The sequence below is a fragment of the Coregonus lavaretus genome (assembly GCF_964263955.1).
Source record: "Coregonus lavaretus genome assembly, chromosome: 14".
Taxonomy (NCBI): domain Eukaryota; kingdom Metazoa; phylum Chordata; class Actinopteri; order Salmoniformes; family Salmonidae; genus Coregonus; species Coregonus lavaretus.
In genome coordinates this window covers 11498099-11642277 of record NC_140001.1, presented here as the reverse complement: position 1 = coordinate 11642277, position 144179 = coordinate 11498099, and the positions used below count along the sequence as shown (strand labels likewise).

At 43.5% G+C, this 144179-nt stretch overlaps 1 protein-coding gene across 1 annotated transcript; it reads left to right on the top strand.

The window, feature by feature from the left end:
• Window positions 1-45464: 45464 nt before the first annotated feature.
• On the top strand, window positions 45465-125833 carry LOC311141789 (EGF-like repeat and discoidin I-like domain-containing protein 3; the record flags this gene model as incomplete). The annotated part of the gene is made up of 7 exons (XM_084177247.1): window positions 45465-45987; window positions 46147-46328; window positions 65108-65263; window positions 68103-68247; window positions 68520-68704; window positions 108556-108711; window positions 123424-125833. The coding sequence occupies 7 exons, from the start codon at window positions 45465-45467 to the stop codon at window positions 123571-123573; spliced, it is 1497 nt and encodes a 498-aa protein (XP_084033373.1). The 3' UTR covers window positions 123574-125833.
• Window positions 125834-144179: the final 18346 nt, after the last annotated feature.

Below are 144179 nucleotides of genomic sequence, written 5' to 3'. Positions count from 1 at the left end.
TTTCAACATCAGATTGAAAATCAGCTTGAAGGCTTACTATGAATCATCAGGCTTTGACCCTGTCCTTGAGAACATCCTGACCCATCTCAAGTAGGATGATTACTGCTATATAGGAAGGGTTAGTGCTATCCGGAATCCTTTGCATGTCCCTACCCTAAACCCTAACCCTTTTTCTCCCCAATTTCGTGATTATGATCTTGTCTCATCGCTGCAACTCCCCAATGGGCTCGGGAGAGGCGAAGGTCGAGTCATGTGTCCTCCGAAACATGACCCACCAAGCCGCGCTTCTTAACACCCGCTTGCTTAACCCGGAAGCCAGCTGCACCAATGTGTCAGAGGAAACACCGTTCAACTGACAACTGAAGGGAGGACAAGGTCATTCACTTGAATAGCAGAAGTAAACAACTGGAGCTTGCTCAGAAATGTATTCTGTTGAATAGACGTAACTTTAGTGCAATGAAAAAATCTGCTTTACGCGTTACATGTAAATCGGCTGCTATCTGAATGTTTCACCCTTCTGAATACACCCCAGATAGCTGTAATAATCCAACCAGCGACTCAAAGTCACCAATTTAACAAAACTAAGAGGTCAGGATCATGTTCTCCCATTAGGCCTGTCCTGGGAGAAGAATACTGTACTAAATACAGAGACGTAGATTTTCAGCCACACCAAAATGGGTTCATAATTTAGAATAGGTGGTAGTTGTGATGCGGGGCCAACGCCTGTGAGGAAATTACCTTTCATTCTGCTAATTAAGTTTGGGCCATTTACAAATGTGACAGGACTACAAGCTATTAGCGGCCATTCATTTTAATGAGGGTCACTCGGCTGTGCTCTTTATCAGGCTTACTGACAGTCTGTTGAATATGTATAAGCCGCATGTCACTTCCGAAAACCCTTTCGATGGGAAACGTTAATAATATAGCAATTACGATTAAGTCACACAGTCAAGTGTACCTGGGAAGCACAGTGGATTTGATTACCTGTCTGGTAGGGATCTGTTCATAGGTTTCTGTTCGGATTTGTTGTGACTTGGTCAATTGTAAAGCTAATTACCAATTTCCTGGGATTTTGTATAGTCCCTCTGACGTATGAGCCTATGAGATGGAGCTGACTGGCTGTAGTGTAGTGGGGCTGTAGTGGAGCAGGGCTGTAGTGTAGCGGGGCTGTAGTGGAGCAGGGCTGTAGAGTAGCAGGGCTGTAGTGTAGCGGGGCTGTAGTGTAGCAGGGCTGTAGTGTAGCAGGGCTGTAGTGGAGCAGGGCTGTAGTGTAGCAGGGCTGTAGTGTAGCAGGGCTGTAGTGTAGCAGGGCTGTAGTGGAGCAGGGCTGTAGTGGAGCAGGGCTGTAGTGGAGCAGGGCTGTAGTGCCGCTGGGCTGTAGTGTAGCAGGGCTGTAGTGTAGCGGGGCTGTAGTGGAGCAGGGCTGTAGTGGAGCAGGGCTGTAGTGTAGCGGGGCTGTAGTGTAGCAGGGCTGTAGTGTAGCAGGTGTAACAGGGCTGTAGTGTAGCAGGGCTGTAGTGGAGCAGGGCTGTAGTGTAGCAGGGCAGTAGTGGAGCAGGGCTGTAGAGTAGCAGGGCTGTAGTGGAGCAGGGCTGTAGAGGAGCAGGGCTGTAGTGTAGCAGGGCTGTAGTGTAGCAGGGTTGTAGTGTAGCAGGGCTGTAGTGGAGTATGGCTGTAGTGCAGGATGGCTGTAGTGCCGCTGGGCTGTAGTGGAGCATGGCTGTAGTGCAGGATGGCTGTAGTGCCGCTGGGCTGTAGTGGAGCATGGCTGTAGTGGAGCAGGGCTGTAGTGCCGCTGGGCTGTAGTGTAGCAGGGCTGTAGTGGAGCAGGGCTGTAGTGTAGTAGGGCTGTAGTGTAGCAGGGCTGTAGTGGAGCAGGGCTGTAGTGTAGCAGGGCTGTAGTGGAGCAGGGCTGTAGTGTAGCAGGGCTGTAGTGGAGCAGGGCTGTAGTGTAGTAGGGCTGTAGTGGAGCAGGGCTGTAGTGTAGCAGGGCTGTAGTGGAGCAGGGCTGTAGAGTAGCAGGGCTGTAGTGGAGCAGGGCTGTAGAGGAGCAGGGCTGTAGTGTAGCAGGTGTAGCAGGGCTGTAGTGTAGCAGGGTTGTAGTGTAGCAGGACTGTAGTGGAGTATGGCTGTAGTGCAGGATGGCTGTAGTGCCGCTGGGCTGTAGTGGAGTATGGCTGTAGTGCAGGATGGCTGTAGTGCCGCTGGGCTGTAGTGGAGTATGGCTGTAGTGCAGGATGGCTGTAGTGCCGCTGGGCTGTAGTGGAGTATGGCTGTAGTGCAGCAGGGGTCAGTGAAGCCCAGTTGAGAGGGCTCTGTCCCCTTCCCTCCACACCTCCAGGCCTGTTCCTGGTCCCTGGACACACTGCAGCCAATTTATCACTCTCCGCAAGTGTCCCTTTCTGCCACAGAGTGCTATTCATCGCTCTCATTATCGTCCGACTGAGACACGTTTTGTAAAGAACAAGAGGGGGGAGGGGCAGGGAGTGAGTCATCACACTGGTCCAATCAGAACAGGCCCCAGGTCTAACTATAGACTAAGGTGTTGTCAGGGTCCGGATGGAAGGGGAGGGTGGGGGGTTGGGAGGGTGCGAGATAGGGTTTGGTATTTTTTATTTTTCTAGTGCTTTTATATCAATTTAGCTCTATGATTTAGAATGGACAGGTGACCATACTGAAAATGAGAGTAGTTCAACAGTGAGTAAATGCATATGTTTGTTAAATAGTATGAAACATTTGCACATTACGTGAAATATTACACAATACAGAAATGTTATTACCATCAAAAATACCCCTTATACTCTAGCTATACAGATCTAGGATCAAATTTGTGTCACGGGCGCCAATGAAGTACGACCAAAGCGCAGCGTTGGGAGTGAACATGATGATTTTAATGTAGAAACACACGACAAAACAAAACACGATCCGTGACGTCCTCAGTTACACCGACTGAATATAGAACAAAAACCCACAACCACAAGGTGAACACAGACATTTAAATATGGCTCCCAATCAGAGATAACGAGCCGACAGCTGACACTCGTTACCTCCGATTGGGAGTCACTGACCAAACATAGAACGCGAACACCTAGACACTACCCACAGTACAAAACACACGGAAATCTGCACACCCTGACTAAACATAAAAAGTCCCAGAGCCAGAGTGTGACAATTTGATCACTATTTTGTTGCTGAGAATTTTCCTACAAGTGTATTTTAGTTCTAAAAATGCTTCTAAAGTTTGTAATTTCCACTTTGAAATTTCAGGCTTGATTTGCGAAAAATGTATCAACCCCTACAAAAATGTCCATTAATTATAATCCACATAATAATTCACATTTCCCTTTGCTACAGGATTATTTTCATGCTGTAGCAAACTGGCTCAAATTAAGATCCTACATCTGTAGTAGCATATCTTAGAAAGTAGAGAATTTGATATAGTCATGAAAATGCCAGGGAATGCAGAGGGCAGTCTGGACACATTCTGAGGGAGAAGACCAAGTTAGAGAAAATATAGAACCTTAATACTAACACGCACACACACACACACACACACACACACACACACACACACACACACACACACACAGAAAGACTCCCTCTCCAACCCTCCTTACCCCTCCTAGCCTGATGTCGACAGCGTAAAACAACGCCTGATGTGCTCTGAACAGCAAATCAGGTTAAGCCTCTGCTCTGTGTATAATTTTACTGAGCTGAGTCAGGGAGAAAGTGAAGCTTCAGTTGATCCTGAGGCGGTTGTCTGGGTGAGATAGATGAATGCTACAGGATCAGCTCAGTAAAATTCAGATAATGGTACATTATATGATGAAGATTATTGTGTTGTTCTCTCTCTGCACATTTATATAATGTGGTGTAATGACTAGAAACAAGTTGGTTCTCTGCTAAAATAATGTCCACATTACTGAATGATGTGTATTTCAGAGATGGATGTTGGGCTCATGGAAAACCTATTGCATGACATTCTATGAAACAGATGAATACTGTTTCTGTGCTCTTGAAAATGTCTTTAGAATGAAATTAGTTTTAAAAAATGAATGAGGGCTGTGGCGGTCATGACATTCTGTCAGCAGGTTATTGTCATGCAAAAGACAGCTGGTCTCACGATAATTGTTTGTAAATTAACATAAACATGTTTAGCATCTCCACTCATAAAAGCTGTGTACAAGCCGCTGAACATCTACATTTAAAAAAAGTGTAATAAATCATTTTAAAATACACCATCACAATAAATCCATTCTTTATTTTAGTCAGGTCTAAAGAAACATTATGATACGAGGAAAATGTATTTCAGAAGAATAGAATATGAGTTGGCCTACTGTATGTTATCTGGCTATGCTCCATCCCATAGGATGTAGGCTTGTTCATTTAGCGGACAAGATATGCTTATACATCCCGTGCCATTATTTTATATTATATAATCGTTTTATACTAACAAGAATATCATTTAACTTAGCTGAATGAAATAGAAATGATATTTTTCCAATTATGGAGCTAAAAGTGATAATTTGAAACAGGTCCAATATGCTAGAGTTATTTGGCAACTTTAGTTGTGAATGATACAAACCTTAGAATGTCTTAGAAATCAAAAGATATATGCGGTGCATGGTGTGACTATAGGCTATTGATGATTTGAGAAAGTCGCAAAAAAAGCTTGTGCTCTGTTCCTTGCCTCAGGCTGCTCAGCTGTTCTCTCATCAAGCTATTATATTTTCACCCATCAGACTATTGTCAATTTAATATTGTCTTTACTAATATGTAAATTTGTTTGGATTTAGAATGGCCCATTGTCAAATGAGCAGGAACAGGGGGAAAAAATACGTAATCTGTATGCAGTCGAATAGCGAATGGAGGCCGTCTGTTTTTTCAATGATGCTGGGTAGGCTACTATGGTTTTACAGTGGAGCATGGGCTTAATATGAGCAGCTGAGAAATAAATATAAGAACACTTTTTTCACTCCACGCATCAACCACTGTTTGAGGAGCATGCTCTCACTGCGTGACAGGTGGTATTCCGCCCAAAGTCTGTATGCCATGGGCTCTCCAACCTCGTTCCTGCAACTAACCAGTGCTTAATTTGGGAAACCAAGTTAAATCTATTCAGAAACATCGATATTTTCGCAACAAAACATATTTCACTAAACTGTTGACAGACTCTCTGTGCGCTCGAGAAATGAATAAAGGAGAGAGAGGGAAACACATGGTGGTGAGATGTCTTGTATAGCTAAGGTAATGTTTCACCCAATGGATTATGAAAATAGAAACAATTCCCTATTACTAGGCTATTCAAAATCGCCCTGCACAATCAATGAACTGACAGCATTGCCTAGGGCTATACGTTCTCTCACAGATTTATGTATAGAAATGTTGGAGCGTAGCATAAGGTAACCAGTCCATCCAGTATGCATAATAATACTGTCCACACTCAAAGGCGATTACTCCAATTTGTTTAGTTTTGGAGTATAGGCTAGACCAATTACGTACCAAAGACATCTTAAATCAGTTTTGCCATGCCTAATATGTGATAGGCTATGTACAGTATGTATTGTATAACGGCACATAGGCTCATAAGCCTATGCATATGCATAAGCTCTAATATGCGTATGGGTGTTTTGAAATAAACATCACCTTAGAAAGCTCTATCCATTTAGTTGTGTTAGGCTTTGAAATGACATCCACAATGACCATGTTTTACACTCAGTTTCAACCTGCTGTTGAACTTCTTTCTTCAAATTGATCATCACATTGAGGTGAGTTTTAAAAGTAGATACTGTTTTGATGTGATTTTTGATTTCATTTGCATTGATTTCAGAGTGGTTAGAGGGACAATAGAGCCCTGAGTACCAGGCCATTAGGACCTGGTGGTCGTTAGCATGTTGGGTTCTACCAAAGCATGTCCAGAGTGCATAAGAGGAGATTACCATGACTCAACGGTCACGTGGAATTTTACTGCAGTCATGACTCATGACTGCCAGTGTGAAGGTAATATGGTCACCGCAACAGCCCTAAATACAGTAGATGAAACCACGTTTGAAACACATCATCCTACCCTACCTAATGGTGATTGCACATAATCATGCTCATCAAATGAGCTTAGCAAACTGAACCATTTGGCAATGTGTGGTGCATTACATGCTTATTATATGTTAATGACTGAATCAAATGCAAAGAGGCTGCCTTGGATGGACTCCTCTCAGTTCCTAAGTCTTTGGCCCTGTGCCTGTGGATGTGCCTGTGGTGTAGTGAGATGGAACAGGGGGGTGTTTGTTTACCTGACCCCATGGCTAGCACATCCCCGTCTCTCTCCGTCTCTCTCCGTCTCTCACTGGGCAGATTAACTGCATTCCCTCAAGTAATCTGCTCTCTCTCTCACCTGATTTACCGGCAACACAGCGCTTTAAAGTCTCACTTTTCCACCGCTGAGTTTCTAGGGGTGGCTGGCCTCTCACAAAGGAGCAAATCATGGCCCTGGCTGTGTTTGTCTCTCTGTGTTACGGGCTGCTATGGGCAATCTGGTCCTGTGTGGCTCAGCTGGTAGAGCAGAGCGCTTGCAATGTCAGGGTTGTGGGTTCGAATCCTATGGGGGGACCAGTACGAAAATGTATGCACTCACTACTATAGGTTGCTCTAGTTAAGAGTGTCTGCTAAATGACTAAAAAGGAATATGTATGGCTCAGCCGTTAATAAGCTGCTCCCAAACATTTTAAACCTGCATCAGGAAATTGAGTCTATCATAGTTCATGTGGGATTCAATTACATTATGAAGGACAGCTCAGAACAGCTGAAGATGGATTTTAAAGAACTGATTGGGTCTCTGCTTGACACCAACAAACACCCCATAATATCTGGCCCTGTGACCTCCCTAAATCGTGGCATTGAACGTTTCAGAAGACTTTTAGCCCTCCATATTTGGCTACGAGACTGTTGCAGCTCTGTGGGTATAACATTTATTGACAATTTTGATACCTTCTGGAAACAAAGCTTGTTTTATAAGGAGGATGGGATCCACCCAAATAATTTGGGTTCCTGGTTCCTTTCACAGCATTATAAGGCTGCATTGAGACAATGACTTATCAGTGACCCAAGCCCAGATCAGTTAATCCCTACCATTGTGTCGCTGAGATGTCATAATGCTTCAGCAAATGTACATTATCCCAGGGGCGTTGGAAGACCCAATGCAAATAACCTAATGTATGTCCATCTAACTGCCCTGAATGCCTCTGCTGATCCTACAGCTATTGTATGCAGTAATCATATACTGTTAGCACTGAGGCGGTTTGCCCTAGTAGGAAGTCCACTGTGTGCAACTCACCCTGCACTAGCATAAATAACATGAGCATGTCTACTTCTGCTAAGCTTCCCAGTAAAGCAATGAAAACAATCAAGCATCCCAGAAAAGTGCTAAAAAATAGCCAACGTTGTCACGCCCTGACTCAGGGGACTCGTATATGTTGAGTCAGGGTGTGTATATTTTTTGTTATGTAGTATTTTCTATGTGGGCATGCTAGTATGTGTAGCTCTATGTTGGCCGGTGTGGTTCCCAATCAGAGGCAGCTGTCGCTCGTTGTCTCTGATTGGGGATCATACTTAGGCATCCAATTGGCACTATTGAGTTGTGGGATCTTGTTCCTTGTAAGGTATGTTGTGTGTTCTACCTTGGACTTCACGTTTCATTTCGGTTGTTGTTTTGTCGTTGTGTTTATAAGTTAATAAACATGTACATATATTATGCTGCGCCTTGGTCTGACCCGTCATTCAACGAACGTGACAAACGTTAACATTTGTAGCTTAAGAAACAAGGTTCGTGAAATCAATAATTTGCTAGTAACAGATGACGTTCATATTCTGATTATTTCTGAAACTCACTTAGATAATACCTTTGAAGATACAGTGGTAGCAATGCATGATTCTAACATCTACAAAAAATACAGAAATTCCAAAGGTGGAGGTGTTGCTGTTTATATTCAGAACCACATTCCTGTGAAGCTTAGAGAGGATCTTATGTTGAATGCTGTTGAAGTAATAAGGCTACATGTTCATCTGCCTCACCTAAAGCCCATTCTGGTGGGAAGCTGCTATAGACCAACAAGTGCTAACAGTCAGTATCTGGATAACATGTGTGAAATGCTTGATAATGTACATCCCCATCTCTCTATGTGATATCAACAGAGAGGTATACATATTTCAAAAACTAAAAGCATTGTATTTGGGACAAATCATTCACTAAACCCTAACCCTCGACTAAATCTTGTAATCAATAATGTGGAAATTGATCAAGTTAAAGTGACTAAACTGCTTGGAGTAACCCTGGACTGTATACTGTCATGGTCAAAACATGTTGATACAACAGTGTCTGTCCATAATAAAGCGCTACTCTGCCTTTTTAACAAAACTATCAACAAGGCAGGTCATACAGGCTCTAGTTTTGTCACACCTGGACTCCTGTTCAGTCGTGTGGTCAGGTGCCACAAAGAGGGACCTCGGAAAATTACAATTGGCTCAGAACAGGGCTGTCACACCCTGGCGCTGGGACTCTATATGTTGAGCCAGGGTGTGTTCATTCTATGTGTTATATTTCTATGTTGGGGGTTCTAGTTGTTCTGTTTCTATGTTGGCCTGAGTGACTCCCAATCAGAGGCAACGAGTGTCAGCTGTGGCTGGTTGTCTCTGATTGGGAGCCATATTTAAACTGTCTGTTTTTCCCTTTGTGTTTGTGGGTTCTTGTTCCGTGTTGGTCTATGTTACCTAGGACGTTACGAGTCGTTTGTTGTTTTTGTTTACTGTCCGTGTTTATCGCTAATGATAAATAAACATGTTCGTTCATCACGCTGCGCCTTGGTCCTCCTCTCTTAACGACGATCGTGACAGAAGAACCCACCTTCTAAGGACCAAGCAGCGTGTCCAGGAGCAGGCAGACTGGACATGGGAGGAAGCGCCGGGAAAGGAGATGGAGAGGTTGGCGATGGCCCAGGTGGGCAAATCGTGGTCCTGGGAGGACATGCTCGGGGGCAAAGGGCCATGGGCTAGGATTAAGGCCCTGGCGAGAGAGGAGCAGCGGCGTCAGCAGTGTCATCGTCGGACGGACGAGAGGCAACCCCAAAAAAATGTTTAGGGGGGGGCACACGGCATGGGCGGCTGGGCAGCAGGAGGCTGCCACAGGGCGATTTGGAGAGGAGGCCACCGGGTTTGGGGGGCCAGAAGGCAGGTTGGCGGAGCCTGGATGGAGAGCGGAACCAACTTCCCGTACTCAGGCATGGCAGCAAGGGACGGGGCAGGTTCCGCGGTATGCGGAGCGGCGTACGGTGCCACGAGTGGTCCGGCATAGTCCGGTACGTCCTGTGCGAGCACCCCGCACGTGTCGTGCGAAGGTGGGTATGCAGCCAGGACGGAGTGTGCCGGCTCAACGCTCGCGGTCTCCAATGCCTCTCCGCGGTCCCGGATATCCTGCGCCAGTGTCACGTGCTGTTATGCCAGTACGGGTACACAGCCCTGTGCGTCCTGTGCGGATGCCTCACACCGAGTGTGTGAAGGTAGGCATTCAGCCAGGACGGGTTGTGGCCGCTCTTCACTCCAGGTCTCCTATCCGTCTCCACAGCCCGGTCCGGCCTGTTCCTGCCCCTCGCACCAAGCCTATGGTGCGCATCGCCAGCCCGGCCCGGCCTGTTCCTGCCCCTCGCACCAAGCCTACGGTGTGCGTCGCCAGTCCGGCCCGGCCTGTTCCTGCCCCTCGCACCAAGCCTACGGTGTGCGTCGCCAGCCCGGCCCGGCCTGTTCCTGCCCCTCGCACCAGGCCTACGGTGCGCATCGCCAGCCCGGCCCGGCCTGTTCCTGCTACTCGCACCAAGCCAGGGGTGCGAGTCGTCAGCCTGGTAAAGCCCGTTGCTGCTCCACGCACCAAGCCAGGGGTGCGAGTCGTCAGTCCGGTGAGGCCCGTTCCGGCTCCACGCACCAAGCCAGGGGTGCGAGTCGTCAGTCCGGTGAGGCCCGTTCCGGCTCCACGCACCAAGCCAGGGGTGCGAGTGGTCAGCCTGGTCCAGCCCGTTCCTGCTACTCGCACCAAGCCAGGGGTGCGAGTAGTCAGTCCGGTGAGGCCCGTTCCGGCTCCACGCACCAAGCCAGGGGTGTGCATCGTCAGCCCGGTCCGGCCCGTTGCTGCTCCACGCGCCAAGCCAGGGGTGCGCATTGTCAGCCCGGTCCGGTCCGTTCCTGCCTCACGCACCAAGCCAGGGGTGCGCGTCGTCAGTCCGGCACAACCCGTGCCTGGGTCACCGGTGCCTAATCAGGTACCGGTCAACCGCTCCACAACGGAGCTGAAGCTAACCGCTCCTGCTACGTCCAGTTCAGCTCCAGCCAGCGGGGCCAGACCGGACCAGGGGCGCTATGGGGGGCTTATTGGAGGGTGGTGGGCAAGCCCGGAGCCAGAACCGCCGCCGAGGAGGAATGCCCACCCAGCCCTCCCCTGTTTTGCTCTGGTTGAGGCGCGGTCACAGTCCGCGCCTTTAGGGGGGGGGTACTGTCACACCCTGGCGCTGGGACTCTATATGTTGAGCCAGGGTGTGTTCATTCTATGTGTTATATTTCTATGTTGGGGGTTCTAGTTGTTCTGTTTCTATGTTGGCCTGAGTGACTCCCAATCAGAGGCAACGAGTGTCAGCTGTGGCTGGTTGTCTCTGATTGGGAGCCATATTTAAACTGTCTGTTTTTCCCTTTGTGTTTGTGGGTTCTTGTTCCGTGTTGGTCTATGTTACCTAGGACGTTACGAGTCGTTTGTTGTTTTTGTTTACTGTCCGTGTTTATCGCTAATGATAAATAAACATGTTCGTTCATCACGCTGCACCTTGGTCCTCCTCTCTTAACGACGATCGTGACAAGGGCAGCATGGTTGGCGCTTAAATGTACACGGAAAGCTAACGTTAATAATATGCATGTGATTCTCTCATGGCTCAAAGTGGAGGAGAGATTGACTTCATCACTCCTTGGTTTTATAAGAAGTGTTGACATGCTGAATGCACCGAGGTGTCTGTTTAAACTACTAGCACACAGCTCGGACACCCATGCATACCCCACAAGACATGCCAACAAAGGTCTCTTCACAATCCCCAAGTCAAGAACAGACTATGGGAGGCGCACGGTACTACATAGAGCCATGGCTACATGGAACTCTATTCCATATCAGGTAACTGATGCAAGCAGTAGAATCAGATTTTAAAAACATATAAAAATACACCTTATGGAACAGTGGGGACTTAAGAGACACACACAGGCACAGACACATGATAAGACACGCACTCTACACACACGTACACATGGATGTTGTATTGTAAATATGTGATAGTGGAGTAGTGTCCTGAGGGAACACATTAAATGTATTGAGCAAAGTGTTATAAAATGTAATGCCATGTAATATTTTAAACTGTATAAAACAGCCTTAATGTTGCTATACCTCTTATGGTACTTGTGGTGTCATACATGTGTATTCTGCCTGCTATGGTTCTATTGATGCCAGTGATGTATAACAGGCATGTGTTGTACTACTAATGACGTTCATTTATGGGATAAATATAGATTACATTTAGCCATACGGCTGCATGGTAAGTGCAATATATTTAAGACGCTTGAATGACCTCAAAAAGAGAGGCTGAGATAGAGACAAATGCAACCATTTCTGTCCGTGAGATCCCACATCTGGACACAGGCAGGTGGGAACCCTATTAAATACCCATCTGAGTATCCCAATCAGCCAATTCGATACTGTGCTGTATGTTCAGCTCTGAATGGCATTTGTTTTTTTGTTTTACTTTGGTGTGAGTAGACCCCTCTTTGATAATTCATAGTGTTTTGTTTTCTTCTCCATGCAATTCTATGAATAATGAGTTTGAAAACCATTTTGAAAATCTCAGCTTTAATGATGATTGGCCCTTGTTGTCGTGAATAGTGCAGAAACTAGTCAGTGTTTGTCAGGTTAATATTTCTTAACGAGATTGTTAGGCCCCTCTAGGTTGAATTAATTAAAACATAATCCTCCTTGATTGCGACAGCCTCCTGCTATCAAGATGGCGTCCCTCCGACAAGTGCTTGTTTATTCATTTCGCAGCTAATAATGTGTTAGTCAGTGGGGGACAAGGTGTCTAACCGGGTGCTCTCATTTCAATCACGCTGTCCTTTGCATGGACGGATAATTACCTGTAATTGTCCTTTGGTGCCACCACAGAGCACAGTTACAGCCAAGATCTCCAACAGGAAATATGCTCTACTCACCTCGGCAGCATTACAGGGTTTCTTTGGATTCCTTTCAAATTAATATTATCACACTATTAGCGTCACTTTGCAGGGGTCTCCTATTGACAACAATGATCAGCAACATGTGTTAGTAATAGTATGTCAGCATGCCCAAAATACCACTTGGATATATCAGAGAGGTGTTTCATGCATGATTTAATCCAAGTCATCATGAATGGAATCAGTTGAAAACTGTGGGACACTGTGATGAGGTGATGTCGAAGGAGTCAGGCGCAGGAGGGTAAATCACAGAATAACAGGCTTTATTCCGCAAATACAGAGTTATGCAGAAATGTGTCAAAAACACTCTAGTGCGCAAAACAGGCGCACTGGAAAAATACAAGGCACACTGGGAAATATCCCGGCGATACAAAATACACGGAGCTCCACCGAGCTTCACTATCCTCCACAATAAACAATCTCACACAAAGACAAGGGGGCAGAGGGAACACTTATACAGGTACTGATGAGGGGATATGAACCAGGTGTGTGTAATAAACAAGACAAAACAAATGGAATGATGAGATATGGAGCGGTAGTGGCTAGAAGGCCGGTGACGACGAACGCCGAAGCCTGCCCGAACAAGGAGAGGAGGCAGCTTCGGAGGAAGTCGTGACAGATACAGCCTAGTTGAATTTAGCGCGTCCTAACACTCCTTTACTTTGTCTCCCCAAACTGAGCAGTTGGTCAGGTTTGTTTCAGGGTGGCATGTAGACTAGTGGTTAAGAGTGTTGGGCCAGTAACTGAAAGGTTGCTGGTTTGAATCCCTGAGCAGACTAGGTGAAAAATCTGCTGATGTGCCCTTGAGCAAGATGCTTTACTCTAATTCCTCCTGGATAAGAGTGTTGGCTAAATGACCCACTCCCAATGTTGAAAGAGGAATTGTGTCACCTCTTAAGTGTAATCGAACAGGACTGAACCCTGAGGTGTCCTTTTGTTCTGCAGAATTCCACAGCCACCTAACTACCTACCTACCATGCAAGGCCAATATCAATGTCTATGTCTGTAGTGGCAACAGTGAAAGCCCTTGTCTTTCTCACTTTGGACATGTGGTCCAGATGATATGCTTTTCAAAATATAATATAATTCTCTTTGTTTCCCAGCGGGGTGCATGTTCTATCTGATTCTACTCTGTTTCAGTGCTTTCAGTGCTTTCAGTGCTTTCACCGTCAGGTTGAGAAGGTTCATCGCATCATGGGTATTCTCTCCATCATCACACGCATCATATGAGTGGTGGGCTACTGTGACTGGTGCTCCATAGGTCTATGTGCTCTGTGAATAGAACAGTGGATATATGGGATGTGAGCCTAAATGAGTACTAATGTGTTCCCATAACGGTGTCTGAAACATTGTCAAGGTAGCACATGAAAACTTCACATGCCACAATAGACAGGCATACCAACCTGGATGTGATGTTCCTCAACTTTCAGAATGCAGTATTGCGTGCTTCTTGCAACAGTCTCATCACGCTGCTAAGTCTATCGGAATTCCATTCAGATATAGACAGTAAACCCTCATTTTGATTGTATGCTGCGCGCTTGGCCAAATGCCATCAGCTGATGTGAGGTAATGTTTGTTATGGATGTGTTAGCTTGGATACTGCCCTTAGATGACAAAATTGGCAAAAAGAGTAGAACCAGCTCACCTGATTTTAGTCTATGATTTGACTATTAGATGTTCAATGTTTCTTTAGAATTTGTATTTTTTAATAGTTTCACCACATTAAAATGAGAGTTCAGTTCACGTAACAGGGTTGACCTTAAAATGAGGGACATACTGTACGTAAATGAATCACTAATCTTCCGAAACTTTGTCAAAGCAACACAAAAAACTAGGGCTTTACAATGATGGTGAAACGATTAAGTGGGTTGAAATATTCCTTGAAGTGACACAGGGTTGACAGAGGGACATGTCAAAAAAAAAAAATTCTCCATGTGATCTATATTAAAAGGCACTTCATATAATATAACATGTTTTTTTAATTCAATTTTGATGCACAATTTCTACTTAAAAATATACTATTTTCGTGGAATGACCCACCAATGTCTATGTATGTAGTGGCAACAGTGAAAGCCCTTGTCTTTCTCACTTTGGACATATGGTCCAGATGATATGCTTTTCAAAATATACTGTTATTCTCTTTGTTCCCCAGCGGGGTGCATGTTCTATCTGATTCTACTCAGTTATGGAGGACTTATCTTTATTTGTTTCAGTGTTTGAATTCTCACCACCGTCAGGTTGAGAAGGTTAATCTCAGCAGGGGTATTCTCTCCATCATCACATGCATCATATGAGTGGTGGCTCCATAGGTATATGTGCTCTTTGAATATCACAGTGTCTGGGACACGTCTGGAACACGGTAGCACATGAAAACGGCACATGCCACTATAGACATAGGTATACCTTTGTGGATGTGACTTTCCGCAACTTTTAGAACGCATTATTGCATTTGTCTTTCAACAGTCTTGTCACGCTGCTAAATAGACAGAAAACTCTAATTTAGAGTTTTGATTGTATGCTGTGGGCTTGGCCAAATGCCATCAGCTGATCCGAGGGCATGTGTGCTATTATGGATGTGTTAGCTCGGATACTGCACTTAGATGTTGAAGATAACATCTCAGAAAGATGAAACATCCTAACAGGCTTATACCTTATTCATATTTGAGTTCTTAAGCTTGCAGAGTTTGTTCCATATTCATGAAATCAGTGTGTATTAGTCACTGAAGAGTAGGGGCATGCTTTAGAGTGGGATTAAGTGTCTTAGTACTCACTTTACTAGAAGGGGGAATGAGACCTTTGCTTATGTGTATGTTTCCAAATGCCAAGTTATGGTTCTTCTCAAAATCTATTCCAACCTTTTTCTTGTGTGCATGAGACTGGCAGGATGCCATAAAGTGGATTCCTTTATGAGATCTCCTATCATGAAACACATCCGATTCACAGCAGGTTATTCTCAGCAGGACTTGGCCCCAAACACTAACTGACGTCAGTAAACAGATCACAGACATAGCGAACAGAGACTGTGGACCAACGGTGAATTTAGAAAGTAAAAAGTACAGCACTGATTTCGATCTGCCTCAAAAGAACATGATGGCTGACATGCGTCACTGTTCTGTGATCTGTAAATGAAATGGCATGAGACCAGCTAGTTCCATTTAGATTGAAGATGGGTACATTCCTTACATTCCTTAAATCGTAACCTAATGTAAGTTATTTATATTGCGTTGCTCAACTCTACACAGTAGTGGTGCAGTAGCCTGCTATATATGTTTGTTGAAAGTCCCAAACATAAATTGGTGGGTAGCATTAACGGTCGATCCCAGGAAACCATTTGATTTATAGCTTCAGGAAGCCAGCCCCTCCGTCTCAGCGACAGCATCTTGGGGAGGCAGAATCAAGGATCAAATGTAGCAAATTCAATAGATGTTCCCCACCAATGCATGCTAATGAGAACCATGTCCTGCTAATTGCAAACATTTCTGCTTCAAATAAATTAATGTGCCTCTTTTCTGTTTTCTTGGCTCTTGCAGATGTTAACGAATGTGAGAGAGACCCGTGTAAAAATGGGGGCATCTGCACAGATCTGGTTGCCAACTACTCTTGCGAATGCCCTGGGGAGTATATGGGAAGGAACTGCCAATACAGTAAGTGCTGTGTTTTTCTCGTCCTTCTCTTCTCTTCTATGATCAGCCTTGTCTGGCTCTTCTGTGTACAGAAGAGTTGGTAGCTAGTGCTGGCAAACAGGGCAAGAACATTCTTTCATTTTGTGAGGGATTTAGGGAATGGGATCATTCCATTTCTTTCTTTCTTTCTTTCTTTCTTTCTTTCTTTCTTTCTTTCTTTCTTTCTTTCTTTCTTTCTTTCTTTCTTTCTTTCTTTCTTTCTTTCTTTCTTTCTTTCTTTCTTTCTTTCTTTCTTTCTTTCTTTCTTTCTTTATTTCTTTCTTTCTTTCTTTCTTTCTTTCGTACTCTAACCATCTTTCTGTATCTAAATCCACAAGGGTATTTATCTGTGTGTCGTGGAAATTGTTGTGAGGATTCATGGGTTGTTCAAGAATATATATTCATTTGTATGCAGATGATACTGTGTTGTATTCCATTGCCCCATCGGTTGGCCAAGCCTTTTCACATTTGAAGTCTAATTTCCAAGCACTGCAGCGGTCACTATTGGATCTAAAGTTAGTGCTAAATGCAAACAAAACAATGCTTTTTTCTAGGTCCCATAACCAGATTGAAAATAATTTGTAATGACTAGTTTGATTGGTACACAAATTGATTAAGGTCCTTCCTACAAATATCTTGGAGTCTGGCTTGATGACAAACTGTCATTTAAAGAACATGTCACTGAGCTGGTGAAGAAGTTGAAGTTCAAGGTTGATTTATTTGACAGAAACAAAGCATGTCTAACTTTTGTTAATAGGAAGGAAATTCTCCAGGCCACTTTTATGTTGATTTTAGATTATATGGATATTATCTACATGCATACAGCAGCATCTACACTTAAAGCACTAGTGCTGTTTTCAATTGTGCTCTTAGGTGTATTACTGGTGATGGTTATAGACGTGTGTTGGGCCTCTTTGTATGTAAGGAGAGAGCAGCTCTTTCTTGTGTTTATCTACAAAGCACACATGCAGAAACGTCCTATGTATCTATCATCATTAATTCAATTTAGACGTATACATTACCAAACAGGGTCTCAGGGTTGGATAACACTGGAGGTGTCACGACTGTTGTAAGAGGCAGACCAAGGTGCAGCGTGATAGGCGTACATCTTTTAATGAGTACTTTACACCAACAACAAAACAACACGTGAAGTCTAAAGGTTCACCAACACAAACCTATACAGAACAAGATCCCACAATCAACTGTGCAAAACAGGCTGCCTAAGTATGGTTCCCAATCAGAGACAACGAGCAACAGCTGCCTCTGATCGGGAACCACCCTGGCCAACATAGATCTAAACGATCTAGACAGAAAACAAGGAACAACTAAACATAGGAACTAACACCCTGGCTCAACATGAAAGAGTCCCCAGAGCCAGGGCGTGACAGTACCCCCGCCCAAAGGCGCGGACTGCGACCGCGCCAACCAAACACCACAGGGGAGGGGCCGGGTGGGCATTCCGCCTCGGAGGCGGATCCGGCTCCGGGCGTGACCACCACTCTCTCTCTCGCCCTCGTGGTCTGGCCCTGCTGGCCGGAGCTGGACTGAATACCGGTGGAGCGGATTGCTCTGGCTCCGGCGTGGAGCAGCTGACCGGTGCCGGACCAGGCACAGGTGGAACAGGCACGGACCGTGCCGGACTGACGACGCGCACCACTGGCTTAGTGCGGGGAGCGGGAACGGGCCAGACCGGGCTGACGACGCGCACCACTGGCTTGGTGCGGGGAGCAGGAACGTGCCGGACCGGGCTGACGACGCGCACCACTGGCTTGGTGCGGGGAGCAGGAACGGGCCGGGCTGACGACGTGCACCACAGGCTTGGTGCGGAGAGCAGGAACGGGCCGGACCGGGCTGACGACGCGCACCACTGGCTTGGTGCGGGGAGCAGGAACAGGCCGAACCGGGCTGGCGACGCGCACCACTGTCTTGGTGCGGGGAGCAGGCACGGGCCGGACCGGGCTGACGACGCGCACCACTGGCTTGGTGCGGGGAGCAGGAACAGACCGGACCGGGCTGTGGAGACGGACTGGAGGTCTGGAGCGAAGAGCTGACACAACCCGTCCTGGCTGAATGCCTATTTCTACACACTCTGTGTGAGGCATCAGCACAGGACGTACAGGGCTGTGCACTCGTACTGGCACTACAGCACGTGGCACTGGCGCAGGATATCCGGGACCGAGGAGGGGTACTGGAGGCCACGAGCGTTGAGCCGGCACACTCCGTCCTGGCTGCATGCCCACCTTAGCACGACAAGTGCGTGGTCTAGCACAGGACGTACAGGACTGTGCCGGACCACTCGCGGCACAGTACGCAGCTCCGCAGCTCCGCATAACTCGGAACCTGCCCAGTCTCACGCTGCCTAGCCTGAGTACGGGGAGTTGGCTCTGCTCTACCTCTAGGCTCCGCCAACCTCCCCTCCAGCCCCCCAAACCTGGTGGCCTCCTCTCCTAATCCGCCGATACGTCCTGTAGCTGCCTCCAGCATCCCCGTCGTCCATGGCGTGTGCCCCCCAAAATTTTTTTATTGGGGTTGCCTCTCGCCTGTCCGACGACGACCCGGTTGCCGCCGCTTCTCCTCTCCTGCTTGGGCATCCTCCCTCATCGCCCTCCGGTAGCGGACGGCCTCCTCTTCTGTGATTCTCCCCCAACCGAGGAGGACATCTACCAGAGGAACCTCCTGTTCCATACCCGGCGTTTGCTCCTGCACACGCTACTTGGTCCTATTTTGGTGGGATCTTCTGTCACGACTGTTGTAAGAGGCAGACCAAGGCGCAGCGTGATAGGCGTACATCTTTTAATGAGTACTTTACACCAACAACAAAACAACAAAACGATACGTGAACCTATACAGAACAAGATCCCACAATCAACTGTGCAAAACAGGCTGCCTAAGTATGGTTCCCAATCAGAGACAACGAGCAACAGCTGCCTCTGATCGGGAACCACCCTGGCCAACATAGATCTAAACGATCTAGACAGAAAACAAGGAACAACTAATCATAGGAACTAACACCCTGGCTCAACATTAAAGAGTCCCCAGAGCCAGGGCGTGACAGGAGGCCCCTTCAGTCTCCACAGAGTTGGGTAAAGCTGCTTTTAGTTTTTTTTGCGCCCTTTATGTGGAACAACTTACAGAGCTCTCTGAAATGAGATGTTCTGGCCCCCCTTGGTCAGTTCAGAGTAATGATCGGAGATCTCTATGTTCATAAATGTGTCTGTTTTTCTTAATATGTTTTGTAATTTTTTATATTGTATGTGTTTGATGTATTTATGCAGGGCTCATCTGTACAAGAGACCCTAGTCTCAGTATGACTTCCCTGTCAAAATAAAGGTAAAATAAATCAATAAAATAAACAATACAATTTTAGGTATGCAACAAAATAAATATTTATAGTATGTGAAATTGCGAAAAACATTTGTATGCTTTAAATGCCAGGATGTCATATTAATTTTGTATTTTCATCTAGTAGAATTTGCTGTACACTATTAAGGAAGATAATATTATTTTGAGACACATGTGTTTGACAACAGCTGATAATCAGGTGAGGGGACGCGCTGTACCAAAATGAACGAATGGTGGGAGTCAACGTAATTGCGCATTAGATTACGCATTCTCAGTAGTATCACCACATCACCAACGAACTATCATGGTCCAAACACACCAAGACAGTCGTGAAGAGGGCACGACAAAGCCTATTCCCCCTCAGGAGACTAAAAAGATTTGGCATGGGTCCTCAGATCCTCAAAAAATTCTACAGCTGCACCATCGAGAGCATCCTGACTGGTTGCATCACCGCCTGGTATGGCAACTGCTTGGCCTCTGACCGCAAGGCACTACAGAGGGTAGTGCGTACGGCCCAGTACATCACTGGGGCAAAGCTCCCTGCCATCCAGGACCTCTATACCAGGCGGTGTCAGAGGAAGGCCCTCAAAATTGTCAAAGACTCCAGTCACCCTAGTCATAGACTGTTCTCTCTGCTACCGCACGGCAAGCGGTACCGGAGTGCCAAGTCTAGGTCCAAAAGACTTCTCAACAGCTTCTACCCCCAAGCCATAAGACTCCTGAACAGCTAATCATGGCTACCCGGACTATTTGCACTGCCCCCCCACCCCATCCTTTTTACGCTGCTGCTACTCTGTTAAGTATTTATGCATAGTCACTTTAACTCTACCCACATGTACATATTACCTCAACTAGCCGGTGCCCCCGCACATTGACTATGCAACGGTACCCCCCTGTATATATAGCCTCCCTACTGTCACTTTATTCTATTGTATATATAGCCTCCCTACTGTCACTTTATTTTTTACTTCTGCTCTTTTTTTTCTCAACACTTTTTTGTTGTTGTTTTATTCTTACTTTTTTTGTTTAAAATAAATGCACTGTTGGTTAAGGGCTGTAAGTAAGCATTTCACTGTAATGTCTGCACCTGTTGTATTCGGCGCATGTGACCAATAAAATTTGATTTGATTTGATTTGATTTGATGAGCCTAGTATGCTGATATTTGTTGATTATGGCAATAGTTTTTACTAAACAGTATGTTCTAAATAGTATGTAGTATGATTAGTACACAATATGCAATTTAGGTAAATAGTAGGTAAGCCAGATTATATGTGCAGTCAAGCACAGCTCCTGTCATTTAGTACTAAAGTTCTCATTGAAAACAATAAGACCACGCACATTTATGTGTAATCAGTCCTTGTAATAAAATGTACCTGTAGAATACAATCCTCTATTATTGTCTCATATTGGGTTCATATCGAATCATATACTGCATCATTTCACAATGTGAGGCTATTAGGAATGTTTGGACTTCCATCCGAAACATCTTGCCGACATCACAATTAACACATATGGATAGACCACTCACTTGAAAACATGGATGACACACTTTTTCCCAGAAATGTCGTACAGAAGAAGATTAATAATTTCCTTCATTTCCTGTCTCTTATTTTGTGGCGAGTCCAATAAGCGAAGTCACTCATGACCAAATATCCGGCATATCCCCCTGAGCGTTGCTTATTCATAGAAACCTCTTTATATCAGATATCAGACCACACTTATGCAACCACAGTTATAAGTTCAGAGACAATTACCCTTTTCTTTTTTATAAGCATCTATATGGAAATTACGGCACCACACTGGATACCATTTCCACCAGCATTTTTGGTCTCTTTGTCGCACTCAGAGCTAGAGTTCTGATTTCCCTTCATATTTTGTATTTTGAATGAATATGAACTGATTCAAGAGCAGACAAAAGTGGACTTTTTGAATCAGGCGAGGGTTGGGAGCCTTGAACTATTTTCTAACCTGGCTTCTGTGTTTTGCCACAGCCGCTGCTTAGAAGAAAGCTGTTTGATGGATTAGTTCACGTCTGCACTCGGCAGATAGCAGTCCTTTTCAAACATAGGGAAATGTCACTACAAAGTGCCTCGGCATTTACAGTCTGTAAACAATTTAATCTAGATATGCACCAGAAATCAACATCTTTATGTTTGCATTTTGTGAAGGCCCCAAGTGTGAAGGTTTCTTTTTTACATTATCATCATGAAATAGTCGCTGTCTGAATAATTTCTACTGGAGCAATAACAACACTATTGTAAAAAATCTGAACTCATCATGAGTGGGCAGCAGTGGCTCACGGGTCTGCGTACCCACAGCCATACCCACACATGCCGTCAGAGCCGGCCCTTGCCTTTTGGGGGCCCTAAGTGAAATTTTGCTTTCATTAATCTTTACAGTATAGCCAATGTTGACTTTGCAGCTGGCCCATCTAGCAGAGATCACTCAGTTCTGCCTCCAGGACAAGACTCATCCCAATAAACGTCAACCTGCTCTGTGAAGCATGTGGAAAGGAAATCCATAACAAACTCTTTGAAATACATATCATCCATGTGAATTTACCAATCCATAAACTAGTGGCCCGAGGAGCAAAACTCAAGGGTTTCTCATTGTAAATCAATCAGGCAATCTTCATCAGTTGAAAAGCAATTATTGGAAATGAACAACAATACTTGTCTGAGATTTGACAGCACACATTCACTCATGGCAATGACATAGGGCAACCAGAGAGTCAGCCAATTGAATGCCTTGAACCCAAAAACATTTTGGGAATTGAAAATATCTTCAACCAGACAAAGTGCAAACTCTGTCTTTCATTTTGATAAAAGCTGGATATCAGAGGTAGAGAAATACCTATTAAACGCAGTAGGGGGGGGGAGGGGGGGGGGGGAGTACCAGAGATTTTTATTTTCTTATTTCCATGGCTGCACAGAATGAGAGGACCACTCACTGTCTATCTCATCATCTTCAAAAGTGGCTTGTTTTTACAAACCCTGGAGCCTGTTGGCTCAAAGAGACCTTGTTCATTCATTAAGCCATTTCTGGGAATTTCTAGGAGTTCAGTTGGGACTCACGCTGGTGAATGCCTTACTGGCAAGGAGTGTGTGTGTGTGTGTGTGTGTGTGTGTGTGTGTGTGTGTGTGTGTGTGTGTGTGTGTGTGTGCACAGGTGTGTGTTTGTGTGTGTGAGTGCCTGCATCAAGCTGGTGGGCATTCACAGGAAATTAGTCAAACTGAACTTTTGGAATGTTAGTGCACGTAAACTTGTGCATATCCACACCTCAGAATGGGCATGTTATTCTCTCCCCAATCCTCCAGTGTTCCTTCTCATTAGTATTGTTGCGGTGGCCTTAACTTCAGTGTGGCTCTAATTTGTTGGGGCTGTAGGTAGGCCTTGTGGGAGATGGATTCAGCTGTCACATGGTAGCTTCGGTGGCATTAGGGATGTGTGTGCTGTTGGAGGGGCTGAAGTATGCACAGGGAGCAGCAAGCCGAGGCCTAGGGCCTCCAGCCACAGCTGCTCTGCTCTGACGGACGCACGGCTGGCAGACAGCTCATTAAATGAACCCTGTTATCTCCACAAGATTAACGTTGCCACAGAGTTGCCGTAGCATTGTTATAGCGTTGCTGCTAGGGTTGCTGCTAGGTTTGGTAGAGAATTGCTACAACATTGTTACAGTGTTTCTACACAGAGTTGTTACAGATTGACTAATGCTCCTACATTATTGATAAAGTGTTGGAGCATTTGCTAAGGCTTAGCTGCTACAGTGTTTCTTCAGTGTTATAGAATGGCTTCCCTGGCAGTACAGTTAGGGAGTGGTGTGTGGGGGGGGGGGGGGGGGGGGGTGAACTGAACTAGCTTTCTGGACAGGCGTTAAATGATAGGGACATGGTTCATTGGGCATTATGCTGCCAGAGATTCCTTGACAGGAGTGTTTTACATACCCCTTTCAAACAAATCAAATGGCCTTGATTTACTGTGTGTGTGTGTGTGTGTGTGTGTGTGTGTGTGTGTGTGTGTGTGTGTGTGTGTGTGTGTGTGTGTGTGTGTGTGTGTGTGTGTGTGTGTGTGTGTGTGTGTGTGTGTGTGTGTGCGTGCGTGCGTGCGTGCGTGCGTGCGTGCGTGCGTGCGTGCGTGCGTGCGTGCGTGTGTGCGTGTTTGTGTGTGTGTGTGTTTGTGTGTGTGTGTGTGTGGTAAGAGTGAGCAATAGTTAGATAGATACAAAAAAAAAAATGTTTAGGATATATGTCTACAGGTGTAAACTATGTTTAATCAGGAAGATGGTTTGCGTCGTACATCGCACCAATTTACCGTACATCGCACCAATTTACCGCTGTACATATATATATTGTAGATGAATACTAAGACATTGATAAATGGTTGCACTGATTTTCCTCAGTGTAGCTTCATAGCAAACTAACTGTATAGCCAATAAAACGTACAACATTCAATGTTAGATATGACAAAGTGCCCTATTATTATCAAAAGATTAGAAACGTTAGACTACTATTTTAAAATATACTCAACTGTAGTATCTGTGGTCACAACACTGACTCGGATATCTGGCATTAAAATGACATTAGAATTAGATTTGTTTGTGGTTAATCATATCAGCTATACATGTACAGTATATCATATCAGCTACACATTAGGAATATTATACAAATCCAGGTGCTATATTAAGTCCCCTAGAACAGCGCCGGAAGAAGATGGCTGCCGTTTTACAGCCCTCTAACCAATTGTACTATTATGTGTGTTTTTCCGCGTTATTTGTAATTTATTTTGTACATAATGTTTATGCCATCGTCTCTTATAACCAAAGAGAGCTTCTGGATATCAGGACAGCGATTACTCACCTCGCGTTGGACGAACACTTTTTCTTCAACGAGGCGTTCGCGAAGGATATTCTACAGACTCCAGACAAGGCCCAGATCCCCGTCATTCGCGTGAGGAAGAGACGGAGATACCGTGGACGTAGGTCGGGGTGCCTTGTAAAGATCCGACGGCGAACGAGTAAACTGCCTCTCCCATCAATCCTATTAGCCAACGTTCAAGCTTTGGATAATAAAATGGACGATTTAAGATTACGGTTATCCTACCAACGGGACATTAAAAACTGTAATATCTTATGTTTCACGGAGTCGTGGCTGAATGACAACAATGACAACATTCAGCTAGCAGGCTATACGCTACATCGGCAGGACAGAACGGCAGACTCGGGTAAGACGAGGGGTGGCGGTCTCTGTATTTTTGTAAACAACAGCTGGTGCACAAAATCAAATACTAAGGAAGTCTCAAGGTTTTGCTCGCCTGAGGTAGAGTATCTTATGATAAGCTGTAGACCACACTATTTACCAAGAGAGTTTTCATCTATACTTTTCATAGCTGTCTATTTACCACCACAAACCAATGCTGGCATTAAGATTGCACTGAATGAGTTGTACAAGGCCATTAATCAACAGGAAAACGCTCATCCAGATGCAGCGCTCCTAGTAGCAGGGGACTTTAATGCAGGGAAACTTAAATCCGTTCTACCTCATTTCTACCAGCATGTTAAATGTGCAACCAGAGGGGAAAAAACTCTAGACCACCTTTACTCCACACACAGAGACGCATACAAAGCTCTCCCTCGCCCTCCATTTGGCAAATCTGACCATAACTCTATCCTCCTGATTCCTGCTTATAAGCAAAAACTGAAGCAGGAAGCACCAGTGACTCGGCTAATAAAAAAGTGGTCAGATGACGCAGATGCTAAGCTACAGGACTGTTTTGCTAGCACAGACTGGAACATGTTCAGGGATTCTTCAGACAGCATTGAGGAGTACACCACATCAGTCACTGGCTTCATCAATAAGTGCATCGATGATGTCGTCCCCACAGTGACCGTACGTACATACCCCAACCAGAAGCCATGGATTACAGGAAACATCCGCACTGAGCTAAAGGGTAGAGCTGCCGCTTTCAAGGAACGGGACTCTAACCCGGACGCTTATAAGAAATCCCGCTATGACCTCCGACGAACCATCAAACAGGCAAAGAGTCAATACAGGTCTAAGATTGAATCATACTACACTGGCTCTGACGCTCGTCGGATGTGGCAGGGCTTGAAAACTATTACAGACTACAAAGGGAAGCACAGCCGCGAGCTGCCCAGTGACACAAGCCTACCAGACGAGCTAAACCACTTCTATGCTCGCTTCGAGGCAAGCAACACTGAAGCATGCATGAGAGCACCAGCTGTTCCGGACGACTATGTGATCACGCTCTCCGTAGCCGATGTGAGTAAGACTTTTAAGCAGGTCAACATTCACAAGGCCGCAGGGCCAGACGGATTACCAGGACGTGTACTCCGAGCATGTGCTGACCAACTGGCAAGTGTCTTCACTGACATTTTCAACATGTCCCTGACTGAGTCTGTAATACCAACATGTTTCAAGCAGACCACCATAGTCCCCGTGCCCAAGAACTCTAAGATAACCTGCCTAAATGACTACCGACCCGTGGCACTGACGTCTGTAGCCATGAAGTGCTTTGAAAGACTGGTCATGGCTCACATCAACAGCATAATCCCAGAAACCCTAGACCCACTCCAATTTGCATACCGCCCCAACAGATCCACAGATGATGCAATCTCTATCGCACTCCACACTGCCCTTTCCCACCTGGACAAGAGGAACACCTACGTGAGAATGCTATTCATTGACTACAGCTCAGCATTCAACACCATAGTGCCCTCAAAGCTCATCACTAAGCTAAGGATCCTGGGACTAAACACCTCCCTCTGCAACTGGATCCTGGACTTCCTGACGGGCCGCCCCCAGGTGGTAAGGGTAGGTAACAACACATCTGCCACACTGATCCTCAACACGGGGGCCCCTCAGGGGTGCGTGCTCAGTCCCCTCCTGTACTCTCTGTTCACCCATGACTGCATGGCCAGGCACGACTCCAACACCATCATTAAGTTTGCCGACGACACAACAGTGGTAGGCCTGATCACCGACAACGATGAGACAGCCTATAGGGAGGAGGTCAGAGATCTGGCCGTGTGGTGCCAGGACAACAACCTCTCCCTCAACGTGACCAAGACAAAGGAGATGATTGTGGACTACAGGAAAAAAAAGAGGACTGAGCACGCCCCCATTCTCATCGACGGGGCTGTAGTGGAACAGGTTGAGAGCTTCAAGTTCCTTGGTGTCCACATCACCAACGAACTATCATGGTCCAAACACACCAAGACAGTCGTGAAGAGGGCACGACAAAGCCTATTCCCCCTCAGGAGACTAAAAAGATTTGGCATGGGTCCTCAGATCCTCAAAAAATTCTACAGCTGCACCATCGAGAGCATCCTGACTGGTTGCATCACCGCCTGGTATGGCAACTGCTTGGCCTCTGACCGCAAGGCACTACAGAGGGTAGTGCGTACGGCCCAGTACATCACTGGGGCAAAGCTCCCTGCCATCCAGGACCTCTATACCAGGCGGTGTCAGAGGAAGGCCCTCAAAATTGTCAAAGACTCCAGTCACCCTAGTCATAGACTGTTCTCTCTGCTACCGCACGGCAAGCGATACCGGAGTGCCAAGTCTAGGTCCAAAAGACTTCTCAACAGCTTCTACCCCCAAGCCATAAGACTCCTGAACAGCTAATCATGGCTACCCGGACTATTTGCACTGCCCCCCCACCCCATCCTTTTCACGCTGCTGCTACTCTGTTAAGTATTTATGCATAGTCACTTTAACTCTACCCACATGTACATATTGCCTCAACTGCCTCAACTGGCCGGTGCCCCCGCACGTTTACTATGCAACGGTACCCCCCTGTATATATAGCCTCCCTACTGTCACTTTATTCTATTGTATATATAGCCTCCCTACTGTCACTTTATTTTTTACTTCTGCTCTTTTTTTTCTCAACACTTTTTTGTTGTTGTTTTATTCTTACTTTTTTGTTTAAAATAAATGCACTGTTGGTTAAGGGCTGTAAGTAAGCATTTCACTGTAATGTCTGCACCTGTTGTATTCGGCGCATGTGACCAATAAAATTTGATTTGATTTGATTTGAAGTCATAATATAAGGGGAAATCAAAGTAGGAAATGTCAGTGGGAAAAAACATGATGAAAGAAACAAGTTCTTTGTAGTGAAGATTAAATAATAGAATATAGAGAGTGACAGAAAAAGAAGAAAAACAATAAGGCATATTGTTTTGACATTATTGAACTCTGAGTTACGAACGCAGCTCAGGAAAATTATCCTTGTGAAAACTCGTCATGAATATAGGTGTCATAAGTTTATCCTGTGATGTGCTTTTCTTTGATTCCACCCAAACCGTCTTTTGATTGAGGGATGAAAGGATGATGAAAAAAATGGATTCTCTGCTCTGGCATAACAAGATTGATAGGGTTTATGTCGTGTACCACAGAGAGGCAGCCTTTGGTAAACATTAGTATTCATGGCTTTGAATCCAGGGGATTGGCTAGAGATTGCCAACCTGCAAATGAAATTGGGATTGTATGTCAACACAATGGAGCATTGGCAATGCTTAGCCATCACTTTAATACTAATCTTTGATAAGACAGGTTCCCTCTCCGGACCCCTCAAACCATTTCTTTCTTTGAGTTAAAATATAAGCAAAGAAGCTATTTCTTCTCCCGATAAAAAGTTAGGGTATTTTGAAAAATAACCTTTTTCCATCAATAGTTTTCTGTTTGTAGAGGCAGACGACCAGGCAAAGCTGACAAGAGCACAGATGGAGTTGAGATACCAGATTTGAGCAAACACAAAAGCCTTTTGGAGACACTGACATCTCTCACTTGCCAATGTACTCATCTGCTCTTTCAATGGATTGAATGTCACGATCGAGGTAAGGAGTAGACCAAGGCGCAGCGTGATGAACAAACATACTTTAATTAGTTAAAGCATCAAAATACAAAACAAAACACGACTCGTGACGTCCACGGTATCAATGACCGAACACGGAACAAAAACCCACAACCACAAAGGGAAAACATACAGTTAAATATGGCTCCCAATCAGAGACAACCAGCCAACAGCTGACACTCGTTGCCTCTGATTGGGAGTCACTCAGGCAAACATAGAATACAACAAACTAGAATGAACACCAACACAGAAATACACACATAGAAATGAACACACCCTGGCTCAACATAATGAGTCCCAGAGCCAGGGTGTGACAGTACCCCCCCCTAAAGGCGCGGACTGCGACCGCGCCTCAACTAAACAAACCAGGGGAGGGCTGGGCGGGCATACCTCCTCGGCGGCGGTTCTGGCTCCGGCCTTGACCACCACCCTCCAATACACCCCCCATAGTGCCCCTGGTCCAGTCTGGCCCCGCCGGCTGGAGCAGGACTGGACTTAACAGGAGCGATCCTTACCAGGCTGTCGACTCGCACCCCTGGCTTGGTGCGTGGAGGAGGAACGGGCCTTACCAGGCTGACGACGCGCACCCCTGGCTTGGTGCGTGGAGGAGGAACGGGCCTTACCAGGCTGACGACTCGCACCCCTGGCTTGGTGCGTGGAGAAGGAACGGGCCTTACCAGGCTGACTTCTCGCACCCCTGGCTTAGTGCGAGTGGCAGGAACAGGCCGGACCGGGCTGGCGACGCGCACCGTAGGTTTGGTGCGAGTGGCAGGAACAGGCCGGGTCGGGCTGGCGACGCGCACCGTAGACTTGGTGCGGGTGGCAGGAACAGGCCGGGTCGGGCTGGCGACGCGCACCGTAGACTTGGTACGGGTGGCAGGAACAGGCCGGACCGGGCTGGCGACGCGCACCGTAGGTTTGGTGCGAGTGGCAGGAACAGGCCGGGTCGGGCTGGCGACGCACACCGTAGGCTTGGTGCGTGGAGCAGGAACAGGCCGGGCTGGGCTGTCGACGCACACCGTAGGCTTGGTGCGTGGAGCAGGGACAGGCCGGACTGGGCTGGCGACGCACACCGTAGGCTTGGTGCGTGGAGCAGAGACAGGCCGGGCTTGGCTGGCGACGCACACCGTAGGCTTGGTGCGTGGAGCAGGGACAGGCCGAACCGGGCTGTGGAGACGGATAGGAGGCCTGGAGTGAAGAGCGGCCACCACCCGTCCTGGCTGAATGCCTACCCTTACACACTCTGTGTGAGGCATCCGCACAGGACGTACAGGGCGGTGAACCCCTGGCCTGGTGGCCTTCTGGATCCGCCCCCTTTTCTCCTCCGTCAGCCCCGTCGTCCATGCCGTGTGCTCCCCCCCTAAAAATTTTCTGGGGTTGCCTCACGACCGTCCGACGACGACCCTGATCACGCCGTTGCTCCTCTCTCCGTCGCCTCTCCACTGTCTCACTCCATGGCCGGCGATCCATCCCGGCCAAGATTTCCCCCCAAGTCCAGGACCCTTTACCGTCCAATATCTCCTCCCATGTCCAGGCTGCCTGCTCCTGGACACACTGCTCCTCTTTCGCCAGGGCCTTTCCCGGCGCTTCCTCCCATGTCCACCCCAAGGGCTGCCCCTGGACACGCTGCTTGGTCGTTGCATGGTGGGTTTTTCTGTCACGATCGAGGTAAGGAGTAGACCAAGGCGCAGCGTGATGAACAAACATACTTTAATTAGTTAAAGCATCAAAATACAAAACAAAACACGACTCGTGACGTCCACGGTATCAATGACCGAACACGGAACAAAAACCCACAACCACAAAGGGAAAACATACAGTTAAATATGGCTCCCAATCAGAGACAACCAGCCAACAGCTGACACTCGTTGCCTCTGATTGGGAGTCACTCAGGCAAACATAGAATACAACAAACTAGAATGAACACCAACACAGAAATACACACATAGAAATGAACACACCCTGGCTCAACATAATGAGTCCCAGAGCCAGGGTGTGACATTGAACTTCTGGCAGGCCAGGAGAAGTTCTTACCATAGTACCCCTCATGTATAGCAGGTGGAGTTATGACCATATGACACATAGGGTGTTTCTCAAAATGCATACTACCATGCTCCGAGCACGCAAATTGGAGCACAGGAGGGTCGGAGTATGAATCCAAATCAATGTATGCTACACGGAGCACACAGGGCACTTCTCACATGCGTACTCCGTTTATATATACAGTACAGGTCCCTTGTAGCTCAGTTGGTAGAGCATGGCACTTGCAACGCCAGGGTTGTGGGTTCATTGTATGCACTCACTAACTGTAAGTCGCTCTGGATAAGAGTGTCTGCTAAATGACAAAAATGTACCAGTAAGAAGTTTGGACACACCTACTCATTCCAGGGTTTTTCTTTATTTTTACTATTTTCTACATTGTAGGATAATAGTGAAGACATCAAAACTATGAAGTAACACATATGGAATTATGTAGTAACCAAAAAAGTGTTAAACAAATCAAAATATATTTTATATTTGAGATTCTTCAAAGTAGCCACCCTTTGACTTGATGACAGCTTTGCACCCTGTTGGCATTCTCTCAATTTTGTGTTTACTGACACCGGCCATATTCAACGGGTGTTGTGCGTTCGTAAACTCTTCAGTTATTCTGCGTTCTGGCATACTCTGACTGAATTTATGAACGCACACAAAATTGTTACTTGTATAGTGGAGTCTTTTGTTAAGACATGTAGCTAGCTAGCTAGGTAAACAATTAGCCATAATCCCAACTCATGATGTTACTACCCTACAGGAATCTGCAGGTAGCAAACCAACCAGGTTCAGTGTTAGCTAGCTAATATTAGGCTATAACTAGCCAAGCAGTAAACACAAAATTGGGATTATGGTTCATTGTTTACCTCTCGATAACATGAAAACAGCCTAACCAGCTCTGCTAGGGGGAGTAAAATGGTCAGTGGGGTGAGACAACACCCCACTGACCATTTCACTTTTCCTAGCAGAGCTGGTTAGGCTATTTTCATGTTATCCAGAGCGTTGGTGACTGTAACTGTGCTGCTTGCAACAATTTAATTACCCTTTTTTGCCGAGATTTACTGACATTTAATGAGAGAACACCCCACTGACCATTTTACTCGCCCTAGCAGAGCTGGTTAGGCTGTTGTCATGTTATCCAGAGGAAAACAATGAACCATAATCCCAATTTTGTGTCTGGAGGTAGCTAACAAGCTAGCCAATGTTAGCCAGTTAGCTTGGGTACTTGACGGCCGTTGTGAGGTCAGATCACTTGGATTAATCCTACTCATCGGCCAGCGCATCAAGGGTGTGCTCTGAACGCTCCGAGAGCGAAACGAGATGGGTGGGGCTAAAGCTTAAGAGGGTGTTAACGATGCTGAATGGGTGTAGACAAAGAGCTCTTCAGTAGGTACCAAAACATTCAAAGGCCATTTTCTCAAAAGTGAGATTACAAGTTTATCAACTTTCAAAGCAGAATTACTTTCCCATTGTTCCCTTAAATGCAGTGTATGATATACCATTTTGTAGCTCTGTGTCTCTGCTTTTATCCCAATGTAAAAACACAATTTCAAATGTTGCTACATAAGACCGAATCAAGGCAGTTGGTCACATATATCTAGCTGATAATTATGAAGTAAAACGTTTGCTTTGTGTATATCTTGTTTCGTCTCTATTGTTGCCATTGTCCTGGCTGGAAGAAGGTTCAGTGAATGGAGAGATGCAACGTGAGGTAACACAGTAGGGGGAGTGCGAGTGCTTCTCAAATGAAATGTTTTATGCGTTCTCCACACTCTCGTCCTCACAAGAACGTACTCAAGAGAACGTGATCGGAGAATGCACTTGGAGCATGAGAGTGTGGAGCACGGTAGTATGCATATTGAGAAACATCCAGAACATACAGTCTGTGAGCTGCTTGAGGATGAATCAACTCAGAGAAAGAGAATGGAGTGAGTTATCAGACTGGAATACAGACAGGATGGTATCCCCAAGGCTGCCCACCAGGCTGCTCACCACTCATTACACGCACGCACGCACGCACACACACACAAACACACACGCACGCACGCACGCACGCACGCACGCACGCACGCACACACACACACACACACACACACACACACACACACACACACACACACACACACACACACACACACACACACACACACACACACACACAGAGAGACTCTTTCTGTGGACGATCCTCAGACATCACCGGCTCCCTGCTTCCCCGGCTACGTTGTTACAGCAGCTGGATCTGCTGTTGGTGTTGTTTTCAATGTTGCCATAGGTCTCCCACAACAGTGTTTATTACTTGATAAGAAGGCTCTCTTTGCTCTCCAGGCTACACAGGCTCACAATGTTTGTATTTGTGTTTTTCACCTTATGGTGTTTTGGCCGAAAGGTGAAAGTCACATCACAGACTTTGATGACTGGTGCTGCAGGCTAACCCTGCAGGATAGTGTTTAGTGACACATCCTATTGGTTAGGGGAAACAGTGCCCAAGGCTAAAACGTGTAGTTGAATTTTTCTCCACGTTTGAGGAGTCCTCTAAAAAGTGGACAGTTTTGTCAACATGCTGACCAAAGTGAGTAGACATCAGTTAAGCAGACTGTACTCACTGTGACACATTCAGTTGACACCCAACTCATCTCACATAGCGGTAACCTAATTAAACAAAGGTATATAGTTGTGTGTCATAAACTGTCCGCATGCTATGAAAGCAGTTATATCAACATTTGCTTTACTTCGAGCATATCCGTTTAAATATACCCATGTATGTTCAGTTACATTTCTACTAATACCACCTTTGGCAAATCCCGGCATTGGATGTCTGCATTTCTTATACATTAGTCACCAAGCAAAGTTAGTGACTATGTCGTGCAGTATTTGTTGTTGACGTGCATGATCCTTTTTTACACATCAGAGTCACACATTACACTAATATAAGCTTAGTCTTAAAATATCTCCTAACTGCATTAGACATTCTGAGAATGCTAGCTACTGTGGAAAATCTGAAGAAAGAAGATTGCTTTGGAATAAATAACTGCAGCAACCTATTCTACGATGAAGGGGAAGAACTGAATCAGTCAACAACATAGTTATAGCCATTAATAATAATTGACCATGTCTGGCATAGCCAAAATGACCTATAAGAAAGAGGGTAACCTAATTGTCATCTGTTACCTATCTGTTGTCTGGAAAAAGCTGGAAGACATTCTAATTAAAACCAATTAGGCATTTAAACAGTAATAAAACAATGGGATGTAAACTTAATCACTCCACAATGTTTCATTGTTCGCTTTGTTGTTAGCATCCAAAGACCCACTCAGACAACAAGAAGATTAACCTTGGCTTCTGCTGTGACTTCCTTTTAAAAATGCAAAAGTGTGGTTGCTTCTAAGAGCTAGGTGACGTTTGTGTTCATGTATGCATCTGTGTTAGCCCGTGAGGGGTGGGTGTGGTAACAGGATAAATAGCAGAAGAATAACTGAATTACTATGAAGAGCTTTTGTTGCCCTGCAAATCAGCACAGTGATGTTTATTGGGCCAGATGCAAAGACAAAATTGGTTATATCGTAACAATTCATGAAAACAAAAATATTTAATGACTTTGTGGCTTTGCCAACTAGTGACCACTCACTCTGCAGTGCTGCATCCAGAACAAGATTAATGACGAAAAATCACAACCTGCTATAGATCAGGTTGCAAACAAGTTATCTAAGCATCATGTCAGTACAAACATTTTTTTTTTTTGCGAACCTGCACATCATCTCTCATTTGTTACACCAATGTGAGGGGATATGGCAGAGGAAACAGTGTTGCAGTATCCTAGTGTGTGGTGCTGAAATAATGACAACCGAACCTGGAGAGCTTTGTGTTCACGTTGCAATAAAAAAGGGAACCGGAGCACGTTTCAACATGTGAAGATGGCGTTGCAGTGGATAGCAACCGTCTTACGGGCTCCTGACCAATTCTGCTATTTTGTGTGTTAAAAAAAAAAGTTGATCTTAACTTTTTTGTACATCCAGTGCATTCGGAAAGTATTCAGACCCCTTGACTTTTTCCACATTTTGTTACATTACAGCCTTATTCTAAAATTGATTGAATTGTTTTCTTTCTGTCATCAATCTACACACAATAACCAATAATGACAAAGCAAAAACAGGTTTTTATAAATTTTTGCAAATTCATAAAAAATAAAATACAGAAATACCTTATTTACATAAGTAGTCAGACCCTTTACTCAGTACTTTGTTGAAGCACATTTTGGCAGTAATTACAGCCTTGAGTCTTCTTGGGTATGACGCTACAAGCTTGGCAGATCTGTATTTGGGGAGTTTCTCCCATTCTTCTCTGCAGACCCTCTCAAGCGCTGTCAGGTTGGATGGGGAGCGTCGCTGCACAGCTATTTTCAGGTCTCTCCAGAGATGTTCGATCGGGTTCAAGTTCGGGCTCTGGCTGGGCCACTCAAGGACATTCAGAGACTTGTCCCGAAGCCACTCCTGCATTGTCTTGGCTGTGTGCTTAGGGTCGTTTTCCTGTTGGAAGGTGAACCTTCGCCCCAGTCTGAGGTCCTGGGAGCTCTGGAGAACATTTTCATCAAGGATCTCTCTGTACTTTGCTTCGTTCATCTTTCCCTCGATCCTGACTAGTCTCCCAGTCCCTGCCACTGAAAAACATCCCCACAGCATGATGCTGCCACCACCATGCTTCACCGTAGGGCTGGTGCCAGGTTTCCTCCAGACGTGACGCTTGGCATTCAGGCCAAAGAGTTCAATCTTTGTTTCATCAGACCAGAGATTGTTTCTCATGGTATGAGAGTCCTTTAGGTGCCTTTTGGCAAACTCCAAGCGGGCTGTCATGTGCCTTTTACTGAGGAGTGGCTTCCGTCTGGCCACTCTACCATAAAGGCTTAATTGGTGGAGTACTGCAGAGATGTTTGTCCTTCTGGAAGTTTCTCTCATCTTCACAGAGGAACTCTGGAGCTCTGTCAGAGTGACCATCAAGTTCTTGGTCACCTCCCTGACCAAGGCTCTTCTCCCCCGATTGCTCAATTTGGCCGTCCAGCCAGCTCTAGGAAGAGTCTTGGTGGTTCCAAACTTCTTCCATTTAAGAATGATGGAGGCCACTGTGTTCTTGGGGATCTTCAATGCAGCAGATATTTTTTGGGACCCTTCCCCAGATCTGTGCTCGACACAATCCTGTCTCGGAGCTCTACAGACAATTCCTTCGACCTCATTGCTTGGTTTGTGCTCTGACATGCATGGTCAACTGTGGGACCTTATATAGACAGGTGTGTGCCTTTGCAAATCATGTCCAATCAATTTAATTTACCACAACTGGACTCCAATCAAGTTGTAGAAACATCTCAAGGATGGTCAATGGAAACAGGATGCACCTGAGCTCAATTTCAAGTCTCATAGCAAAGGGTCTGAATACTTATGTAAATTAGGTATTTCTGTTTTTTACTGTTAATACATTTGCAAAAATTTCTAAAAACCTGTGTTCGTTTTGTCATTATGGGGTATTGTTTGTAGATTGATGAGGAAAACATTGTATTTAATCAATTTTAGAATAAGGCCGTGGCACAGTGGTCTAAGGCACTGCATCGCGACCGGGAGACCCATGGGGCGGCGCACAATTGGCCCAGCGTCGTCCAGGGTAGGGGAGGGAATGGCCGGCAGGGATGTAGCTCAGTTGGTAGAGCATGGCATTTGCAATGCCAGGGTTGTGGGTTCGATTCCCACGGGGTGCCAGTATTAAAAAAATAAAAAAATAATGTATGCACTAACTGTAAGTCGCTCTGAATAAGAGTGTCTGCTATATGACGTAAATGTAACAAAATGTGGTCTGAATTCTTTCCAAATGCTCTGTAATGTCTCCGCCATCATTTCCTATGAACATCAGAACAGCGATCACTAACCTCGATTTGGACTAAAATGTCTACTTCAACGAGTTGGCAGCTCTGGACTTTCTGCTTATTCCAGACCAGGCCCTAATCCCCGGGACTCGAAAGAGGAAGCAGTGGGAGGCCGGCGAGGCGGCATCGTTACGAGAGTACGTCAGCCAGCAAATACACCGCCAATGCCCTCTGGTTTATTGGTGAACGCGCAATCACTGGAGAACAAACTGGATGAGCTCTATTCGAGAGTATCCTATCAACGAGACCTGAAACACTGCAATATCCTATGTTTCTCAGAGTCATGGCTGAACGAGGACATGGATATACATCTTGCTGGTTTTTCTATGCATCATCAAGATCTGATGGCAGACTCGGGTAAAACTAAGGGCGGAGTGGTGTGTTTCTTTGTTAACAACAGCTGGTGCACAATCTCTAATGTTACAGAAGTCTTGAGTTTTTGCTCGCCTGAGTTAGAATACCTCATGATAAGATGCATACCATAATATTTACCAAGAGAGTTTTCATCTATATTTTTCATAGCTGTCTATTTACAACCACAAACTGATGCTGGTACTAAGATCGCACTCATCGAGATACATAGGATCATAAGCAAACAAGAAAATGCACATTCAGAGGTAGTGTTTCTCGTGACCGGTGAAAACTGACCGGTGAAAACTGAAATCCGTCTTGCCTAATTTTTACCAGCATGTCACCTGTTCAACAAGAGGTGACAACACTCTAGATCACCTTTATTCCACACACATAATTGCGTACAAGGCCCTCCCTCACCCTACCTTTGGCAAATCTGACCATAACTCTATCATCCTACTTACAAGCAAAAACTCAAACAGGAAGTACCAGTGACGCCATCAATACGTAAGTGGTCCGATGAAGCGGATGCTAAGCTTTTTCGCTAGCACATATTGGAATATGTTCAGGGATTCATCCTATAACATCAGTCACCAGCTTCATTAATAAGTGCATCGACAACGTCGTCCCCACAGTGACGGTACGTACATACCTCAACCAGAAGCCATGGATTACAGGCAACATCCGTACTGAGCTAAAGGCTAGAGCTGCTGCTTTCAAGGAGCGGGACACTAATCCGAACACTTATAAGAAATCCGACAATGACCTCTGAAGAGCCATCAAACTAGCAAAGTGTCAATACAAGAGTAAGATCGAATCCTACTACGCCGGCTCTGACACCCGACTAATGTGGCAGGGCTTGTAAACTATCACGGTTTACAAAGGGAAACCCAGCCGCGAGCTGTCCAGTCGACGTGAGCCTATCAGAAGAATGGCTTCCATGCTCGCTTCCATGCATAAGAGCACTATCTGACATCACTGACATTTTCAACATATCCCTGACCCTGTCTGTAATACCAACTTGTTTCAAGCAGACCACCGTAGTCCCCATGCCCAAAAACACCAAAGTAACCTGCCTAAATGACTATCACCCCGTAGCGCTCATCTATAGCCATGAAATGCTTTGAAAGGCTGGTCATGGCTCACATCAACACCATCATCCCAGACACCCTGGACCCACTCCAATTTGTATGCTGCCCCAACAGATCCACAGATGACGCAATCTCTATTGGACTCCATACTGCCCTCACCCACCTGGACAAAAGGAATACCTATGTAAGAATGCTGTTTATTGACTACAGCTCAGCATTCAACATCATAGTCCCCTCCACGCTCATCACCCAGCTCAGGACCCTGGGACTGAAAAAGCTCCCTCTGCAACTGGATCCTGGACTTCCTGACGGGCCACCCCCAGGTGGTAAGGGTAGGCAACAACACATCCGCCATGCCTACCCTCAACACGGGGGCCCCTCAGGGGTGTCGGCTTAGTCTCCTCCTGCACTCCCTGTTCACCCATGACTGCGAGGCAGCATATGCTTCCAACACCACGATGGTGGTAGGACTGATCACCGACGACGATGAGGCAGCCTATAGGGAGGAGGTCAGAGACCTGGCATTGTGGTGCCAGGACAACAACCTCTCTCTCAACGTCAACAAGACAAAGGAGCTGATCGTGGACTACAGGAAACGGAGGGACGTGCACGCCCCCATCCACATCAATGGGGCTGTAGTGGAGCGGGTTGAGAGCTTCAAGTTCCTCAGTGTTCACATCACTAAGGAATTAACATGGTCCACACACACCCACACAGTTGTGAAGAGGGCACGAAATCACCTCTTCTCACTCAGGAGGCTGAAAAGATTTGTCATGGGCCCTCAGATCCTCCAAGAGTTCTACAGCTGCACCATTGAGAGCATCTTGAATGACTGCATCACCATTTGATAGGGGCTACAAAGGGTGGTGAGTACAGCCCAGTACATCACTGGAGCCGAGTTCCCTGCCATCCAGGACCTCTATACCAGGCGGTGTCGGAGGAAGGCTCAAAAAATAGTCAAAGACTCCAGCCACCCAAGCCATAGATTGTTCTCTCTGCTACTGCACGGCAAGTGGTACCAGTGCACTAAGTCTGGAACCAACAGGACCTTGAACAGCTTCTATCCCCAAGCCATAAGATTGCTAAACAAGGCTTCTAAATAGCTAATTAAGTGGCTGCCCGGACTACCTGTATGGTCCTTATTTGAACTAACTCTCTTGCACTGACTCACTGGACTCTACCCAAACACTCACACATACTTACACTGACATCCCAACACACATACACACACACACACACACACACATACACACACACTACATACGCCCACACACATACAGTAAAACATGCGCACACATGCATACTGACGCCACACACACACACACACACACACACACTTTCACATTCAACATATATGCTGCTGCTACTGCTCCACATACACTGCTGCTACAGTCTATGATCGATCCTGTTGCCTAGTCACTTTACCCCTACCTATATGTACATAGCTATCTTAATTACCTCGTACCCCTGCACATCGACTCGGTACTGGTACTCCCTTTATATAACCATGTTATTTTTTACTCGGTTTAGTTATTTGTTATTCACGGTCTATTTTTTCCTCGTGTCAGTATTTCTATTTTTATTTTATCTTTTTTATCTTTAACTCTGCATTTTTGGAAAAATACCTCTAAATAAGCATTTCACTGTTAGTTTACACCTGTTGTTTACGAAGCATGTGACAAATACAATTTGATTGATTTGATTTTGATTTGAGACCTAAAGCGAACCGAACTCAGACCATCTCTCCAGATGGACTTTGGGGGGCTATTTTGAGGGGTCTAAGTTCCTTTGGACCGCACTGAGTTCACAAAAATTGGCTGAAAGGGACCAAGTGTGAAAACACCCTAAGGGTGAGCAGTCGTAAGAAGCTTTTTACCTACCCAGGTCTTAAAATTCATCCTCAGTCAGAAGTGCTATTTCAGTTAGAAAAATACATATATGTAATTATGTGAAGTAGGTGAAGAAGAAAAACACTCATCACAGACTAAGGATGCACAGCAGGTCTGAAAACACATGACACCTTTAACACATGACACCTCCAAGATGGCGTAGTAGTGCAGTCCTGTTTTTGTCGTGTGTCTGTAAATAGCCTGTAAATACCCTGTTTTTTTTTGTATTTTTCGTACATATTTCCCTATCAGACTTTTCATCCTTCTACAAAATATACTTTCCTGCAACCCGCCTCACTCAATGTGGAACGGATTCTATTATTGACTTACCTTTTATCTAGAATCTCCAGTTGAAACTAGCTAGCCAGCTAACTAGCTACTTACTATTAGCCACAGTTAGCGGTATTTCACCCAGAACATTGGATTTTCTGCGGGAATAATTTAATCACTGGACATTAATCACCGGATCGCAACTAGCTAGCCGCAACCGAATGGATGTTGCTGTCTGGCTAATTCACCACTGCCCCCGATGCAAGCACCAGTTAGCCTCGAGCTAGCCTAGAGCCAGGCTCATATCTACCTCTAGGTCTACCGGACGGGAGTAGCCAGCTAACTAGCTACTTGCTATCAGCTACCGTTAGCGGTTTTTTCACCATTGTCCGTGGCCTGCACCACCCACCAGCCAGCTCTAGTCTGGACTATTATTCGGCCAGTCTGCACTGTCTGCACAGCGCATTATCGACCCAGAACATATCAGTTCTTCTGCTGGAATCACTGAATCACTGGACCTTTAACTCCGGATTCATCGCTACCAGCTAGCTGCAACAAAATGGACGTTGTGGTCTGGCTAATCATCCTGAGCTAGGCCCATCTCCCGGCTATCTACCTCTACGTCAACCGGACGGGACCACCTAGTGTTGACACGGAGCCCCGCCGATCCTACACGACTGGTCTGCCGACGAAATCGTCTGATGTGATTACAACAGGCTTCCCGTTACCACGTCGACCACGAAGATTCCATCTGCTAGCCCCGGCCCGCTAGCACACGCTAGTGCTTTAGCAGACCCGAACTATCCTATTGCTGTTCACCGGACCTTATGATAACTCAGCTATACAGCTGATGCCTGCTGGACTGTTCCTTTTTACGGTACCGCATCCTGTTTATGTTTAGCCTCAGCCCAAACTGTGTCGTCATTACCAGCTGTTGTCTAAGCTCTCTCAAATTACACCGTGATTGCTTTATGCCTCTCTCCCATCTCAATATGGTTAGCTTATTGTTGTTTCGGTTATTTCTAATTGTACTATTTCACTGTAGATCCCCCAGCCCAGCTAAACCTGCCTTAGATAGCTCCTTTGTCCCACCCCCCATACACGCGGAGACCGACTCAATTGGTGCCTCCAGTGATGCTATCTCTTTCATTGTTACCCAACGCTTAGGTTTACCTCCACTTTACTCATATCCTTCCATATTGTTGTCTGTACATAATGCCCTGAATATTTTCTACAACGCCCGGAAATCTGCCCCCTTTATTCTATGTACCCAACGCACTAGAAGACCAGTTCTTAAAGCCTTTAGCCGTATCCTTATTCTAGTCCTCCTCTGTTCCTCCGGTGATGTAGAGGCTAACCCAGGCCCTGCAGCCCTCAGTATCACTCCTACTCCCCAGGCGCTATCATTTGCTGACTTCTGTAATCGCAAAAGCCTTGGTTTCCTGCATGTAAATATCAGAAGTCTCCTTCCTAAGTTTGAGTTATTCACTGCGTTAGCACACTCCGCCAACCCTGATGTTCTAGCAGTGTCTGAATCCTGGCTTAGGAAGGCCACCAAAAATTCTGAAATTTCCATCCCCAACTATAACATTTTCCGTCTAGATAGAACTGCCAAAGGGGGTGGAGTTGCAATCTACTGTAGAGACAGACCCCCCTCAGCCCCCGAGCTGTGCCCTGGACACCATATGTGAATTGATTGCCCCCCATTTATCCTCAGAGTTCATACTGCTTGGTGACCTAAATTGGGATATGCTTAATACCCCGGCCATCCTACAATCCAAACTAGATGCCCTCAATCTCACGCAAATTATCAACGAACCTACCAGGTACAACCCTAAATCCGTAACCATGGGTACCCTCATAGATATCATCCTGACTAACTTACCCTCTAAATACACCTCCGCTGTCTTCAACCTGGATCTCAGCGATCAATGCCTTATTGCCTGCGTCCATAACGGGTCCGCGGTCAAACGACCACCCTCATCACTGTCAAACGCTCCCTAAAACACTTTAGCGAGCAGGCCTTCCTAATTGACCTGGCCCAGGTATCCTGGATGGATATAGATCTCATTCCGTCAGTAGAGGATGCCTGGTTGTTCTTTAAAAGTAATTTCCTCTCAATCTCAAAAAATACAGAACTAAGAACAGATATAGCCCCTGGTTCTCCTCAGACTTGACTGCCCTTGACCAGCACAAAAACATCCTGTGGCGTACTGCATTAGCATCAAATAGCCCCCGCGATATGCAACTTTTCAGGGAAGTTAGGAACCAATATACACAAGCAGTCAGGAAAGCAAAGGCTAACTTTTCAAACAGAAATTTTCATCCTGTAGCACTAACTCCAAAAAGTTTTGGGACACTGTAAAGTCCATGGAGAATAAGAGCACGTCCTCCCAGCTGCCCACTGCACTGAGGCTAGGAAACACTATCACCACCGATAAATCTACAATAATCGAGAATTTCAACAAGCATTTTGCTACGGCTGGCCATGCTTTCCACCTGGCTACCACTACCCCGGCCACCAACTCTGCACCCTCCGCTGCAACTTGCCCATGCCCCCCCCCCCCCGCTTCTCCTTCACACAAATCCAGACAGCTGATGTTCTGAAAGAGCTGCAAAATCTGGACCCCTACAAATCAGCTCGGCTAGACAATCTGGACCCTTTCTTTCTAAAACTAGCCGCCGAAATTGTTGCAACCCCTATTACTAGTCTGTTCAACCTCTCTTTCGTAACGTCTGAGATCCCCAGAGATTGGAAAGCTGCCGCGGTCATCCCCCTCTTCAAAGGGGGTGACACTCTAGATCCAAACTGTTACAGACCTATATCCATCCTGCCCTGCCTTTCGAAAGTATTTGAAAGCCAAGTTAACAAACAGATCACCGACCATTTCGAATCCCACCGTACCTTCTCCGCTATGCAATCCGGTTTCCGAGCTGGTCATGGGTGCACTTCAGCCACGCTCAAGGTCCTAAACGATATTATAACCGCAATCGATAATAGACAGTACTGTGCAGCCGTCTTCATCGACCTGGCCAAGGCTTTCGACTCTGTCAACCACCGCATTCTTATTGGCAGACTAAATAGCCTTAGTTTCTCAAATGACTGCCTCGCCTGGTTCACCAACTACTTCTCAGATAGAGTTCAGTGTGTCAAATCGGAGGGCCTGTTGTCTAGACCTATGGCAGTCTCTATGGGGGTGCCACAGGGTTCAATTCTTGGGCCGACTCTTTTCTCCGTGTATATCAATGATGTCGCTCTTACTGCTGGTGACTCTCAGATCCACCTCTACACAGACGACACCATTTTGTATACATCTGGCCCTTCATTTGACACTGTGTTAACAAACCTCCAAACGAGCTTCAATGCCATACAACACTCCTTCAGTAGCCTCCAACTGCTCTTAAACACTAGTAAAACTAAATGCATGCTCTTCAATCGAACGCTGCTGGCACCCGCCCACCCGACTAGAATCACCACTCTCGACGGGTCTGACCTAGAGTATGTGGACAACTACAAATACCTAGGTGTCTGGTTAGACTGTAAACTCTCCTTCCAGACTCACATTAAGAATCTCCAATCCAAAGTTAAATCTAGAATCGGCTTCCTATTTCGCAACAAAGCCTCCTTCACTCATGCTGCCAAACATGCCCTCGTAAAACTGACTATCCTACCGATCCTTGACTTTGACGATGTCATTTACAAAATAGCCTCCAACACTCTACTCAGCAAATTGGATGTAGTCTGTCACAGTGCCATCCGTTTTGTCTCCAAAGCCCCATACACTACCCACCACTGTGACCTGTATGCTCTTGTTGGCTGGTCCTCACTACATGTTCGTCGTCAAACCCACTGGCTCCAGGCCATCTATAAATCACTGCTAGGCAAATCCCCGCCTTATCTTAGCTCATTGGTCACCATAGCAGCACCCCACCCGTAGTCTGCGCTCCAGCAGGTATATCTCACTGGTCATTCCCAAAGCCAACACCTCCTTTGGCTGCCATTCCTTCCAGTTTTCTGCTGCCAATGACTGGAACGAATTGCAAAAATCTCTGAAGCTGGAGACTCTTATCTCCCTCACTAACTTTAAGCATCAGTTGTCAGAGCACCTTACCGATCACTGCACCTGTACACAGCCCATCTGAAATTAGCCCACCCAACTACCTCATCCCTATATTGTTATTTATTTTGCTCTTTTGCACCCCAGTATCTCTATTTGCACATAATCTCTTGCACATCTATCATTCCAGTGTTAATACTAATTGTAATTATTTTGTACTATAGCCTATTTATTGCCTTACCTCCATAACTTGCTACATTTGCACACACTGTATATATATTTTCTATTGTAATATTTGACTTTATGTTTTTTACCCCATATGTAACTCTGTGTTGTTGTTTTTATCGCACTACTATGCTTTATCTTGGCCAGGTCGCAGTTGTAAATGAGAACTTGTTCTCAACTGGCTTACCTGGTTAAATAAAGGTTAAATAAAAAATAAAAAATAAAAATAAAAAACCTTTACGCTTGAGTCTAGCTCGATGACATGCTCATTTATTCGCCTAAGAAGAGTGCCTCTACTCAGCAGTGTTTTTGCCCAGCGGGGAACCTCTCACCTAATATTTAGCAGTCATGCATAGTCGTGAGTTGGGGATGCTTGAGAACGCCGTTGACAGAGGCCTAAAAGATGCTTTGCAAAGCAGTGTCATAGCAACCTGTTAATGAGCAAAACACTCAAAACAGCATTACGCCCAAAGTAGTTAGAGAAGCACTAAAACCAAGGGGTACAGAGGAAGCTGTGCTGTTCCCCCTTTTACCGCTTCAAATCCCCCACAGGGTTCCTCTTCACCTGAAACAAAGGGACGGATGGTTGAGATGCAGCACATTGAATTGGTCTATTTTGAAAAGAGAATGACATTTTGTTTTCATTTGATATGATTAGTCAGAGAATCTCACATTTTCTACTTGCATTAAATATACAAATTGTCCATTATTTGTTGTGGAGTTGCATTTGAAGAAGACTAATTTCCATAGCATAACTGCATTTCTCTGGACGATAAATACATCCCAAAACGTGCAATTATTATTGCTACATGGTCAAATCTTTCCATTCCCATGCATCATATCAGTCTATTAGACTAGCTTTTTGAGAGCAAGCCAGATGTTTTTGCACACAGACTAGCAATTATAAAAAGGAGAGAAGATGCTAAACACCTGACAGTCGAGGGCTGTTGTGTGTTCTTGTTAAACTCGAAACAATGCTGTTTATGCTTCCACTTCCAAGTACCGATGTAAGAGCAGCCTACAGTAAATGTGCCATTCCTTGGTTCACAATCACTCACTGGGATGGGCATGTGAGGAATCTACAGAATATAGCTCGTTTTCCATTTGTTTTCAACTCTCCCATGTTTATAATGAATATTTTTAAGAAGTTCTGGGATGAGGCCCAATTGTATGATTTTGCTTAAGAAATTACATCTTTGACGAGGTGTGCATTATAGTGGACACAACAAAAAGAAGCACTCCCAAGTTCAACATAAGAAGCATTTTGTCTTTGAAGGCGTTGGCAAGATTTACAATCCACAGATGCGTCTATTAAAATGCTGCTAAGGTACCTGGACATGCTGCTTAGCAGATCCTCAGTAAAAAGGATTCTAACACTATGGGTGATTTCATTAGAGCCATATTGGTGTCATGCCTCTCCACTGATGGTATATAACTCCGCTGCAGTCTGTTGACTTTGGTGATGATGTTGTCCAGACAGAATAGTCGGAGCTCCTTTGGAGCCAGTCTGCGGGCTCTCTTTTTGGTGGAGGACTTGGAGAAGAGACCCATGGCTCCTGTGGATGTGGATTGGGTGAAGGGTGACCAGAAGGGCCCTCTAATTGAGGGATACGATGAGCTAGGGCTGTTGCATAGTGGAAAAATTGAGGATGTCCTGGCGATGAACCATGGAATTGACAAGAGTTTGATGAACACGAGTCAAGGTGACCTGTCTCTTGACGACATCAAGGACAGGATTTCCATGGGAGAGAGGAGCAACAAAGGTACAATTTCGGTTAGCGAAGGCAAAGACACAGTGTCTATGACCCAGACTCTGCCTGATGTAACGGAGAGGAGCCCAACCAAGGAATACATCTTGTTCATCTCTGAGACAGAGATGGACAGAAAATCATGGACAGAGGAAGGACCATTGAAAAGCAGCAGTGCTGTAGAGAATGGGACTATGGACGATGTGATTATTCCTATGAGGAAAGAATGCTGCTCCTCTGGTACACACCTATACATATCTGTCTTATTAAAATGTTCACGTTTTGAACAACCTCTATGTCTTAAACTCACTAGCCAGATACCTTTGAAATGTATGGTTGCATACGTTTTTCATCCTTTACCTAACCCTATACATGTCTGTTTTTGTTGTGTCCTCTCAGAATGCTCTGGACCACTTGGCATGGAAGGGGGCATCATCTCCAACCAGCAGATAACAGCCTCGTCCACACATCGTGCTCTGTTCGGCCTGCAGAAGTGGTACCCCTACTTCGCCCGGCTCAACAAGAAGGGCCTGGTCAACGCATGGACGGCTGCTGAGAACGACAGATGGCCCTGGATCCAGGTAAGACTCAGACACCAGCTGGGAGAAACGAGTCACTCAGGTTACTAGACAGAGACGGATGTGCCCACTAAAACTCCTCGCACACCAGGGCGAATGTTGATCTGAGATGTGTGTGTACATCTGAATCTTGGCATCAATGCAGTATTAACTGGAGTTTAGGAAGTTAGGATTTGTCCCTTCACTGCCCGAAATGTAACTTACTGTATCTGTTTTGAGAGTTGAAGTTACAGTACTTATATTACACTTGGGTCCTATTTCAGGTCCTATTTTTGCTTGTGGTGTGACTTTACAGTTAATTAGTGTTTCAGTTGACTAGTGCCACAGTGCTGATTGGGTTTAGTGGCAGATTAAACAGTGAGCGCTGGACAGAACAGCTGTTGGTTCCACTCCTGTGTGTATTACCATTGGGGCTGCTGGAGCGAATCACAGCATGTATGTGCTAAACCTCCATCATTCTTTCGTTCTGAAATGCAAATACATATCCTTCACTCAGACCTACAATCTTGTGTACTCCGAAATTTGTCTCAGAGGTGCCAGTACAGGCATCAAAGGGTCTGTTTGGTTGGATTGGTAATAGCAACAATAGGTACATTTCACTGTGTGGATATTGAAAGCAGTTAGTGATAGGAACTGATATAATATCTATTGTGTCTATAACAATAGAAATGGATTATGGATTTATTTATTTTTACCTGTAATTTCTAAGTGTGTCCGACATCTATGTTATAGATCAGAGAAATTAAATCAATCCCTATGATACCTTGTGCCTTTGGCTCTGCAACCCAGTGCAAATCTTTCTGGTTACCTCTGACAACAAGCACATGAAAGAGGACCTGAGGAGGGTATAATGAAATTGTAGTTAAGGCCACGGTACAGTAAGAGGTTGTTACTGTGTTCATTCCTAACAAGTTAACCTGCTATGCAAACACTATCAGGGGTTGCTCACAGCAACAGGGCTAGGCGGAAGAGAGAGATAAACAGAAAATGGGGGGCGAGAGAATGTGTCAAAGAGGGAGAGGAGGAGAGGGTATAGAGAGAGAATGATCCAAAGAGATCATCTGAGGAGAAATGCAGAACGAGAAAAGTCAGAGACACATGGGTGGAAGGGAAAGGTGAGAGAGATGGAGAGAGAAACAGATGGAGCGAAAGAAGACAGAGACACATGGGTGGAAGGGAAAGGTGAGAGAGACGGAGAGAGAAACAGATGGAGCGAAAGAAGACAGGGACACATGGGTGGAAGGGAAAGGTGAGAGAGATGGAGAGAGAAACAGATGGAGCGAAAGAAGACAGAGACACATGGGTGGAAGGGAAAGGTGAGAGAGATGGAGAAAGAATCAGAGGGAGCGAGAGAAGACAGAGAGACATGGGTGGAAGGGAAAGGTGAGAGATGGAGAGAGAAACAGAGGGAGCAAGAGAAAAGCAGCCAAGCGCATGGAGTGTATAATAAAATCTGAGATGAAACACTAAGGTGGTTTGTTTGGCTTTAATGACGCCACGTGGGATGATGCTGGGGATGCTGGGGGCGCTCTGGCTTCAGGAGAGGGGCTGCTGGGTAATTGGGACATGAGTAGAGCGGTGTAGACTTCTCTCAGTGCTATGAGTTTTTAGACTCGGGGGCGGTATGTTCTGAAAGTGTGTGTGTGTGTGTTTGTGTTTTCTGATCTGAAATCAGTTTGAGGGTCAGAGCCAGCCCTGTCATGGTGTCAGGTATAACACTCCAGCTCTGTGTGTCTGTCTGACGATCTATTATATTGACAAGATAGCCAAGTGACCGCTCTAACAATGGAAATACATGTCCTCAGTGATTGAAGGCAGGCGAGGTCAGCTAGGACCATTCTAGCCAATGAGAAGGCAGAAATGTGTGTGAACCACATGCACAACTAAGTAGTTTTTGTCAAAATTGCCAGAATGCCACGTGTATTCACTTATATCAGTACATTTGAAACAGCCTAAACATTATGAAACTTCTATTTGATCAAATAAGCCTCCCTTAATTCGACACTCTCTAATAGACATTCATACAAAAAAGGGCTTATGTCACGCAGACAGATTTTGGGCGGAGTAAAACCTCTCGCGTTGTCTCGTCCTCTCTGCTCTGCCCCCAGCCTTGTATTGTTGAATAGCAAATAGATCAAACAGACAGTGTCATACTTTTAATAATACTGACATTGTGTATTTGCACACTTTGTGTGGATGTATGTGTGGGTGTATTTCCAAATATACTGTATACAGTGGGGGAAAAAAGTATTTAGTCAGCCACCAATTGTGCAAGTTCTCCCACTTAAAAAGATGAGAGAGGCCTGTAATTTTCATCATAGGTACACGTCAACGATGACAAACAAATTGAGAAAAGAAAATCCAGAAAATCTCATTGTAGGATTTTTTATGAATTTATTTGCAAATTATGGTGGAAAATAAGTATTTGGTCACCTACAAACAAGCAAGATTTATGGCTCTCACAGACCTGTAACTTCTTCTTTAAGAGGCTCATCTGTCCTCCACTCGTTACCTGTATTAATGGCACCTGTTTGAACTTGTTATCAGTATAAAAGACACCTGTCCACAACCTCAAACAGTCACACTCCAAACTCCACTATGGCCAAGACCAAAGAGCTGTCAAAGGACACCAGAAACAAAATTGTAGACCTGCACCAGGCTGGGAAGACTGACTCTGCAATAGGTAAGCAGCTTGGTTTGAAGAAATCAACTGTGGGAGCAATTATTAGGAAATGGAAGACATACAAGACCACTGATAATCTCCCTCGATCTGGGGCTCCACGCAAGATCTCACCCCGTGGGGTCAAAATGATCACAAGAACGGTGAGCAAAAATCCCAGAACCACACGGGGGGACCTAGTGAATGACCTGCAGAGAGCTGGGACCAAAGTAACAAAGCCTACCATCAGTAACACACTACGCCGCCAGGGACTCAAATCCTGCAGTGCCAGACGTGTCCCCCTGCTTAAGCCAGTACATGTCCAGGCCCGTCTGAAGTTTGCTAGAGTGCATTTGATTGATCCAGAAGAGGATTGGGAGAATGTCATATGGTCAGATGAAACCAAAATATAACTTTTTGGTAAAAACTCAACTCGTCGTGTTTGGAGGACAAAGAATGCTGAGTTGCATCCAAAGAACACCATACCTACTGTGAAGCATGGGGGTGGAAACATCATGCTTTGGGGCTGTTTTTCTGCAAAGGGACCAGGACGACTGATCCGTGTAAAGGAAAGAATGAATGGGGCCATGTATCGTGAGATTTTGAGTGAAAACCTCCTTCCATCAGCAAGAGCATTGAAGATGAAACGTGGCTGGGTCTTTCAGCATGACAATGATCCCAAACACACCGCCCGGGCAACGAAGGAGTGGCATCGTAAGAAGCATTTCAAGGTCCTGGAGTGGCCTAGCCAGTCTCCAGATCTCAACCCCATAGAAAATCTTTGGAGGGAGTTGAAAGTCTGTGTTGCCCAGCGACAGCCCCAAAACATCACTGCTCTAGAGGAGATCTGCATGGAGGAATGGGCCAAAATACCAGCAACAGTGTGTGAAAACCTTGTGAAGACTTACAGAAAATGTTTGACCTGTGTCATTGCCAACAAAGGGTATATAACAAAGTATTGAGAAACTTTTGTTATTGACCAAATACTTATTTTCCACCATAATTTGCAAATAAATTCATTAAAAATCCTACAATGTGATTTTCTGGATTTTTTTTTTCTCATTTTGTCTGTCATAGTTGACGTGTACCTATGATGAATATAACAGGCCTCTCTCATCTTTTTAAGTGGGAGAACTTGCACAATTGGTGGCTGACTAAATACTTATTTTCCCCACTGTATATAAACTTTTATAACTGTGTGCCTGTGTTTGTGTGCCTGTCTGTGTTTCTTCACACGTCTCTCTTCGTAAGGGAGCCTGCATTGTCGGGACACTCCAGGGAAATATGGTGTTGGTTTGACGTTGGCAACATACCTCTCTGGTGGTTCTTGGATTAATTGAGACGCGATGATGTGATATGAATGTCTAAAACAAATGAAATCACTTGTGAATGCTAACAGGTTTAGGCTATAGATGAGAAGAGAGGATGTAATTTTTCACTGAGGGGATGCAGCTTCTACTGCTCCACTCTGCTCCACCCTTAAAACTCCAATGGTTTGGAAATGCAAAGCTCCGCATACAGTCATTGAAGAGTTAATAAAAAGTGAAAAAGCAAATCACCACCAATTCTTTTAGTACTTTAGAACAGTCATGGCTTGTTAATTTGTGTCATGGTTTGGCATTTCTAGACATTTACTGATATGTCACGGTTTACGGACGCCCTTAGTAAGAGTCAAAGTTTTGTAGAGACATTAAAGCATTAAAGCATTATTCACGTTGTATTATGGGCATTTTTGGACAGGAGTTGTATTATGTGTTTACTTGTGCTGTATATTGAGCTAGTAAATGTCCCTCTCTGTTCGTTCTCGTCCTAATATCTGAGCTGCAACAATCCTGGGCCGGTTGCCCAAAAGCATCGTTATTGAAGTTGCTCTTGAAAACGCTTATTATTTAACGACTGCCTCAGACCACTTGTAGAACACCTAAGTACGTTGTTAGATGCTTTTTTTGCCCTTCTGTGTCACTTTATACACAGAAGATCTCAGCTAAGCACAAAATCAAGATGTGTATCTGTCTTTCTATGACCGCCGATAACTTTAGAACTAATGTTAGAAGTGACTAGATATACAAAGTTGCCCATTTCTTTGCATAACCAGCAAAGGGTATAAATATCAGTGGAGGCTGCTGAGGGGAGGACTGCTCATAATAATGGCTGGAACGGCTCAAATGGAATGGCAACAAACACATTGAAAACATGTGTTTGATACCATTCCACCTATTCCGCCCCAGCCATTACCACGAGCCCGTCCTCCGCAATTAAGGTGCCACCAAACTCCTGTGATAAAGACACTTCAAATGAAATCCGAGATGACTGTATTAAAAGATACATACAGTATAGGCTACATATATATATATATATATATATATATATATATATATATATATATATATATATATATATATACATTTCAATGATATTGAAATCAATTTCATGTTAATTCAATTGGGTTTTACTTAGTTATTTGTACGCTACTGTCTGTAAGTTTTTACTCGATATACACTGCTGCAGAGTTGCAAAGAAAAAGCCATATCTCAGACTGCCCATCTTTTCTTTTTATTGGCCAGTCTGAGATATGGCTTTTTCTTTGCAACTCTGCCTAGAAGGTCAGCATCCCGGAGTCGCCTCTTCACTGTTAAAAATGGTTTTTCTTTCGAAAACAAGGAAATTTCTAAGTGACCCCAAACTTTTGAACGGTAGTGTGTATATATATATATATATATATATATTATTTTATCAATTAGTATATTTGAGTTGAACCACAATATGTGTTGTATTATTTGTTCTGTCTTTTCTGGTGGATTAAACTGAAATTGCAACCGACTTTATAATAATATGCCATTTCTCAGACGCATTTATCCAAAGCAACTTACAGTCATGTGTGCATACATTTTTACATATGGGTGGTCCCAGGGATCGAACCCACTACGCTGGCGTTACAAGCGCCATGCTCTACCAATTGAGCTACAGAGGACCACTTTCTATGGCTTGTTTTAAAAATAGCAATATTTTTTTGATTATTTCATTTTCAAATAACCGAAAGTGAGAGGTTGTAATCTGAATAAAGGGAAAAAGGCCATTCTTGAACATGGGGTGAGACATTTTTACTAATCTGCTAGAGATCCTGTTCGGATTTAAGTATAACTTTTGTATGCCTGACACCTTTAGTGAGTATTCTAATGCTTTAATATTTAATCATTTCTGCCCTCCGAATTCATATTAATTATAGGCCCGTTTAATTTTGTCTCGCTTGCCTTTCTAAATTCAATTTAATATTTTTTGCTCATATACTTTTTGTAAAACATGTCGCTAGGTGTAGGGAAGACCATAAGCAAATAGGTAAACTGGGATATGACTAAAGAGTTCATCAGGGTGATTTTTCCACAAATAGACAGGTATGTTCCTTTCCATGGTAGCAAGATCTTATCTATTTTTGCTAACTTTCTATAAAAATGTATTGTAGTGAGACAATTTATTTATTTCGGGATATGTATACCGAGTTGGTCCACATCACCGTCAGACCATTTTATTGGTAATGTACACAATAATCTAAAAGTAGTTATGTACTAATATAGTACATTTTAGTCATTTAGCAGACACTCTTATCCAGAGCGACTTACAGTTAGTGAGTGCATACATTGTTTTCTCATACTGGCCCCCCATTGGAATCGAACCCACAACCTTGGTGTTGCAAGCGCCATGCTCTACCAACTGAGCTACATGGGGCACCGTCTAGTACATTTATCATAATTTGTTTATAACCCAGAGAGGTTAGAAAAAGTATCTCGATCCTCTATGAGGCTGTGGACGGATCCAAATTGTGGATTTAAAATAAAACATGAATAACCAGCGTACAATGACACCTTTGTTTATAAGCCCTGGATTTCTAACCCGTTGATATTATTGTTGGATCTGATTTTAATAGCTAACATTTTGATGGCTATAATAAATAGATATGCCGATAGTGGACAACCAAGGTTTACTCCTCTTGACAGTTTAATACTTTCTGAGAAGTAGCCATTATTGACTATTTTACACCTAGGGTTACTATACATAACTTTAACCCATTTTATAAGAGATTCTCTAAAATTGAAATATTCCAGGCATTAATATATAAATTCCAGTCGTACTTCATCAAAAGCCTTTTCAAAGTCAGCTATGAATACCAGGCATGGTTTCCCAGATTTTTCATAGTGTCACGACTTCGGCCGAGGCTGCCTCCCCTCCTTGTTCGGGCAGGCTTAGGCGTTCGTCGTCACCGGCTTTCTAACCACTGCCGTCCCAATCATCATCACAATTGTCTCGTCTTGTCAATCAATGGATTCCGTTACAGTGTAATTGCCAGGGATGTTTGTTTCCCCTGTGCCTGTTTCGTTGATCGCTATTGGAGCGCATTTGTGTGTCAACAAAGGAATAAACTCTGTATTCGGTGATTACCCTCCTGCGCCTGACTCCTTTCACCACACTCACCACATAATCACCCACCCGCTATGGAGTCAGCGGGAGAAGAGCGCATGCCTGGAGTCGTGGCACGGGTCCAGGACCATTCCACGATGCTGGCTAGCTTTGGGGAAGCGATGGATCGGGTTATTCAGGTCGTCCAACACCTGGAGAGGAGAGGACCCGATCTGTCGAGACCAGCTGGCCAACCAGATCCAGACATCTACACCCCAGCACCCGGAGGGATCCATATATCCCGACCACGGGCGTTTGATGGGACGGCGGCGCTGTGCCAGGGATTCCTCCTCCAATTGGAGCTTTACTTCCCCAACCTCAGACCGGCGCCATCGGAGCGGGAGAAGGTGTCCTTCCTCATTTCCTGCCTCTATGGGAAATCCCTGGAGTGGGCCAACGCGGTGTGGAATGAGGGAGGAGCCGCGTTGGAGGACTACAGGAAGTTCACTCGCCTCTTTCGGGTGGTCTTCGATCACCCGACCAAGGGTCGAGAGGTGGGTGAGTGGCTGGTCCACCTTAGGCAGGGGACGAGGACCATGCAGGACTTCACGTTGGAGTTTCGGACGCTGGCAGCGGGGTCCGGGTGGAACGAGCGGGCCCTGATCGACCATTTCCGGTGCCATCTGCGGGAGGACGTCCGACGGGAGCTAACCTGCCGGGACACCATGTTGTCCTTCAATAAACTGGTGGACATGGCCATTCGTTTGGACAACCTGCTGGCAGCCAGAGGACGTCCTGGTAGGGGTCTGCCCGTTTCCACCCCGGACGACTCGGATCCCGAGCCGATGGAGCTGGGTGGAGCCGCCAGCCGAGAGAGCAGAGGAGGACAGCGACAGTGCCACTCTGGTGGCATGAAGGGACAGTACACCACACGTCGTAGTCAACCGGGCCAGGAGGCGGCAGGCAGGGCACTCACGCATCACCCCAGGTATCGAACACCCACACTTGTTCAGAGCCCTCTGTTGCGCACTGTACCCTACATATCCACTTTCTCGATCACATGGTAGTTCCCCAGTTTAAGGCGCTAGTCGATTCAGGCGCAGCTGGGAACTTTATGGACAGGGCATTCGCATGCCGTCAAGGCATTTCATTGGTTCCCCTCTCCATTCCACTCCCCATCAGAGCACTCGATAGTCGATCATTAGGGTCCGGGTTTGTTACGGAAGTCACTATACCGGTCACCATGATCACCCAGGAGACTCATTGTGAGCAGGTAATTTTTTCGATTATTGAATCTCCTGCTTTCCCTGTGGTATTAGGTATCCCTTGGCTAGCACTCCACAACCCCACCTTCTCATGCCCACAGAGGGCTCTCACGGGGTGGTCGCGTGAATGTCAGGGTAGGTGTCTAGATGTTTCCGTTGGTGCAACCACGGTGGAAAGTCCAGATGGTACCTCCACCGTGCGCATTCCCCCCGAATACTTTGATTTGGCGCACACGTTTTCCAAGACGCGTGCTACTAAATTACCACCTCATCGGGCGGGGGATTGCGCGAAAGACCTTCGGGTAGACGCTGTACCTCCCAGGAGTCATGTGTAGCCCCTGTCACAGGCTGAATCGGAGGCTATGGAAACATACGTCTCTGAGTCCCTGGGCCAGGGGTACATACGTCCCTCCACTTCACCCGCCTCCTCGAGTTTCTTCTTTGTGAAGAAGAAAGACGGCGGTCTGTGCCCGTGCATTGATTATAGATCACTGAACAAGGAGACGATTAGATTTAGTTATCCTCTCCCCCTCATTCCTTCAGTGATCGAGTCAATGCATGGGGCGCGCTTTTTCACAAAGCTAGATCTCAGGAGTGCGTACAACCTGGTGCGCGTTGAGTGGAAGACGGCATTCAGCACAACCACGGGAAATTATGAATACCTGGTGATGCCCTACGGTTTGATGAATGCTCCATCCGTCTTCCAGTCCTTTGTGAACGAGGTGTATCGGGACATGCTTGGTCGCGGTGTAGTGGTCTACATCGATGACATCCTGGTGTATTCCGCTACTCGCGCCGAGCATGTGTCCCTGGTTCGCAAAGTGCTGGCCAGACTGTTGGAAAATGACCTTTAAGCCAGCAGTCTGTCTCCTTCCTCAGATACCGCATTACCACCTCAGGTGTGGAGATGGAGGGAGATCACATTTAAGCCGTGCGTAATTGGCAGACTCCAACCATGGTTAAGGAGGTGCAGCGATTCCTTGGCTTTGCCAACTACTACCGAAGGTTTATCCGGGGCTTTGGCAAGGTCGCAGCTCCCATCACATCCCTGTTGAAGGGTGGGCCGTCCTGGCTCCGCTGGTCTGCTGAGGCGGATCTGGCCTTCAGGAGACTGCGGGGTCTCTTCACCTCAGCTCCGGTACTGGCCCACCCCGATCCATCACTACCATTCGTAATGGAGGTGGATGCATCCGAGGTAGGGATAGGCACTGTCCTATCCCAACGCTGAGGCACGCCATCCAAGCTCCGCCCCTGTGCCTTCTTCTTGAAGAAGCTCAGCCCGGCGGAGCAGAACTACGACGTTGGTGATCGGGAGCTGTTGGCTGTTGTCCGGGCTTTGACCGTGTGGAGGCATTGGCTCGAAGTGGCGAAACACCCTTTCCTCATCTGGACGGACCACCGTAACCTGAAGTACATCCGGGCAGCGAGGAGGCTGAACCCTCGCCAGGCCAGGTGGGCCCTATTTTTCACCCGGTTTGATTTTACACTATCATACATTCCGGGTACGAAGAATGTGAAGGCAGACGCACTGTCCCGGCTGTATGACACAGAGGAGAGGCCCAGAGACAACACCCCCATGCTCCCGGCCTCCTGCATTGTGGTGCCGGTAGTATGGGCGATGGACGCGGATATAGAGCGGGCACTATGCACAGATCCATCTCCACTGCAGTGTCCAGCTGGGCTGCGTTACGTGCCTGCTCTTATCCGTGATCGTCTGATCTTCTGGGCACACACGTCACCCTCCTCTGGTCACCCAGGTATCGGTCGTAAAGTGCACTGGTGGAGCGGAAAGTACTGGTGGCCTACCTTGGCTAAGGATGTGAGAGTGTACGTCTCCTCCTGCTTGGTGTGCCCAGAGTAAGGCGCCTAGGCACCTCCCAGCGGGTAAGCTACAACCGTTACCAGTTCCACAACGACCATGGTCTCACCTTAGCATTGATTTTCTGACTGATCTTCCCCTCCCCCCAAGGTAACACCACCATCCTGGTCGTTGTGGACCGCCTCTCCAAGTCCTGCCGCCTCCTACCTCTGCCCGGTCTCCCCACGGCCCTGCAGACTGCGGAGGCCCTGTCCACTTACGTCATCCGGCACTACGGGGTGCCAGAGGATATAGTGTCCGACCGAGGTCCCCAGTTCACGTCCAAGGTTTGGAAGGCGTTCATGGAACGTCTGGGGGTCTCGGTCAGCCTGACCTCTAGGTTCCACCCCGAGTCAAATGGGCAGGTGGAACGAGTAAATCAGGATGTGGGTAGGTTCCTGCGGTCCTACTGCCAGGACCGGCCCGGGGAGTGGTCGGTGTTCTTGCCATGGGCAGAATATGCCCAGAACTCTCTCCGCCACTCCTCTACTAACCTAACACCATTTCAATGTGTTTTAGGTTACCAACCGGTTCTGGCCCCGTGGCACCAGAGCCAGACCGAGGCGCCTGCGGTGGATGACTGGTTTTGGCACGCGGAGGAGACGTGGGACGCTTCCCACGCTCACCTCCAGCGCGCCGTGCATCGTCAGAAGGTCAACGCTGACCGTCACCGCAGTGAGGCCCCGATCTTCATACCGGGCTCTCGTTCTGGCTCTCGACCCGGAATCTGCCCCTCCGCCTGCCCTGCCGGAAGCTGAGCCCGCGGTTTGTGGGGCCATTCAAAGTCCTGAGGAGAATCAACGAGTGTAGGTATAGGTTGTTACTCCCCCCTTATTACCGTATTAACACCTCGTTTCATGTGTCTCTCCTCAGGCCGGTGGTGGTTGGTCCACTCCAGGAGTCTGAGATGCGGGAGGTTCCTCCACCTCCTCTGGACATTGAGGGGGCCCCGGCGTACTCTGTCCGCTCCATCCTGGATTCGAGGCGTCGGGTGGGGGGCCTTCAGTACCTCGTGGAGTGGGAGGGGTACGGTCCGGAGGAACGGTGCTGGGTCCCGGTGAGGGATATCCTTGATCCCTCTCTGTTGCGGGATTTCCACCGTCGCCATCCGGCTCGCCCTGCTCCGCGTCCTCCTAGCGTCCTCCGAGGCCGGGGTCGGTGCGCTGCTGGAGCTGTGCGTCAAGTGGGGGTACTGTCACGACTTCTGCCGAGGCTGCCTCCCCTCCTTGTTCGGGCAGGCTTCGGCGTTCGACGTCACCGGCTTACTAACCACTGCCGCCCCAATCATCATCACAATTGTCTCGTCTTGTCAATCACACACACCTGGTTCCTATCCCCTAATTAGTCTGTGTATAAGTGTTCCCTCTGCCCCCTTGTCCTTGTGGGTGATTGTTAATTGTGAGAATAATGTAGCTCGGTGGAGCTACTCATAACATTGTGTTGTCAGGCTAGTTTTTCCCCCTGTGCCTATGTATTCTTGGATCCCATTACAGTGTAATTGCTAGGGATGTTTGTTTCCCCTGTGCCTGTTTCGTTGATCGCTATTGCAGCGCATTTGTGTGTCAACGAAGGAATAAACTCTGTATTCGGTGATTACCCTCCTGCGCCTGACTCCTTTCACCACACTCACCACACATAGTATTCTATTGTTTCCAGTACTTGTCTTATATTAACTCCAATGTCTCGACCATGTAAAAAACATGTCTGATTAGGATTAATTATATCCGACAATACCTTTTTAATTCCATGGCAATGCATTTTGCAAACATTTTTGCATCACAACACTGAAGTGTAAGGGGCCTCCAATTGTTTTAATGGAATGCATTTTAATGTGTACCACTTGGATCCTGTTTCAGTAATAATGAAATCAGATCTTCTTGTTGAGTATCTGATAATCTACCATTGTTATAGGAGTGGTTAAAACATGATAATAACGGTCCTCTGAGTATATAATTAAAGGTTTGGTATACCTCCACGGGCATGCCATCCAGCCCTGGAGTTTTCCCAAACTTAAAGGCTTTAATTGCATCAATAAGTTCCTCCTCTGTAATTTGGCCTTCACATGAGTCTTTCTGTACAGCTCTTAATTTTATATTATTAATAGATGTTTTTTCTCCATACAAATAACTTTGGTTAGTGGAGATGGAGGAGACTGAAATGAAAACATATGCTTAAAGTACTTTGCTTCCTCTTTCAAAATATTGATTGGTGAATCATGGGTGACTCATTTCTAACAAGTTTCAGTAAATTATATTTAGTAGCATTTTTATGTTGAAAATATGTTTTTTATTTGTTGTCTTTGTCCTTTCAGCACCCATTGTACTTTCCAATTCTCGTCTGCAACTCTGAGGATATCAATGGAGTTGTATATTGAACTTTATTTCAATATACAAGGGTTTTGCAAGTGTTTTGGTTGATTTTGGTTGTTTATAAGTGTTTTGGTTTATTGTGGTGGTTTATTAGTGTTTTGGTTGATTGTGGTGGTTTATTAGTGTTTTGATTGTGGTGGTTTATTAGTGTTTTGGTTGATTGTGTTGGTTTATTAGTGTTTTGGTTGATTGTGTTGGTTTATTAGTGTTTTGGATGATTGTGGTGGTTTCTTATTGTTTTGGTTGATTGTGGTGGTTTATTAGTGTTTTGGTTGATTGTGGTGGTTTCTTATTGTTTTGGTTGATTGTGGTGGTTTATTAGTGTTTTGGTTGATTGTGGTGGTTTATTAGTGTTAGTGAGGGGTGGTGTGTCTGTATCGGCTCTATTCTGCAGTTAATTTTTTGCTGTTGTATTGATTTATTGATTTATCATGTTTGTGAGTTGTTTGTTCTCAGGGCACCTTTGAGAATGAGACCCTGGTCTCAATTGGGCTCCCCTAAATAAATACAATGTCATTGTTACTTTTAGTCTGAACTACTATTGTTCTTTCACAAGCTGTTTTTGCTCAAACTTGCCTGCCCCTATAAAGGCTGTTTTTCTTAGCAGTTCACAACATACTTTACTCGAAAAATAAACAACATGAATTTCCACGAAGGGAAAACACACCAGCTCACATAAGTCTTAGACACAAAACAAAGAACAAACATGCACAAAACCATGTGGGAACCAGAGGGTTAAATAGGGAAATAATATAATGTAATGGGAACCAGGTGTGTACAATCAAGACAAAACAAATGGAAAAAGAAACGTAGATCAGTGGCAGGTAGAAAGCCAGTGACGACGACCGCCGAACGCCGCCCGAACAAGGAGAGGCACCAACTTCGGCGGAAGTTGTGACACACATACAGTGAGGGAAAAAAGTATTTGATCCCCTGCTGATTTTGTACGTTTGCCCACTGACAAAGAAATGATCAGTCTATAATTTTAATGGTAGGTTTATTTGAACAGTGAGAGACAGAATAACAACAACAAAAATCCAGAAAAACGCATGTCAAAAAAGTTATAAATTGATTTGCATTTTAATGAGGGAAATAAGTATTTGATCCCCTCTCAATCAGAAAGATTTCTGGCTCCCAGGTGTCTTTTATACAGGTAACGAGCTGAGATTAGGAGCACACTCTTAAAGGGAGTGCTCCTAATCTCAGCTTGTTACCTGTATAAAAGACACCTGTCCACAGAAGCAATCAATCAATCAGATTCCAAACTTCACCATGGCCAAGCTCTCCAAGGATGTCAGGGACAAGATTGTAGACCTACACAAGGCTGGAATGGGCTACAAGACCATCGCCAAGCAGCTTGGTGAGAAGGTGACAACAGTTGGTGTGATTATTCGTAAATGGAAGAAACACAAAAGAACTGTCAATCTCCCTCGGCCTGGGGCTCCATGCAAGATCTCACCTCGTGGAGTTGCAATGATCATGAGAATGGTGAGTAATCAGCCCAGAACTACATGGGATGATCTTGTCAATGATCTCAAGGCAGCTGAGACCATAGTCACCAAGAAAACAATTGGTAACACACTACGCCGTGAAGTACTGAAATCCTGCAGCGCCCGCAAGGTCCCCCTGCTCAAGAAAGCACATATACAGGGCCGTCTGAAGTTTGCCAATGAACATCTGAATGATTCAGAGGAGAACTGGGTGAAAGTGTTGTGGTCAGATGAGACCAAAATCTAGCTCTTTGGCATCAACTCAACTCGCCGTGTTTGGAGGAGGAGGAATGCTGCCTATGACCCCAAGAACACCATCCCCACCGTCAAACATGGAGGTGGAAACATTATGCTTTGGGGGTGTTGTTCTGCTAAGGGGACAGGACTACTTCACCGCATCAAAGGAACGATGGACGGGGCCATATACCGTCAAATATTGGGTGAGAACCTCCTTCCCTCAGCCAGGGCATTGAAAATGGGTCAGTGATGGGTATTCCAGCATGACAATGACCCAAAACACACAGCCAAGGCAACAAAGGAGTGGCTCAAGAAGAAGCACATTAAGGTCCTGGAGTGGCCTAGCCAGTCTCCAGACCTTAGTCCCTTAGAAAATCTGTGGAGGGAGCTGAAGGTTCGAGTTGCCAAACGTCAGCCTCAAAACCTTAATGACTTGGAGAAGATCTGCAAAGAGGAGTGGAACAAAATCCCTCCTGAGATGTATGCAAACCTAGTGGCCAACTACAAGAAATGTCTGACCTCTGTGATTGCCAACAAGGGTTTTGCCACCAAGTACTAAGTCATGTTTTGCAGAGGGGTCAAATACTTTTTTCCCTCACTGTATGTTGAAGTACATTATTTCATGTACAGATGTAGGATCTTATTTGACCTATATTGTCACAGCAAAATAATCCTGCAGCAACAGGATTTTAATGTTTAGTCCATAATGTTGCTTGTATCAGTGGTTAGGCTGTTAGCTGACCAGAAGTAGGTTACATGAAAAGTGCGATACTATTTATTAATAACCGTGTTAGTGTGGATTTTCAGTGAATTTATGTAAATCACGAAGCTCATCTGCATTTCCTGCAGTGAAGGAAAATTCTCAGTAACAAAAGAGGGATCAAATTAAGATCCTACATATGTAGGCACTGCACTGCAAAACACCTCACTTGGTTTATCATATCAAAGTATAGTATGAACAAATGTGAACAACATGAATTAAATGAAGTAATAATCATGATCAGTCATTTTTACAGTTCATTGCTGACTTCCTCCACACACTAAGCTTTAAAGTTTAAAGCACTGCAGAGAAACGGCATTCACATTCACAGCGTTAGGTGTCTACTAAGTCAGCGGAACTAATCAGCCTGGCGTGAAAACATGTTCTTAATTCTGACAAGAACACAGTATGTGACTGGTCCATTATGACTCTAAAGAATGTGTAGGGCCATTATTACAGCCTGTGTGAATGACACAGTGTCAGTGGTGAGGGGGGATGGATCACCGTGACTCAACCGATGTGCCACATTAGGGGCTTAAAACGCAATCCTTCCTCCATTTAGGCCTTGAATACTTTGGCAGCTGCTCTCCCACTTCAAAAGACCACAGGGAAATAAAATAAATGCTTGTCGAGGAGACCATTACCTAAACTAATTGACCATTTTCAAACAATTACTGTATAAAAGAGTTGCAGATTTTAAGGACGGAAGAATAACTTTAAATTCCAGTTTAATAGTGGAGTGATGTGAACTACAGCAGTGAGCTGGAAGGCCTCAGTTGCTGATAACACCCAGTCTCATTTCTGTCTGACATCTTACTCAAGAGGCAGGAGGCATCTTACTCAAGAAGCAGGAGACATCTTATTCAAGAGGCAGGAGGCATCTTACTCAAGAGGCAGGAGGCATCTTACTCAAGAAGCAGGAGACATCTTATTCAAGAGGCAGGAGGCATCTTACTCAAGAAGCAGGAGACATCTTATTCAAGAAGCAGGAGACATCTTACTCAAGAGGCAGGAGACATCTTACTCAAGAAGCAGGAGACATCTTACTCAAGAAGCAGGAAATATTTTACTCAATAAGCAGGAGACATCTTACTCAAAAAGCAGGAAATATCTTACTCAAGAAGCAGGAGACATCTTACTCAAGAAGCAGGAGACATCTTACTCAAGAAGCAGGAGACATCTTACTCATATATTGTTTGCAGATGGGTTTAATGGTTGTGTTTTATGAAGGGTGGTCGGTTTGTTTTGAGTACATACTTACATTTCACTGTCAGTGGGGAAACTGTGAAGGAATGTACAAATAAGTGAGGTCCCGCTGTACAGGATATAAGCAGCAGCGGGGGACAAACATTTGAAGAGCAGCCATGATGGCGGCAGATGAGGGGCCATCTGACCTCAAACCCTTCCCCGTCTCTGAGACTCTCGACTGCGCCATCTCTTCCAGACCTCCCACCCCCATGGAGTTCACGTTGAGCTCTTCTCGTATCCCTGTCACTGCCGAATTGAGATCATGATGGGGAAAATTATCCTCATGTTATGTAGTGTCATTTTGATATACGGCCGGGGGAATTATGGGCCTTTTATGTCAGTCGGCTCTTACTGAATCAATTTCCTCAAACTGACAATCACCGCTGAGCAGTATCCAGGCAGATGTTCTCAACAGAGCCTCACTCAGTGTGAACTAAGGCAGCATCAGTATTATGTAGAGTGACATAAGCGTGTTTGAAAGTGGTCATTATCCGTGCAAAGAATCACACCAATTACCTGAGCACGAAACCTTTTAGTCACGGTAGACTAATGAGAGAGAGAGAAGATGTTACTGTTGTTCTCCAGAATATGAGAAAAACAATAGATAAGTGGAGAATAAGTGGGGGTTCACTGTTGCTTTGATTGCATTGAGGATGCTGTGTAAGAATTTACCAACAAGACTTGAGTTACTGTAGTCTGCAAGTGAAGAAGTACATGCTCAGAGTGCATACTCGTGCTTGCAGAGGCTAAGTTGGGCCCTTTTGGTGTTGTTCCAAGAAAATGTTGTCTTTCCATCATTATCATGAACAGGGGCCTTTTTGGTTTTCACAGTATGATGTCTCTCATTCTTGTGGGACACAGTTCATTTGGGTTTCCCCTAATCTCACCCCAGGGTGTTAGGTGTGGTAGCAGCCGTCGTGAGGAAGTAGCAATTGCCAAATATACCTTAACACTGGTCTAATATTATTTTGACCCAGTTATGACTGTTGTGTAAATATATCAGACTGCTAAAAGATTAATCTGAGAGTGTGTTTGTGTGTGTGTGTGTGTGTGTGTGTGTGTGTGTGTGTGTGTGTGTGTGTGTGTGTGTGTGCGTGTGTGTGTGTGCATGTGTGAGTCTGTGCCTTTGTGTACGTGTTTGTGTCTGCATGCGTGTTTGCCCCTGTCTTTGCTTCTTTCCGTACGTGTTCAATTCACTCAGCACAGCACCAGTCCTTAGTTACCACCATAGGCTGTCCTCTATTACAGCACCAGTCCTTAGTTACCACCATAGGCTGTCCTCTATTACAGCACCAGTCCTTAGTTACCACCATAGGCTGTCCTCTATTACAGCACCAGTCCTTAGTTACCACCATAGGCTGTCCTCTATTACAGCACCAGTCCTTAGTTACCACCATAGGCTGTCCTCTATTACAGCACCAGTCCTTAGTTACCACCATAGGCTGTCCTCTATTATAACACCAGTCCTTAGTTACCACCATAGGTTGTCCTCTATTATAGCACCAGTCCTTAGTTACCACCATAGGCTGTCCTCTGTTACAGCACCAGTCCTTAGTTACCACCATAGGCTGTCCTCTATTACAGCACCAGTCCTTAGTTACCACCATAGGCTGTCCTCTATTACAGCACCAGTCCTTAGTTACCACCATAGGCTGTCCTCTATTACAGCACCAGTCCTTAGTTACCACCATAGGCTGTCCTCTATTACAGCACCAGTCCTTAGTTACCACCATAGGATGTCCTCTATTACAGCACCAGTCCTTAGTTACCACCATAGGCTGTCCTCTATTATAACACCAGTCCTTAGTTACCACCATAGGTTGTCCTCTATTATAGCACCAGTCCTTAGTTACCACCATAGGCTGTCCTCTGTTACAGCACCAGTCCTTAGTTACCACCATAGGCTGTCCTCTATTACAGCACCAGTCCTTAGTTACCACCATAGGCTGTCCTCTATTACAGCACCAGTCCTTAGTTACCACCATAGGCTGTCCTCTATTACAGCACCAGTCCTTAGTTACCACCATAGGCTGTCCTCTATTACAGCACCAGTCCTTAGTTACCACCATAGGCTGTCCTCTATTACAGCACCAGTCCTTAGTTACCACCATAGGCTGTCTGTCCTCTGTTACAGAGCTGTCATCATATGGAGCTATTAAAAATAATAATTAAATAACTGCTGACTGAAGACTTTTGCAGGATATTGACAGGCTAGATTGGATTGGCTGGCTGGCTGGCTGGCTGGCTGGATGTGGTGTGAGAGGATAGACTAACGTTGCATTCACACACAGTCCTGAGGACGATGGATGACCCTGACAGGAATAGATAAAAGATCTGAGTGTAATGGCCAGAGGATGTCTGACACACACACACACACACACACACACACACACACAACACATATGTGTATGAATATGTACACACACAAACACAGTCACACAGAGACACACAATCTCACACACACCAAGTTCTTGATTGCTGTTTTATCCCTTATTTCCCCACAGATAAACCTACAGAGGAGGATGCGGGTCACAGGCCTAATTACCCAGGGTGCAAAGCGCATCGGCAGCCCAGAGTACGTCAAGTCTTACAAAGTGGCCTCCAGTGATGATGGCAAGACCTGGAGGACAAACAAAGTCAAGGGCACAGACGAGGACATGGTGAGACACATACACACACACACAGCAACTGGAGATCACACACCAAGTCAAGGGCAGAGTGGAGGACATGATGAGATGGCTTTTTAATTAGCCAGCTCACCCCGGGCTCATCTTCCTAGCACTTACCCCCCTCCACTTTTTATGACTTTTAGATTGCATTTTATACTATTTGGGGATAAACGGCCACCAAATAGGCTCCCCGGCACTCTGTCATTTTTGACAGCGCACTATGTCCCCGGTCCCGTCCTCCAACCAGCCATCCCCCTTTTGACCCCAGCCTCCAATGGATTGAGACATGGATTGTGCACGTGTACCATTCAGAGGGTGATTGGGCAAGGCAAAAAATGTAAGTGCCTTTGAACGGGGTATGGTAGTAAGTGCCAGGCGCACCAGTTTGTGTCAAGAACTGCAACGCTGTTGGGTTTTTCATGCTCAACAGTTTCCTGTGTGTATCAAGAATGGTCCACCACCCAAAGGACATCCAGCCAACATGACACAACTCTGGAAGGATTGGAGTCAACATGGGCCAGCATTCCTGTGGAACATCTTTGACACCTTGTGGAGTCCATGCCCCGACGAATTCAGGCAGTTCTGAGGGCAAAAGGGGGGGTGCGTCTCTATATTAGGAAGGTCTTCCTAATGTTTGGTATCCTCAAACATAGACAGTACCAGTCAAAAATTTGGACACACCTACTCGTGCAAGTTTTTATTTTATTTTATTTTTTACTATTTTCTACATTGTAGAAGAATAGTGAACACATCAAAACGATGAACTAGCACATATGGAATCATGGAGTAACCAAAAAAGTGTTAAACAAATGAAAATATATTTTATATTTGAGATTCTTCAAATACCCACTCTTCTCTCAACAAGCTTCACCTGGAATGCTTTTCCAACAGTCTTGAAGGAGTTCCCACATATGCTGAGCACTTGTTGGCTGCTTTTCCTTCACTCTGCGGTCCGACTCATCCCAAACCATCTCAATTTGGTTGAGGTCGGGGGATTGTGGAGGCCAGGTCATCTGATGCAGCACTCCATCACTTTCCTTCTTGGTCAAATAGCCCTTACACAGCCTGGAGGTGTGTTGGGTCATTGTCCTGTTGAAAAACAAATTATAGTCCCACTAAGCCCAAACCAGATGGGATGGCATATCGCTGCAGAATGCTGTGGTAGCCATGCTGGTTAAGTGTTGGCTACCACAGCATGAATTCTTCACAGACAGTGTCACCATCAAAGCACCCCCACAGCTTAACACCTCCTCCTCCATATTTTACGGTGGGAAATACACATGCAGAGATCATCCGTTCACCCACACCGCATCTCACAAAGACACGGCGGTTGGAACCAAAAATCTCAAATTTGGACTCCAGACCAAAGGACACATTTCCACTGGTCTAATGTCCATTGCTCGTGCTTCTTAGCCCAAGCAAGTATCTTCTTATTATTGGTGTCCTTTAGTAGTGGTTTCTTTGCAGCAAATCGACCATGAAGGCCTGATTCACAAAGTCTCCTCTGAACAGTTGGTGTTGAGATGTGTCTGTTACTTGAACTCTGTGAAGCATTTATTTGGGCTGCAATTTCTGAGGCTGGTAACTCTAATGAACTTATCCTCTGGAGCAGAGGTAACTCTGGTACCTCTGCTTTCCTATGGTGGTCCTCATGAGAGACAGTTCCATCATAGCGGTTGATGTTTTTTGCGACTGCACTTGAAGAAACATTCAAAGTTCTTGAAATGTTCCGTATTGACTGACCTTCATGTCTTAAAGTAATGATGGACTGTCGTTTCTCTTTGCTTATTTGAGCTGTTCTTGCCATAATATGGACTTGGTCTTTTACCAAATAGGGCTATCTTCTGTATAACCCCCACCTTGTCACAAGACAACTGATTGGCTCAAACGCATTAAGAAGGAAAGAAATTCCGCAAATTAACTTTTAAGAATGCACACTTGTTAATTGAAATGCATTCCAGGTGACTACCTCATGAAGCTGGTTGAGAGAATGCCAAGAGTGTGCAAAGCTGTCATCAAGGCAAAGGGTGGCTATTTGAAGATTCTCAAATATAAAATATATTTTGATTTGTTTAACATTTTTTTGGTTACTACGTGATTCCATATGTGTTATTTCAAAGTTTTGATGTCTTCACTATTATTCTACAATGTAAAAAATAGTAACAATTAAGAAAAACCCTTGAATGAGTGGGTGTGTCCAAACTTTTGACTGGTAGTGTAATAGTTGTTACTCTAACAACTGTAAGATTAATGAGACATGCAAAACACTGAGGTGAGAGACTAAACTCAAAACCCAGTTGTTCATTTTCTTGCCTGAGAACTTTGAGTCTGACTGTAGGAGTGTGCTAGCCAGAAAGTTGACTCACTGATGCTCTGACCCAGAGGGACCCCCCTTTTGAGTACACCTCTGTGCAATGCTGACCTGAATTAATCCGGAAAGAGCTGCATTCCTTAACACACACACAGACACACACACACAAACATAAACACACGCATACCTTCACCTGAGAGGGCCCTGTGAAACACTATATTAGTTAATTCTGGGATAGCACTGTAAAACAGTCTATATGGTATGGCAAGGTAATTGGTCCACTAATTCAAAACACGTCGTGTGCTTACAAATTACCAGCTTAAATGGTGCGAAAAATTGTCTATTTTTCCAGTAATTCGAGCTCGTTGATCTTGAATGGCAGCAATTTGTTGAGTTTCGAGTCGACACTAGAGACACTGTGAGAGACTGTACACAGAGAGACAATTTACAGATAGACAATTTGCTTCCCCCTTCCTATCCCTTTTAACCCTTCTTCTGTCCTATAATTTTCATCCTCAGATATTCCGTGGAAATGTGGAAAACAACGCTCCCTCTGCCAACTCCTTTACCCCTCCCATTGAGGCACAATATGTGCGCATCTACCCCCAGGTCTGTAGGAGACACTGCACCCTGCGCATGGAGCTGCTCGGCTGTGAGCTCACAGGTGGGTCTAAGTTCCATAAAGTTCTGACCGTAACCATTAGGGGTTCAAGCAGAATAATTCTTGACTAGAGGTTCCACGGGTGTCGCGCCACCTAGATGCGGGTAGAAGTTCCCCTTCTTGGAAGAAGAACAGGACAGTTCCTGCATTTCTCAAGAAGTACGATAGGGGGCGCCATTGAGTATTGTCAAATCTTATTTCTTTGGAGGTATTGTATTGAAGGTCATTTGCAGTTGTAGAAAGGACGGTTTCCAGAAACTATTTTGTTTCTCCAGGCTGCTCTGAGCCCATGGGGATGAAGTCTGGCCACATCCAGGACTACCAGATCACAGCGTCCAGCCTCTTCAGAACACTCAACATGGACATGTTCACCTGGGAACCCAGCAAGGCCCGTCTGGACAAACAGGGCAAGGTCAATGCCTGGACGTCTGGACGCAGTGACCAGTCCCAGTGGCTACAGGTAAGAGGCTACCCCCCTGCTTCCCATCTAAGGAAACATAGGAACAGGAGTTTCTCCTGGCCACATAATCTGACCAGGAAAAACAGAGGACTGTAGGAATAGCCTTGTCACATGGTCAGGAGAAATCAATGTGTTATTTTTGGGCAGAAACTTGCATAAAGGAACTTATACTATATGCATTCAGAACTTGTGGCTCATGGGAGAATCATACTTGCAACTTTATTTTGCAAACATCATACCCCTACTAACTTAACCACCAGAACTTCATAACTCAAACTAGCCCTATTTCAACCACCTTTTCTATAACTACTCCTGAAAGCAACACCGGCCACTCGTGCACTGTGCTTGTGAATCTGTCCTCTAGTCCTCTTACCTTTGGCTGCAGCCCGGTACGTGCTGTCACACTACAGTTATCCTATTAGTGGTCATTAAGGTAACTGATTGTCTCAGACGACCCAGCCGGGGCCTTAAGCAAAGACGCAACCCTCAACGGACGCTTATAGTCTGTCCACCCAGGAACTGGAGAAGTATCTCGTTACCAAAAAGCATGAGAGACTGACTTAGAGAGTATATGAGAAGATGTTGCCTAGAATAACAGTTGGAACAGAGCAGGTCACAGCTGTTTAGAATCATCGGGACTTAGCCAGATGTGACTCAGTGTTTCAAAACAACCATAGATATAGTACAGGTGTAGGATCTTAATTTGATCACCTGTTGCAGGAGAACTTTAGTGCAATGCAATACATTTTAAACTTGTAGTGTACTTGAGGTTAAAAAAGGCTTCTGAAGTTTGTAATTTCCACTTTGGAATTTCAGACTTGATTTTCCCTTACAAAAATGTCCATGAATTATGATCATAATCATAATCATAATGATCATCATAATAATTCAAATTTCCTGTTGCTGCAGGATTATTTTCATGCTGTAACAAACTGACAAATTAAGATTCTACATCTGTATATTCTTATTGTTTATTGCAGTGTACGTAGTTGACTTAAGATGCTGAAAAGTTCCAGGGCAGGAGATAAAACCTTCTCCCTACAGACTACATGTCACGAGTGTCAGTGTAATGCGGTGGATTGAAGTCAGGCGCAGGACACAGAACTCAATGAAACGTACTTTACTGAATAAGTAAAGAATCCAAAATACAAAACACCTCCACACAGGGAGGAACAAACCCGCTCACCAACGACACACGAAACGAAAACAAACACACACAAAACACATTGGGAGCCACCGGGTTAAATAGGGAAGGAGTAATCACGTAATGGGCAACAGGTGTGTAACAATCAGACAACAGGTGCAACATAGAAACATAGAACATAGATCGGCCGTAGCTAGTATTCCGGTGACGACGAACGCCGAAGCCTGCCCGAGCAAGGAGGGGCAGCCTCGGCAGAATCCGTGACACTGCACTTGATCCAACACGAGTTATGCTATCCTGGCATTACAAAAGCTCTGTTATAAAACGTTCCTCTTGTTATGACTCTGTCACCTGACCTGACCAGGACAAAACTCTGGATTCTAGTAGTCTATATAACATGTCCAGACTAGGGCCTGGAGTTTTCTAGCTGGTTAGGTGACATGGTCAGGAAAACTCCTGGCCCTAGACATATTGCAGTGAAAATACAGCAATCATTTGTTTTCTGGAGCAGTAAAATAAAGGGCATAGCATTTGTGTCTGATGGTCATTTCTGGGATGGGTTGTTCCCCGGCCTTTCTGTCCTCTCCTACCTCTCTGATAGTCCGTTAGAGCTTAGCAGTGACACAACCAGTGCCCCGCAGTAGTGCCCACTTGTCTAGCCATAAATAGATTGGCTGAGCCTGGAGTGAGATATGTTTTTATCACAGCAAAGGCCTTTTAAGAAGGAAGAGGCCAGGCTGTGCAGTTAGACTAGCTCCAGACAGGTCATGAAGCTCAGTTGAATTGATTGCTGTGGATAGAGGGAAACTTGTGGTTTGATATTACATGCTGTGACTACAGGAGGAGGGAGAGGCTATGAAGGCAGCTGTTAAATCAATGGCTTCCTCCAACGACAAGGATACATGGCGACGCCCACTTCTCCCCACACCTACTAGACCTATGGCAAGGAAAAATAAATAGAAGCATTGATGTTTTCACCTCACATTAGTGTGTTTGTCACAGGAAGTATTGATGTGCATATGGTAATGCACTTTGTGTTTGTTTATGTGCAGTGTATGGATATGTGGGATGTGTATGAATGGATATACTCTACATATGCATGTAGGTGCCTCTACTCACAGTTCAATGTCTTCTCCGTGCCAGTAATTGATTCCCAGTGACATTACTGGATGACTTTACACTTGATAGATTAATGGAATGAATCACACTTAGTGACAAATTAAGTATTCTAATTAATCAAGACAACTGCAGTGTAGCAGCAGCAAAAAATCCTTTACAGAGTGCAAACATGCCAGACTAGATCTAGCCATGCAAGAGACTGAACCCGCTCTCATCTGACTAACGAACCAGTCACTGTAATGTAATGTTGATATTGTGACATATGTATCTTTATCTTGAGGAGACCAAATACACCAAACAAACATGATATGGGTGAGCCAGACTTTCTTTACCACTTTCATGATTTGTCTGTACGAATTTTTATTTTTTAAACAATACAACACATACACATCTAAATGACAGCATACAGAGGCACACAAACTTAAACAACATCACACCTGCCCAGACCCACCTGCTAACACCCCCATCTCCAGCGCCCGCATCACTCACCATTTTGTTTCTCTTTGTTGCCCACGCACTTTCAACATTTTGGGCCCATGTTAACGATTAAGGATTGGTTGATTTCCAGTTTTTAAGTACATTTTTTCAAGATGATTGATGAGAAGTATCGTCCAACCCGTCGGGTATCTCACTGCACCCTCATATGCCATGTCTTGAAATATGCAGCTAGACGGATTAAAATAACATTTACATTGTAATAACTCTCATAGCCAACTTTCGGTCCCGCTTTAAACGACGTTCAGCTTATAAAGTCTTCATAAAGCCTTTAATGCCTTCATAAGCACTACAAAAATGTGTTACAAAGCATCTATAACTGTATGTCATGCTTTATAAAGGGTTCATAAATGTGGCATAACTTTGTGACATAATCACCAATGTCAAATGTGACATAACCCACTATGTTGAAAATGATATAAACATGTGCTTTAGAAAGGGTGACATGTTGTGCTGAAAGATGGCATAAGCTCTAAAATAATGTAATGTTAGTCACATTACACCTAATCTCTTTCCCAGACATTTCCGCCCAAATGCCCGGAAGGTCTAATTGACCAACGCATCAAACTTGGCCATCAGTTAATTTTAAGTAGATAAATTGTGGAAATGGGCAGGGTTTAGCCATAATTATGTCTTTTTGACTGTGTTAAGTAGTGATGATGACAAATACTTTACTCAGTAAGGTCACTCCTATAGAATTCTATGGTCACTCTCACTAAGGCCAACTTTGAATGGTTGATATCCCAGGCTTATATGTGCTGTGTGTGCAATATCCTGGGGACGATGTTACACCAAGAAACACTTACCTTGATGAAAGCCCCCAACCTAAAGAAATTGAAAGTATATTTCTTCTGAAACCAAGTTACATGTTCCTCAGTACACAAACACGCACACAACAAAAATGAGCTATACTGCGCGGTGCTGGGCCCAGTCAGGTCTTTGACACATTCACCCACTCCCCCGCTGAAAGATCAGCCACAAAATGTTGTCACCATTGTAACAAGTTGTAATCAAGCCCTGGTCTCCAACATTGGAACAGAAGAGGAATACCTGGTGTGGTAGTCTCAGGTTGGACTACTCCGTGTCATCTAGGTTCTGACACACACAAATGCAAGCTTTGCAGGTCCATCAAATCATTTAAATACCTCTCACACCCTACAGTCACCTGTGGATCATGAGAGAACTTTCATAAATCAGCAGAACATTAATAACCTATTTATTTACACTTGCTGTTGTGTCCAGTAATACTTTGTTTGAAGTGAGACACCTCCGGTCATTCATAACACATCCATAAAGACTCTATATCGCATGACGCTGTACTTACTATAAAGTCAGACACCTTTGGTCATTTATAACACATCCATAAAGACTGTATCGCATGACGCTGTACTTACTATAAAGTCAGACACCTTTGGTCATTTATAACACATCCATAAAGACTCTATATCGCATGATGCTGTACTTACTATAAAGTCAGACACCTTTGGTCATTTATAACACATACATAAAAGCTTAATGATGTAAACACAAATGTATTAACACTTTATCACTAACAGAATGGACACTAATGGAATTATCACTAACAGCTCAAACAACTAAACATTAAAAACATGTTTAAACCATACATTTCCTTTTATTTGTAATGTTATTAAACAATACAAATACATGAAGTTTCAAAAAGTCCAGCATTGCAATCACATTGAACATTACACAGGGCTGTGAATAGTGTAGCTTGTCCCTGAGCTGGAGGACGTATGGTTCTGGCCTCTCTTCCTGCTGGAGGTACTGCATGTTGGCTCCAACCTTAAAAGTAACAACAAAGAAAGTTAGCAGGTCTGTTAGGAAATGCCTTTGTCACATCCCCTGGATAAGGACATTTCTGTGCTGTGCCAGAAACTCAAATGAGAAGATGGGAAACTCCATTCAATTCATATTATTATATTCCTCTTTCAGTTACAAATCTCATGACGTGACGATGAGACGTGGCTGTATCTAGGGTGATTTGTATTTAGCTGAGCCTGCTAGCTAGCTACATTTTGGATAGCTAGTAATTGCTGTGAAGTCAGCGAAAGTATTTGAAATAACAATCGAGGTAGCTATAGTAATCTAACTCAACACTTAACTACTACAAACTAATTTAAATTACAATAAATAAAGGTTAACTTGTTTTACGCTGTCCAGTGGCAGCACAAGTGGGCATTTGATTTTACTCCACCCATTCCATTGGCGGCCGAATCACATCACATGTGCACTTACTGCACTACAGAAAACAGGGCATGGTCACTGAATTAAAGGGCAACTACACTCAAAAATACAAGTTTCTTAGAGTTTTTCCAGACCTCAAAAGTCCTCCCCTGATGTGGTTTAGGCATTGTTGTGAACACAGAAAATCTAATTTTGTTGTTTTTCTAATGAAAAAGTGTGAAAGACTGGGGTAAAAAACTGAATTAGGCAAAAAATGTATAATAAAGATGTTAGAAGGCCCTACCAATGTATTTTGCTGTGAATGACTGCACGTTAGAGTGTGTGTCATCCTGCAGCACAGCATTATGGGGAAGTTGAGGTCAGGTCCAATATTGACTATGCAGCCAAGAGGGAAAGAGGTTGGGCCATCCTAGAAATGTTTTAGTGAAATATAATATATACAATTCAGCAGACGCTTTAATCCAAAGCGAGTTACAGTCATGCATAAATACATTTTTGCGTATGGGTGGTTCTGGGAATCGAATCCAATATCCTGGCGTTGCAATGCTCTTTGTGAAGCCTCAAATTAATATGATTTATCAAGGCCTTTATTAATCAGTGCTTATGCCACCCTTTATAAAGCACAGGTTTATGTCATATTTTACATAGTGGTTATGTCACATTTGACATAGGTGGTTATGTCACACAGTTATGCCACAGTTATGAACCCTTTATCAAGCATGACATATGGTTATAGATTATTTGTAACACATTTATGTAGTGTTTATGAAGTCTTTATGAAGGCTTTATGAATCCTTTATAAGCTGCACGTAATTTAAAGCGGGACCCAACTGGTCTAACTCCGCCCATAACTTTTGGACTTTATAGCTTTCCCAGAAGACTTGGATTATTGAGTCATTGTTAGTTTTACACTTTAGACATAATTCTGCGTTGTGCTGTAGAATTTGTGAATTGTGTCTCTTTTATAATAAATTCTATACATTAGTTTATACTGGATTAAGTGTACATTTTCGTTAACTGTAATTTTGTTAGTTATGTTCCAACATCCTCCATCTTGTGCCAATATCAGTTATTTGTAAGTCGTGGTTCCAATAGTAAGAGGTTGTCAGTTGGATAGGCTCTCTGCACGGTTTTGTATATCTTACCTATCATATGAATATCCTTTTCGACTCAAATAGGATTCCCTCAAGATTGCTCTGATGTCCAAAATATTTCAAATAAAAATGTGATATGAAACTTTTTAATTGTATGTATTTGAAAATATCTAAATTGGTCAGCCCAAAACTGCTTTTTAATTATGTCATGGAAATACATGTATTTCCTATTATCAAGTCATTTACAGTTTCTATGCCCTTAGTTTTCCATGTGGACCAATTTATGGGTGCATTCTGAAAAGCTATCCAAGGATTGTGCCATCGGTTTGTGTTTTTGGGGAGTGATATTGGTTATTGCAGAATCCATTTCATTTTCTTCCATATTGCTATAGTGTTCTTAACTATGAAGTTGTTAATATTCTTAGCTTTATCCTTTGAAAATAGACACTTGAAAAGATTCTTTATGACTTTCAATAGCCCTTCTAGTAGCTGAGTTAGCTGTAGCCTAGTACATCCCAGGGACCCCCTCCCAGGCAAACTGGCGACCCAGGGACCCCATCATACAGCACCAGTCAAAAGTTTGGACACACCTACTCATTCAAGGGTTTTTCTTTATTTTTACTATTTTCTACATTGTAGAATAATAGTGAACACATCAAAACTATGAAATAACACATATGGAATCATTGGTGTCCACATCACCAACAAACTAACATGGTTCAAGCACACCAAGACAGTCGTGAAGAGGGCACGACAAAACCTATTGCCCCTAAGGAGACTGTCTCCTGAGTGGCGCAGAGGTCTCTGACCTCCTGACCTCCTAACTGTGCCACTAGAGATCCTGGTTCGAATCCAGGCTCTGTCGCAGCCGGCCGTGACCGGGAGACTCATGGGCGGCGCACAATTGGCCCAGCGTCGTCCAGGGTAGGGGAGGGAATGGCCGGCAGGGATGTAGCTCAGTTGATAGAGCATGGCATTTGCAATGCCAGGGTTGTGGGTTCGATTCCCACGGGGGGCCAGTATAAAAAAAATATATATTCACTAACTGTAAGTCGCTCTGGATAAGAGCGTCTGCTAAATGACTAAAATGTAAATGTAGTAACCAAAAAAGTGTTAAACAAATCAACAAATATTTGAGATTCTTCAATGTAGCCACCCTTTGCCTTGATGACAGCTTTGCACACTCTTGGCATCCTCTCAACCAGCTTCACCTGGAATGCTTTTCCAACAGTCTTGAAGGAGTTCCCACATATGCTGAGCACTTGTTGGCTGCTTTTCCTTCACTGCGGTCCAACTCATCCCAAACCATCTCAATTGGGTTGAGGTCGGGTGATTGTGGAGGCCAGGTCAACTGATGCAGTGCGCCATCACTTTCCTTCTTGGTCAAATAGCCCTTACACAGCCTGGAGGTGTGTTGGGTCATTGTCCTGTTGAAAAACAAATGATAGTCCCACTAAGCGCAAACCAGATGGGATGGCATATCGCTGCAGAATGCTGTGGTAGCCATGCTGGTTAAGTGTGCCTTGAATTCTAAATAAATCACTGACAGTGTCACCAGCAAAGCAACCCCACACCATCACACCTCCTCCTCCATGCTTCACGGTGGGAACCACACATGCAGAGATCACCTACTCTTTGTTTCACAAGGACACGGTGGTTGGAACCAAAAATCTCACATTTGGACTCATCAGACCAAAGGACAGATTTCCACCGGTCTAATGGCCATTGCTCGTGGTTCTTGGCCCAAGCACGTCTCTTCTTCTTATTGGTGTCCTTTAGTAATGGCTTCTTTGCAGCAATTCAACCATGATGGCCTGATTCACGCAGTCTCCTCTGAACAGTTGATGTTGAGATGTGTCTGTTACTTGAACTCAGTGAAGCATTTATTTGGGCTGCAATTTTTGAGGCTGGTAAATCAAATAAAATCTAATTTGTCACATGCGCGGAATACAACAGGTGTAGACCTTACAGTGAAATGCTTACTTACAAGCCCTTAACCAACCATGCCGTTTTAAGAAAGAATACAAAAAAAATCACAACAAAATACAATATAAAATAATATGAAATAAAGTAACAAATAATTAAAGAGCAGCAGTAAAAATAACAATAGCAAGGCTATATACAGGGGGTACCGGTACCGAGTCAATGTGTAGGGGCACCGGTTAGTCGAGGTAATTGGGGTAATATGTACATGTAGGTAGTTATTAAAGTGACAATGCATAGATAATATACAGAGAGGAGCAGCAGCGTAAAAGAGGGGTGGGGGGGCAATGCAAATAGTCTGGGTAGCCATTTGAGTAGATGTTCAGGAGTCGTATGGCTTGGGGGTAGAAGCTGTTTAGAAGCCTCTTGGACCTAGACTTGGCGCTGCTGTACCGCTTGCTGTGCGGTAGCAGAGAGAACAGTCTAGACTAGGGTGGCTGGAGTCTTTTACAATTTTTAGGGCCTTCCTCTGACACAGGTCCTGGATGGAAGGAAGCTTGGCCCTGTGATGTACTGGGCCGTACGCACTACCCTCTGTAGTGCCTTGCGGTCGGAGGCCAAGCAGTTGCCATACCAGGCAGTGATGCAACCAGTCAGGATGCTCTCGATGGTGCAGCTGTAGAACTTTTTGAGGATCTGAGGACCCATGCCAAATCTTTTCAGTCTCCTTAGGGGGAATAGGTTTTGTCGTGCCCTCTTCACGACTGTCTTGGTGTGCTTGAACCATGTTAGTTTGTTGGTGATGTGGACACCAAGGAACTTGAAGCTCTCAACCTGCTCCACTACAGCCCCGTCGATGAGAATGGGGGCGTGCTCGGTCCTCTTCTTTTTCCTGTAGTCCACAATCATCTCCTTTGTCTTGATCACGTTGAGGGAGAGGTTGTTGTCCTGGCACCACGCGGCCAGGTCTCTGACCTCCTCCCTATAGGCTGTCTCGTCGTTGTCGGTGATCAGGCCTACCACTGTTGTGTCATCTGCAACTTAATGATGGTGTTGGAGTCGTGCCTGGCCATGCAGTCATGAGTGAACAGGGAGTACAGGAGGGGACTGAGCACGCACCCCTGAGGGGCCCCCGTGTTGAGGATCAGCGTGGCAGATGTGTTGTTACCTACCCTTACCACCTGGGGGCGGCCCGTCAGGAAGTCCAGGAACAAGTTGCAGAGGGAGGAGTTTAGTCCCAGGGTCCTTTGCTTAGTGATGAGCTTTGAGGGCACAATGGCGTTGAACGCTGAGCTGTAGTCATTGAATATCATTCCAACGTAGGTGTTCCTTTTGTCCAGGTGTGAAAGGGCAGTGTGGAGCGCAATAGAGATTGCATCATCTGTGGATCTGTTGGGGTGATATGCAAATTGGAGTGGGTCTAGGGTTTCTGGGATAATGGTGTTGATGTGAGCCATGACCAGCCTTTCAAAGCACTTCATGGCTACAGACGTGAGTGCTACGGGTCGGTAGTCATTTAGGCAGGTTACAGGGCACAGGGCACAGGGACTATGGTGGTCTGCTTGAAACATGTTTGTATTACAGACTCAGACAGGGAGAGGATGAAAATGTCAGTGAAGACACTTGCCAGTTGGTCAGCGCATCCGTCTGGCCCTGCGGCCTTGTGAATGTTGACAAGTTTAAAGGTCTTACTCACATCGGCTACGGAGAGCGTGATCACACAGACATCCAGAACAGCTGATGCTCTCATGCATGATTCAGTGTGACTTGCCTCGAAGCGAGCATAGAAGTAATTTAGCTCGTCTGGTTTGCTCGTGTCACTGGGCAGCTCGTGGCTGTGCTTCCCTTTGTAGTCTGTAATAGTTTGCAAGCCTTGCCATGTCCGACAAGCGTTGGAGCCAGTGTAGTACGATTTGATCTTAGTCCTGTATTGACGCTTTGTCTGTTTGATGGTTTGTCGGAGGGCATAGCGGGATTTCTTATAAGCTTCCGGGTTAGAGTCCCGCTCCTTGAAAGTGGCAGCTCTACCCTTTAGTGCGGATGTTGCCTGTAATCCATGGCTTCTGGTTGGGGTACGTACGTACAGTCACTGTGGGAACGACGTCATCGATGCACTTATTGATGAAGCCAGTGACTGATGTGGTGTACTCCTCAATGCCATCGGAAGAATCCCGGAACATATTCCAGTCTGTGCTAGCAAAACAGTCCTGTAGCTTAGCATCTGCTTCATCTGACCACTTTTTTATTGACTGAGTCACTGTTGTTTCCTGCTTTAGAATCTGGAGGATAGAATTATGGTCAGATTTTCCAAATGGAGGGGGAGGGAGAGCTTTGTACTCGTCTCTGTGTGTGAAGTAAAGGTGGTCTAGAGTTTTTTCCCTCTGGTAACTCTAATGAACTTATCCTCTGCAGCAGAGGTAACTCTGGGTCTTCCTTTCCTGTGGCGGTCCTCCTTAGAGCCAGTTTCATCATAGCGCTTGATGGTTTTTGCGACTGCACTTGAAGAAACTTTCAAAGTTTTTGAAATTTTCCGGATTGACTGACCTTCATGTCTTAAAGTAATGATGGACTGTCATTTCTCTTTGCTTATTTGAGCTGTTCTTGCCATAATATGGACTTGGCATTTTACCAAATAGGGCTATCTTCTGTATACCCACACTACCTTGTCACAACAGAACTGATTGGCTCAAACGCATTAAGAAGGATAGAAATTCCATAAATTAACAAGGCACACCTGTTAATTGAAATGCATTCCAGGTGACTACCTCATGAAGCTGGTTGAGAGAATGCCAAGAGTGTGCAAAGCTGTCATCAAGGCAAAGGGTGGCTACTTTGAAGAATCTCAAATATAATATATTTTGATTTGTTTAACACTTTTTTGGTTACTACAGGATTCCATATGTTTTATTTCATGGTTTTGATGTCTATACTATTATTCTACAATGTAGAAAATAGTAAAAATAAAGAAAAACCCTTGAATGAGTAGGTGTGTCCAAGCTTTTGACTGGTACTGTACGTTAGCAAATATTTTTTATTTTTCACGTCTTGTCTTATCATCAGGTGAATGATAATGACAAGGAGAAGTGATCAACATTTCAAAATGAATAGATTTTGTAGATAGTTTTCATTATTTTGACCTCCCCACACTATAATTGGAAGAGGAAGTGTAAACTCTAACAGCCCATTAACTAGAAAGGTAACTCCAAGCACATTTTGGCTAAGAGCATCTGTTTAGCTGGTTAAACAGAACTTTCCGCACTGGTAGCCTTTTTGTCGGTGCTTTTTCAAAGCCTGTGTCAGATACACCAGTGAGTGTAATTGGCTCCAATGAGTGTAATGTGCTGAATATTAGGACTTCAGAAATAAAGTTCAGATCATTAGAAAGAAGATATTTGTCACGATCGTTGTAAGAACTGGACCAAGGCGCAGCCTGATAGGCGTACATCTTTTAATGAGTACTTGAACAATAACAACAAAACGATACGTCTAAAGGTTAAACACCACAAACCTATACAGATCAAGATCCCACAATTAACTGTGCCAAACAGGCTGCCTAAGTATGGTTCCCAATCAGAGACAACGAGAATCAGCTGCCTCTGATTGGGAACCACCCTGGCCAACATAGATCCACACGATCTAGAACATAAACCTAGAAAACTAAACATAGAAACTAACACCCTGGCTCAACATTAAAGAGTCCCCAGAGCCAGGACGTGACAATATTCTCATTTTTTCTACTGTAGGTATGTAATTCAAAATGTGTTTATTCTGTTGTTGCTAGCGATGTTCAAAAAAAAATACCTTCTCTTAGTCGAGAAGGTGTACAGAGGTGAGGGGATTTGATTAATGCTCCGGGCCTGCCCCGGATGAACCGTGTTAGCATTGATTGCATTTGTTTTGGAACCGGGTGAGCCGGGTGCCCCGATCAAAGCTGACGGCGAAGTGACTTTTGTCAAGCATGTGGAGTAATGGGCACTTAGATACAGTCAGTTACCATTGATTGACAAGATAGATGCTCTTCTTATTGCATTCAGTAAATGTTTTCCTTTGTTCATATCTCCTGCGTTGTGTTGGTGCGCCATGTCTCTGTCTTGGCGCACCGCTATTGAATTACTGTGTTGACGCCATCGCCGGTTCCATTCATATGATTCATGTTTAATATTAGTGTGAGCCCAATATAAATGCCCATATCATACACTTTCATAACGGCCAGGGGTGCACCGGGAGATGAAACAACACAAACACCATTTTTTGCCTTTCGATAGCCTAACACTTAAGAGCGCACTTATTAGGATAGGCTAATAGCCCAATAGCAAGCCCGACTGGCCATTACACTTAACAATAGGACTCAAATCTACTGAAGAAAAAAAAAACACTGACACAATTTATTTGTTTGGTATCTTTATTTTCATTTTCATGTCATGTATTTGGCTTCAATGGTATACCATACTATAAATGTTGCTGTTGGTTTCTGAAGAGTGTGTTCACTTTATCCCTGACAGATTTGAAGTCGCGGAGTGTAGCAGAAGGAAGAACTCTCTGCACAATCTATTTCTTCAAGTTGTTGGGCCAAGGCATCTTGCCTCTGTTTCCATCCCATTTTACCACACATGATGAGTTCTGTACCTCAGCCCAGGAATGACTCTTCTGACCAAATGAGATGTGCAGCCTGGTAGTTGACCTGTTGTAGAATGTTATAATGGCCTTCAGGTCTTGCTGGTTGTAGCTCTACAGCTGGTTCTCAAACCAAAGACCTGAAGATGTACTGAATGTACTGAGCCATAGGAGCCCAGGGTGCTAGAGGTTCTGGACGAGGCACAGCCATAGAGACCCAGGGTGCTAGAGGTGCTCTCTGTACTGGAGATGAAGGAGGCACAGCCATAGAGGTGGTGGCTCTCCTTTCCATTAGCAACTGCTCCAACTCAATAATCCTTGCTGCTTGCTTCTCCATTGTTTTAAATAAACTTCCCCTGACTCATAGACTTCAATGTCTAGTTCCTCATTTGGAGCAGTTACTATTCCTAAAATGACTTGAGGAATGCTGGGGAGAAGTGAGCTGACGTTTGCCGTGATGGTCCTGTGTGGTATTCCCTCTAAGGGGTCAGAAGGGGTCTCAGAGATGGGCTGTGGTGCTGGCTTCTCCTTAGAACCTGGGGGACAGGACTCTGTATGGCAGATGGATGTGGCTTTGGGGCTGCTGGGGAGGGTTGGATTCAGCCTACCCATGACCTCCTCTGCTCTCCTCTCTGTTGTTTGAACTCAACCTCTTCTGGGTTACACTCCTCCTGTTTCACAGACATATACTGCTGAAATAGTTGTTCTACCCCTTCCAATGTAGATGGGACATGATCATGGTGAGAGAGAAGCATAGAGAACAAACAAATTTAGCATACAAGCATTTTAATCTTTCGAAGTTCGATTGGAAAGTATACAAGTACTTCCATGATTAGAAAAAGAAAAGCAGCTTAAAAACCCCAGAAACAATCAACATTATAAATAATTACTCTTACCATTTCGATCTGTTGCATTATGCGGGGTGAGTATTCTGCGTACCATTCCTCTTGCCCTCTGAAAGACAGCTGGAAAAATCTAAGTAAGTAAATATTTCTAATGTATCAGACAAACTAAATATACACTGAGTATACCAAACATCGTCAGGGCACGGACTACAAGGTGTCGAAAGCATTCCACAGGGATGCTAGCCCATGTTGACTCCAAAGCTTCCCACAGCTGTGTCAAGTTGGCTGGAAGTCCTTTGGGTGGTGGACCATTTTTGATACACTGGAAACTGTTGAGCGTGAAAAACCCAGCAACGTTGCAGTTCTTGACACACTCACACCGGTGCGTCTGGCACCTACTACAATACCCCATTCAAAGGCACTTAAATCTTTTGTCTTGCCCATTCACCCTCTGAATTATACACATACACAATCCGTGTCTCAATTGTCACAAGGCTTAAAAATAATTTTTTTACCTGTCTCGTCCCCTTCATCTTCACTGATTGAAGTGGATTTAACAGGTGACATCAATAAGGGATAATAGCTTTCACCTGGATTCACCTGGTCAGTCTATGTCATGGAAAGAGCAGGTGTTCCTAATGTTTGTACACTCAGTGTACATAGAAGTGCATTGATACTTTTTTGAAGATTTGTAATTTAAAAAATCAATACAAACCGCTCTCTTGATGGATTTCTTTAGCTTGACTTTATCAATAACTTCTCTTTGCTGATTAAGCTCATATCTGAGTGATCATATCTGAGTGTCTCTCTTCCACCAGCTTCTCTATCTGTTCAAACAGATCATCTGGAGCCTCAACAGTGGCAGATGATGTGGCCGATCTTCTGGCAGGTCTCCTAGCAGATCTCTGTTTCATAGTTCAGTAAAAAGGGTGGACCAGAGAGTAGTGAAGTCCTCCTCTGGCAGTGGACAAAGACAGTAGCAGTAGCTCTGGTAATGTCAGGATCTTGTGATGAAAGGTTAAGTTCCTGCCTCGCCCCTAAAAGGTGTTAGGGATGTGGCTGCAAGTGACCCCTGGTGTGCATATGAACAGATTAACCGGAAGAAAGGATCACTGATGAGCTCATTAGCCACTGTGCAAAAACTGGTTGAATCAACGTTATTTCCACGTCATTTCAACTCAAAACATCAATGTGATGATATTGAATCAACATGGAAAATGGATTGGGTATGCAAAAAGTAATCCAACTTTTAACTTAAATCCAATAACATGGTGAATTTGGTTGATAACTGAACCAATGTAAATCAAAACTAGACGTTAACGTTTGTGCCCAGTGGGTAGCCATCATAACAGAATGTCCATGCCTAGGATGAGTATTAATGTCCCATTGACCCTACTGCTGTGGCTGTAGTGAGAGACCGCACTCTGAACACATTGCATTAGAAGTTGTGGAGTGTGTCCTACACTTTGTAAGACAGACAGCAACACTTTGGAGAGAGTAAAACAGGGTTGACTGTCTTGATTTATTTCCCCAAAGAAAGTCATGGCCTTGACCTTAAACATGACAACGAAAGGATGTAGTCCCAGAGCAGACATTAGGGCTGTTGACGTTAGGGTTCCTAGAACCAATGGGGCGGCGCGCAATTGGCCCAGCGTCGTCCAGGGTAGGGGAGGGAATGGCCGGCAGGGATGTAGCTCAGTTGATAGAGCATGGCGTTTGCAACGCCAGGGTTGTGGGTTCGATTCCCACAGGGGGTATGAAAAAATCATGTATGCACTAACTGTAAGTCGCTCTGGATAAGAGCGTCTGCTAAATGACTAAAATGTAAATGTAGAACTATGAACATGAACAGAATAACAGTATGGTCGTTACGGCATGGAGAGTTTAACTGAGATAGTGATGAGCCTCGTCTTGATCTATTTCGTTCACATGGTTGAAAGATCAAGATGGCCTGTGAACAATCAATCTTAGTGTCAAGGCTGGAGCCGTTGGGTTATCTAAGCTCCCATAAACTAATGGAGACAAGTTTCTCTTTGTTCAAACGCCATGGCTTCCTTGCTCTCGTCTTGGATGTCTTCAATACAGAGATGCCAAGCTTTCCTCTTATGTTTGCCTCCAAGTTCGTTTCTGCACATCCACCGCTAACTATACTCAAAATTACTGAGCCAGGTGAAAGTCTGACAGGTACGCTTCTGCAAAACCTGATGATGAGAACCATGGGTCTCTTTTCCCTGTGAGAGTATCTCGCCGGTCTGACTTAGTTGCTTTCAGACTGACCATCCCAGTTGTTATCCTAATTATGGCTTTAAATTGCTTTTCCATGTTTTCTCTTTTCCTTTCCTGCCTGCCTTGTCTACCAGATTGGTATTCCTGTTGAAGACCCTCAGTATTCTAGTTGGATCTGTCTGATGTGCTTTTACAGAGAGTACAGAGCTACGGCTCTTTTCTGTCCATATCTCAAAGGGGGTTATGGAGTGGCATTAGAGGGGTTGTTGTTTTTAGGGGAGTTGTCCTCTGTAGCTCAGCTGGTAGAGCACGGCGCTTGTAACGCCAAGGTAGTGGGTTCGATCCCCGGGACCACCCATACACAAAAAAAATTATAATAATGTATGCACGCATGACTGTAAGTCGCTTTGGATAAAAGCGTCTGCTAAATGGCATATTATTATTATAAACCAGGCCTATTTGTAGTTCAGGGACGGCTTAGAAACAGGACAGACCCGGAGATAAACATAGATGACGGGATAGAAATGGCCTGTAGAAGATAAACTAACACTAAAATATGCATGTTCTATGGGATCTTTTCTGTTCTGTTTAAAGTCCTAAACTTTATTTATTCCAGCTCAGTGTTGTATGGTATAATCAATCAGCTCAAAAGCATTTGATTTGATTTGCCACCACATGTTTATCAGAAACAGAATATGTGTTCTATAAAAGTTTGGTACTTAATTGAAAGTGTTATTAAGTTGTCAAGCATATCTCCCCAAGACTAGTGTGACAGGCTTCTACTCGATTCTGTTGTCTAACTGAAACAAACAAAGAGAGAATTGAGTGATGTCCACCAAAATGTATTTTGAATTATTGTGCTCAAATAAGAGAGTGGACCTTTGGCTTCAAATCATGTTTTTCTGACACAGATTTTTCACAAAGAAAGTGAGATATTGTCAATAGAGACTTTTATTCGATAGATCATTTGAAAAATATATGTTGTCTAGATGTTTCACAAACAAAGTTAGATTTTATCCAATTATTGCCTATTATAGACTGCCTGAAAAAATACATTCTCTAAGCTTTGTCTTCATTAGCAATGCTTTTCCCTGGCTCCAAGTGTCTGAAAGCAACATGAGAGTTTCCATTGTCATTTAAACCTGTTTCACCCTGTCTGTATCCTGCCTAGTTGAACCACCACCTGCCATTCATACCTACAGTGCATTCGGAAAGTATTCAGACCCCTTGAATTTTCCCACATTTTGTTAAGTTACAGCCTTATTCTAAAATTGATTAAATTGTTTTTTCCCCTCATCAATCTACACACAATATCCCATAATAACAAAGCAAAAACAGGATTTTAGAAATTTTTGCAAATGTATTAACAATTCAAAACGGAAATATCACATTTACATAAGTATTCATACCCTTTACTCAGTACTTTGTTGAAGCACCTTTGGCAGCGATTACAGCCTTGAGTCTTCTTGACCCTACAAGCTTGGCACACCTGTATTTGGGGAGTTTCTCCCATTCTTCTCTGCAGATCCTCTCAAGCTCTGTCAGGTTGGATAGGGAGCGTTGCTGCACAGCTATTTTCAGGTCTCTCCAGAGATGTTCGATCGGGTTCAAGTCCGGGCTCTGGCTGGGCCACTCAAGGACATTCAGAGACTTGTCCCAAAGCCACTCCTACGTTGTCTTGGCTGTATGCTTAGAGTCGTTGTCCTGTTGGAAAATGAACCTTGGCCCCAGTCTGAGGTCCTGAGAGCTCTGGAGCAGGTTTTCATCAAGGATCTCTCTGTACTTTGCTCCGTTCATCTTTCCCTCGATCCTGACTAGTCTCCCAGTCCCTGCCGCTGAAAAATATCCCCACAGCATGATGCTGCCACCACCATGCTTCACCGTAGGGATGGTGCCAGGTTTCCTCCAGATGTGACGCTTGGTATTCAGGCCAAAGAGTTCAATCTTGGTTTCATCAGACCAGAGAATCTTGTTTCTCATTGTCTGGGAGTCCTTTAGATGCCTTTTGGCAAACTCCAAGCAGGCTGTCATGTGCCTTTTACTGAGGAGTGGCTTCTATCTGGCCACTCTACCATAAAGGCCTAATTGGTGGAGTGCTGCAGAGATGGTTGTCCTTGTGGAAGGTTCTCCCATCTCCACAGAGGAACTCTGGAGCTCTGTCAGAGTGACCATCGGGTTCTTGGTCACCTCCCTGACCAAGGCCCTTCTCTCCCGATTGCTCAGTTTGGCCGGGCGGCCAGCTCTAGGAAGAGTCTTGGTGGTTCCAAACTGCTTCCATTTAAGAATGATGGAGGCCACTGTGTTCTTGGGGACCTTCAATGCTGCAGAAATGTTTTGGTACCCTTACCCAGATCTGTGCCTCGACACAATCCCGACTTGGAGCTCTACAGACAATTCCTTAAACCTCATGGCTTGGTTTTTGCTCTGACATGCACTGTCAACTGTGGGACCTTATATAGACAGGTGTGTGTCTTTCCAAATCATGTCCAATCAATTGAATTTACCACAGGTGGACTCCAATCAAGTTGTAGAAACATCTCAAGGATGATCAATGGAAACAGGATTCACCTGAGCTCAATTTCGAGTCTCATATCAAAGGCTCTGAATACTTATGTAAATAAGGTATTTCTGTTCTTTATTTTTAATACATTTGCAAACATTTCTACAAAACTGTTTTCACTTTGTCATTATGGGGTATTGTGTGTAGATTGATGAGGAATAATTTTTATTTCATCCTTTAGAACAAGGCTGTGATGTAACAAAATGTGGACAAAGTCAAGGGGTTTGAATACTTTCCGAATGCACTGTATAGATAACCTGTATGGTCTTCTGTGCACAAGCACCATTCACTTAGCCAGCTGGCCATGCACCTGCGCCTCACCCCTCAACTTTACCCACCACCCCCTAATCCTTCACCATTTACAGTGATGAGGTGAGAACAGCAGGCAGGTTTTGATGGGCAGTTGTGGGCAGGGGTGCAACTTTCACTGGGGACAGGGGGGACATGTCCCCCCCACATTCTGAAATTGCATTTTTGTCCTCCCCAGTTTTATCATTGGAATGTGATACAGAACTAGGCAACGGTGTGCTTTAGGACCTTTCGGAATCCTCCGAGTGGTCGGGTAGGCTGTTTGGAGTGTTTATCCGACTGGATTAAAACAAAAATAATAATGTTCCCCCCACTTCTAAAACCAAAATTGCGCCCCTGGTTATGGGTTAATGTGTGTGAAGTACTGTAGCATTTTGATTGACAAAACTGAATTTCTAATCCACAAGAGTATTATAATCCACAAGAGTATTATACTTAGCTGATAACAGATGGAGACAAAGTTGATCTAGAACCATTGTGAGAAAGGGCAGAGGGGGTTGGTTTGAATTGTAATGAATTTTCCATTGATCTCATCCTGTTCGTTCACCCACACATTTGGATAACACATAAACCAAATGTTTACTGCCATATTAACGGCAGAGAATATACAGTTTTCCCACATATTGTTTTAACTCTAGTCCTGTGTTTTATTGCCACCTGGTCTGGCATTTGTTGTAAATGACCACACGTTTTCCGCCACATGTTATCAATTGACGTGAGGTGAACATTAACAGATGAACTTTATGTGCTATCACGATCAACGTTGTAACCAGCACTTTTAGAGTTTACCTGAGATTGAGAACTCCTCTCCTGTCCAATTGCCCAAGTTGTTAAGCTTATTTTTTCCTCAGGTTTTTAAATAGATTGTATTAACATGTTTTGTGAAAGATAACATTGTAACTAGAAAGCCTGTCAAAAAAATAACAAAGAAATGTGTATGTAGATATTACATGGGGACAGTCTATACTCATTGTTTCCCTTTTCCCTACCTGAGTGTGTGAGTGCAACTTTTTTTTGATTATATCAATAATTCCAAATTACATATTAATGAAAACTATTTTTGTAATTTGTTTTTCAAGACAGCATAAAATATAAAAACGAGCTACCTCTTCTGTATATGTGTTGCTTAATCTATTCACGCCTTGAGGGAGATGCGATTACACATGAGGAGCCTGAAATATAATCTGTCAAGATGTTTCCAAGACAGAAGCTGGAAGCCGTCGAAACGAGCTGCCAAGCGTTCCAGCTGGCATAAGCTGATTCATTAATTATGCACATTATCAAGTCCATATAGCAAAGGGAAAATTCCAGACACTGTTCTTTTCAAGTTTCACAATGTCCCTGCTACAGCACAGAATACATATGGAACTTCTGGCAAGTATTGTTAGAGCAGTAGTAAGACTTTGGCTGGTTATCCTAAAGAGATGAACAAAGGAGGAATGGAGTGCTTCAACTCTGCCTCTTAACTTCTGATAGTCCATTGGTTGTCTGAATGTAAACTGGGCTTTATGCTGGACTAGTGTCATTATTCAGAATGCACATTTGAGTTTGGCTTTCTTTGTCCTTGTCTCATTGTGCCTATGTATCTTACAGTATATTAGACAAGCGACAGAATGCTTTCTAGTTACCAGTTTGTTATTGAAAAAAACATCTAAATATCTTCGGGTCTTGACTCAAGTTGCTTGGGAATAGTGAAAGGTTATGAAAGCATCTTTTTCACAGAGTCACCCATACAGATAATTTGGTGAGGAGAGAGACTGTAGTAGTGTAGCAATCCAAGAACAGCCTCCCATGACATAATGTCATCCCATTTGTCTAACCAAACTCCCTCCTTCTCTCCGTACCCCAGCATTGCTTTCCACTACTTCTCTCCATACTTTAACTGGTCATACAGCGTATTGAGGAGCCCAGTGGTGAGAAAAGTGTTGTAATCATTATTGTTACGAAGTGACTGAGCAGAATGCTTGAAGCTGTGGGAATGCACTCCTCTCATATCCACAGGAAGTTAAACATTGCCATCACTCAAATCCATAAGACAGAGGGAGATTCTGCTATGGCAACACAAACACAGAAAACATTATAACACCATTATGTTTAAGATCTTAACCTAAGCGACACAGACTAACAGATGTCTGTGTAGACTATGATATACAAGCCAGGCCCTAGTTAATCGTGTGTTGCACAGACAAGCCACCACTGTGTTGTGAGATCATCAAACACAGATCATGTGGTGGTGTCATTGTTCTGATGTTTGTTCGGAAACCTAATTTTGTAGGTCCAGAGCACTTCATAAAGACATGCATTCTACAGGCGTCCCTCCCCTGCTGTTTCCATAATGGAGGGTGTGTGTTTTTAACTCTTACTCAACACTGTTTGAAACTTTCCTGGAGCTTCCCCTTTAGTTCTTTCTCACTGTCAGGTGTCCAGTTCAGATGGACCTGTTATGCATTATTTCTCAGTTAGTTAGACCCCCCCCACCCCTTTTAAAATACCCTTTAGCATGCACACACACACACACACTCACACACACGCACACAGACTAGTTTTTTCACGATACCAGAATTCTGACTTCAAAACCAATTCCAGGTTTAGTATCACGATACTCGATATCGTCACGATACTTATACCAAAACAATACCAAACCATACCACAGCAAAAAAATAAGGCGTATTAGCCAAAGTCACAGAATGTCATTTGATCCAGACAGATCTTTTGAGTTCAATATCATTACATTATAATTTTTTTAAATTTTGGAATCTATGCATTAATGAATCAATTATATAATAATGCAATCAATTTGACTTTGGTTTTTACGAATCTAACTACATAACACCACGATGGTAATAATTTATTTGAATGGTAAATCTCTATTGGTAAACTGGATAAATTAAGATGTAGCCTAGGCCTATTCACAATACAGGTGAATGTATATTCAATAGGAGTGTGTGCATGCATTGAGCTATTGAGCTTGTTTTCATGAGGCTGCAGATGAAAAAGATTCTGCTTACCTTGCATTTGTGACTCATATTATTGGACTGATCATGCATAGAATAAGCAATCTCTTATTTTATAAATGTGCTCATTGTCTCTTTAAGACCCATGATGTCATTCACACACAAAGTCAGTTCGAGGCTCGAGCAAAGATGATCTTGACTGGGAGAGACGTGAGGCGGGGGAGACGAAGTGAAGTGAAGTTTCAGTGTACCGTGCAACACTAACACACACACACATTTATACAGTGCATTCAGAAAGTATTCATGCCGCTTGACTTATTCCACATTCTGTTGTGTTACAACCTGAATACAAAATTTATTAAACATATTTTTTTTCTCTCACCCATACACACGATACCTCATAATGACAAAGTAAAAACATGTTTTTAGAAATGTTTTCAAATTGATTGAAAATTAAATTTTACATATACGGATTTACATAAGTATTCACACCCCTGAGTCAATACATGTTAGAATCACCTTTGGCAGCTATTACAGCAGTGAGTCTTTCTGGGTAAGTCTCTAAGAGCGTCACACACCTGGATTGTACAATATTTGCACATTATTATTTGTAAAATTCTTCAAGCTCTGTCAAGTTAGTTCTTGCCATAGATATTCAAGCCGATTTAATTCAAAACGGTAACTAGGCCACTTAGGAACATTCAATGACGTCTTGGTAAGCAACTTCAGTATATGATGTTCCAAGATGGCGTAGCAGTGCAGTCGTGTTCTTTGTTGTGTGTGATCAGTCTGCACTGTCTGCACAGCGCGTTATCGACCCAGAACATATCGGATTTTCTGCCGGAATCACTAAATCACTGGACCTTTAACACCTGATCATCGCAACTAGCTAGCTGCAACCAAATGGATGTTGTTGTTGGCTAATCAGCCTTGAGCTAGCCTCGAGTCAGGCACATCTCCCGGCTATCTACCTCTCTGTCAACCGGACGGGACCTCCTAGAGTCGACATGGAGCCCCGCCGATCCATCACGACTGGTCTGCCGACGTAATCATCTGTGGTTTCAACAGGCTTCCCGTTGCGACGACCACGAAGATCCATCTGCTAGCCCCGGCCCGCTAGCACACGCAAACAACAGCCGTGCTTCCTGCTCGCTGTGCTTTAGCACCAATTCGAACTGCTCTCGGACTCACATATTGCTGTTCACTGGAACGTATGATCACTCAGCTGCACTGCTGATGCCTGCTGGACTGTTCCTTTACACAGTACCTTGTCCTGTTTATCTGTTTAGCCTCAGCCCAAACTTTCATCGCCATTACCAGTTGTTGTCTCTAATAACACCTGTGATTGCTTTATGCCTCTCTCCCATGTCAATAGGCCTTGCCTATTGCTGTTCCAGTTAGTTCTTATTATACAATTTAAGGGGGTGGAGTTGCAATCTACTGTAGAGATAGCCTGCAGAGCTCTATCATACTATCCAGGTCTGTGCCCAAACAGTTTGAGCTCCTACTTCTAAAAATCCACCTTTCCAGAAATAAGTCTCTCACTGTTGCCACTTGCTACAGACCCCCCTCAGCCCCCAGCTGTGCCCTGGACACCATATGTGAATTGATTGCCCCCCATCTATCCTCAGAGTTCGTACTGCTTGGTGACCTAAACTGGGATATGCTTAACACCCCGGCCATCCTTCAATCCAAACTAGATGCCCTCAATCTCACACAAATTATCAAGGAACCTACCAGGTACAAACCTAAATCCGTAAACATGGGCACCCTCATAGATATCATCCTGACTAACTTAACCTCTAAATACACCTCCGCTGTCTTCAACCAGGATCTCAGCGATCACTGCCTTATTACCTGCGTCCGTAACGGGTCCGCGGTCAAACGACCACCCCTCATCACTGTCAAACGCTCCCTAAAACACTTTAGCGAGCAGGCCTTCCTAATTGACCTGGCCCAGGTATCCTGGATGGATATCGATCTCATTCTGTCAGTAGAGGATGCCTGGTTGTTCTTTAAAAGTGCTTTCCTCTCAATCTTAAATAAGCACGCCCCGTTCAAAAAATTCAGAACTAAGAACAGATATAGCCCCTGGTTCTCCTCAGACTTGAGTGCCCTTGACCAGCACAAAAACATCCTGTGGCGTACTGCATTAGCATCGAATAGCCCCTGTGATATGCAACTTTTCAGGGAAGTTAGGAACCAATATACACAAGCAGTTAGGAAAGCAAAGGCTAGCTTTTTCAAACAGAAATTTGCATCCTGTAGCACCAACTCCAAAAAGGTTTTGGCCACTGTAGTCCATGGAGAATAAGATCACCTCCTCCCAGCTGCCCACTGCACTGAGGCTAGGAAACACTATCACCACCGATAAATCTACAATAATCGAGAATTTCAACAAGCATTTTGAGTTAGGAAGGACGCCTGTATCTTTGTAGTGACTGGGTGTATTGATACACCATCCAAAGTGTAATTAATAACTTCACCATGCTCAAAGGGATATTCAATGTCTGCTTTATTTGTATTTGTATCTACCAATAGGTGCCCTTCTTTGCGAGGCATGGAAAACCTCCCTGGTCTTTGTGGTTGAAATTCACTGCTTGACTGAGGGACCTTACAGATAATTGTATGTGTGGGGTACAGAGATGAGGTAGTCATTCAAATACGTTAAACACTATTATTGCACACATAGTGAGTCCATACAACTTATGACGTGACTTGTTAAGATTTTTTTTACTCATGAACTTATTTAGGCTTGCCATAAGAAAGTGGTGGAACACTTACATTTTAGTCATTTAACAGACACTCTTATACTGGAGCAATTAGGGTTAAGTGCCTTGCTCAAGGGCACATCGACAGATTTTTGACCTAGTCAGCTCAGGGATTAGAACCAGGGACCTTTCGGTTACTGACACAACGCTCTTAACCACTAAGCTACCTGCCGCCCTTGTCAACTCAAGACTTTTCAGACTTTAGTAAATATTTTTTTAAACATAATTTCACTTTGACATTATGGGATATTGTGTTTAGGCCAGTTACACACAATCTAAATGTAATCTATTTCAAATTCAGTCTATAACACAACAAAATGTGGTCTGTATCTACTGTATTCTCAATGTCTTGTGTATTCTCCTATGAAGACAAACAGGAATTCAAACTTGGTTTACTAATAGATGTTGGGACCTCATAACGGACAGTTTTTACATTTCAAAATAAGCTCACCCTTCCCAACATGATTGTTTTCCTGTGTAAAATAGTACTTCTAAATAGGAAGCAGCACCTCGCCACTGTAAGTGAGGAACCAGAGGACTGTAAAAAAATTACTTTCACCTCAGTAGACCAGATTTAAGTCCCTCTACCCAGCCTCTCTTATAAGCTTACATGTCCCTGTGGCACAGGCAGAGAGATGAAATATGGCCTGTGAGCGCTGCTCTGGTGGTTCGGTGTTGTCTTTTTACTCTGCAAGGAGGATTAAACGCAATACAAGCCCCCTTTGGATGTCCCAGAGAGCCCTGTGAGAGGGAGTTACCGCCTTGGACCATGTTGTGGAGATATGATGTTAACTTCTCAGCCATACTTACATGTGGTATTCCTGCTCTGCTCTGGCAGCCTGAAATATATAGAAAAAAGTATTTATTGGAAACTGTGTTGGGGTGAATTTACGCACTGGGCTAGCATGTTAAATCGGCAATCAGCAGTAGAAACAATAACAAAGCGTCCTCCCCGCCCTTTTTTCGGTAAAAAGCTGAGGGAGGGGGCTGGAGACAGAGCTATAGATGCAAGGACTGACCATCCATGACATCAACATTATAATTTTAACCCTGTACAGTATGTGTTTACATTTACTTTGTTTGCAAAACAAGGTAATTTTTTGGGTTCTGATGGGATACGACAGTTGAACTAAGCTCATGAGGCATTTATAAGTTATATTCTTCAAGAATCAATGGGTCCATATCATTCATTTATACAGAGGGTGGTTCTCCCAAGCCACTCCGCTATAAGGCAGGACTGATTGATGCTAGGGCTCATTCCTCTATCTTTCTTTTGAAGTAGACCGGATCTGTAGAGCTTGCTTCATACAGACAAGAATTTGCAGTGGATTTCTTTCTTTTACATTTGTTGGAGTTTAAAGGTTTTGTTACTTTGCAATATTTAAGAACAAAACACGGCCTCTCTTGTAACATCGCTGTAGTGCTTTGAGTTGTTTATGAGTTAATCAACTGGCATAACAAAACACTTTACCAGACTGCTACGAGGACATTTGTCATCCAGTAATCGTGCAGAACCACCTGCACAATCTCTGGGTCGTCATGCTACTTCAGATGGGATGTTTCCATTTATTCTGGTCTCAATAACCTGCAAAGGTTATAAACAAGCTATAAAATAAATCCCATTTCGCCTGCTCGTTTGTCATCCCTTGGCCCCTTCGTTTTCACAGCTAATTATCTCCAGTACAGTGATAAATATGTGTGTTGATTGTCTGTGGCACCCTGATAATTATACCCAGCTCTGATGATGGGGAGGAGGGGTGGGACGACGACGACGACTTCTGCATGGAAACTTTGAGAGAGAACCAGTTGGGCCTGTGTGTAACTGGTCTCTGATAATATTCAACACAGCGCACTGTCTTAGTCACTTATCAGTGAGTCACTATGCTACACTCTTAGAAAAAAAGGATCTAGAACCTAAAAGGGTTTTTCAACTGTCCCCATAGGAGAACTCTTTGAAGAACCCTTTTTGGTTCCAGGTAGAACCCTTTTGAGTTCCATTCGGAACCGTTTCCACATAGGGTTCTACATGGAACCCAAAAGGGTTATCCTATGGGGACAGCCAGAGAACCCTTTTGGAACCCTTTTTCTAAGAGTGTAATGTAGTAACTACAGCCGTAGCTGTACAACTGCCCTGCTGGTTACTTGCTCATCTAGCAGGTTGGACCGTGATCCTGACAGAGTAATGTGTGTCATAATGGGGTTAGGGACCAAAGGCCGCTCTGTCATAGTTGTCAGAGTGCAAAGGGATCCGGTCCAGCAGGGAATTGGAGCAGAAATGGATGATAAACAGCTTCAAAACAAGGCAATGATTGGATGACGGATGGGGGTAGATCAGCTTTAATAATGCAGATAGATTGTAGCTTCCATCAATGTAATTGTCTGCATCATTTCCAATCCCCCATATATTTATTTGTAAATATATATATATATATATATATATATATATATATATATATATATATATATATATTAACAGTACAAGTCAAAAGTTTGGACACACCTACTCATTCAAGGGTTTTTCTTAATTTTTTACTATGTTCTACATTGTAGAATAATAGTGAAGACATCAAAACTATGAAATAACACATATGGAATCATGTAGTAACCAAAAAAGTGTTAAACAAATCAAAATATATTTTATATTTGAGATATTTCAAAGGAGCCACCCTTTGCCTTGATGACAGCTTTGCACACTCTTGGCATTCTCTAGACCAGCTTCATGAGGAATGCTTTTCCAACAGTCTTGAAGGAGTTCCCACATGTACTGAGCACTTGTTGGTTGCTTTTCCTTCACTCTGCAGTCCAACTCATCCCAAACCATCTGAACTGGGTTGAGGTTGGGTGATTGTGGAGGCCAGGTCATCTGATGCAGCACTCCATCACTCTCCTTCTTGGTCAAATAGCCCTTACACAGCCTGGAGGTGTGTTGGTTCATTGTCCTGTTGAAAAACAAATGATATACCCACTAAGCGCAAACCAGATGTGATGGCGTATCGCTGCAGAATGCTGTGGTAGCCATGCTGGTTAAGTGTGCCTTGAATTCTAAATAAATCACTGACAGTGTCACCAGCAAAGCACCCCCACACCATCACACCACCTCCTCCATGCTTCACGGTGGGAACCACACATGCGGAGATCATCCGTTCGCCTACTCTGCGTCTCACAAAGACACGGCAGTTGGAACCAAGAATCTCAAATTTGGACTCATCAGATCAAAGGACAGATTTCCACTGGTCTAATGTCCATTGCTCGTGTTTCTTGGCCCAAGCAAGTCTCTTCTTCTTATTGGTGTCCTTTAGTAATGGTTTCTTTGCAGCAATTTTACCATGAAGGCCTGATTCTCCTCTGAACAGTTGATGTTGAGATGTGTCTGTTACTTGAACTCTGTGAAGTATTTATTTGGGCTGCAATCTGAGGTGCTGTTAACTCTAATGAACTTATCCTCTGCAGCAGAGGTAACTCTGGGTCTTCGTTTCCTGTGGTGGTCCTCATGAGAGCCAGTTTCATCATAGCGCTTGATGGTTTTTGCGACTGCACTTGAAGAAACGTTTAAAGTTCTTGACATTTTCCAGATTGTCTTAAAGTATGATGGACTGTCATTTCTCTTTGCTTATTTGAGCTGTTCTTGCCATAATATGGACTTGGTCTTTTACCAAATAGGGCTATCTTCTGTATACAACCCTACCTTGTCACAACACAACTGATTGGCTCAAACGCATTAAGAAGGAAATAAATTCCACATATTAACTTTTAACAAAGCACACCTGTTAATTAAAATGCATTCCAGGTGACTACCTCATGAAGCTGGTTGAGAGAATGCTAAGAGTGTGTAAAGCTGTCATCAAGGCAAAGGGTGGCTACTTTGAAGAATCTCAAATATTAAATATATTTATAATTTGTTTAACACTTTTTTGGTTACTACATGATTTCATATGGTTATTTCATAGGTTTGATGTCTTCACTATTATTCTACAATGTAGAAAATAAATGAGTAAAAATAAAGAAAAACCCTTGAATGAGTAGGTGTGTCCAAACTTTTGACTGGAAGTGTATATGATGTTTATTCATTACGAAATTATGAAAAATATTATAGGCCTTGAGGCCACTAAGTCATATGACTGCAGGAAAGGGCCACACAGAGAAGAGGAGCTCCAGTGTCGTGGTAAAAAAAAATGTGTACATACTTTGTGGTTCTATCGTGCGTGCAATGATATGCAATGATGTCAGAGGGAAATGAAACAGTGTTCATTGTTTGAAGTAACATCTTTGTTGTTGTAATATGGCAAACGGATGTGTTGGTTTCACCGCTACGGACTCCAACAGACCGAAGAAAGAGAACAACAGAATTAATGGCAGGGTTATAAAGACTAAGTCAAGTTGCAATGAAAACAGTGCTGTAATCTTCTTTAATGCTCTGCTCATAATATGCTTGGCAGGTGATGTAAATTGAATCAGATTAGTTTAGGCAGAGGAATTGAGTTTGGAACCTGCAGGCTATTTATAATATGACTGCATATTTTTTGGCAGCAAATACAGTGCGTTCGGAAAGTATTCAGACTTGACTTTTTCCACATTTTGTTACGTTACAGCCTTATTCTAAAATTGATTAAATTGTTTTTTTTTTCCTTAACAATCTACACACAATACCCCATAATAACAAAGAAAAAAACAGGTTTTTAGACATTTTTGCAAATGTATAAAAAATATAAAACTGAAATTTCACATTTATATAAGTATTCAGACCCATTACTCAGTACTTTGTTGGAGCACCTTTGGCAGCGATTACAGCCTAGAGTCTTCTTGGGTATGATGCTAAAAGCTTGGCTCACCTGTATCTGCCGCTGAAAAACATCCCCACAGCATGATGCTTCCACCATCATGCTTCACCGTAGGGATGGTGCCAGGTTTCCTCCAGACGTGACGCTTGGCATTCAGGCCAAAGAGTTCAATCTTGGTTTCATCAGACCAGAGAATCTTGTTTCTCATGGTCTGAAAGTCTTTAGGTGCCTTTTGGCAATCTCCAAGCGGGCTGTCATGTGCCTTTTATTGAGGAGTGGCTTCCATCTGGCCACTCTACCATAAAGGCCTAATTGGTGGAGTGCTGCAGAGATGGTTGTCCTTCTGGAAGATTCTTCCATCTCCACAGAGGAACTCTGGAGCTCTGTCAGAGTGACCATCAGGTTCTTGGTCACCTCCCTGACCAAGGCCCTTCTCCCCCGATTGCTCAGTTTGGCCGGGCGGCCAGCTCTAGGAAGAGTCTTGGTGGTTCCAAACTGCTTCCATTTAAGAATGATAGAGGCCACTTTGTTCTTAGGGACCTTCAATGTTGCAGACATTTTTGGTACCCTTCCCTAGATCTATGCCTCGACACAATCCTGTCTCGGAGCTCTAAGGACAATTCCTTCAACCTCATGGCTTGGTTTTTGCTCTGACATGCACTGTCAACTGTGGGACCTTATATAGACAGGTGTGTGTCTTTCCAAATCATGTCCAATCAATTGAATTTACCACAGGTGGACTCCAATCAAGTTGTAGAAACATCTCAAGGATGATCAATGGAAACAGGATGCACTTTAGCTCAATTTTGAGTCTCATAGCAAAGGGTAAATATATGTAAATAAGGTATTTCTGTTTTTATTTTCAAAGAAATGTGCAATAAATTCTAAAACCTGTTTTTCGCTTTATCATTATGGGATATTGTGTGTAGATTGATGAGGGGGAATTTTTTTTATTTAATCCATTTTAGAATAAGGCTGTAACGTAACAAAATGTGGAAAAAGAGAAGGGTTCTGAATACTTTCCGAATGCACTGTATGCTGATGACAGGAAAGAAGCACGTTGTATCCCAGCTCAACTCAATGGTATTTTAAGGACAAGGGTGTTTCTGTAACTAATTCAAGTAAAAGTGAGCTGACGTGGCGTGGCATGTATTTCACACATGAAAGTGAAGGAAGGAACACTAGCCAACATTAGTAGGCTCTGATATCCTTTGTAGCTATGGCATTTCATACAATTGAAGTCTACGTCCTGATTCTCTGCTTCCTCTTGATCATTCTGAATTGACCATTAACCTTTTGCAGATAGTATTTACATTATGCTTACTCTTTTTAAATGCATGATCCTGAGAAAGAATCATTATGACAACTTCCAAGTATCACTGGAAACGTGCGAATGAAGCATGCTGCAATGGTCCCTAACACGCCAGGGACACTGACAAACCTCAAGGTATAAGAAAACAGGGACGTTAATTAGAAGTAATACTTGATCGATTCCTGCTCTGTTCCTCTTCACATGTATTTGCGGTAATCAAAGAAGGGTATTATAATTACTAGGCTTCTGCAAGGCACTGCTTCCCTAATGAAATTGGTGCAATACTGCTCCGACAACAAACTCAATGTCTTTAATCAATCAAATTAGCTGGATGTTTATTTCCATCTACACTGGAGAACTGTTCTAATGCCTCCCGGTTGAAACTCACATCTCATCTCGAGTGTTTATGCAGAACACAGCTCAGAGATGAAGCATGTCTCTCTCCAAAGGAGTGAAAAGCTGTCTGATAGAAGAAAAAGACAATCTGCTATAAATATTATTTATTTTGATTGTCTGGGAGAAAGAAGACACTGGTGTTTTGATTAAATGACATGCATGGTGAAAATGTGGAACGCTACAAGCCATTGGGAATGTTGAAGGGTGATCTGTCCTCAGTGTCCTTCAGGATGGCCCCCCTGTGGGACCACTGTAGGCATCTGGTCATGTATTCTCAGGCAGTCAGCAGAGTCCCCTGCAGCCTAACTATTGCTATTGCTAGCCTTCCATATTGATCTAGTCCAAAGTATTCATGATGGCATTTTGTCCCTGCAGACTGAGGATCCATGAGCGTTCAAAATTCTAATCAGTTTAAATGCATTCTTTATTCTCGGTGCTACCTGGCATTTTATCATTATTTGTCCTATTACTCCAAACATATAAGGGAATCAATAGGAAAAGCACCTGCGGCCAAGTTGCCTTGCTGAACTAATTGAAGAAACAGAGTGTTACAGATACAAAATCTCCAGGTGGTTCCCAATGCAATCAGAGAGAAGCACACAACCATTTAGCCACAGCTGTGATATTCGATGAAAGTGGCAAATATGAAATATGGAGCCTGCATCGTGTGTGTGTGTGTGTGTGTGTGTGTGTGTATCCGTGCGTGCGTGCGCATGCATATGTTTCTAGGGCAGGTGTGTGGACTGGCCTTCTAGGGCAGGTGTGTGGACCGGTCCACCAGGGCAGTGTACGGGACGAAACTATGAATGAGACTCGTGTGTCATGTTCGATACCCTCATCATACTCTTATCCAGGGGGTCTGTCTTTAGTAGAGAAATATTGAGAAAAATATTTAAGAGCTGTTGCTCAGGAATCTTTGTTAATGCCAAACGTCATTGTCTCTTGTAATCATTAGAACATCAGATGTGAATTAATGATTCCAGGAATATCTTGGAAGTAACTTAAACTCATTTGAAAAACACATCTGATACTATTTTAATTAAAGCATTATCGGCGGAGCCTAATTTCAATCCAGTCCAATATGGCCCTTACTTCGCTCTATTTTATTCCGTTTCCAAGCAGCTAGCGCGCTTATTCAATTAGCCTCCAAATGAAGTTACTCTGGGGAAGCTAGATCCATCTGCCTCCCTGATTCAATTGGGTGCTTTGTAGTGTCCCCCGGCCATCACATCTTTAAATGAACAGCCCTCCTTTGAGCCTGGATAATGCTACACCTCACCTTCCATTATCTTCTCTCTTCTTATCTTCTAGCACACGTCAGCCTCATCCCCCTGTCTCTTTTCTCAGTCAACTGATGCTGGATGCTTGTATTTTTTTTTTTATCGCTGAATGATTGATTCATGAGTTTACAGCAGAGAGAGAGAGTCTTAATCTCAGGGATCTGGAGGAATGTAAGGGTTGAAGGCGCCTCGACTCAAATCAGTGCTGCCCAGATTGACTCCTATGCATTCTACATCTGTATCTAGCTGTTTCAACATGTATCAACGCCAATCTCCCACTCCAAGACCAGACTCGTATTCATGTGCTCATCTCATTGCTTTTCTATCAGAGATTCCTATTAGATCCAAGTAGATGGAGCACCTTGTGGATGTAGCATCTTGACAGTCACATGATGATAATATGATTGATTTGGAGCTGTCCATTGTAAGTAAGGGTGCAACACTAGAGGAAACTAGGTATAGCTCATATTAGAGGCCTTGCTTGGCATTCACAGTTTGTGTTTGTGAACAGTCTTTGTGTGTGTGTGTTGTGTGTGTATGTGTGTACGTGTGCGTGTGCGTGTGTGTGTGTGCGCGCATGTGTGTGTGTGTTTGTGTGCGTGCGTGTGTGCGTGCATGCTTCACACTTGCCACTTTTAGCACTCACAAAGACCACTAAGGAAAGAGAAACGTAGAGTAAACTTGTAATCAATTTAAGAACAAAAGAAATGGCTGCCCTTTCTCACGGTATAGTAGATGAAGAGAACACAGATACTACTCTGCACCTGATCTGAATGTCTTAACCCTGTGTTAATCCTGTCACCTGCCAAATACAACGGAAATGCCATTTATGAGAATCACAGTGGGTGTAATTCCCAGCGTTCTCTCTGCTGTTGAAAGACCATGGCTGCATCCCAATAATCTCTCCTTTCTCCTGAAGTGTGCACTTGTTTACTTCCCTTCATGGATTTAAAAGGAAATGACGGGTACTATAGCCCATGCCTACACCAATCCAATGCTTTTAAATGTGTGGGGAGTAGTGAACAAGTGCACACTTCAGGAGCAAGGAGGTATTATATGGATGTGTCTCATGGATTTGAGTCCCTCTCTCCTCTCCAACAGATATGGGACATGACACACTGAACCAATGGAGTCCCTTCACACTGTCATACCTTTAAACGGGCAGTGCAGTGAGTTATTAGACATACAGTAATGATTTAAAAATACAATTACAAAATGTGTATGGGGGCTTTAAAGGATCTGTCAGCATGGTTGATTCCATGGCTGTTTTCTTCCCCCATTTGATTTGAGTTAACGAGACAAGTCTATTTCTATCCCATCCCTAGAAACATGGAATTTATTTTCCAGAAGGATGTAGAATGTTTACATTTTAACAACTAGATTTGATCCAAGTTTTCTTTTGGAAATTGATCCCCCGCCTTAATTGTGTTTTTATAATCCATTCTGTCTTGGTCTTTTGGCGCCCAGATGAAGTTATGCTTAAATCTTCTTCTCTAGCACTTAGCTTGGGCCCGCTGGTTTAAATGATTTATGGGGGGAAAAGGCTCCCACTAAATGAAAAGCTGTCAAATCTTTTTAACTGTGTGTGCTGCGTCAAATTCACTCTATTCTCAGTAGTCTCTCCTCAAAGGCACTCAACAGTTTTACACCTGCATAATTTAGCATAAAGTTTTTTCACATCAAATAAAATATAATTGTATTTAACAGTGAAACGCTTACTTACGAGTCCTTTTCCAACAATGCAGAGGTAAAGATAAAGATACAAATAGAACAATTAAAATAGTGACAAGGAATAAATACACAGTGAATAATGAATAACAATTATGAGTACAAATAACATGGTTACATACAGGAAGTACCAGTACAGAGTCGATGTGCAGGGGTACGAGGTAATAACATGGTTATATACAGGAAGTACCAGTACAGAGTCGATGTGCAGGGGTACGAGGTAATAACATGGTTATATACAGGAAGTACCAGTACAGAGTCGATGTGCAGGGGTACGAGGTAATAACATGGTTATATACAGGAAGTACCAGTACAGAGTCGATGTGCAGGGGTACGAGGTAATAACATGGTTATATACAGGAAGTACCAGTACAGAGTCGATGTGCAGGGGTACGAGGTAATAACATGGTTATATACAGGAAGTACCAGTACAGAGTCGATGTGCAGGGGTACGAGGTAATAACATGGCTATATACAGGGAGTAACAGTACCGAGTCGATGTGCAGGGGTACGAGGTAATAACATGGCTATATACAGGGAGTAACAGTACAGAGTTGATGTGCAGGGGTTCGAGGTAATTCAGGTAGCTATGTACATAGGTAGGGGTAAAGTGACTAGGTGAGTGACTAGGCAACAAGATAGATCATAGACAGTAGCAGTGTGAAAGTGTGTGTGTGTGTGTGAGATTGTGTGTTTGTGTGAGTGTGTATGTGGTGTCAGTACGCATGTGTGCGCATGTTTTGTGTATGTTGTGTTGGGGTGTCAGTGTAAGTATGTGTGAGTGTGTGGGTAGATTCCAGTGTGTGTGCATAGAGTCAGTGCAAGAGAGTTATTGTAAAAAAGGGTAAATGCAGGTAGTCCGGGTAGCCATTTTATTAACTATTTAGCAGTCTTGTTTAGCAGTCTTATGGCTTGGGGGTAGAAGCTGTTCAGGGTCCTGTTGGTTCCAGACTTGGTGCGCTGGTACCGCTTGCCGTGCAGTAGCAGAGAGAACAGTCTATAGCTAGGGTGGCTGGAGTCTTTGACAATTGTTTGTGCTAAGTTTAGCAAAGGAGTTATTCTGGAAAAGAACAAAACAGAGTTGGTTGAGGTGTACTTTACGCAGGTCAGGAAAAGAGGGAAGGATGAATAAAGTGTGATGCATACTAACTTTTACATTTTAGTCATTTAGCAGACGCTCTTATCCAGAGCGACTTACAGTTAGTGAGTGCATACATGGTTAATTATTTATTTTTTCATACTGGCCCCCCGTGGGAATCGAACCCACAACCCTGGCGTTGCAAACGCCATGCTCTACCAACTGAGCTACAGGGGGCCCCAAGGCCATGAGAAAATAATTGGCTCGAACGTTCAGACTGCTTTGTAGTGTCCTTCAATTCACTGTTACTGTAAGGCTTAAAACTACCACTCTGGTTTGAAGATGCACACTTGTATTAGCTCACTTTGGACCAGTCTTACCAGCTTGGGAAGCTGTCACCAAAATCTCTCCAAAATGTTCTCAACATAGCCAAGTATTTCCACTCAACACTTGACATTACTTTTTTTTCCTAAAGTGGATTCGGTACACGCCACAACGGTCATTGAACCTTTGCTCTAGGAGGGTGAGGCGACATGTGGCACCGTTAAAAGCATTGCACACAGGTCGATTTGTCAGAGCGAGCAGGAAGTTCTGTGTTGAACTTTGCATGTCTTGCACTTAGCTCATCCCAGCAGGGGCTTGTCTCAAGCCAATACAGCCAGTACTGAGACTTTAGTATCCACTGTGAGTTAGGCCCCAAGGTAACGCAAGTGTATACACTTCTAAATTGACAGAACCCGCCTTTTGCTATGTCAGTGCTCAGCAGAGGCCTTATGTGATATGACATCCTGCCGCCTCAAGTGGAAACAGTAGTCATGGAAGGTGTTGACAGTTGGGATTGTGTGTGCATGTGTGTGTGTGTGTTAGGTGTTTCAGTCTTATATTCCCATGTGGCGTCTCCCGGTTGTGCCGGCCTGAATGCTGCCTGGAGTTGGAGCCAAGGCTGTGATTATAAGGTCAACAGCTTAAACCTCAACATGATGACCTATTCAAAAGGCTTTCCCAGACCGCGTGGTTTGCTTGCAGCCTGTTCTGTGTGATGCAAGGGGATTCACAGGTTGGGATCTGTGTTGACTCAAACAGTTGACATATAGAAACTCGCACACATTTCTCCTTTCATAATTACGCAACTCAACAGCATTGTGCTTGCGTGTCTCGATATTGTGATGATTTATTAAAATACAGGGCCCCTTGCTAAGATACAGTAAGAGACACTTCTATCTAGTTTTCTGAACACAGATGTCACGCTAGGGAAAACCATGGGAATTGGCCTATTCCTTCTCACACCTCTGCTTTAAGCTTTAACGATGGCGGCCCCGTTGTGGGGTTGATGGGCCACGATATCATCCTGTCCAGTCCACATGCCTGCACGAACTGTACTTACAGTACACTAACCTGGCTCTTGCTGTGTGCCCTGTGTACACTCCACACACACACTCACAAACCAAGGCACACACACACGCACATGCACACTTCCCGCAGGTAAAAATTGGGTCAGGTTATACGAGCAGTGTAGATTAAATGAGTCTTCAACACACACAATTAAATCAGCACAGCTTGAGGGGGAGCTATCTGCTATCTGCTGCTATAGATGTATAGTATGGAGCAGCAGAGGGGATAACTGTGTTCCTCTACAGCAGTCAGCCCTCTGACAACACCACCACATCAAATATTACACGTCGACGTTCATCTTAATGAGCAGAAGAGGGAGTTTCTCTCACTTCCTTTTCTCTCTTCTTTTCCCTCTTTTTCTCTCTCTTTGTCTCTTTGTCTGTGATAAACATATGCATGTGTCGCCTCTTAGCGCCATGACACGAATTCTAGCACCCCCAGGTGTTGCAGGGGCAGCACTAATTAATTATCCAAAATAAATGTTGTGAATACGCAAATGTTTTCCGCAGTTGGGGGAAACAGGTGGAAATGGAGGAGAACAGTGGTTGGGGGGAGGGATGAGTGGTGGGGGGGGGGATACTCTGGGAGATATTGCTTGTATCGTCTTCTACTCACCCGATGAGAAGGAGCGAGAGAAAGAAAGGAATGCTGGGATTGTTTTTTGTGTGTGTCTTTCTCCACCACGACCATCCAGAGCTTGCTGCAAAGACTTCAAAAGCCTCCGGTGTGCCAGGGTTAAGTGTGTTGGGAGAAGGTTGGGGGGGTTGCCTGGCTCTAACAGGCTTATCTCACCCTTTAATTCGGTTTGGGCCATCAAAGTGTTGGGATCTGGCTGCACCAGCGGCGGTCGTATTTTTTGACCGCTACCTGTGACAGCAATTACAGGTTCCCCTTCAAGCATGCCTTTGTTTTGGTGGCAGACTCGACTGGTTGGCCAGAATGAGATTACCTCTGCGCTGTGCTCTGCTTGGAGGGTAATCAAGCCTCACAATGTGACATGTCACTCCTTTTCTCAATGAGCTGTTTCTCTCTGAAGCTGTTTGCAATTATTTTAATTACAAAAAGAGAGGTTACTGTAAACATATTTATATGCACCATAGAAGCATACTCAAACCCCCCCCCCCCCCCCCTCAGAAACAGACATGAACACTTCATTAAACAAAGAGGTGAAGGGTCTGTACAATTCTGGTTTTGAAAGAGGTATCTCATGAATACTGTATTCATAACAGACGATTTAAGCCCATGTGTATAATTGCCTACATGACTTCAAGGTAAAGTGCCCTTGTACCAAGACTTAAATTAGGACCATAGCTGTGCAACTGACATACTGCCTCAGAGAGCCAACCCATTTTATGTTGTTTTCAGAACCCCAAGAGCTGGCTGCTTACTCCATATCACATAACTCTGTTTTATAAGAGCACAGAAAGATTGACAGCAAGCCATGACTTTTCCTCCTTAAAAGTCAGGGAGCAGGCCTGAGCCTGCCTGCCTGCTCCTACAACAGGGTATATGTAGTGAAAACGTATGTGAATCCCTGGAGAATCACCCCCAAGTATGTGAGGAGCTGGGATGGTTGAACAGGACTGAAGGCAGGCTCTGAAGCAATAGCTGGGCTTCATGACAGGTGTTATGGAGATGTGGGCTCATGTGAATCATGCGCCATAGTGAGGCATGTTTGTGTGTGTAATGCATTGTGATATGTTGTATTGGGCGGCAGGTAGCCTAGCAGTTAAGAGAGTTGGGCCAGTACCCGAAAGGTCACTGGTTTGAATCCCGGAGTCAACTAGGTGAAAGATCTGCAGCGTACCTGGACCCTAATTGCTCCTGTAAGTCGCTCTGGAATGTAAAATTGTGTTGCGATGCATAATAATATAATGTCTGGAATGATGTACAGTAACATAGAGTCAGGCGAGGGTCTTGAGAACATGAGAGAGAAGTCTCTCTGTTTTGGCACACACTATCACATACTCACTCTGACCAGACTAATCAGGATGATATATGTGCTCCTGCATGTTGTAAATTCAGTTCAGGAAATCCAGCTCTCTCATTCGATCTTCCCCTATCTCCTTTTTGACCGCAGTTCTCTCTCTGCCAATATTTGTTATTAGTTTCCTGCAATGACAAAACTCAGCCTTTCCTCTCTTCACCCCATACAGGGGACTGTTGTTGTGCATGGATCTGATAAGACAGTTACGGTCATGATGTTATGGACATTAGGTCTTGATACTTTGTCACCATGCAACTGCAGAGAGATTGATGACAGTGGTCAGCAAGTGTTTTTCAAATCAAGAGCAGACTTTTACATTTTAGACATTTAGCAGATGCTCTTATCCAGAGCAACTAGGGTTAAGTGCCTTGCTCAAGTGCATATCAACAGATTTTTCACCTAGTCGGCTTGGGGAATCAAACCAGCAAACGTTCAGTTACTGCCCCAACGCTCTTAACCACTAGGCTATCTGCCACCCTGGAGTTCTGGATCATTTGTGGTCTAAAAGTATTTATGGTTATGGTTCCTCCTTTAAACCATCAGCCATGGTTACTGTGTTGTTCTCTAAGACATTGCCTGAGAGTGCAATGTCAGTCTTGAATTTTCATGAGCTATGAATGAAGTCTTTGATCCTTAAGCCATGAATTAAGATGGTATTTTTATTGTCATGTGTAAGAGATTTAAAGGATCTTATCTTTGACAGAATGCACAATTTATGACCCGAAGATGACCTGTTTTTCTCCCTGGTTCCTCTGTGGGATGCAACCTGGAATGATTATGGACTCCACATGCACACATTGGTTTGTTTATTTCCTCGGATGCAAAGCTATGCTGATTCAGGCTCAATTAACCAAAAACACCCATAATTCTTCTCAGATACTGTAGATAACTTGATCTCCCTAAATGCACAGTTTTATACTCCAGGGATACCCATCTTACGTTCAATGTGCCTTGCGCTCAGGTTGTTCCACTTTAAATTCAAACGATTTATGTTTTTGGCATTGTGAATTCCCATACATTAGTCATTGAGCATAATCAACACAGAATAAATATAGGGAAGCTAACCCAGACAAACCATTTAATTAATTTGTGGTAAATGCATGGAATCCTGCAATGGCTTGGTAATAGTGAAACAGATTGTCATGGTGCATTCTGTACACTGTTGTTATTGCGTGTTAAAGTCCAGGATGAACAAAACAGCCAGAAACATGGACTGTTGTGTTAGCTCTTAATAATGAAGCATAATTGGACCTTACAAGTAAATGATGTAACAGCTACACTGTTTACTACCAAGCCCTGTGATGCAGGCTACAAATGAGAGCATATTAAAAAATTTACCCAAATGATGCTGCCCGGCTCTCAGAAGCTGCTATGGCCGGCGATTTCTGCTCTGCTGAGGAGAGGCCTTGTTGTTCAATATGCTGTGAATAATTGAAGGTTACTTCTTGCAGCCAAATGTACAATGTCTTTATAAATCGTCTCTGGAGATAAGAAGAGAAAAGATGCTGACGGACTGGAAGGCGAAAATTGAGCATCCCTGACACTTCCGTTTAGCTGAGTCGGAGAGGTGACTAAGTAAAGTTTATTTCTCTCTCCCCTCCACCCCACCCCATTCTCTATCTCACTCTCTGTCTCTCTCAGGTCGACATGCTCCTGCCTACTAAAATCACCGGCATCATAACCCAGGGGGCCAAGGACTTTGGCCATGTCCAGTTTGTTGGCTCCTACAAGGTGGCCTACAGCAACGATGGAGAGAGGTGGCTCGTATATCAAGATGAAAAACAGAAGAAGGACAAGGTGAGCCATCCACACTCCATGAAGATAACCAAACAGCTCCCTTAAAAATACATGGAACACAAACACTGCATGTCCTGAGTAATGGAAGAAACAGTATCCACCAGAACTCAAGCAGAAATATTAGTAGTTATAAAAGCCAAATAATATTTCAACATTCAGCAGTAATATCCCAAATGCATCCAAATAAAAATGTCCATTATGAAAACAAGAATAGCACCCCATTGAATGAAATAGTAAATGAATGGAGAAGCACAATGACAAATTGGCAGAACGAATGGAGAAATGTGTTGTGCAGCCTATAGTTGTCCAGATCCGTCCCGGTCTCATCTCTGTGTTAGCACTGCATCTTCTTATCTCGGGCTCCAGCACAGCTTGCTGGGGCCTCTCTGCCGCCGTCTCGTCTCCGGGATCAGATAAGGGCACGTTGTCTAGTAGTTCTGGTCGGTACACTGCCCGAAAATTTGTTTGCGGTCCTTCAACAGAGTACACATGTTCGTTCCAATCGGCCACGCCAGCCAGCAGAAGGGAAGGAGGCTGTGGCAGTCCCCCTGCTATCAGGAGAGCAGCAACAATACCTGGCCTGTTGTTTTAGAGGAGGCCTGTTTACTTTGCTACTCTCACTGTGTTGTTTAAAGATAAGGACTTCCTGGTGCTGCTGCTCAGGGACTTACGATGGTCAGAATAGGGCTAACCTGGGAGGAAACACACCTACACATACACCTAAACACACACACACACACACACACACACACACTCACACACAGAGAGATCTCTTGATTTATTTAATCCTGTAAAACACACTGGCAGCTTCCATTCTCTGTTTAACAGAATACAGTGAACTACATTTTCCCAGAAGCATAAATTCACCAAATAAGCATAATGGCAAGTGATCAAATTAGCTGTTTTATACGGTCAAATGTTGTTTCCTGAAGCAGGCTTTCATAACGGGAGCATGGCGAAGATAAGGGTTCTAAAACAGATATATGATGGTAACTTGTTATGACACATATCACCCTCCAATGGGCACACATCAATTTATGCCCTCATGTGCCAATAAATCGTCAGTTTAGCGGCCCATGCCTGAAAACACTTCTCCATCCGCTGATTAAATGCCTCGCTTGAGGAGTTTATAATTTCAACGCCCAGGATGATCTTTGGATGTGGGCCACCGCATACTGAGTTAGATTTTCAGCCAATCTCAATTTTGAGCACTGGAAGACTTTCAAACGTTTGGCAAACCTGGCAGTACCGAGAGAGAAGAGGTAAAAGAAACAATGTCAAGATCGTAGCAGCCTTTTGTGTTGAAATCTATAGTTCCTGATTTGTGACCATAAGCATAGACTAAGAATACAGTGATACTATATAACGGCACATTCATATGCTACATATGAAATAAGTATTAATAAACTATGCAATCCACAACAAAACATCCTATCAAAACATCCTATCAAAACATCCTATCAAGACATTTTCAAGGTGTTTCCTCCTCTCAGGCATTTAATGCTAGAGGACACATTAGGCTGCTGGACTCCAGATGCTTTTCCTGTTACGCCACAGCCTTGGAGAGGTTGGTCGGGCTAAGAGCCCTGTGTGTGTGTCTGTGGATTCATGCATGACTGTTTGAGAGACAATCTGAGTTAGTGTGTGTGTGTGTGTGTGTGTGTTTGTATGTGCACATTCATGCATGTGTGTGTGCAAGACGGAGAGAGTGTGTACATTTGTGTGTGTGTGTCTCTGTCTGGGTGGGAGTCTGGCTGGGCACAGTGGCTGAGCCTTGTAAATATTCTCTTCAAGTCTCTCCCCTCCTGAGCCTCAGTGTGGCAGAGACCGAGAGGAGGGGCCTCTGTCAGCATACAGATACCCATCGACAAAGACACTACCAGGGACATGGACACTACCAGGGACATGGACACAGACACTACCAGGGACATGGACACAGACACTACCAGGGACATGGACACAGACACTACCAGGGACATGGACACAGACACTACCAGGGACATGGACACAGACACTACCAGGGACAGGGACACAGACACTACCAGGGACATGGACACAGACACTACCAGGGACATGGACACAGACACTAACAGGGACAGGGACACAGACACTACCAGGGACATGGACACAGACACTACCAGGGACATGGACACAGACACTACCAGGGACATGGACACAGACACTACCAGGGACATGGACACAGACACTACCAGGGACAGGGACAAAGACACTACCAGGGACATGGACACAGACACTACCATGGACATGGACACAGACACTACCAGGGACATGGACACTACCAGGGACATGGACACAGACACTACCAGGAACATGGACACTACCAGGGACATGGACACAGACACTACCAGGGACATGGACACTACCAGGGACATGGACACAGACACTACCAGGGGACACACTGGCTGTCACTCACTTAGATGTTGCCTGTATTTATAAACCATAAATTCCCTCGTTATCTATCTATCAAACAAATGCAGACTGAAATTCACACAGGAACACACACCCTCCTTTACAGTGAGGGAAAAAAGTATTTGATCCCCTGCTGATTTTGTACGTTTGCCCACTGACAAAGAAATGATCAATCTATAATTTTAATGGTAGGTTTATTTGAACAGTGAGAGACAGAATAACAACAACAAAAATCCAGAAAAACGCATGTCAAAAATGTTATAAATTGATTTGCATTTTAATGAGGAAAATAAGTATTTGACCCCCTCTCAATCAGAAAGATTTCTGGCTCCCAGGTGTCATTTATACAGGTAATGACCTGAGATTAGGAGCACACTCTTAAAGGGAATGCTCCTAATCTCAGCTTGTTACCTGTAGAAAAGACACCTGTCCACAGAAGCAATCAATCAATCAGATTCCAAACTTTCCACCATGGCCAAGACCAAAGAGCTCTCCAAGGATGTCAGGGACAAGATTGTAGACCTACACAAGGCTGGAATGGGCTACAAGACCATCGCCAAACAGCTTGGTGAGAAGGTGACAACAGTTGGTGCGATTATTTGCAAATGGAAGAAACACAAAAGAACTGTCAATCTCCCTCGGCCTGGGGCTCCATGCAATGATCATGAGAACGGTGACGAATCAGCCCAGAACTACACGGGAGGATCTTGTCAATGATCTCAAGGCAGCTGGGACCATAGTCACCAAGAAAACAATTGGTAACACACTACGCCGTGAAGGACTGAAATCCTGCAGCGCCCGCAAGGTCCCCCTGCTCAAGAAAGCACATATACATGCCCGTCTGAAGTTTGCCAATGAACATCTGAATGATTCAGAGGAGAACTGGGTGAAAGTGTTGTGGTCAGATGAGACCAAAATCGAGCTCTTTGGCATCAACTCAACTCGCCATGTTTGGAGGAGGAGGAATGCTGCCTATGACCCCAAGAACACTATCCCCACCTTCAAACATGGAGGTGGAAACATTATGCTTTGGGGTTGTTTTTCTGCTAAGGGGACAGGACAACTTCACCGCATCAAAGGGACGATGGACGGGGCCATGTACTGTCTTATCTTGGTTGAGAACCTCCTTCCCTCAGCCAGGGCATTGAAAATGGGTCGTGAGTGGGTATTCCAGCATGACAATGACCCAAAACACACGGCCAAGGCAACAAAGGAGTGGCTCAAGAAGAAGCACATTAAGGTCCTGGAGTGGCCTAGCCAGTCTCCAGACCTTAATCCCATAGAAAATCTGTGGAGGGAGCTGAAGGTTCGAGTTGCCAAACGTCAGCCTCGAAACCTTAATGACTTGGAGAAGATCTGCAAAGAGGAGTGGGCCAAAATCCCTCCTGAGATGTGTGCAAACCTGGTGGCCAACTCCAAGAAACGTCTGACCTCTGTAATTGCCAACAAGGGTTTTGCCACCAAGTACTAAGTCATGTTTTGCAGAGGGGTCAAATACTTATTTCCCTCATTAAAATGCAAATCAATTTATAACATTTTTGACATGCGTTTTTCTGGATTTTTTTGTTGTTATTCCGACTCTCACTGTTCAAATAAACCTACCATTAAAATTATAGACTGATAATTTCTTTGTCAGTGGGCAAACGTACAAAATCAGCAGGGGATCAAATACTTTTTTCCCTCACTGTATACACTAACACATGGAAACACTGACTCACTCACACATTGATTTAACACAAGCAGACTTGTCAACATGCAAATAATCTCACTTGCACTCACAAAAATGTACACATTCAGTGATACAGTAACACCCTCTTCGCAGCAGCCCACCAATCTCACTGCGGTTTCCTATTTGCCAATATTTGCAGAGTACGTTGATGGGGGCAATCAAGCACAGAAGTAATTGATTCATGTGTACTGGTGTTCCACTTAGGTGCCAAAGGGTTAATTAGCCAGTGGACCTGCCAATTCCCCCCAGGTCAGAGGGTAATAACATGTTAGATGGCGTAAATACAATCATAGTTTAAGATTAACAACTAATAGCTCTCGTTTCCTCCCCCTTTGGCAGTGCTCTGTACACCACCACATCTGAAACACATGCTGAAGGGTCTAGATTAGCTGTGATTGGGTCTATATTGCCTCGCCTTTTGAAGAAGTGGATGGCTTGCGGATGTGAATTTGATTGAGCGGAACCAATGAAGGCAGGGTTGAGCTCAGATTGCCTGGTGTCCCCCTAGCTTGCCACAAGTTACATAAGGGCAGGAGTTTGCTAGGCCTAGGAGACCTGCGCTCTTCGGCTCTGCAGCAGTTTTAAATAATGAAGTATGGTCAGTGGTCATCCCCCTGAGTCCCCCCAGGCTCGTCCAGTAATGTACGCCCTTGACTGGCTCAGGCAGTAAAATCAATGCTGGGGAAAGGCTGGCTCCTGGGTCAAACTAAAGGTGTGCCGCAGAACGGAAGGAGATGGACAATTCAGTACACAACTATTGGCCATTAGATTAGAGCAAAAGGGAGAGAGGGAGTGTCAGTCACCCGGAAAGGACAGGCAGTAAGCAATCATTGTAGAGGGAGATAAAAAAATCACACTCTGTAGCATAGAAGTCATTCATAGGCTGTCAGTGAGGACAAGTGAGGACACATTAATTGATGTCTTTGTTTGAGAAGGTTTGGAACATGGTGTGTCTCCTCTAAGAGGCTGCAGGAGAAATCTAGAGTTTCAGGACGTGCTAAGTATGAACCCAGTCAAATAACTAGACCAAAACATCTGGGGTTTTCTTCCAACTTCCCTCATTTTGGCAGGGAGATGCATTGCTTTACTTTCTATTTTTGCCTTTTAAAACAGAATATGTTTTTGAGAAAAGATAACCATATTTGTTGAAAAAATAATTTACTTTGTTTATTGTATTATACCAAGAGACTTGTGCATTATAAAGATTGGACCCATTCAAGTTAGTAAACTACTATACTTTCCAGACCTGGGTTCAAACACTATTTACGGTATTTCAATTACTTCCAAAGACATTTGGAAGTAAGTTTTTGATATTTGTTTCTTTGAAAAGACAAGTAGTTGAATATGGGAATGTATTTGGAAATACACCTGGAAAGTATTGGCATGTATTTGAAAATACTCAAATACACAGACACGTGTATTTTTAAATACAAATATTTAAATACTTCCATGCATTTCAACAAAAGTCTGTTTGGTATTTTAAATAATTTATTTGGAAAAAAACATTTATTACAAATATGTTTTTAATAGTAGGCTATTTATAGGAAATTATTAGGAAATACTTTCAAATACTTTCAATAGAAGTAGTTGGTTCAGGTCATATTATTAGAAAATATGAAAATACACTGAACATAATTATTTAAATAACAAATAATCAAACACACATGTATTTGAACACAGGTCTGCTATTTTTCTCTCTTTCTTCTCCTTTTTCTCACTGTTTGTTCTTTTTTAGTGGTCCTGCACATCTCTTGTTCCACCCTGTTTGTTTCATAGAGATAGTCTAACAGTGTGCAAGTCCCTGGACGGCTCCGGAGAGATCCTTGTCATATTTCAATCAATTGCTGTTTTTCTGTTCTTCCTGGCCTCCCTGTTGTAATTGCTCTATTGTATCTTGTGTCTGACAAATTACCGTTGTGGCAACACTCCTGCAATTGATACTACCGGTTCTCTTCTTCCGAGCACAATAAACTTCAATCAATTCAACTGTACAATATATAGCAAAGGTAAATATTTTAGGTCGATACAGAACGGTTTAAGAACTTGTAAGATTTGATACGGGCCCTTCTCCAAAATTGTTTTTACTCTCCAACATTCCTCCATGATAGAATGAGCTTCAATATTTGGTGCATTGCTCTATTAAATCTACTGTAAATTGCCTCCCTGCACCGAAACTTGATGGTATGTGACCACTCTTTGTTTTTAAGAGGTGGAACATGTCACAAATTGCACTGCTGTGGAGAGAAGAAGAAAATGGAGTCATAGAAATGTCAATAGTGAGTTGAAAACAGTTAAGAAAGTCCACAATAATGGATTTCTAGATATATACATAGCAGAAGCAACATTGCAATCTATTGCACTCTTATTGCCGTATTCATGGTCTGGAAATTTGATTTGTTTTACTCAGCCACAGTGGAGTATCTATACCTATTGCACCTCAAATCGCTTGCTCATCACTTCACCTAACAAGTTAACACTCCAAGAGCAAAGTCCCTTCTGTAAAATGAAGACTTCCACTGCACCCTGTCAGCACGACACTCCAATATTGAGTTAATGTCTTACCAAAAATTATCGGGGTGATTATCAGATGGGCACTTTCAACTGTTGGAAGAAGGAACGGAGCAGGCCATACTGTTGGGAGAAGGGGCACCGGGGTAAAACTGGTTATAACTCCAGCTCTGTTTGTGATATTAACATTCTAACAATGTCAGTGTATTATATAGACTTATTCATGAAAAGTCAAGGACAGAGGGGGTCATGTGCAGTTAAAATGACTGTTTTAGTGGTTCTAGTGTTAAGGGTGTTGGTGTTTGTCTGCAGACCCGGGGTGGGGGATGACTAAAGCCTGATATCCATGTTACAATATAGGGGTGAAAGAATGGAGCACAGGTGACTGGTGGCACCTTAATTGGGGAGGAAGGGATCATAGTAATGGCTGGAACAGAGTGAATGGAATGGTATCATACACATCACACACATGGTTAGCATGTGTTTTATACCATTCCATTCGAGAGGGAATGGCGGCCGTTTTTACGGGCTCCTGACCAATTGAGGTATGTGGTGTATTTTTTTTGTGCTGATCTTAACTTGTTTTGTACATAATGTTTCCGCCATCGTTTCCTATGACCGAAAAGAGCTTCTGGACATCAGAACAGCTATCACTAACCTCGATTTGGACGAGGACTTCTACTTCAATGAGTCGGAGGCGAAAGACATATTGATTATCGTGGACCAGACCCAAATCCCCGACACCCGAAGAAGGAATGAGCCATCGCTATAGAAGCCGGCCTGCGGGATACCTGACGAGACTATGTCAGAGAGTGGATAAATCGCACTCCATTTGGCAAATCTAACCTTAACTCTATCCTCCTGATTCCTGCTTACGAGCAAAAACTTAAACAGGAAATACAAGTGACGCTAAGCTACATGACTGTTTCGCTACCACAGACTGGAATATGTTCCGGGATTCATCCGATTCATTGAGGAGTTTACCGCATCAGTCACCGGCTTCATTAATAAGTGCATTGACGACGTTGTCCCCAAAGTGACCGTATATACAGTGCCTTATATTTTGCCTTATATAAAATATTTTGCATCTTCAAAGTGGTAGACATGTTGTGTAAATCAAATGATACAAACCCCCCAAAAATCTATTTTAATTCCAGGTTGTAAGGCAAAAAAATAGGAAAAATGCCAAGGGGGGTGAATACTTTCGCAAGCCACTGTACATATCATAACCAGAAGCCATAGATTATAGGCAACATCCACACTGAGCTAAAGGCTAGAGCTGCCGCCTTCAATGAGCAGGACACTATTCCGGACGCTTATAAGAAATACCGCTACGCCCTCCGATGAACCATCAAACAGGCAAAGCGTCAATACAGGACCAAGATTGAATCCTACTACACCTGCTCTGACACTTCGGATGAGTCAGGGCTTGCAAACTATCACGGATTACAAAGGGAAACCTGCCACTAGCTGTCTAGTGTTGCGAGCCTACCAGATGAGCTGAATACCTTCTATGTGCCCTTCGAGGCTAGTAATGCTGAACTGTGCATGAGAGCACCAGCTGTTCCGGACGACTGTGTGATCACACTCTTCATGGCCAATGTGACCTTAAAACAGGTTAACATTTACAAGGCTGCTGTGCCAGATGGATTACCAGGACGCGTACTCAGAGCATGGGCTGACCAGCTGGCAAGTGTCTTCACCAACATTTTCAATCTCTCCCTGAACCAGTTTGTAATACCTACATGTTTCAAGCAGACAACCATAGTCCCTGTGCCCAATAACGCCAAGGTAACCTGTCTAAATGACTATCGACCCTGTAGCACTCACGTATATAGCCATGAAATGCTTTTAAAGGCTGGTCATGGCTCACATGAACACTATCATCCCAGATACCCTGGACCCACTCTAATACGCATACAGCACCAACAGATCCACAGATGGCGCCTGGCCATGCAGTCATCGGTGAACAGGTAGTACAGGAGGGGACTGAGCACGAATCCTGTGGGACCCCCGTGTTGAGGATCAGCGTGGCAGATGTGTTGTTACCTACCCTTACCACCTGGGGGCGGCCCGTCAGGAAGTCCAGGATCCAGTTGCAGAGGGAGGTGTTTAGTCCCAGGGTCCTTAGCTTAGTGATGAGATTTGAGGGTACTATGGTGTTGAATGCAGAGCTGTAGTCAATGAATAGCATTCTCACGCAGGTGTTCCTTCTGTCCAGGTGGGAAAGGGCAGTGTGGAGTGCAATAGAGATTGCATCATCTGTGGATCTGTTGGGGCGGTATGCAAATTGGAGTGGGTGTAGGATTTCTGGGATCATAGTGTTGATGTGAGCCATGACCAGCCTTTCAAAGCACTTCATGGCTACAGACATGAGTGCTACGGGTCTGTAGTCATTTAGGCAGGTTACGTTAGTGTTCTTGGGCACAGGGACTACGGTGGTCTGCTTGAAACATGTTGGTATTACAGACTCAGTCAGGGACAGGTTGAAAATGTCAGTTAAGACACTTGCCAGTTGTTCAGCGTATGCTTGGAGTGTCTTGGTAATCCATCTGGCCCTGGGGCCTTGTGAATGTTGACCTGTTTAAAGGTCTTACTCACATCGGCTACGGAGAGCGTGATCACACAGTCGTCCAGAACAACTGCTGCTCTGATGCATGCTTCAGTGTTGCTTGCCTCGAAGCGAGCATAGAAGTGATTTAGCTTGTCTGGTAGGCTCGTGTCACTGGGCAGCTCCCGGCAGTGCTTCCCTTTGTAGTCTGTAATAGTTTGCAAGCCCTGCCACATCCGACGAGCATTGGAGCCGGTGTAGTATGATTCAATCTTAGTCCTGTATTGACGCTTTGCCTGTTTGATGGTTCATCAGAGGGCATAGCAGGATTTCTTATAAGCGTCCGGGTTAGAGTCCCACTCCTTGAACGTGGCAGCTCTACCGTTTAGCTCAGTGCAGATGTTGCCTGTAATCCATGGCTTGTGGTTGGGGTATGTACGTACGGTCACTGTGGGGACGTCGTCATCAATGCACTTATTGATGAAGCCAGTGACTGATGTGGTGTACTCCTCAATGCCATCGGAAGAATTCCGGAACATATTCCAGTCTGTGCTAGCAAAACAGTCCTTTTGCTTAGCATCTGCATCATCTGACCACTTCTTTATTGACCGAGTCAGTGGTGCTTCCTGCTTTCAGGAATCAGGAGGATAGAATTATGGTCAGATTTGCCAAATGGAGGGCGAGGGAGAGCTTTGTATGCGTCTCTGTGAGTATTTTTCCTCTGGTTGCACATTTAACATGCTGTTAGAAATTACGTAAAACTGATTTAAGTTTCCCTGCATTAAAGTCCCCGGCCACTAGGAGTGCCGCCGCTGGATGAGCGTTTTCCTGTTTGCTTATGGCCTTATACAGCTCATTGAGTGCGGTCTTAGTGCCAGCATCGGTTTCTGGTGATAAGTAGACAGCTACTAATAATATAGATGAAAACTCTCTTGGTAAATAGTGTGGTCTACAGGTTATCATGAGATACTCTACCTCAGGCGAGCAAAACCTCGAGACTTCCTTAATATTTTATTTGGTGCACCAGCTGTTGTTTACAAATATACACAGACCACCACCCCTTGTCTTACCGGAGGCCGTTGTTCTATCTTGCCGATGCAGCGTGAAACCCGCTACCTGTATGTTATCCATGTCGTCGTTCAGCCACGACTCGGTGAAACATAAGATATTACAGTTTTTAATGTCCTGTTGGTAGGATATTCATGATCGTAGCTCGTCAATTTTGTTATCCAATGATTGTACGTTGGCTAATAGGACTGATGGAAGAGGCAGATTACCCACTCGCTGTCGGATCCTTACAAGGCACCCCGACCTATGTCCCCGATATCTCCGTCTCTTTCTCCTGCGAATGACGGGGATTTGGGCCTGGTCGGTTGTCTGATGTAAATCCTTTGTGTCCGACTCGTTGAAGAAAAAATCTTCGTCCAGTACGAGGTGAATAATTGCTGCCCTGATATCCAGAAGCTATTTTCGGTTGTAAGAGACGGTGGCAGAAACATTATGTACAAAATAAGTTACAAATAACGTGAAAAAACACACATAATAGCACAATTGGTTAGGAGCCCGTAAAACGGCAGCCATCTCCTCTGGCGCCATTATCACTATGCCATCCCTCACCAGCCTCATGTGGAATGGAGGTCGGAGAAAGAACTAGGGGAGAGAAACTGTAGGGAGGGAAACCATGAAAAATAATGAAGGATGAAGAGTTAGTCCCCAACTATTCAGCATGCTGTATGAGTAGACGTGTGAGTACCAAAGACGTTCATAATCGAATCCAGAGTAGGAGAGACATGATCAAGAGAAAAATACCAAACGACACAGGAGGAGGAGAGAGAGACAGATGAAGAGAGACAGATGAGGAGAGACATGAGGAGAGAGAGAGTAATTCCTTGCATGTCCATGTTTTGCATGCCTAGTGGTGGGTGTGTGTGCGTGCATGTGTGTAGGTTTTTTAAACCTAACATATTGCTTCTCCATCAATCAGAGGCTGCATGCAAATAAGGGCCCTTGAGGCCCCCTGTGTTGCACTGCCTCCAGAGATCCAGGGGGTGGGCCCCTTTAGCCCTGCCACCAACAGTAATCTGCAACCACTCTACCTAAACACATTCCAACAGCTACTCAAGGGACCGTAGGGTGGTTTTGTATCTGTTGCCACCCTTGTTGGGTTAAATACCTCCATCAGTATATTGTGTACACTTTAGACCTACACTGTATCTGCATCAAGCAGACTGGTTTAATGGTCCAGATCAGAGTCTTGTGTGGTCCTGAGTCTATAACGTATGTGTTGGTTGCTTCCACCAAGACCTCCTCTGTTTCAGCAAAATAAAATGTGATTGCAGTGGTTGGTTTGCTATGCTGGTGATGCTGGAACTTTGCTGTTTGAAATGCTGCATGTATTTGGAACCACACTTCCATGAGATCATAACTCATTAGAATAAATAACTATTTGTTTCTTATCATTACTATGCCTGCCCTCACTTAAAGCACGTAGCTAACTAATAACCACCTGACTTATCCAACTTCCCACACATTCGTTTTATTTAGGAATAGAGTGGCAATTAAGTTAATTGACTTGTTTTCATACTTTTGTTTTTACAAAGGCTAATTAATATTTGCTCCAATCCTCCATTTAAACCTATTTAATTAAATAATAATGGGATGATTCATTTGATGGGGGATTGTGTACGAACAGTTTCTAAAATGTGTGGCAAATTAGTTCACATATAATATACAGTACCAGTCAAAAGTGTGGACACACCTACTCATTCAATTGTTTTTCTTTATTTTTACAATTTTTTACATTGTAGAATAATAGTGAATACATCAAAACTATGAAAGAAAACATATGGAATCATGTAGTAACCGAAAAAGTGTTAAACAAATCAAAATATATTTTACATTTGAGATAGTTAAATTAGTTCACATAGAATATACATGAAAATATTTGTAATTTGTATTTTCTTCAACCTCCAAGAGATAGGCTACATGTGTCCTCACAAACAGTGTATTGATGTAAACATCAACAGTATCCATTTTGGGCTCACTAGTTGCATCTGTTTTTAGTTCTTAGTTTTTTGTAGATATGGTAATGTCTTCATATTGAGAGTGAGAGGTATCTGAGATTACACTTTTTTTTTTTAAAGAATTCACACTTTTGGCATTCACACCCCTGAGTAAGTGTGGAGCGGTTTTTGGAGAGGAACCTGATATGTTTGTTGTAGAATAGGGAGGTGTGGGGATCTTTAGTTAATGTATTTGCCGATTGCAATAAAAAACAACATAATTCATTGTACATAAATACAGACTCTAGTGAGTGTTTGTTTACTTATTTTAAGAGGCACATAATGCAATAATATAGTTCGTATTGTTGTTCATATCTGACGCACAGTCCAACAGTCATGAATCAAATAATGTGTGGAAGTCAATGGGAGATTTGCACGAAAGGGTCACATCCACATATCTAGTGTAGAATTACATAAAATGTCTACTTATTCTTTACATAAAAGCAACATGAAAGATAACAAGGCCCATATTGACGCATACAAAACGGCATGGAACCAGTTCTAACCAGTTCTAACTCTCCATTGTTACACTATTAAATCATAGTTAGGGTTTTTTCCTGACCATGTGATCTGACAGGGAAAAACGCTGGGCCCAAATCAAATGAAATAACATTTTATTGGTTGCATACACCTGTCTTGCAGATGTTATCGCAGGCGCAGTAAAATGCTTATGTGTCTAGCTCCAACAGTGCAGTAATACCTAACAATACAAAACAATAAACACAAATCCAAAACATATAAAGAAAGGAATTAAGAAATATCAGACCGAACAATGTCAGAGTCCGGAATATAAATATATATGTATATTATGGTGTGTATAGACAGTATGGATAGTATATGAATAAAGGTGTGTACAGCAGTAGTTATATAGGATGAGCCTTGACTAGAATACAGTATATACTATACATACGAAGTGGGTAAAACAGCATGTACACATTATTAAAGTTACCAGTGTTCAATGACTATGTACATAGGGCAGCAGTCTCTCAGGTGGATGGTAGCTGGCTAGTAAATGTGACTAAGTTCAGGGCAGGGAGCTGGGCGGAGGCTTTATATGCCCTACTCACTGTGCCCAGTCAGAACTGCAGTAATTCTAGAGCTTTCAGCAGCATACTCTCCCAGGGCTTGTACAGGGCTGATGATAAGGACTTGGTATGAGTGCTATCGCTGGTCATACCCTGGGCCCCAGAAAAGCCATTGAGACGACATCCTCCCTAGAGGGGGAATTAGCTCAGTGTGTGTTAGCGATCTGTGGAATATTTTGGGAAATGAGCAGCCTGAAGTGGCTATGAAGTGTCTTGCAGTGGGAGGGTAATTCTCACTGCTCTCTTCAGTAAGGAGCAGGATTCTTTGAGTGGAAATGCGGTGCGGCTTGCTGAAGTGTCATTATTTCACTCGAATCCTGTGCACGATGCAGCAGAATACGTCAAAGTAGATCAGAAACGGAACGTGTTTTGCTTTTGAGACCTTCCAACCATACATAACATCACGACTGAATATCCCTGGTCCTGGGGACCCACAGGAATGGACTTTGTATTTGATCATGAACACCTAATCATCAACCATAATCATCAAGCCCATGATTAGTTGAATGAATCAGATGTGTTGGTGCTGGGAAAGAAAAGGTTTTGCACCCCAGTGGGGCCCCAGGAACAGGACTGAGAAAGCCTGCTTTCCATAGAAAGGTGTCTGGTTGAAGGTTTTCTAGGGGTCATAATCGGCTAATGTAAAGTCAACCACTCAGAATGTCTTCAGCACCTGCTGGGGTCCGGCCCACTGGTTTTACATTTCACATAATGACGAGTCCCATTACATCCCAATTAAATAGTCATAATCATGCTTGTTTAATTGAAATTATCACTGCCTTCAATGAAGCGGTCCCAGTAGGTACATATCACCCATATTACATTTAATTCTACTGTCAATTAACCACAATAAGACACAATGCTTTTATTTATCAACAACACAGTGTGTATCCCAATACATCCGTTATGCGTTATTTATATTTGAATATTTTATTCTCGCTCGCTTAACTACATATCAGCAGAGAGATTGATCATTTGCTTCTGGGCTGTTGTTTAGCAAATGGCCTGTCTATTGGGTTTTGTTGGATGCTACTGCACCAAGAATGGTCTGCCGTGAGGCAAATGATAAAAGGTTGCTACAGTAACACCACAAATGGCCACAAATCACAGGTCTTGACCATCGCTCTGGGCATTGACGTTATGGAAATGTAGCCATCAGAATGATGTAGCCTACTCAGCATATCCATCTCTCTTTGTCTTCTTCTAACCTTTGCTCTTGCTATCCTTTCTTATCTCCCTACGTTTGCATAATGAGGGGCACATATGCTAATAAGCTTGCTGAGATCTGTGTGGGTGTTCAAGATCACCATTCATTTAATGTCATTCCCACTGTCCTTCCCTTCGCAGGTGTTCCAAGGAAACTTTGACAATGACACGCACAGAAAGAACGTGATAGCTCCGCCCATCTATGCCCGATTTGTCCGGATCCTTCCATGGTCGTGGTACGGAAGGATCACTTTGCGTGCGGAGTTACTGGGATGCACAGAGGAAGAGTGACCACCCCTCCCCCTCCTCCCTCCACCCCTCTCCCCCCTTTAATACTGGATCATCTAGCCCAGATCCAGTGTTTCAATATAAACTGTGCAACCTGTAAAAAGAAATCAATTTTGAATGGATTTTTCAAGAATACGTGTTTGGTTGTGTTGGGTTGCTGTTTGTTTTTTTGTACAATGATTTAAACCTGTCCTTGTCCTACTTTTCTTCTTTTTGTGGTCAATGTCTTTTATTTTCCTCCAGATTGTTTTCCATCGTGTTTGGAATTAACTTGTGTAACATATTTGATTGGCAGGGGTTGGGGAGTGGGGAGGGGAATCACACTCTGGTTTAAACGTATTGCCATGGAAGCTACTGTACAGTGTCACTTTTTAACAAAGACAACATGAAACCTGTCTACCATGCTTCAATGGACATTATTAACCCCACTTCAACTCATAGCGGAACTATCCAAGAAATCATTCAACGATCACAACTAAATACTTCAGTGACAGATATTTTACTTTGGATTATAACACTTCTTCAAGCCAGGCTTTTACCATTGCTGACACTGACATTGTAACGCAAATCAAAAATAACAACAATGCCATTGTATTTTATGTAAAACACTAAATAATTGCATGGTGCATAAATTATTATATTAAATGTATATTATGACAAATCATTTAAAACTCCTTCCCTAAGAGCAATCGCTTTGGTTTAGGGATCTATTTTTACGTGCATTTTAAATAGTTCTGATACACACCGCAAAAGCTTAAAGAGTGACGGATCTGCTAGATGAATAACAAGCAAAAACGTGGTACTGTAGTGTAGACACTGAGCTTGATGGGCTCGCTGATTGAAGGGTCCAAATGCTCTCAGCGTTTTATCTCTTCTTTCATTTATTTCAATGTAATTAGCATTTCAATTTCTTGTTTGTGAGATATTTACTTGGAATTACGTCACATTTCTAGAATTGTATACTTTGTTTAGTTGTGTTTATTTTTTCTGCTTTTGTATCCTTGTGTCCAATCCTTGTTGTTTTCTGTCTTTACAATATCATTTTGAATCAATTTGAAAAGCTCAGGATAGAAGTCACCCATCCATACTCACAATTGTATTGTTTCTAAGATAAGCCCTCCTTTTAATATAATATTTTACATTTACAGACATTACCATGGCAATTAAATTAATAAAATGAAATAAACTCATCACATAAATATCTTTATTTTATTTTATTTTTTATATCAAAAGACATAATGACAACAACACACAAACATCTTTCTATTCATGCATATTCACACAAAAAAAGTAAGAACTTTGAACTTATGAATATATACATGTCTGTCTTTGTTTGATATGTACAATGAAAATGATCAGTTGTTGTTTCAGTATGTCACTGTATTTCACTGTTGCATTTGAAAGTATCATTATCCTAAAAAAAATATTTGAATGATACCAGAAATACCAGAATAGTCAATGACTTATGCCCATATTTTGCAATATGATTGGGAAAATAGCCACTTGACTGTTACCCTAGTTTGTGCAATTTCCAATCGGAATGTCCCTGGAGTAATCTTTATGATATTAGGACATTACGTCCCAAAAATAAAGTTGACCCATGCATTTTGTTCATAATCCTGAAACCCATATACGACAGAGCGATTTTGTTTGAACAACATTGGATGTGAAGTTGTTATTGGTGTAAAACAGTGTCTAACATTTCTTATATCCATGGACACAGCATAAGCATCATGTCATGCAACTAACTCACTTTTTATAATGGATGTATTTGGCTAGGCATAATGTTTTTTATTTAAGTTTTTGATATCTTGGCTTTTGATCAAGCTGTTTACTAGTATTTCTTGTCCAGCTGTTCCTGTGTCCATAAGGTTGTCTGCTTGATTGATCATTCTAGATGGCTGCCTGTGTGCACTTTTCACACAACGGGATTTTTACTGACCAATGGATATGGCAGCATGACGTATTAGGAGGGATACAGTATCACACTATTTGTTATAACATTATGTTACAGGTCCTTTACTTTGCACTCACAATTTTGCATTGTAAAACCTTGGCTAACTGGTGAAGGGGAACCAGGATGTCCATGTTGTGTTTCTGTGTCTACTCAGTCTGAGTATCAAGTGCTATCTAGCAAAGTGTACCAATTATATGCTGATTAGTCCAAGCTTGCGAAGGAGAGTCAGAAACTAATACTGTGTACAGCTGAAAAAATATGTTGCTTCAAACAAGAGCTCTTTCAGTTTGACCAATAAAAATGATGTCTGTGAATCGAATGGCTTGCCTTTTCTTTTTACTCGCAAAGGTGTCACGTTACCCGTCTTTGTTCATTTAATATGATACTCTTCTCTTGTTCTCTGATCATGCTCTGCTTTCTCCCAGCGTCTGATTACACGTGGCTGTGCTGCAATGTGTCGCCTTCATTGATTTACCGTAGGCTGCCATGCTTTGTTCCTTCATTGCACTTTCAACTTCATTCTCTTTGCTGTGGCAGGGGGATCAAGACGTGAGTCGAAGGCCAAATGTGAAACTGCACTGTCTAGTAATGATTAAATTATGTGAGATCCCGTATGGAGAGATAATTGCCTCGTAACTCAGGTGAGTGAAGTTGCACACCAATTAAAAGCTGATTAGAAAACAACCTGTTTAGTCTGCCTTCCCCATCCGTTATATCAGGGGTGGCAAATTCATTCCATGGAGGCCGAGTGTCTGCTGGTTTTTGGTTTTTCCTTTCAATTAAGACGTAGACAACCAGGTGAGGGGAGTTCCTTACTAATTAGTTACCTTAATTCATAAATCAAGTACAAGGGAGCAGCGGTCGAAGCAGGGGCAGGACCGAGTTTGGGAAACCCTGCTTTAGAGCATGATCCGGAAAAGAGGAGATGCCCGGTGGAATGAGGAGTGTGTCTTAGCAGAGCCCCAGCCTGATTTTCAACTGCAGCCTGGTAAACAGGCTCTGGATGAATGCTTCCTGGTGGTATTTAGACTAGAAACAAATGGATCGAGGGATTTGAGAGAATGACTGCATACACAGCCTTTTTTGTATTCCTAGCATAGACATAGCCATGCCTCCAACGTGCCTTGTGTTTAGTTATATTGCAAATGGATGTATACAGTAAGAATCTAAAGCAGTCAACAAGGCTGTAACTTGGATAATAACATTGAGGTTATTTTATATTTGAGGTAAATAAAATGAAGCCTAAAAAAAAAAATGTTTATGCTCAACCTCAATGTTATTATCCAAGTTCCAGCCTTGTTAACTGCTTGACTGTAATACATAATAGTATAGCACATAATCAAAGGTGTGGTTTTTCTTAGAGTAGAGGTAGTATTGTCTTTGGAAACCAATTTACCTTCAATGTCCTCACACATCTCTACTTATACAAAATATGTATGCTTTGTACCATTCCTTTCATCTTGCCTTAAGGCTGTGCAAAAATAACCAAGGAAAAAAGTAGACAAATGTCAGTACAGCAGGCTACTGTTTACTGACAGAAGGAAATTGGAATTCATAAAGGTCACTTCATTCAAAGAACCCCAGACCCAACGATTAGACATAAATGTGCTTAGGAAGGCCTAAGACTAATGTCAAACCCAGACCAGGACCTTGAATTAGACCTGCTAGACTTTTATTCCATCGCCTTGATTCAGTGACTGGTGCCTTCCCCATGCTGAGTTGGACCTATGGCCCAGACAGGTCCTGACAACTCCGTTGACTCCCAATCCATGTCAGTTCACCCCATGCATCTCTGTCTAGACAGTAACCAGGTCTGACATTTCTGACACACTCACATGCTCTCAGCCTCACATCTTTTCCCTTCACTTGCCCTCAGACACATACAGACAAACATACACTGTCTGTGTGTGTGTGTGTGTGTGTGTGTGTGTGTGTGTGTGTGTGTGTGTGTGTGTGTGTGTGTGTGTGTGTGTAACCATGCATGCAAGTGCTTTCAGACAAAAAAAGGTTAAGTGATGTTTTCACACCTTTAAATAGATGTAAAGCCCATTACCAAAACAAATAAGCATCTTGTTCTAGATAGCAATGGCAAGCGTTTCCAAGAGACATGCTGTATATGTATAGCAAAGATCTTCAAACAATGCTGAAACTGTCATTGAGCATAAGTGGGTCCAAATGGATCACAAACATAACAATTATATAGCATTAGAAAAGCAGGAGTTTCAGAGGGAGCACTCATAGCAACCAGTAATTTTGCAACAAAAATAATTCCATTTAGTTTGTCATCTGACCCATAATGTAATTGTAATGTCAGTGTTTCTAATTCCTGGTCCTTTCATACCATTTAATTAAGCATTCCATTTCCTTTTCTTCTTTAGTATTTGGGTTTGAATTGTCCTTTCAATTTACACCACTTTTGGACCTTTTTGCTTTTTACCTACAGCGTGACGTTTCCCCTCTGTCAATAAAGTTGGAGCCCTACAGCTGCTGAGTTGTGACCAAAGTGTGAAATATCTTAAATAATCGTACATATTTTACATAACTACAGATTATTGCTCTTAATAATCAATACTGTAAATTGTTGTATGTAGGATTTCTAGTTAAATTGGAGTTTAATTGGAGATACAGGAAGTGAGTGTGGAGTAATTTATTACCAAAACAGGACCACCACTGAGAAAGACGTGTGTACACCTGAATAGAATGGCAGGTTACTTTTCCATGATCCGTAGAGTGTGAAATTTCTGAAGCATCCCTGTCAACTAAAGTCATCTTGTTGCCCCTCAAAACCAAAAACCAAACACAACCAACAACATGTTTCTGGCTGCCCTATACTGAAAATCTACAACACAACCAAACACTCACTGTGCAAAGCACATCTGCTTTCACAAGACATCATTATTCCAAACGCAAGCATTTGGGGACAACCAGGTCACCCGCGATACAAGTCAGTATTCAACATCCATTCATGTCTGAGGACGTCGGAGATGAGGTGGAAATCAGCCACTAGGGGCAACAGTGAGTGCTGTTACCTTCAAGTAGGTTCCAGTTTTGCTATGGATGGGGGATGGTGGATGAGCGTAAGCATCTTCCTCTGATACCAAAGGTTTTTTATATTTTTGTTTGAAGCCTATTCCGAACCTTAACCCTTATCTTATCCATTCAGAGTTAATGCCTGAACTTAAGCCTAACCTTAAAAATATCTGAGTTAATGCCTGAACTTAAGCCTAACCTTAAAAAGATCTGAGTTAATGCCTGAACTTAAGCCTAACCTTAAAAATATCTGAGTTAATGCCTGAACTTAAGCCTAACCTTAAAAAGATCTGAGTTAATGCCTAAACTTAACCTGAAACACTTCGAAATTTGACGTTTGGAACAACTTCGAAATTTGACGTTTGAGAAACATGGATGAAAGTCTAATTCTGACGTGAGCTGGTAGTTTGGAGAATACTTCTAATTCCATGTTGACGTCCAATGCAAAACTAGCGGGATGGCTCAGATACTAATTCAATTCCTTTAAACATCTCAAGCCGTTTACATATGAGCTGGATCCCCTGCCATAATCCAGCTCTATTTTCTGTTAGTCAAAATGAGTGAGACAAACAAAAGATTTGTGGAAAATGTTTATTCCCTCAATATGTATTGGAGTCAATACATTTTTTCCTAAAATAAAACCTGGATAAAGATTATGTTATGGTTTCAATAGGGAAGGCATTGACATTTCCCATTTCAAAATATTGTTGTCTCTCTGTCTGCTCTCCAACTGTGTCCCTGACTGAAAGATGAAGTGGACACATAATATCTGCTAGTTACAAGGTCAGTCTCGACGTTAAGTACTGAGAACAGAAATGTGTGCTTGATTGGTGGAATTTAATTTGGAGTCCTGTCTGTTTCCGCGAGGCTATTTGCAGAACGACATGGAGATTAGAGGTCTCGTTCCCATCAGGAGTTAGTCCACCCCTACCGGGGACGCTGTGAAGTGGCTCATTATCAGCTGAACAGGAATGACAGCACTTGCATGACAGAGAAGTCTCCCCCGCTGTTCCCGTGTGTTCTAAAAGGCAGAGCCCACAGACTCTGTCAGATGGGCAGGGGGACTTATGTGATGAGGCACAGAATAAATAGCAGAGAAAAGTTAAAGTTGTGTTGTTGCGTAACCTAATGAAGGGCTGACTTCACATGGTGCTGTGGGTGCAGAATCCTCATTCGGGAACATGTCACCCTTACTAGTGACATCTAGAGAACTACTCATGAGGCATGTCAAGACATTGATCACTCCATATTCCATGCAGTGCAGATGGCATGATGGAGATTTTCAGCAGTGGTTATTCAAACAGAGGTCTACAGTCACTGTCTTACATGCAGATATTGATGCACTGGTGCGTGCGTGTGTGTGTGTGTGTGTGTGATAGAGTGGGAAAGAGAGAGCATGGCTGTGTTATAGGTAGCATTTTAAAATGCTGTATTTATATGAGGTGTTCATAAGGAAATATATAATTACGCATGTCACAGAGATGGAGGTTGCATGGCCAGGCTGGCATAGCCCTTTCCTGCAGTCAATGACCAAAAGCGCAATCTTTTGCCTCATGTGTGGAATGTTATTAATATTCTTCATAATTTCATAATTAATAAAGATGTTTGTTTTTTTACGATGAAAATCCAGTGTTTCTATGTCAAACATTTTTGTTATATTTCCGTCTTCTGTGATGTATATAAAGTGTAATATTGGGATGCAAACTCAAAATGGAATACATTTCAACTGTATATCTGACATGGTACAGGTGTCTTCTTTTTGTTTAAGCCCATAACCATGTGTGTGAGGTGTATACTTTAGTTTCAAAGTAGATTTATTTAAGAACACCAATAATCGCTCTGTGTGACCCTGATTTAGCCCACTGCAGTAAAAGGTTAATGAGATTTACTGCTGAACCACAATGGTAGCTTCCAGCTCATACAGACAGCTACATTTACGCATAATCTGATTTTAAGCACTGATTACAGGTTTAAAATGTTTCCTTCTCTATGGCTTCTGTGTCTGAGTCAAGATAGATATGGCTATGGAAAATATGGAATCTGCTGATGATGATAAGGTACAGAATTATCAATTTCCTAGTTTCATGCAAAATGGCTGAACAAGCATCTGGGAGTAGCGGATGGCTAGCTTAGCAGTTCACAGTAACCTTCACTGTCACCTTCCGGAGGAGCCAAAGTACAGACATCACTGACAGATAGATACCTTGGTTTTATGGGACTGTACTATATTAGATACTAGTGTTGGTAGCTTTATGAGTAAGTTATGTTATTGTGATGATATTGAATCCCGGAGCGGCTTGGTACTTGCATCTGCATTGTGGTTTCAGAGCAGACAATAGAACAGAACTGCCAGTAAGATTTTGTGGAAAGTATGAATGCAGTTAACTAGCCTCCATCCAGACTGCTGTGTGTATATGCTACTGTATGAATGCAGTTAACTAGCCCCCATCCAGACTGCTGTGTGTATATGCTACTGTATGAATGCAGTTAACTAGCCCCCATCCAGACTGCTGTGTGTTTATCCTACTGTATGAATGCAGTTAACTAGCCCCCATCCAGACTGCTGTGTGTATATGCTACTGTATGAATGCAGTTAACTAGCCTTCATCCAGACTGCTGTGTGTATACGCTACTTTATGAATGCAGTTAACTAGCCTTCATCCAGAGTGCCATCCATAACATTTGAATGTAACAGCGCAAGGGAATTAGATCAGTTGCCACTTAATATGTTTACATATGCTGTTCCAGGGATCATATTGAAGTTTTATTTTATCTCTAGAGCACTGTGCTGTAACATTGTCTAATGTAAGGTATATTTAGACAGTTAAAATCACAAAACTGAATATAATATGCTTCCAATCATTCAGTAAAATCACTTTGTATATTGAGTGGAGTGTGAGGACAAACAGCTATTCAATCAAATAATTCTCAAGAGGAACATCAAAGGGCCTTGTCAGCATTTTTCCAAGAGGGGACTGCATGAATTTCCTAAGAAACCAATGCTAGTTATTTATAGCAGCTTTTTTGACGTAAACACTTACCTAATTTGTCGGCATGTCTCTGTGTTTGTCACACTCACAATTGTGGGCGCATGGGTTTTGCGTACGGTACTACATCTTTCTCGTTATATTGTTTGTGGAGTCTTTGAGGAGTCTTTGGCAGAACTGGGCCAACCTTGTGTGCAGCATTCGTTTCTCTAATTAAATTGTTGCTAATGTTATTTGGGATTCCAGGTACCTATGGAACATTGCAGTAAGTCAAGTATTCTACCGAAAAGCTTCGGAGATCACCGGACAAACTCCTCTCCTGTATCTTATTTAGGCCAGATCTACCGTGAGCTTTGATAGGCATTATGGGTCTTTCTATAACCTAGGGTACCAGTGAGCATTTCTTGTAGTGGACATCTGTTTGGAGCTGTTACAAAGTAACAGCTGTTAATAATCAATTGCTTTGTTTTTTTCTTCATGTGAATACATTAAGATATAAAGGTAGATACATTCAATATAATTAATGAGTTGAATCAAAATCTACAGTATTTTTAAACCTTTTCTCATGCATGGAGTCTTCACAGATTTGGCAACAATAGTGTGACATAAAACATTACCTTTCTTTCCTCACAATTATGATACTGTTGTTTGTTGTTATATCATATACTAAGCGTTTAACAATTGAATTACACATTTACCTTGATCCTGTGAAATTCCTGGATATTGCTGTCGGACTCTTTTTTTGTATGGAGATCTCGGAAGTGTAATGTAACCTCGTAACATTTCGTATCTCCCCATGTTACGGTGTGAATAGAGCTGTTGCAATGACCATATTACTGCCACATGGCAGTCATGAGTCATGACCGCCGTAAAATTACATGTGACCGTTGAGTCATGGTAATCTCCTCTTATGCATTCTGAACATGCTTTGGCAGTACCCAACATGCTAACGACCACCAGGTCCTAATGGCCTGGTACTCAGGGCTCTATTGTCCCTCTAACCCCTCTGACAATGCAAATGCAATCGAAAATCACATCAAACACTTATCATCAAAATAGTATCATGCTTTTAAAACTCACCTCAATGTGATAATCCATTTGAAGAAAGAAGTTCAACAGCAGGTTGAAACTGAGTGGAAAATATGGTCGGTGTGGATGTTGTTTCAAAGCCTAACACAACAAAATGGACAGCGCTTTCTAAGGTGACGATTAACACCCATACACATATTATAGCTTATGCATATGCATAGGCTTATGAGCCAAGTCCGGGGGGAAAAAAGGATGTTAAAAGGATGATTGTGCTGTTATACAATACATAGCCTAATGCAAAATATGCATGGCAGAAAAACATAAAACAAAACTGATTAATTTTATTTTTTATTTTTTATTTTATTTCACCTTTATTTAACCAGGTAAGCCAGTTGAGAACAAGTTCTCATTTACAACTGCGACCTGGCCAAGATAAAGCAAAGCAGTGCGATAAAAACAACAACACAGAGTTACATATGGGGTAAAACAAAACATAAAGTCAAAAATACAACAGAAAATATATATACAGTGTGTGCAAATGTAGCAAGTTATGGAGGTAAGGCAATAAATAGGCTATAGTACAAAATAATTACAATTAGTATTAACACTGGAATGATAGATGTGCAAGAGATGATGTGCAAATAGAGATACTGGGGTACAAATGAGCAAAATAAATAACAATATAGGGATGAGGTAGTTGGGCGGGCTAATTTCAGATGGGCTGTGTACAGGTGCAGTGATCGGTAAGGTGCTCTGACAACTGATGCTTAAAGTTAGTGAGGAAGATAAGTGTCTCCAGCTTCAGAGATTTTTGCAATTTGTTCCAGTCATTGGCAGCAGAGAACTGGAAGGAATGGCGGCCAAAGGAGGTGTTGGCTTTGGGGATGACCAGTGAGATATACCTGCTGGAGCGCATACTACGGGTGGGTGTTGCTATGGTGACCAATGAGCTAATATAAGGCGGGGATTTGCCTAGCAGTGATTTATAGATGGCCTGGAGCCAGTAGGTTTGGCGACGAATATGTAGTGAGGACCAGCCAACAAGAGTGTACAGGTCACAGTGGTGGGTAGTATATGGGGCTTTGGAGACAAAACGGATGGCACTGTGATAGACTACATCCAATTTGCTGAGTAGAGTGTTGGAGGCTATTTTGTAAATGACATCGCCGAAGTCAAGGATCGGTAGGATAGTCCGTTTTACGAGGGCATGTTTGGCAGCATGAGTGAAGGAGGCTTTGTTGCGAAATAGGAAACCGATTCTAGATTTAACTTTGGATTGGAGATTCTTAATGTGAGTCTGGAAGGAGAGTTTACAGTCTAACCAGACACCTAGGTATTTGTAGTTGTCCACATACTCTAGGTCAGACCCGTCGAGAGTAGTGATTCTAGTCGGGGGGGGGCCGGTGCAAGCAGCGTTCGGTTGAAGAGCATGCATTTAGTTTTACTAGTGTTTAAGAGCAGTTGGAGGCTACTGAAGGAGTGTTGTATGGCATTCAAGCTCGTTTGGAGGTTTGTTAACACAGTGTCCAATGAAGGGCCAGATGTATACAAAATGGTGTCGTCTGCGTAGAGGTGGATCTGAGAGTCACCAGCAGCAAGAGCAACATCATTGATATACACAAAGAAAAGAGTCGGCCCAAGAATTGAACCCTGTGGCACCCCCCTAGAGACTGCCATAGGTCCAGACAACAGGCCCTCCGATTTGACACATTGAACTCTATCTGAGAAGTAGTTGGTGAACCAGGTGAGGCAGTCATTTGAGAAACCAAGGCTATTGAGTCTGCCAATAAGAATGCGGTGGTTGACAGAGTCGAAAGCCTTGGCCAGGTCGATGAAGACGTCTTTGGTCTTTGGTCTTTGGTCTTTGGTCTTTTGAAGATCTCTTTGCTACATAATTGGTCTAGACTATACTCCAAAATTAAACAAATTAGAGTAATGGCCTTTGAGTGAATAGCCAAGTAATAGGGATTTTTTTTCCATAATTAATTGGCTGACACATTACCTTTAGCTATACAGAATATCTCACCACCATGTGTTTCCATCTCCTCCTTTCTCCTTTATTCCTTACTCGAGCGTGCTGAGGAGCTGTCAACAGTTTAGTGAAATATGTTTTGTTGTGAAAACATGATACTATCAATGTTCCCATACAGGGTTGGAGAGCTCATGGCATACAGAGTTTGGGCGGAATATCACCTGTCATGCAGTGAGAACATGCTCCTCAAATAGTGGTTGATGTGTGGAGTGAAATAACTGTTATTATATTTATTTGTCAGCTATAAGACCGAAGTAGCCTACCCAGCATCATTGAAAACGGACCGGCGGGATAGCGTGCTGCCTTCATTCGCTATTCGAGTGCATACGGATGACAGGTCTTTTTTCCCCTGTCCCTGTTCCTGCCCATTTGATAAATGTCTAAACGAATTTGACATATTAGTAAAGACAAGATTAAGTTGAGAATAGTCTGATGGGTGAAAATATGACCACTTGATGAGAGAACAGCTGTGCAGCCTGAGGCAAGGAAAAGAGAGCAAGCTTTTTTTGAGACTTTCTCAAATCATCAATAGCCTATAGTCACATTATGCAGCCCATCTATGTTTTGATTTCTAAGACATTCTAAGGTTTGTATCATTCACAACTAAAGTTGCCAAATAGTTATAAATCTAACATATAGGACCTGTTTCAAATTATCACTTTTATGCTCAACATAGCCACTTGGGAATGGCAAAAATATTCTTTCTATTTTATTCAGCTAAGTTCAATTATATTCTACTTACTATAAAATCATATGATATAAAATAATGGCACGGGACTTATAAGCATATCTCTTTTGCATAACAATAACCGGCTGACAAAATAATATGAGCACCACAGCCCTAGCTGTGAAAACAGTTTTCATGGGCACACATATCCCAAATAATGTATGTGATTTCAAAATCCAATGCTTCAAACAGAAAGAATGACATTAATATGATTAATAAAACAAAAATTGATACTGCCATTAACTGGGTTCACAATAATAATGCATAATAGTTGTTTGATGCGAGTTTGATGTCTAGCTGTTTAGTTACGTGGGGACATTATCGCCGCAACATCAGCTTATTCAGGAAAGGATTTTCTGAATGACAGCCAAATGATAAAGAGCTTGTTCGATACTGCACGCGATTTAACAACAGCCAAAGTGCAGGAATAAATGTTGATCTCGAGGATTGACGGAACATTTTCGTGTCTATTTTGTTACAGAGGTTAAGATAATTAGCCTACTTTATGGACAACATTAAATCAAGATTTATGAGGTAAGATTATGGTCAGTTTTCCAATTTAAAATGGAGCAATTGGTAACATGAAAACAGCCTGCTTATTATTTATTTACACTTATTCATTTTTGAATAGAAATAGAAAAAAATATATATACAATTGAAGTCGGAAGTTTACATACACCTTAGCTAAATACATTAAAACTCAGTTTTTCACAATTTCTGACATTTAATCCTAGTAAAATGTTTCTGTTTTAGGTCAGTTAGGATCACCAATTTATTTTAAGAATGTGAAATGTCAGAATAATAGTAGAGAGAATGATTTATTTCAGCTTTTATTTCTTTCATCACATTCCCAGTGGGTCAGAGTTTACATACAATCAATTAGTATTTGGTAGCATTGCCTTTAAATTGTTTAACTTGAGTCAAACGTTTCGGGTAGCCTTCCACAAGCTTCCCACAATAATTTGGGTGAATTTTTGCCCATTCCTCCTGACAGAGCTGGTGTAACTGAGTCAGGTTTGTAGGCCTCCTTGCTCGCCCACACATTTTCTATAGGACTGAGGTCAGGGCTTTGTGATGGCCACTCCAATACCTTGACTTTGTTGTCCTTAAGCCATTTTACCACAACTATGGAAGTATGCTTGGGGTCAATGTCCATTTGGGAGACCCATTTGTTACCAAGCTTTAACGTCCTGACTGATGTCTTGAAATGTTGCTTCAATATATCCACATAATTTTCCTTCCTCATGATGCCATGTATTTTGTGAAGTGCACCAGTCCTTCCTGCAGCAAAGCACCCCCACAGCATGATGCTGCCACCTCCATGCTTCACGGTTGGGATGGTGTTCTTCGGCTTGCAAGCCCCCCCTTTTTCCTCCAAACATAACGATTGTCATTATGGCCAAACAGTTCTACTTTGTCCCCATGTGCAGTTGCAAACTGTAGTCTGGCTTTTTAATGGAGCAGTGGCTTCTTCCTTGCTGAACGGCCTCTCAGGTTATGTCGATATAGGACTCATTTTACTGTGGATATAGATACTTTTATACCTGTTTCCTCCAGCATTTTCACAAGGTCCTTTGTTGTTGTTCTGGGATTGATTATATATATATATATATATATATATATATATATATATATATATATATATATATATATATATATACACTATCAGTCAGATGTTTGGACACACCTACTTCTTCAAGGGGTTTTCTTTATTTTTACAATTTTTTACATTGTAGAATAATAGTGAAGACATCAAAACTATGAAATAACAAATATGGAATTATGTAGTAACCTAAAAAGTGTTAAACAAATTAAAATATATTTGAGATTTGAGATTCTTCAAAGTAGCCACCTTTGCACACTCTTGGCATTCTCTCAACCAGCTTCATGAGGTAGTCACCTGGAATGCATTTCAATTAACAGGTGTGCCTTCTTAAAAGTTAATTTGTGGAATTTCTTTCCTTCTTAATGCGTTTGAGCCAATCAGTTGTGTTGTGACAAGGTAGGGGGGTATACAGCAGATAGCCCTGTTTGGTAAAAGACCAAGTCCATATTATAGCAAGAACAGCTCAAATAAGCAAAGAGAAACGACAGTCCATCATTACTTTAAGACATGAAGGTCAGCCAATAAGGAACATTTCAAGAACTTTGAAAGTTTCTTCAAGTGCAGTCGCAAAAACCATCAACCGCTATGATGAAACTGGCTCTCATGAATGGAAGACCCAGAGTTACCTCTGCTGCAGAGTATAAGTTCATTAGAGTTACCAGCCTCAGATATTGTAGCTCAGTTGGTAGAGCGTGGTGTTTGCAATGCCAGGGTTGTGGGTTTGATTCCCACAGGGGGGCAGTATGTAAAAATAGTGTATGCACTCACAAACTGTAAGTTGCTCTGGATAAGAGCATCTGCTAAATGACATAAATGTAAAGAGAGGAGAACAGTAAAACACACCATAGCAGCCCCATCCTAATGGCTTTTCCAAGGTCATCTCAGTAGCAACCCGGGGAGAATGCTGGCTCCCCACAGGGTGGAAGTAGGCATTGTATTAGGCTGACCTTTTCCTGAAGGTGCATGCATGTGCAAACCAATTGTTGTCTAAGATCATCCCGGTGTCCCTCAGATAAGGCAGAAGATATGTTACAGGCTGAGTGCATTCTGCCATAGCTTTCTGTAAATATCAATTTTTTTTGTCTGTTGTGGCTGGTGGGGAAGGACATTAAGTCCAGAAAGTCTGTGGGTTTACTCTGCAGCCATGAGTTCACCAACAAGAGAGAAACCAGTGTGATGGCAGAATTTGCGGTGAACTGTTGTAACTTCTCAGGGGATAGAGTGAGGGAAAAAAGTATTTGATCCCCTGCTGATTTTGTACGTTTGCTCACTGACAAAGAAATGATCAGTCTGTAATTTTAATTGTAGGCTAATTTGAACAGTGAGACAGAATAACAACAAAATAATAGAAAAACGTAAATCAAAAATGTTATAAATTGATTTGCATTTTAATGAGGGAAATAAGTATTTGACCCCTCTGCAAAACATGACTTAGTACTTGGTGGCAAAACCATTGTTGGCAATCACAGAGGTCAGACGTTTCTTGTAGTTGGCCACCAGGTTTGCACACATCTCAGGAGGGATTTTGTCCCACTCCTCTTTGCAGATCTTCTCCAAGTCATTAAGGTTTCGAGCCTGACGTTTGGCAACTCGAACCTTCAGCTCCCTCCACAGATTTTCTATAGGATTAAGGTCTGGAGACTGGCTAGACCACACCAGGACCTTAATGGGCTTCTTCTTGAGCCACTCCATTGTTGCCTTGGCCGTGTGTTTTGGGTTATTGTCATGCTGGAATACCCATCCACGACCCATTTTCAATGCCCTGGCTGAGGGAAGGAGGTTCTCACCCAAGATTTGATGGTACATGGCCTCGTCCATCGTCCCTTTGATGCGGTGAAGATGTCCTGTCCCCTTAGCAGAAAAACACCCCCAAAGCATAATGTTTCCACCTCGATGTTTGACGGTGGGGATGGTGTTCTTGGGGTCATAAGCAGTTGAGTTGAGTTGATGCCAAAGAGCTCGATTTTGGTCTCATCTGACCACAACACTTTCACCCAGTTCTCCTCTGAATCATTCAGATGTTCATTGGCAAACTTCAGACGGGCCTGTATTTGTGCTTTCTTGAGCAGGGGGACCTTGCGGATGCTGCAGGATTTCAGTCCTTCATGGCGTAGTGTGTTACGAATTGTTTTCTTGGTGACTATGGTCCCAGCTGCCTTGAGATCATTGACAAGATCCTCCCGTGTAGTTCTGGGCTGATTCCTCACCGTTCTCATGATCATTGCAACTCCACGAGGTGAGATCTTGCATGGAGCCCCAGGCCGAGGGAGATTGACAGTTCTTTTGTGTTCCTTCCATTTGCGAATAATCCCACCAACTGTTGTCACCTTCTCACCAAGCTGCTTGCCGATGGTCTTGTAGCCCATTCCAGCCTTGTGTAGGTCTACAATCTTGTCCCTGACATCCTTGGAGAGCTCTTTGGTCTTGGCCATGGTGGAGAGTTTGGAATCTGATTGATTGATTGTTTCTGTGGACAGGTGTCTTTTATACAGGTAACAAACTGAGATTAGGAGCACTCCCTTTAAGAGTGTGCTCCTAATCTCAGCTCGTTACCTGTATAAAAGACACCTGTGAGCCAGAAATCTTTCTGATTGAGAGGGGGTCAAATACTTATTTCCCTCATTAAAATGCAAATCAATTTATAACATTTTTGACATGCGTTTTTCTGGATTTTTGTTGTTGTTATTCTGTCTCTCACTGTTCAAATAAACCTACCATTAAAATTATAGACTGATCATTTCTTTGTCAGTGGGCAAACGTACAAAATCAGCAGGGGATGAAATACTTTTTTCCCTCACTGTATGTTCCGTGTTGAACTGTGATGTTATGCCTTTCATAGACTCCTGGTATGTCTGCACCCTAACACAGGGCCATTGTGTTCTAGAACTGTTGCTTGTATAAAATTACTGTTGTGTAACAATATGATTGTGTTATCACCTCACACTATATAAGGGACATGTAACCATTCACTCTTGGAGTTCTTCCCTGTGAAATCAGAGATACTGAAGATCTCCTCTGCAGCTGTTTAATTAAAGACTGTTCTATTATACAATTAAATAGTCTCTGCCTTAATCTTTGGATCAAATTTTCCACAACACCAGCTTTCACATTGGGCAAAGATTCACAGAGAAATTGTTAAAATATCAACATGAATTGTATCCTTTAATCTTGTGCTATTGTTAACAGTATTACAAGTCGCATGACTGTTACAATTGTGTTCTTCGCTGTGGCTTTGACTTTAACTTGACCGAATTCAAGGGTTTTCTTGAACTAATCCTTTGACATTAACATAGCATGCCATCACACACAGAAATGTTCTCTGAGATTTTCTGTGAAAAAAAAAAGGTGCATTATGTAACAGCAATTAAAGGAAGTCACAATGTGCATCACCTTGGACTCGTAAGTCCTCTTTTACAAAGATATTCTCTCTGAGTGTCTGAGCCCAGAGGGAGAATCCTTTTGGCAATTCTTAATATGAGGAAATTAACAGCCAAGGATATCACTGTCAGCATCGGAGGATCATTATAAAGAAGCAAGGTTTTAAATGAATACTGTGGCAGCAACTTTAATCGAATGTAATTTATTTGATGATGAAAGAGGGTACCATAGAGAGTTGTTTGCTGAAGCATAGAGGCCTATTTGAACACACAAGTACTTTCACTTTTGTGTTCAACCTATATCCTTTATGTGGTTACCAGGACACCGGTAAAGGTGGTACAGTAACAGTGACTATTGGATTGCACCTTTGTGTCTTTTATGTATGCCACAAGGTCACAGAGTGACTGTGACTCAATGTCTTTGACTGCACGGGGAGCCTGACAGTAAAGTCACGCTGACAATTATTCTTCATCCAAAGCTCTGCCACCATATCACAAATGTTACGCTCTATTTCATGCTATGTGGTTGACCGCATTGGCCCATGGAAATGAATACAGAGGACTGTGTCTAATTGTGTAAAACATTCTGCTGGAGAAAATGGAACCATAGGCGCATTCCTTGAGGTTCCCTAACATATAGCAATGTAGCATGGTAAAACAATTACTGGGGATTTGGTAAACAATTACAGGTTATGGTAAATAAACACTTAGCTGTCATACACCTTGAATCAAATTATTATGATGTGAAACAATTAAGCAATATGGACTGTGGGGGTGTGGTATATGGATCATTTCTTTGTCAGTGGGCAAACGTACAAAATCAGCAGGGGATCAAATACCTTTTTCCCTCACTGTATCACAAACCCCCGAGGTGCCTTATTGCTATAATAAACTGGTTACCAATGTAATTAGAGCAATAAAAATAAAAGTTTTGTCATACCCGTGGTATATGGTCTGATATACCACGGCTGTCGGCCAATCAGCATTCAGGGCTCGAACCACCCAGTTTATAATTGACATTATGTCATGTGTATTATGTGATTAATCATGAACAGTTGTTATTTTTTGTTATAAAATAATATATATACAGTACCAGTCAGATGTTTGGAGACACCAACTCATTACGGGGTTTTTCTTTATTTTTTACTATTTTCTACATTGTAGAATAATAGTGAAGACATCAAAACTATGAAATAACACATATGGAATCATGTAGTAATCAACAAAGTGTTAAACAAATGAAAATATATTTTATATTTGAGATTCTTCAAAGTAGCCACCCTTTGCCTTGATGACAGCTTTGCACACTCTTGACATTCTCTCAACCAGCTTCATCAGGTAGTCACCTGGAATACATTTCAATTAACAAACAGGTGTGCCTTGTTAAAAGTTAATATGTGGAATTTCTTTCCTTCTTAATGCGTTTGAGCCAATCATTTGTGTTGTGACAAGGTAGGGTTAGTATACAGAAGATAGCCCTCTGCATGTGTCGTTCCCACTGTGAAGCATGTAGGAGGAGGTGTGATGTTGTGGGGGTGCTTTGCTGGTGACACTGTCGGTGATGTATTTAGAATTCAAAGCACACTTCACCAGCATGGCTACCATAGCATTCTGCAGCAATATACCATCCCATCTGGTTTGGGCTTAGTGAGACTATCATTTGTTTTTCAACAGGACAATGACCCAACACACCTCCAGTCTGTGTAAGGGCTATTTGTCCAAGAATGAGAGTGATGGACTGCTGCATCAGATGACCTGGCCTCCACAATCACCCGACCTCAACCCAATTGAGATGGTTTGGGATGAGTTGGACCGCAGAGTGAATGAAAAGCATCCAACAAGTGCTCAGCATCTGTTGGAAAAGTATTCCAGTTGAAGCTGGTTGAGAGAATGCCAAGAGTGTGCAAAGCTGTCATCAAGGCAAATGGTGGCTACTTTTAAGAATCTCAAATATAAAATATATTTTGATTTGTTGAACACTTTTTTCGTTACTACATGATTCCATATGTGTTATTTCATAGTTTTGATGTCTTCACTATTATTCTACAATGTAGAAAATAGTAAAAATAAAGAAAAACCCTGGAATGAGTAGGTGTGTCCAAACCTTTGACTGATACTGTACATTACATAAGGCGAAGAGCTAGAGTTGATAACATTAAATGAGAAGAAATACAATAGAGAGAGAAATCAATGTTCAGTCACACGTGGCCCTTATCGAGACAGCTCTGGCATTTACTTCAGCGCTCACAGGTATGCAAATTGCCTCTGTCAATTTGTTAAACTCGAGAGCAAATGCTGTCTTACCTGACAGCACCATATGACAGGGAACCTTTATTACATTCAGAAAAAAAAGACAGCTGTGTGTGTGTGTGTTTGTGTTTGTTTGTTTCTCTGTCTGTCTGTCTGTCTGTCTGTCTGTCTGTCTGTCTGTCTGTCTGTCTGTCTGTCTGTCTGTCTGTCTGTCTGTCTGTCTGTCTGTCTGTCTGTCTGTGTGTGTGTGTGTGTGTGTGTGTGTGTTTATCTGTCTGTGTGTGTGTGTGTGTGTGTGTGTGTGTGTGTGTGTGTTTCTCTGTCTGTCTGTCTGTCTGTCTGTCTGTCTGTCTGTCTGTCTGTCTGTCTGTCTGTCTGTCTGTCTGTCTGTCTGTCTGTGTGTGTGTGTGTGTGTGTGTGGTTATTTGCAATGGTACAACAACGGACCTCATCATTCTCTCATATTAAATGAGTTAATAGTGTGGGCAAAACATAATGGGTTCTGATTAAAAACATTACGCTCTAGCTGTCCAGCTGAATGTTTAAAAGGAAGTGATCATTAAAATCTAACTTTGTTCCACACTAGATACTGTCAGCTGGCAATGAAGCATTTCTCTGCTTTGACATAATGATGTACTGAGCAACACTTTAAGTGACAAATTGGAGAAAGAACAAGGAAGAAAGTGTCATAGAAAGTACACAAGGATAAAGAGAGACATACTGTAGGAACATAATACGGTGTCAAAGGCTACAAACGGCAATAGAGTGAAATACTGGAGAGAGGAGTAACCAATGAGTGTGATGAGAGAGATCAGAGCCAGACAGAGAGACTACGACAACATAACCAACAAAAACGGGTCACAACTCCTGCAGTTCTGTCGCACGCTGGGTATGTACATAGTCAATGGTAGGCTTCGAGGGGACTCCTATGGTAGGTACACCTATAGCTCATCTCTTGGCATTAGTACTGTAGACTACTTTATCACTGACCTCAACCCAGAGTCTCTCAGAGCGTTCACAGTCAGCCCACTGACACCCATATCAAACCACAGCAAAATCAGAGTCTACTTGAACAGAGCAATACTCAATCATGAGGCATCAAAGCCAAAGGAACTGAATAATATTAGGAAATGCTATAGAAGGAAGGAAAGTAGTGTCGAAACCTACCAAAAACAATTCAGCAACAACAAATTCAATCCCTTTTAGACAACTTCCTGGACAAAATGTTCCACTGTAAAAGTGAAGGTGTAAACTTGGTGGTAGAAAACCTAAACAGTATATTTGACCTCTCAGCTTCCCTATCAAATCTTAAAATCTTCAAACAGAAAACCAAAGAAAAGTAACAACAGTGACAAATGGTTTGATGAAGAATGCAAAAACCTAAGAAAGAATTTGAGAAACATATCCAACTAAAAACATAGAGACCCAGAAAACCTGAGCCTACGCCTTCACTATGGTGAATCACTAAAACAATACAGAAATACACTACGGAAAAAGAAGGAACAGCATGTCAGAAATCAGCTCCTAGACTCTAACCACTTCTGGGAAAATTGGAAAACACTAAACAAACAACAACACGAAGAGCTATCTATCCAAAATGGAGATGTATGGGTA